The sequence below is a fragment of the Uranotaenia lowii genome, chromosome 2, assembly GCF_029784155.1.
Source record: "Uranotaenia lowii strain MFRU-FL chromosome 2, ASM2978415v1, whole genome shotgun sequence".
Classification (NCBI taxonomy): domain Eukaryota; kingdom Metazoa; phylum Arthropoda; class Insecta; order Diptera; family Culicidae; genus Uranotaenia; species Uranotaenia lowii.
The window spans coordinates 83,699,856-83,819,859 of NC_073692.1; the positions used below are offsets into that span (position 1 = coordinate 83,699,856).

The 120,004-nt window shown below is 35.1% G+C and overlaps 6 protein-coding genes and 1 long non-coding RNA gene across 8 annotated transcripts; 2 read left to right on the plus strand and 5 right to left on the minus strand.

Moving 5' to 3' along the window:
- The first annotated feature begins 9,335 nt into the window (after positions 1 to 9,335).
- On the plus strand, positions 9,336 to 9,965 carry LOC129744866 (proteasome assembly chaperone 4-like). The gene is made up of 2 exons (XM_055737608.1): positions 9,336 to 9,393; positions 9,460 to 9,965. The coding sequence occupies exon 2, from the start codon at positions 9,467 to 9,469 to the stop codon at positions 9,833 to 9,835; it is 369 nt and encodes a 122-aa protein (XP_055593583.1). The 5' UTR covers positions 9,336 to 9,393; positions 9,460 to 9,466; the 3' UTR covers positions 9,836 to 9,965.
- A 490-nt stretch (positions 9,966 to 10,455) lies between these two features.
- On the minus strand, positions 10,456 to 12,851 carry LOC129744867 (uncharacterized). The gene is made up of 3 exons (XR_008737010.1): positions 12,714 to 12,851; positions 12,417 to 12,657; positions 10,456 to 12,341 (listed from the first exon to the last, which is right to left on the minus strand). It is a non-coding gene; the product is annotated as an uncharacterized LOC129744867 (long non-coding RNA).
- Positions 12,852 to 31,035: 18,184 nt separating this feature from the next.
- LOC129744864 (succinate--CoA ligase [ADP/GDP-forming] subunit alpha, mitochondrial-like) lies at positions 31,036 to 32,243 on the minus strand. The gene has a single exon (XM_055737605.1). It carries the CDS (start codon positions 32,118 to 32,120, stop codon positions 31,134 to 31,136), a length of 987 nt encoding a protein of 328 aa, XP_055593580.1. The 5' UTR covers positions 32,121 to 32,243; the 3' UTR covers positions 31,036 to 31,133.
- A 20,654-nt stretch (positions 32,244 to 52,897) lies between these two features.
- On the plus strand, positions 52,898 to 84,682 carry LOC129744865 (uncharacterized). Of its 2 annotated transcripts, none has more exons than XM_055737607.1 (3): positions 52,898 to 52,989; positions 83,554 to 84,317; positions 84,462 to 84,682. In XM_055737607.1, the coding sequence occupies exons 1-3, from the start codon at positions 52,972 to 52,974 to the stop codon at positions 84,601 to 84,603; spliced, it is 924 nt and encodes a 307-aa protein (XP_055593582.1). In that variant the 5' UTR covers positions 52,898 to 52,971; the 3' UTR covers positions 84,604 to 84,682. The 2 variants fall into 2 exon arrangements, with proteins under 2 accessions (XP_055593582.1, XP_055593581.1); XM_055737606.1 differs by lacking the exon at positions 52,898 to 52,989 and adding an exon at positions 70,421 to 70,738.
- On the minus strand, positions 84,618 to 96,296 carry LOC129744862 (deoxyribose-phosphate aldolase-like). The gene is made up of 4 exons (XM_055737604.1): positions 96,137 to 96,296; positions 95,714 to 96,067; positions 85,096 to 85,328; positions 84,618 to 85,028 (listed from the first exon to the last, which is right to left on the minus strand). Exons 1-4 carry the CDS (start codon positions 96,162 to 96,164, stop codon positions 84,684 to 84,686), a joined length of 960 nt encoding a protein of 319 aa, XP_055593579.1. The 5' UTR covers positions 96,165 to 96,296; the 3' UTR covers positions 84,618 to 84,683.
- Positions 96,297 to 96,683: 387 nt separating this feature from the next.
- On the minus strand, positions 96,684 to 99,503 carry LOC129746680 (putative ATPase N2B). Its single transcript, XM_055740529.1, has 6 exons — positions 98,863 to 99,503; positions 98,289 to 98,474; positions 97,697 to 97,938; positions 97,464 to 97,635; positions 97,179 to 97,325; positions 96,684 to 97,067 (listed from the first exon to the last, which is right to left on the minus strand). Exons 1-6 carry the CDS (start codon positions 99,256 to 99,258, stop codon positions 96,825 to 96,827), a joined length of 1,386 nt encoding a protein of 461 aa, XP_055596504.1. The 5' UTR covers positions 99,259 to 99,503; the 3' UTR covers positions 96,684 to 96,824.
- A 3,601-nt stretch (positions 99,504 to 103,104) lies between these two features.
- On the minus strand, positions 103,105 to 110,686 carry LOC129748201 (endocuticle structural glycoprotein ABD-4-like). The gene is made up of 3 exons (XM_055742716.1): positions 110,471 to 110,686; positions 103,763 to 103,938; positions 103,105 to 103,696 (listed from the first exon to the last, which is right to left on the minus strand). The coding sequence occupies exons 1-3, from the start codon at positions 110,480 to 110,482 to the stop codon at positions 103,351 to 103,353; spliced, it is 534 nt and encodes a 177-aa protein (XP_055598691.1). The 5' UTR covers positions 110,483 to 110,686; the 3' UTR covers positions 103,105 to 103,350.
- Between the last annotated feature and the right edge of the window lie 9,318 nt (positions 110,687 to 120,004).

A 120,004-nucleotide genomic window follows, 5' to 3' on the forward strand; every position in this document is an offset into this window, starting at 1 on the left:
TTCTTCAAGGGGAATGGAGAAAATGTGATCACAACTAAAAATTATAATAATTTTTCAGCAATTTTGATTGAAAGATTCATGTATCGACTTGCAGCATTCTACCAGAAAAATTAAGATTTAACTTGTGTCAGATTTCTGATTTTATTATGATATAAATAAATATCGATTACTTTAAACTGTTTAACATTAGAAAAAGAAAAAATTGAAGAGAAATTTGGAATTTCTAAACATGTTATTGAATAAATCAGTTTCTGGTTAAGTTTCGATACAATAAAAAAAATAAAACCGAAAATGGAGAATTTATAATCCCATACATGATATCCATACATACATACACATACATGAACTGATTGAATTTATAATATGAATTGGTGAAATAATTGAAGATGAAAGATTCAGAATCATTCTATCAAAATAACGATTTTTTTTTGTGACCTTATAAATGAGGCACAAAATTTGTGAATAGTTCTCCACATTGAAAAAAAAGGAGTATTATAGTTTACAAGTTTTGATTAACTGATTATAAAAAAAAGAGAATACTTAGCTTCAACGTTGTCCAGATACCAAACATACCAATAGATGACTCCAAGGTTTCATCCCCGATTAGTATGAGAATGCACGTGGCGATCTATCCAATTTTTGAAAAAACTGCTTTTAATCGATTGAACAGATAAGGTCAGTACGTTTAAAACTTCAAAAATCTTAAAAAAGGACCCTCGGCACAAAAGAGTGAAAATTGCACTTCTTCTTAAACAAACAAATATATAGTAACTTGCAGTATAAAAAGTTTCCAGATTTCATACCATGACAAGTGCTGTTTTAATGTGTAATGGCCACAAGTTTAGTATATTGCGAACAAAAAAATATTAACATAATTTTAAAATGGGAAGCTATTTTGGAACGAGATATGTTTCTATGATTGTTTCAAATCTTTCTGCATTTCTGTGTGGAGAAAGGGGGAACAAAGGGAGTTCCATATAAATTGCGTTGTATAGCTTCATAACTTATCAAACTAATCAGGGCTTCCATACAAGTTTGTTGGAGTAAAAGTTTCAAATTTTGAAAAACAAATCTAGAGATTAATTTTCAGAAAATATTATGAAATCATCTTGAAATGCTGTCTAGAAATAAAACAAATTTTCAGTAATTTTAACAAATTTAATTTATTTTAGAAGGTTAAAAATACAAAAAGATTGGAAAAAAATAAAAAAAAAATTTTTTTTTTCAAATGAAGACAGTAGCAATTTTAACGTATGATCTCTCAATATGTTGCTATTCAAATTCAAGTGCCTATCAAAATAAGGAAAAAGTTAGGTGAAGATACTGAAACTGTATGATTGTAAAAGTTGGAACAACTAAATATCGTTTTTGAAAGTGCACATAAAATTTCAAAGCTCTATAGAATGGTTCAGTATAACTTTATATTTCGTGACTTGAATTCTGTCAACTACCCTGTTATGTTTAAACTAAGTGAATTCACGTCACAACTTCATATAAGTATAGCTTCGTTCGTTGTTCTTTAATCGAAAAGCTACGTACATCAAATTGTGGGTAATTGTTTTTCTACAACTCATTTGAAGACACGGATATTCTATTTCCACAGAGAGAACAGGAAATCAATGTTGTATGTACTGAAGCAAAAATGGTCAATTCTTCATTTATCAAATTATATTCATTTTGAAGGAAATTCAATTTGCGACCGTTTGATTCTTTTTTTTTTTTTTTTTTTCATTTACAAGTAAATTGGTTGACTTCTAGAATGCTAACAGTGCAGAAAAGTCCGGAAAAGCGATTTCACGTCACGGTGGAATGTGTCAATAGATGCTTGCTGGGTAGGTTCGCCTCTGACAATTATCGGAGTATCGTATCTGATTTCTTATATAATGTTATTTTAAAATTAAATTTAAAGTTTTAGAGTATTTGTATTAAGTGTAACAAAAATCTAACAATGTGAAAGTGTCGAAATTCTCATTTAATCATGCATTTATTTAAGCTTCCATCACTTTTAACGCAAATCAATGCTTAGCTTTTCGCTAAGAATATATTTTTAATTTTCCATAATCCCCAGTAGATGATCACCTTTTTCTATCCTCCTATTCTATCACTTAGTTAAAAAAAAGTAATCTCTTTCAACAGTCGGTAATCTTCGTTAAAAGTAAATCGGAATTCGGAATACTGGGTTTTTGAATGGGTACTGCCTTCAGTAGTCTCCAACTCCACTTATTCGACATTATTGCTTCAAATTGACTGGTAGTAAAACTCTTATTTTCTTGACAAAAACTATCCAGCTCTTTTTCCCCTACCATTGGCGATCCCGAATTCAACGATGATAAAAATTTCGCGAAATGGACGGCCTTGCGGTTTTACTTATTCTTCTTTGGAAAATCAAACGAACGAATGGCAGGGAAACGCGGGCGGACACTGTGCGATTCTCAAGTTCCTTTTTATTTGCACTTCTTTCGATTGAGATGGAAGCCATTCATCTTTGATCCCGCCGCAAAATGGCGTTGCATAGCAGGGATTACGATAGTTACAATTAAAATTTGTCGCGGCTCTGTTAATGGTTTAAGATTTGTGGATGGAAAACTGTTTGCTATAGATTGAATTTAAAATTTTTTTTAACAGATTTTATTTTTGAAAAAAAAAATCAACAGTAAAGTATACTGATTACAATATCAACAATATGCGATGTCCGCGATCAGAATATACCAAAAACATAGATTTTAAACGCCTTTGTAATGTAATGTCAAATATAAGAATATATTAAGAAACAAATTAAAGATGGGAAGTTTAAATAAATATAAATCAAAGAGAGGACCAAAACTTCAAAACTAGAAGGATTTTTACAATGTTGATTCAAGTTCAAAATCACCTTACATCGGTAATTGCAAGTTGCCCGAAATTAACGTTAATCTGCTGCCCGGAGAAATTCCTCGAATACACAGAAGGTACGGTGGATTCACCTTTCGCGTTACCAGGAAGTTCACTCCCAAATGGCACAATACTGGAAGCCACATCAAAACGAAACGAAATTTATGAGAACTTGTTCCGTAACATTTTTTTTTTGTATACGACTTTATTCTTCGCTTTATTGTCTTTCTCATCTCATCATCTCGGTTAACTCCTCGGCATATTCCTTTGATTGTTCTTTCGTCGTCGTCGGCTGCTGGCTGGCTGTTGCCATTCCAGGGACATGACTGGCCTTCAAAAGTGGGGACCCCCATCTTTTGCCGGCTTTGTATGCTCGGAAAAAAGGGACAAACAATCCGCAAAACCCGAACGATTTCGCGAAGAAGGACTCCATTAAATTCGATGGATCCACCACCTCTGGCAGATTGCCGCCGGTTTCCCTCAAGGATGGAATTTTTCCCGTGTTCGGATGATAGATGAGTGTGTTTAAAAATCGATAACTTTTTCACAAAACAATACTAACCGCTCAATTTGCATTTAATTGTTTGTCGACCGAGAGAAATGATGGCCCGGGACCTGATAGAGGAATGCACTTCGTGTACTTGGCGTATACACATGCTTATTGTAGGTATATCACTCGACTTGTGAACTTGTGATGATGCAGTTTAGCTGCCTGGAAAAAAAGCTTTGGCATGGGAGAATGAGTGCAACGGTTTTTTTTCGTGTTTTCTACAAATTAATATTCATTAGCGGCATTATTCCGGTTGCTAAATCGACCAAATGAATATCAATGGATGACAGTTTTGAAGATAATTAAAATAATTGATGAGTTCGAGAGCAAGGAAAACTGATTAACAAATAGAGCTGCAGAAATTCAATTCATTAATTTGTTTTTTCATTATAACTTTTGCCATCACCTAATTAGAACAGTATGGAGGCAGCTATTTACGTCAACTTTAAGATTATCCTGTTCAAAAATAAAGAATTTCTTAACCAGCATTTTTTGACACATGCTGTTCTCTATTATTTTGAGAAAAAAATAACGTAATGATAATTGTTTTAAAATCAAAGGAATTGAATAAAGCATAAAACGAATTGAATATCGTTGTTTTGTTTGAGAATATTTTAACCGATCAATATTGATGTTTTTGAAAGTTAAACCTTTAATCAAAATCGCCTTAATTTATGTGAACATATTAACAAAGCATCGTATTTAAAATCATTCGTTGCAGATTTACGCTAAACCCAGATTAAAATAATATTCAACGTTATGGAATTTGCATCGCACTCAGCGTTTGATGATATTTACATAAATTGACATCTTATTGATTTACAATTTTGTGACATTTTACTCGATAAGTTTTAACCTTTAGAATTACTGGTGAGAATTATTCATAGCCGAAATAACTGAGATATTTCTATGGAAGCTATTCAGAAACTGTGATTATCTGTGATATCAAATCAAGCTGAAAAAAAGTGTTGAAAGAATCTTCCAAGTCGAAAAACAAATTAAAGCCTCTAGAACCCTACCCTTTCTTTGGATGAGATTTACAATCTACATAAAACCAAATTCAATATTGAATTCAATTTACTTTTTGCGCAGAATGCTTCAAAACATGTTATTCTAACAGTCCATACTAAAAACAACTGTTTGAAAAGTTTAAAATCATGAGAAAACTGGAAATGGATCAGTTTTTCAAAAATAAAAAAAATATATCAGTAGCCTCAGAAATCCTTGTAAATAGGTGTCTTTTGTATAACTTGAAATATTTAAATGAATTGTTTAAAATTTCAAAAAAAAAAGTTATATAAAATCATAAAATATAGCTATAAATCAGTCTTTACAAGTTCCATTTGAGAAATTATGGCACACGTTCTCCAGCCGATTACTTTTAACTCGCTTCCGGGGAATGCCGCAAATTTAGTGTCTCAGAAACGGCGGGCAGCCAGTGGTAGCTTTTTTTCGGTTTCTGTGATTTGGTTTTGAAATTTAATAGCAAATTGCAAAATAAAAAGAAATTTGAAGACTCGAAGCAATTTTCAAAATTACCTAGTCAGTGTCGCGTTATTTTTTGATTGTGGGCGTGTTGGTTTTGCTTCGATAATTCTTGGCCTGCTTCGTCCAAACGAGGGAATGGGCAGGCACAGAATCGGTGAGAACGGAAGATTGGGGTTACCAGTTAATTAAAATGTGTAAAACGAGTGTTCTTAAATGAAAATAAAAAAGTAAAATACATTTTTTTAAATATCACAGCTTCTTAAATGTTCGTATGAGTTAATTTGTGGAAAGAGCTTACGCGAAGTGTTTCGGTTGGGGAATAAAAGAATAAGAAGAAGCCGTAGTGAAAGTCTGCCTGTTTTCAAGGCATCAATCAGAGTCAAAATTTTACCTGGGAACAAATTTTGTTTAAAAATATAAGTTTTTTAAATGGAAGCTTAGAATGGAAAAAATACGGGTTTAGATTTCATTCTGGAAACGTATGCAGAAAAAAGCCAGTGTTTTTTGTGCTTCTTGAAAATGTGTAGCGATGAAAGTGATTGGTTACAAATTTTGAGCGTTTCAGAAAGATGAAATAAAAATAATTACATGCGATGTGTTGTGGGGGAAAATTAAAGTGTATAAAGAAAGAATGGGTGAGCGATGGGCGCTATTTGAAAAAAGTGAATAATGAGTGATGGGGAATAGTTAAATTAATAAAAAGAAGCAAACAGAAAAATAAAATTTAGATAGCCCCATATGAAATTATCCTGATTGATTTTGTGGTGCTAGTCTGGCCAAGGTTATAAAGCGGATTATTTTGGATCATGAGGTCGGCTGTAAGTAACGGGTTCAAGTCCTGTTATCAGTCGACGGGTAAGATGTATTTTTCTCGTATAAATGTATAAATTAGAATGATCAATCAGCTGCCAGCTGCCCAGGTATATACACGGATGCCGGAATACCTGTAGTAAATGTAGAACATTGAACATGTTACACATTTTTAACTGGTTGTGCACTTGATTGATTCATTCCCCCAAAATATACTTACACACACGCTCTTTTTTTTAAACTCAAAATTAAGTATGACCGAGGTTCAAAACATAGTTCGATTCTATGAACTTAAAGTTAAGTACCCTTTTTTCCTCCTTGCGATGGATCAAAGCGGAGTTCGAACTGCGAACTCAAAATTGATCCCTTTTTTTCCTTCGGCGAAGGATCAAAGCTGAGTTCGACCTTATGAACTAAAAATTGAACTCTCTTTGTTGGACTGAAAACACTTAGCGAGTTCAGTCCGAACCGGAACAGCAACCAACGAACACGTCGCAAAATTATGTCGTTCCGGAACAATTACCGGAAGACTATGAAGGAACTTCATAATGGAATGCATGTTCACCGTGTCAGCGTAAAATTCTGTCCGTCATTGTCATCATATGGTGAGCGGCTTGGAATGTCCGGAAACTTCCGGATGTTGTTTACTTCCCGTGGGAAGTAACATCCGGAAGTTTTCTTGACCGGGAATGTCAAAACTTTCCACCGCTTTGTAATTGCAATGCAATGTACCGGAACAGCAACATCCGGGTACAACAAATTTTAATCATCCTTTAATTCCCTGAAAATCAGCTACCCTCGAAAAAAAGGATAAATCCGAGTTCGGCTGCCGAACTTAGTATTGAGTATGCCTATCAGAACTTAGTTTTGCTATTGCCCAGTCAAACTCAAAGTTGAGGGAAGCCACCGAAGTGCTGTTTTGAGCCAAAACTACTTAATTTTGAGTTTAAAAAAAAGAGCGTGCAAACACGTAAAACACTCATTTCATAACAGTTTACACGAAGCCATGGTTTCGGGTACAGTGTTCACTGCATTGGAGATGAGTCGGTCAAGTTGTATTATCTAAAGAATGCATGTGAGCACATACTTTGATCAAATTGCGGTGAATCCGTGCACCCATGGTGGATTATCATACATACATACATACATACATAAATCAGTCTTTACAAATTCCAAAATTTAGGCAAAAAAGTTTGAGGTGTGTAAAAACTACACACGGAAAAGTAATGGAAATTTAATTCTATACCCCATGTGGATATACTTTTTTTGAAAAAAATGTCAAAAAATTTCCTCAGCGATAAAGTTTTCTTGACAAGACTTGGTAGTTTAGCCGGATGTCAGTTCGCCATGAGAAGAAGAAGAATAAGAAGAAGAAGATAAAGTTTCCTGTAGAATAAAAGTTGTTTGTAATCATAAAACAAAACATCTGTGAATTTCCAGCGATTTAAAAATGGGTTTAAGAGGGTCAAATTTTGTATCAAATGCCAGTTTTTACCAACCGTCAGTTCAAAACATGCAAAAACTCTCTTTAGCGATTGTAGCGCTTGAAATTCGTACAGTGTTCGTGTATCAAACTAAGCACTGCCCACTATTTTCTCGCTTGACGATCGGTACCCTCGTGTCTGTCAATATTATTTTTTATGACGCCGGCTTTTGTTTATATTTTTTTTTTCATACACGGAAAAATTGAGATACTCATTAAATGTGTTGCTATTACACCTTCAAAATTACTAATTGACTGTTGTTCAAAATTTGTATACCCCCAATTCAGTTTTGGGTAATATTGGGTAGCCAATATACAGATGAAAACTAATACTCGGTTATTCAGCTCTGTATAAAAAGTTTGCTGTTGTTGGAAAGCTTTGGGCGGGGATGTCAAAGCAAACAAATTTTCCAAATTCGCTACCGGTTATCACAATGGTTTCAATTTTTCATCATTTTTGCGTTGAAATCATCATAAATATCTCACGAAAGGTATGTATTCTTATGATTCAACTTCATTGTTTGACCTTTACAATGTTTTCAGGGATATTTTTCACACAGTTGCGGAAGAAGCCAACGGTCGTGTTTGAAACTGGCTGAAGTTTGGAAAATGGTTCATCGTTCTGATCTTTATTTAACGCTCCTTATGCTGTTCTGGAAAGTCGAAAGAATGCAACAGGATGTACGAGATTTTCTAAAATGAATACGAACCGCTTAGCTAAAAATTTTATTTTCCTTAAAGGATGAGCTTGATGCCTTCTCGCCTGGTTAAAATTATTTCCTCTGACCAAAACAGAGCCTATTTCTCTCAAAACCTTTTACCCGACGGGAGTGCTCTACGAAATACTGCAGTTGAAACGCCGCGCCGTGGAATGGGAGTTATTAAGCAAACACTAGCGACACCATGTCCTCCATAGAAAAGTTTCGATTAGTTAGGGAGCTTTTGGAAAGCTTTTGAAAACGGCCATACATTTGTCCTAACTCCGAAACGTCAAAAAATTTACCTGGCAAGGCGGATTGGTAAGTAGTATATTTTCTAAATGGAAATGGGGGAAATTACGATATTGACCTTTTTTTTTTTAAAGTATTTCACAACAAACGCAGAAATTTCCGATAATATATAAAGGATTCAAAAGTGATGTGGTTATTCTCAAATTGGGGAACCACTGCAAAGTACTCGACAGCAAAAGATTCTGAAGAAAAATCCCTTACGGGATTTCTTTGCGGGAAATTATCTCGAAGGATTATTCCTTTTTGGTCGGAAATCTGAACCACTTCAACCTTAATATTTAACTAGGCTTTCAATTTCTGATCCTCGGTTAGAACAGTTCTGATTGATTCACCCTGATTTAGGTTTTGGGTCTACTGTAGTATAATACATTTATTTTTAACTCCATTTTATTATTTTTATTATAATTATTAAATCGACTTTAGTATTTCATGCTATGTATCATTTTCTCATTTCGAATTTAAATTTCTAACGTCATTCAATCATTCTTCCAGATATATTACACCCATGACTGGATCGCACAAAAGCAAATGCCGGATGATCGTGCCGGATGATGGAAAAGGTGGAACAAATCGACGACGATAACTCTACCAAGGAATCGCTACCGACGGTAAAACATAAGCGAGCCTTCAGGTATCGCACGTTAGCTTGAAGGCACCGAAGCTATGAATCTGTTTTAATCGTTTAAATAATTGCCTTTGAGGATATAAATAAACATTTAATTCCTGAAAATATCTTTTTTAATCGAAGAAATTCCTAACTTTACTTTTGCAGAGAAATTTCCAAAATGCATGGACATCCCCATGTCAAAATATACAGAATTGACTAACTGGCTGAAAGCTTTCGAATGAGTAAAGCCTAGTCCACACTAGGCAACATGAACTGCAATTTTTGTTATGAGACGAACTTTGTTGTCTGTTGTTGTTGTTGGAAAGCTGAGACGGTCTCAGTGTCTCCCGAAGAAAATGGGAGACGCTGAGACCGTCTCGAGACGAGCCGTCTCCTAGTGTGGACTAGGCTTAAAAGCTTTTTGCTCACGCTCTGTGTAAAGCGCCCAAACATAAAACTAAGTGGAGACACTTTTCTCGAATCTGTATGGATTTTTATACAGAACAGAGTAACTTTGTTTACCGTGTAATAAAGTTTTTTTTTGATAGCGGATTACTTTCAGTTTTTACTAGAGGTTCGATTTAAACGGATTTTCGTTTCTGAACTACTTAATATTTATCGTTCAAACTTCTCATTTCAGAATAAGAATGGCAGCCACACTCTCGCCTAACTTCAGTTCTCACCTATGTAGCGTTGAAGTTTGCGATGTCCGTTATAACATCCGTATTCTTAAGATGAAAGAATCGGTGTTCATCTACATCGGCGAGCAAAATGCCGAAACCTTCGACGAACTGGCGATGGCAATGGCAGGGCTAGGAGACTCCAAGGAAACGATGTCTACCAGCATTATGGGTGCACCGGTGGGGTGTGGATCCGAGGAACTGGCACAAAAATTGGCGAAAAAACTGAGGAAGCAGGTCTACCTTAGTGCCAATGTTCCCAACGATCGGATAGTAAGGCCAACGATCGAGCAGAAACTGTTCGAAGAGATCAACAATAATTTAGAATGCTTTTGAAGTTTTTGGAAATCAATATGTGTATAACTCGATCATAAGACACTCAACGCTTAACGCAATCTCCAACACATTCTGCCTCAATAATAATGCTCTCATGGAAAGCTTTCGTATTGGAGAAAGCGAAATGTAAGTACCATTATTTTTTATAATTATATTGAAAGAAGTCCTTGTATGTACTCTAATTATTTTGATGAAAAACAAGATTTTAATTTCTATGCCAGCCTGCATAAACAAAACATAATTGCAGCATATTTTGAAACTTATCACGTGCCTTTCGACATTACATATATAAACCCAGTCTGAGTTTCAAAAATATCTGATTTTATACTTTCAATGTCAAAAAATTTCAACAATGTATTGAATCTGATAGATTTTAAATGCCTATCGATAGGCAAGCTATTGCGACAAAGACTGAGTGAATGTTCGAGTAGGGTTTCCATTTTTTCGGCGAATTAGCATATTTGGGAATCGGGAAATCCAGAAGTCAATTCTCCGGGAAAATTCGTAGCATGTTTAGCAGGAAAAGGGATATTTTCTTTCGACATAATTAGAATCAAATCATTTTTTCGTTTTAAGATGAGTTCACTGCAACTTGAACAAATGGATTCGAGTTAAATATATAATCATTAAAAATATGGATAAAATCATTAAATTGTATTTCTTAAATTAAGTACAATAATTATTTTGATTGAAAAATGTTCAAAAATTTGTCTAAGAATACTAATGCATTCGTTTCAAACAATTTCATACCTATTTTTTTCTTGATACTGATAAGCACAACTTTCGCCTGCCCATATCCAATTTGAATAGATTGTTTGACTTTTTTTTCATAAAATACTGATTTAAATTGGTTTGAAAAAAAGCTATCTTATCAATTATTCCTTTTATTTGACTGATATTCATCAATTGTCTCGTGTTGATATTTTATTTTTATTTATATTTAGCTTTAGATTGTTTTTTGTTCCAATTTGGCAGAGAAAATGACATGACCTCATTTCATTTATTCATTCATTTTTTTCATTCATTTTATTTCATTCATTTTTTTTGAAACTCACATTGGATTATGAAAAATATACAAATCGAAATATCATGAATTGAAGCCTAACTGCGATTGTATAGTATTTTAGGTACACTATTAAAAAGTCAAATGAATCAATAAGAAAAGTTTAAGGTTTTTTCAATGATTTGTGAAATTACTATTATTCACTGTAAAAAAAAACCACTTCAAACCTCTAAAATATGGCTTTTTGTTGTTTGATTTAGATCCCCGCACGTTCTTGTGATATTCTTTTATTGATATTTTTCGGTAAATTATGTGAGTAGGACCTAGTTAAAACTCTTTTTTTTACTACATCTTCAGATCTTTGATCTTCAGAAAAACTCCAAAAATTACAAAAAAAAAAATAAAATTTTAAAAACTTACAATAACATAATTTATTTCTAGTACAAAATCGTCAAAAAATGCAATTTTAAATTAATTATTCCTAATTAGGTATATTCAAAATACCTTATTAGGAATTATTCTCCATTCGCTTTTATTAGATTATTTTTCTATACCTGTGATGACAGAAAACAGTAGTTTTTATTTCGTCCTATACAAATAACCATTTTCTCACACTAAATTATCAATTATTGCTTTCTCAGCATGAGTAAAATTTCGCTCGCTTTTCCTAATTCATGTTGCTGCTAGACATGCTGAGAACAGTAGCGTCCATACCAGGAGGCTCAATCGGCCTTTTGGTGTGGGGGAGTGTGGTGGGCCGCTAAAAAACACTACTTATGGTTTTCTGGCATTATCTGGCATAATCTGGCATTTTCTAAAATAGGGATGAATCATCCCAGAGGATGAAAATCCCTTACAAAAAAAAAGCTTTTTCTAAAAGTCAGAAATTTCCGGGATCGATATATTTTATTCTCTGGATTCGAGAATTCCCAAATTTTTTAAATGACCCAGCACTTAGAAATCGAAGATCCACGTTCTAAAGTCGAGTGAGACTCGAGAAATTGAACTTCAAACGTGAGGCATGAGTCGTAAGACATGAGATGTGAGACAAAGGATGGATGGAGTGAGCTGTGAGACGTGAGAGGTTAAAGGTTAAACGTGAAACTTGGGAGGTCCAACACAAGACTATACTGCCCCTATTCGCATATGCGTCCCATGTGGATTTTCAACGTTTTTGAGTTAACGATGGAAAACAATAAATTATTTACCTATAAAACAAGTTTTTGTTCGAAGTTTGTTCCCAAAATTTCGAAAAAAATATAACCCCTGATGTGTCCCATGTGAAAAATATTCGCATATGAGTCCCATGACCAAAATTCTGCGCCCGAGCTTACAATTGAAGGAAAGGATAGATAGTAACTGATAACTAAAATTATTTTTTCGACAAAAATCAACTGATGAACAACGCTTAATAGATCAGTCTTCGGTCAGGATGGTTCCTTCGTGGGTAATTTTGACTCTAGTGTGTGATCGGGTAGGGGTACTTGAAGTGTTGTTTCGGTACTAAAATAACAAACTTTTTTCAATACTTTTTTCTCTATGCACAACAATATCAATAGCACTGTTTTCGTTTATTACCTAGGAAGATGTTCCCGGGAGAAATCTCCTTCTTTGTCTTGAATCCAGCAGACTGTTGGTCGTTGTAATCTACGTATCCGTAACACATATTGAATTAAATGATGAAGATGTATGATAAAATTACAGCAATTTCACAGGAATGAAAACAAAGTTTTGGAAAAACACTGGAAAACACATCCCACTTGGCAAATGAACCTTGATTGAAATCAGTTTGGAATCAAGATCTTTCGAGAACTTTCTTCTGTCATAAAAAAAAATGGTAAACAAATGAAAAAAATATGTTAGAAAAGTACTTACCACCAGTGATGTCAACCTTCCAGATTTTGTCTGGATCTTCCAGACTTTTTGGACTTCTGCCAGACATTTTTTCAGGTTTCCAGACTTCCAGACTTTTGTCATTTCTTCCAGACAATTCCAGACTTTTGTGTTAGGACGTAAATTGTTCCTAGAAACTATGAAAATTCAAAATGGTCATGGTAGAATATGACAGGAATGATTAGAATTTATGAATTATGCATTCAGAAGTGGTTGAAAAAGCTATTAATTATCAAAGAATATTTAAAGAAGGTAGTGTCAAGGCAGCCCTGGTTTAGTATTAGTACATACAGCGACGTCACAATCACGAAAAATCTGTTAATTTACTAGGAAATTTGCATTTTTTGTTGATAACTCGGAGAATTTCTGGAAATTTTCCACTTTTAAAACATGTTATTCTAGAAGGATACTTGCTCTCCAAGATCGGTACGAAAAAAGTTGGATTTTCGAGTTAGTTTTATATAACATAGACCATCGAAGTTCGAAAAAATGGTGTATTTTCCCTACTCAAATTTGCAAAACTTTAAAATTAATTCAAAGTTTTCCATGAAAATGATCAAGTCAGTGCAGTTTAAGATCCTTATTACAATAAAGTTATCAAAAAACAAACTTTTACACAAAACCACAATTATTTATTGGCATTTAAGTAAATCAAGTTAACAATCTTCAATTGATGTTAGTTGTTCTTCATAAGAATTGAATATGGTAAACCAGTTTGATTAAAATCATGACAATAAGTTGAACTCTCAATAAACATCAGCTAGACCTTTTTGAAGCTGATTTTTTTTTTCGTTATTGCACGTTTTAGCTTCAAGATGATATTGCATACATTATTAAAATGAGAAAAAAAAACATAATGCGATCTTCAAAGGACCAAACAATTTCATAACATAGTGAAATGGAGGCCTTACAACACAATCAAAAAGAAATTGGAATTCATTTTCTTTCTAAAACGGGTTTTTTTCTTTGAAATTTCTGCCATTCGCACTTAAATTTTTTATACATTCCTTTGTGCGACGTCATAAAAAATCCAATATGGCTCTCGATACTACCTTATTTGAATATCCCTTGATTATTATGGCAAATGCTTCAAGATGTAGTCCAACAGAACATGGAACTGATGATAGTTACAGAAACATACGATTTGTGGTATCTGCAACATGGAGATCTGGAGACCAAAAAAAAAAAAGGTCACCACCTTCAAAAGTAAGCTATCCAGACATTTTCAGACATTTCCAGACATTTTTGCAAAATCATCCAGACTTTTTCGAAAAACAGTTGGCAACCCTGCTTACCACTTGCCAATAACTTTAGCACCAGAGACTCATTTGCGAATAATCTCTGTTCGAGGGTTAAGAATATTCGCATATGAGTCACATGAGTGTTTTATTGAAATTTCTCCGTAATTATTAGTTAGTATTAACGCAAAAGTAAACAGAAGTATTCTTTGAAGTGTTTTCTATCCGAAGTATTGATAGGTTTTGCCAACAAATGATATATACGATTGTTTTTATGAAAACAAGTTTCAAACTTTACAAGCGTTTTTCTCGGTTTGCAGTTTTTACACACTCATATGCGAATAGGGGCAGTATATTGGTGAGAAGTAAGACGTGAGTGGTGAAAAGTGAAACGAATAATGTGATACTTAAGACGTGAGAAGATAATATGTTAAAAATGAGACGCGGAGAGGTGAGATGTGAATCATTGGAGACGTGAGACGCTGGACGTGAAATGTGAAACGTGAGAGGTAATACTTAAAAAAGTGAAAAGTGAGAAGACGTGGTGAGTAAGAGGTTAATCATAGGACGAAACAAGTAAGCAAATGAGACGTGAGAATGTAAGACGACATGAGACATGATACTTCACACTTGAAACGTGAGATGAGACGAAAGATGTCAATATGAAAGAAGTAACGAGAATGCGACTTACGGGATTATGAGTTACGAGAATACGAAAGAAGTTAAAGCTTTTTTATAGACAAGCAGAAATAGCACAGAGAACCAGAGAACGGGCCTCGAACAAGCATGGGTCGAATTCGTGTGTAAGAATTTGAATCGTCGGCCATTTTAAAACCGTTAAAATTGGCCTAAAAACAGCACCATCTAGTGGCTCTTAGCTAAGTGACTCCGCTGTTGTTGTTGGTTTTGAGTTGAGAACACTCAGAACATAAATAACCAAAAATTTACTTCCAGGTCGCACTAAAACAGAGTTAAGCTAGTTTTCTTTTTTTTTTGGGGTGTAAAAAAAAGCAGCATAATGAAATTTGCGGCTGGAACTATATGCTCCAGGCGCACAACATGTACCGTACCAAACAACCAGATCAGAAGCCGCATCAACAGGAAGAAACGAACCAAAAAGAAGACCACCAACAGCAGAAGGAAACAACTAAACAATTACCGAAGAGAGATCACTTCACAGCAGCCACCACAACGCCAAGCCCCGTGTTGGAATCTGATTCCCCCCCTAGGAAGAGAATCACTTCCCAGCCACCCCCTCCCGTGCCGATCGGAAATGTGGAAGATGAACATCTTCACACAGTTGGCAACAACTGTTCTATTCTGACCCGTTCACGGAGCGCAAATCGCAATAAAATGTATCCTCATTCCTCCTCCCTTCCTAAATCCTAACCTCCCACCCTTTCTCCCCCACTTCATTAAGTTTATATTATTGACCCCCGGCCCATTTAAACTTGTAAAAGTATAAGGCCTTAATAAAGATTCATTTGAATAAAAAAAAAAAACTATATGCTTTTTGAACGAAATCTTTTTCTTTTAGCAAACGTTGCCTCATTTGGTACCCGTTTTGTATTGAGCCACTGATTTTGTTTGGGAAAAAAGCAAACATTATTGAATTGTTTGACGAGAAAGGTAATATAAGAGTTTAATCATGTGTCTGGTTCGATATGAATTATAATTTCAAAAATAGTTAAGTTAACATTTGCCGCAGGATTTCTGTATGATGTGTTAATTTATGATACCCCTCGATTGGATAAATAAACTCCACTTTTTTAGGGATAAGATTTTTAAAACAAATTTCACTCATAACGAAGCATTTCAAATCTAATCAATTGAAAGTTTCACCACCCATCTTCATTCGAACTTTGCAAAATTATAGCACGTAAGCAACGCGTCATTCCTTGGCCAAGATAGGACTTCAGTACATGCTTCCGAGAATATTCGAAAATTGGAATAGCTTTCCGAGTACCAAATATGGCCTCTTAGTCGGAGCAGAGTAATTGCATGGAGGTTACCCGGACACTTCCTAAGAATTTAAGGAAAAAGAAAAAGGCATTTGAAAGCAACTCGATATCAACATTTTATAAATTCTTCAATTATTCCTCCCTTCCATAATACTCATTGCAGATATCCGTAAACAAAATGCACCAATTTTTCACCAATCCTACCGAGATAAAAAAAATTGTGAAAAACAGAACAAATTTTTAAATTTGTGTTCATAAAAACGAAAAATCATACAATTATTATCATACCCGATTGGGCTGAAAATACATTTGAGTGCATTTTTCATTCGTTGAAGGTACTATGGTCTGAGCGTGTAGAAAAAATGGGAAAAATAAAAGTACCGGTAACGACATCTAGTGGCTCTTAGCAGAGTTGCAAAAATGGCGTCATTTATTTTGAAATCGCGGTTGGTATTTTTACACACGGTGGGAGCTCCAGCCCGAACTCTGGTTCTCTGTGGAAATAGATACGATTTTGAACTCTATGTCGCTCTTCTTCAAATATAGAGTGTCCCATTATGTCTAAGCACGCTTTAAAATAAACAGTATAATCACAATTTAGAAGCAAATCAATTTATAGGAGAGATAAGGGCATAATGGCCATAGAAAACAGCTATAATATGTGACTTACATCGTTCTTTCGTGTTCAGACACTAAAAAACTCTTTTTTTTAACTGGATTATACTTGCAAAGGTAGATAAAAACGTTTAAAAATGCATTTCAAAAAAGTTCCGAAAGCTGAAAATCAGTCACAATCAGTCAGCATAATGAGAACCCCCACTGGGGCAAACAAGCAACATTAATCGGGGCACGATGAGCGTTTTCTGCCGTGGAATCTAGTAGCGATTTTCACTTGATGAAGTCAACTGAATAATAGAGCTACAGCTTGACTTGTGAAGGATGCCGGCGTTAATTGAAAAACTCAGGGCTTGCAAGGTACATCTTTATTCGTAGACGACTTGAACGGATCTGTCACAATTATATAACGATGTTCGTGGCCTTCCGATTTTTATTTTATTTCTAGATAGGCTATACCAACCTGATTGCTACAGCTCGGCCATCCTGACCTAAACATCGTCCTCGATGTTACCTACCGTATCTAATTCTGAATAATTACAAGCATACAAACAAAAAGTTATAGTTAAAAAAAAAATCTTAAAAAAATAAACTGCAGAACTATCATACAAGCTTTCCGGAAAAAAATCTAACTTTAAAAACGTACTATGTTTCAGGTCCGTGTGTCTACTTTCACTTTCAAAGTCTTTGAGATGTAAATGATTGCTGTCAAATCTACCTTAGTGCTAGAAAACTGCCCGGATTGCTCCACTATCAACTCCTCATACCGTCTAAATGGCCAACTTCCGCGATCTTCGGCTCCAGCAATACTTGCCTTCTTGGCAGCGTCTATGCCTGGAAAACTGCACCATCAGTTAGACCGTCGCATCCGGAACGTTTCCATCTCCTCTGGTAGAGTTTCTACTAGCGGGGCATTCTCAGGACAGTTCTTCTCTGCAAACTACCATCAGCGGGTATTTCACAATCAGCTGGAAACTCAGCTTACTAAATGACTTCCGGGCCAAACCTTTCTTTTCTGCTCCTTGAATCGTCTGACTGAAGATGAAACGCGCTTCCGCGATCAACGGCTCCAGCACAGCCTGTCACCTCGACAGCGTCAGTGCCTGGAAAACTGCTCTTTCAGTCCTAACCGTGGCATCCGGACCGTTTTCCATTTTTTCTAAGACGTCGTAGAGCCAGAAAAAGTAACCGCTTGATCTTTTCTTGGTTTCTTGGCTCTCCAACAACGAACTTCTTGGTTCCTATCCCACTTCTGAAATCTGCAGGATGCCGATTTGTAATAAGCAAGACTTGATGATTTGGGATTTGCGTCTTCATTGTCCAACTACTTGAAAATATCTGACAAGATAACAAACATTTAGTCTCGGCCTCCTAGTTTTATATTAACTACATTCATGTGGTCCCTACATTTGTTTCGTCTGACGATTTGGCCTATTGGTTAGATGTCGGAGAGGTAATAAGTAAGCTCGAGTTCGATACCTGTTCGAGGTGATTTTTTTTTACCATTCATGATTGATGCATTTTACACTTAGCGGTGAGGCGTAGATCCATCAAACAAAGCAATACTAAAATAATGTATGACGTTTGTAGAATACAAGCAATTCACATACACTTATACATTATGTTTTTGGTGCTCTGCATCACCCGCCAAGATGCTACTAGTCATGAAATGCAACAATCAAAATAATCGATCATGAATGGTAAATGAAAAAAAATCTCCTCGTTCAGGATTCGAACTCGAACCTACTGATTACCTCTCCGACATCTAACCAATAGGCCAAATCGCCAGGTGTAAACTAGGCAAGCTGTAGCTCTATCATTCAGTTGACTACATGGAGTTGAATTCGCTACTAGATGCTACGGCAGAAAACACTCATCGTGCCCCGAATAATTGTGCTCTGTTCGCCCCGAGTCAACAAGTTAAAGTAAAAACGTGTTTTAAAATTGATTATAGTGAAAACCAAAAATTTAATGATGGTGAAAATTTAGGAACAATGTGCATGTTCATCATGTTGCAGTGCGTACATTATAGATTAAGGGGGGAGTAGGGTCTAACGGGTAAAAAAAAACACCATTTTCACGAATTTTTTTAGAGCTATCGTTCAAACAAATGTATTCAAATTTTTTGCATTATACAAAGCATTGTTAAAAGAAAATTTAGTAATTTTTTCGTAGAAAAATATTGAAAAATTAGTCGGTGACGGAGTACTTTCGAGGATGCCTTTTAGAAAACAGGATTTGCGGTGGACACTGTATCTCAGCACAGAATCATCTGAAGTCAAAAAATCAGAGCAAAATATTTTTAATAGATGTTTTTCTGGACCCCAACGTTTTTATTTAACTTAAAAAAAATTTTATGAAATTTTTGTGGCTGTTTGAAGTAAACACTGCGATTTTTCACAAAAAAATCCGTCATTTTTTATCTGTAAAATCTCCCCAAAGTAAAAAACAAAAAAAAGAAAATCGTTGGGGTTTGGTATTTTATAGGTAGAAAATATGTTCCAAATTTGAAAAGAATCGGTGCTCTATTGTTTCTGTAGTATTAGATAAGAGGAGATAATGGCCTATAATTTCTACAGTTTTCACAGCAAAAAAAGTGTTGCTATATTACATCGAAAACGTGCACATAACTTGAGTTGCAAAGACGACCTAATATTACATCTTTTTTTTGTACAATCTAGTACGTAGAACGGATGTAAAAAGATCAGTAAATGTATGTATCAAAGTATAAAACGTCAAACATTAAGAATGTGCGAAGCTCCTAATATTTTCAGTCATTTCCAGTTCATTGTTAATTTAAAAATAATAAAGATATGAAATATGAATAAGTAAATTCGAATTTATATACCGTATAAGTGGAATTAGCACGTGCAATCGAATCCTGATAGTGAAATATCCTATTGCTTGCTCTCTGGCTCCATTTCGGAAAACCATTTTCAGTTATGAATCCTGATGCTGAATTTCTTTTTAAGTTCTGATTTAAAAATTTAAGTTTTGAATTGGTTTTAAGCGTGAGCATTTGCCACTAAATATATTAAATTATGTTGTGTTTTTAATAAGCATTGGTTCACTTTTTTGATGAAATGGTTGTGATTCAAGTTTGTCGATATTTTATTGAGATAATATAGAATGTAGCTTTGTTTTTATGTTTTTTGTTCAAACGGATTTTTTAAAACAATTTATGGTTTGGTCAAAATTTCCACATGTCAATTTACTTAAAATTTTGAACCGCATGTGAACAAATTTGATAAAACTATAATTGAAATTCGGTTTTTTTTATCTTCTGTATAACTATGCTCATGTAACCAGATTAAGAAAAATATAAAAATCAGAAATATATGCTTGAATTGCAAAAAATTTAACGCTTTCAAAGAAGAGCTCGACTCAAAAAGCTTCGCTCCACTAACCTAGTTTTGTTTGAAGTAGTTGGTAAAGAGTCTTCTAAAACCCCTAAAGAGCTTTTCATAGCTTTCCCCAACGAAGGACGTTTCTTATGAAATCAAATCAACGAAACTTCTAATGATTTTTTTAATATTTATTTTTACTTTTTCTAAACTAAAAACTTAATCTGTCAAAAAATCAAGATTATTAATCAATTATTTACAAATTCATATAATAAGGGATCATACTAGTCGTTGTGCCCTACCCACAATTGTTGCGATCGAACGAGTTCCTGTAACGGGTTTGATTTTCAATATTAATTTTTGAAGAAATTCCAGAGTTTTTGATGCGCACATCGGATATTTGAAATAGTAGAAGAAAAAACTTTGAAAAAAGTTCTCAAACGCCACAGAAATGGTATCACAACGTTCGGTTAAAAAACAGCCTTCAGCAAAAACGTAGTATTTTTGTTGAAAAACGAAATCTAGAAAAGAGGAAAAAATATTAGTAATTTTAAAACACAAAACAAATTATTTGATTTAAAACCTATACTCACAATCACTGGATTTTGTTTGAACTATTCGTCGTTTGTTGATGTTGAAATATTATTCAAAAGTTCCGGAACTAACTCCTGTAGACTCTTGAAAATGATGATCGAGCAAAAATTCATTCAGAAGATATTGTATATGCAAATTGTGGACTTCAAATCGAATGTAGTCTGCCGTTGCCTAAATGACTGCTTGGGCCATTCATTCGTTTCGAGACATGGCCTCCAAATATTAGGGGTACTTTCGCCGAAGGTATGTCGCGTGGTTTTTAAATTTCTCAGCCAGACTGCCACTTCCATCATCAACGTTAATCGTTAATCTGCGGGAAAAGTCAAAATTCGATATGAATCGAAAAATGTCTAGAATTTTGATAAACAACCGGAAACTGTTTTTTAAAACATTTTTTTTTTTCAAATTTTGTAAAGGAAATACAGAAAATAGCTTACCTTCAGCTTCGGACGAATCTTATTCCGAAGGAAATCAAAAAGAATGATTTGATTCTCGGTAAATTCCCTAAAAATAAAAAAAAAACTCAACTAAACCTTCCAGTTGAAGATTTGCTCAGGGATTCTGTTAATTTTTATGTAACTTACCCGCCAAACAAATCCTTCTTGGCCGCAAAATCCTTAGTTTTTGTTTTGAAGCGCGGAGAAAAACAAATTAAATTTTCGACAACCGCGGACTACTGTGCTGTAATATTACAACGGATGATATTATATTACACAGGACGGCGTGTTCAGATTCCTTACATCGTTTGGATGTAATAAAATGTATCCAACATATGTAATATTTTTTATTTCTTATGTAAATGCATTCAAGTTGAAAGATGTGTATTATTACATCAAACAACATGAATAATGCTTTGTTTGGCTAACATCAACTGAAATTACATCGGCCTACGTTACATTTTTTTTTGCTGTGTTGCTTCGATTGACTTGAAAATTTGACACAACATTCTTGAAATGTTTTACAATAAGAAAATAAAAAAATAAAAAAATCGATTTTTTGATAGTGTTAGACCCTACTCCCCCCTTAAGATTATTGTACGATCATTGAAGCTTATTTTCCACTCAAAAATTATAATTTTTCGTCACTTGAGAACCGAGTTGGTTTTTCTAAAATATTTCTGTAAAGATTTCTTTTTTTTTATTAACAAATAATCGATTTACATGCAATTTAGTTTTACCACTTTTCGATCGCTCAGTTGGCAAGTCTGTTGTCTCCTGAGCCGATGTCCGCGAGTTCGAGCCCAAGAGTAAACATCGAACACAGTTGTACCGGATAGTTTTTCAATAACGATCCGCCAACTGCAACGTTGATAAAGTCGCGAATGCCATAAAGATGGTAAAACGACTATAATCGAAACAAAAAAAAAAACTTTTTGATCCTTTATGAAAACAATGACATTAAATTTTTACTGCTTGTGTCCTCCCTTACTACATATTGCCATTTTTCATAGTCAAGTAGACGTTTTTTTTTCTTATTACTATTATCCAACCCTTCGACAGAGTTAACCAAGTAATGTATTTTAATGTCGGCTTCGATTGTGTAATATTTAAAAAGGAACATGACTGACTCTCTTTCAATTGGTCTTTGATGCGGTTCGCTGCACCAGAGTGACTAAATCTCTGTTTACCCTTTCGGAGGTCGTCGATTAGCCGGTCTGGTTTTTTTCGCGTGTGCTTAACTATTGAGTGTAAGCAGAGACTCTAGCTATCCATCCATCCATCATACCTCATGGAATGGATCCTATACCTGTAGCCATCATTTCGAAACCCCGAATTATCGCAGGCAGAAAAGTAAATGCGCGATTCATTTATTGTTCATCTTTATGAGCAGCCAGAAGTAAATAATGGAAGCGAAAAAGATCTCCGGACAAATCTCGTCGAAACAACCCCCAAGTGCAGAGCGTGTGTGCGCAGGTGCCGTGTAATTGTTCGGTTCAAAGTAATTCAGTTGCAGACTCGTGTAACGTAACTCGGTGTTTACTATGGGGAAGCAGAATTCAAATTGATGCTTAATGAGACCCATCTTAAACCTTGGAGTTATGAGTGTCAAGGTGATAAAAATCCGTTCTTAATATTGGTCTTAATTGGAAACTTAGGAAAAGGGTTATCGATTTTCAAAATAAATGAAGTCCAAAAAAGTATACCAAATTAAATTCCAGTGTCTGCATAATTACTACCTGAATGAACAAAATGGAGTCATTTGAGCCCTTTGAGCCTATAAGACTATGATCATTTAGAATCCGGGAAGTAACAAACGTGTGTATTTTAAAAACTATTCATTTGATCGAAAAACTTTCTATGGAGGAAATGAAGGTGTTAATATGACATTTAATTTAAAAATATTTAAAAAAAAATATCAATGATTTCAAAAAATACTCTAACTTTTCAATAAAATCTTTTTTTTATCTTTGCATACTTTTTCCAGTCATGTATTGATTAATTTTTTTTTACCACAGAAGCAAAACCTTTGCAAAATCATGATATTTTACACAAACTCACCTGGAAAAAGCAATTGGAATCTGGTTAGAACCTTTTCATGATTAGGTATCTCGAAGAATTTGATCTCTTAAATCCGGTTTTAACATAAATTTTTTTGTCCATCAGAACACATCTGTCATATTGCATAAAAACCAGATGCACATATTGCGATCTTTGGAACTGATCATTATTAGTTATTCACTTGGTGTCTACTAGTCAGGCAACACTATTTGCCTGCCGGAAATGGATTTTTTGCATTATTTAGGGAGTCTGCATTCAGTTATCCCCAATAACCATAGACTTTTTACCATATTTAAGTTCAATGGTTGCACTCCGATGGTTGGTTTGAACTTCGTGTGGATCCTAGAGTGGCTCCTTATATTTCTTAACCATTTGGTTCGAAAAAAAAAATCAGAAAAAATCAACAGTTCATGAGCTTTCAAGTCAACAATGAAGAATTTTCGAGGCGCAAAATGCGTAAAAGAAGCAAGTTTGTGCAAAATTATTTCTACCATGTCTTTTTGCATCGTGAATATCTCAAACACACGTTAACTTAAAAATATATCAAAAATAGGCAAGAAAGTCCTTTTCATAACCAACACAACGCTACTAAAGTTTTGCATATCCGAGCTCTATTAACGTAGCTATCACCGAAATAAAGTGCCCGGATACTAAGAGCAAGTTCACTGGTGTTGGGAAAAAGTGGTAGAATTTTTGACATTTTGAAAATTTCACCATGCAAAAATGTTTTCAAGATCTTGGGGCGTTGTATTTTTTTACAACACTGTTTCTATTTCAGCCGCATGTGATAGAAATATTGCTATTTTTGCATCACAACATGCGAAAATACAACACGTGTTGTAGAAAACTAGAAGGCCACAGATCTTGAAAATGTTTTTACATGGAAAAATTTTCAAAATGTGCCGTAAGTGTCAAAATTTCTACCACTTTTTCCCAACACCTGTGAACTTGCTTCTAATGATCATAGCCTTAGTTTGAGACTTGTGTTTTACTAACAACAGTTTTATTCAAAACAGTTTTTGTCACGTACGAGATCTTGCCTTTTCTACTGTGCATGTTTACTAAATACCACAGGTAGCTGCTGTTTGGGTTAAACCTGTGGTTAAACGTTGATACTCACCTGTTCTATTTTTATGTACCGGATGATTTCTGTAACAGCTGAAACTATCCTTAAGATAATTCTGAGCTAAAGAATCTGCTTTCCGACATTGATTTTTGTATCGAGACGAGACATTCCGGTTCAATATTTCTCTTTGTACACGTTATAGTGTATACATTACCTACCTTCAGAACATTGCAGTCGTTTGCACAATTGTTCATAGTAAATTTATTATCATGGAAATTTTTCGAAATTATCTCTTACATATTATGTATGCGAGTCGTAGTGAAACTCGATTTCCAGCAAGTACTATAATTAACAAATTTCGCTGAAAACATTTGGTTTCACAACTCTATATTAAAAAAAATATGCATTGCATTTACAAAAGTAAAATAAAAAACAAATTAATGCTTAGGTAATTGATTTATATTACAATCTTGACGAAATGATAAATTAGTATTTGTAATTCGTTTGAAAGATCAAAACTTTTGTTATTTTTTTTTAGTTTGAGATACCTTTTCAGTTTGTAGAAAAAAATTACCAATCGGAAAAAGAATCAATTATAATGTGAAATTTTAACTCATACTTTTTATCTGATATGTTGCTCATCTATATATATAAAATTCTCTTGTAACGGTGTTTGTAGTACCTACTACTCCTCCGAAATGACCGAAACGATTCAAATGAAATTATTTTTAGAATATTCTATAGGCATGCGAATCGGTTTATATCGAATAAAAATAGCGAAAAGTCGCATCAATTGTTCCTAATAATTAAATTTGTAATAATTTGAACGAAATAAAAGTCATGGCTTCCATTTTTTAGAAATTTTCTTTCCTTTGGGCGCAGGGCGGTTTGTTTTTCGTCTCCATGGTCGAGGCGTCGCGAAAGAATGGTAACCATGGCATAGCATACTGATTAGTGGGAACATTTGAGCGCGTATTTCTCAACCAGGCATACCTACTGTCAATGCCCGTGATGGCGCTATGAAGCCTAGATGTGATTTTTTACTTTATGATTCCCAGCTCTTTCGTACAGCACATATATTGATGAATGCGATCTAGATGTGGCCCAGATTGATATTTTGCCGATCGAATCAAAACCATATAAATGATTAAACAAAATTAATACTACATATTTTGATTTCATGTTAATTGAATCAACAATGGTTGTCTAAAAACATGAATTTAATACTGATGCATGTGAAAAAAATGGTATAACTCTTTGCGAACGATTGAAAAAAAGAAAGTGGGAAAATTTACGTACGATTGTATAATCCAATACGCCTATCCATAACAATCCATGACAGGATATGCATTTTGCGGAAGAATTTTCAGTTACGAAAGTACACTGAAGCAAGTGCAAACTTTCAACATTTACAAAAAAATTATAAATCATTTCTTCAACTATAAATTTTTGGGCTTAATAAACAATCTGTCTAAATAAACTCAACTTTTTGTTATAATATTTCACCAAAAAAGTCTTTACTGTTAGTTTGCACACAATTCAAATACGTACTTAACATGAATGGTATATTTTGGTTTACATATTTTGGCTACATAGAAGAGACTTTTGTTGAAAATTTTTTTTTTTATTGAGAATTCAGTTAAAGCAGACTTTTTTCGATACATGTTGATGATCTGAAAATGTAGAAATTGAAAATAATATTAACTCCTGTTATTTCACATGGTGGAAAAAGTTCAAACGCGCCTTTTTGCCATGAAACATCTACCTTTGAAGAATTTCCTTTCCAAAATGATTCAGCATTAGGTGAGAAAGGTCAGAAAGAAGTATCCCGTGTGTTGAATCTGAATATGATTTTCAAAATAAGTGGAGTATCAAACATTAACTTATACTGATAACACAGAAATATCTTAAAAAAAAAGAAATCTTTTTGTCAACATTTTTGAATATTTTACTTTCAAAAAGAGTTTGTTGAGAACTGATTTCGTTATGTAACAAACGAAAATTGATTTTTCTTAAGATTTACATATTTTTCTTAGATTTATAAAAGTTCAACTATGGTAAAATCCGTTTCCACTTACCCCGGAGTATCTGAATTGAAGTTAAGATTGAAATTTCAAAATAGAAGCCAAAGAAACTTTGATACCTGTTGTTACGCTTCTGCGCGCAAAAATCATCATTTTAAGGTTTTGTGTGATGTTTACATTAAAAAAATAGGGAAGTTTATATCATTTAAACATACATTTTGACACCGTTACGAAGTCTATGAAGTTTATAAAAAATAGAGTAAAAGTTTCAGATCTTGAAAAACAAATTTAGAGACCAATTTAAAGAAAATAATATTAAATCATCTGTGCACTGAAACACGAAACACCATTTAAAGCTCTCTTTTTTAAGCGTTTGCTTCTTAATTATATCGAAATTCGGTTTAAAATGCCGTCTTAGAAAAAAAAAACTAGATTTCAATAATTTTAACAAATTTAATTTATTTTTGGAAGATGTAGCAAAGCACAACGGGTCAGTTAGTATTACTATAAATTTCAATCCATAATAAACCATGATCAATTAACAATAAACGATAGTAAGCAATGAAAGTAAGTTTCTTTTATCAATAAACGTTAAAAATCCTTCCATTCTATCAGATGAATTGAAAAATAAGATTTAAGGGACTCGATCTGGCCCAGTGGTCGGCAACTTTTTGAGTCAGAAGAGCCAAAAATTACAATTTTACAAAATTTAAAAGTTAGAAATAGCCACATTTGTTAGTTGCAATGAAATGTCTATCTTTAAAAAAATTCAATTAATTCTATTTTAATCTGGCTAGAACTTGATTTGAAAACGTCTTATTTATGTAATAGTTTTCAGATTCGATTTTGAGAGAAACCTAAATAACACAAAGATTCTAAAGCCAATTTTAAATAATTCATAAGCTCTGAATTTAAATATCCAAACACTTTGTCTTCAGCAGCTCTAGTTTTTGAAAACGACTCAAAAAAGAACTTAAAAAATCCATTCATAAATCGGCATTTTTTTGCAATACTGTAAAATTTCATGCTGTTCCTCAAACTGAAGACATCAAATCAGGAATACACGTGCTCGAAAATCACGATTTCTTTCGACTTTGGTGACATAAGTCTTGATAGAACCCCACACCAGTCTCGAAAGAGAGTCTCAACCGAGTTTTGAAGATGTCTTTAATGAGACTGAAGAAAGAACAATTTCAAAAGAGACAATTAAAAATCCAAAGAATCTCCAAAGAATCTCAAATAGGCATAATGAAAGGCCTGAAAGACTCTCAAAACTTCGTAAAAGGGTCTCAGAGCTTTTCTGATAAAGTCTAAAGAGTCCTAAAAGAACTTTCAAAGGGTCCCAAAACAGTTTGAAAAGAGTTTTAATTTCAGATTCCAAATTTCTTCACGTTCAGAATTCTGAAAAAGATTTTCAAAAGAGTTAAAAACATGTCTTCAAAAAGTCTAAATACGGTTTCAGAAGAACATTAAAAGAGTTAAAAGAAAGTCAACAATAATCAGAAAAAAAAATTAAGAACAATAATTTAAAAAAAAATTAAGATAGCCTGTAAATAGTCTGAACATAGTTTTATTAAAAGCTCTAAAGTGTCAAAAAAAACTCAAAAGAGTCTCAAAATGGCCAAAAAGAGAGCCTCGAAAATCCTTCAGAGAGTCTCAAAAAGTAAAAAAAAAAGTTTTAGAACAGTTTAAAAACAGTCTCAGATTAATTCCACGACTTTAAGAGTCAAGCCCTCAAAGTTTCAAAAGAGTCTTAATAGACCTTCAAATGGCTTCGAAAAGAGCTTTTGATGCTTTTCTGAGAACAGTCTACAAAAGGTGTCGAATCAATCTTGAAATAATTTTGAGAGGGTCTCAAATGAGTCTCAAACAAATCTCAATAACTCTCAAGAGTGTTTCAGAAAAGTTCCATATGAGATTTTCTCAATTTAAAAAAAAATATTTTGCTTTTTTCTATTTCTTTTTCAATTTTAAATCGTGTATTTACACAATTTTTATCGGTTTCGATTCGCAATCACTAACTTTTCCCAAAACAGCATTCAAATTATCAAAGCATTATATCATATTTCGTAATTTTAATTTTTCTTACCTCGATTGTAAGTCTCTACAACAAACTGGAAATTTACAAATTTCATTTTAAGTTTTGAATCTTCATATCAAATCGAAAAAATGTATTTCTGAATACGAATTCAGAGTGTGGATATACCTTGTGATAAGATTTTCAAGTTATAATATTTTTAATTTTTCCACACAGTCCAGATTCTAATTTTAAAGTAGAAAAACTGAGTTTACCTAAATGTAAATTCAGAAATTGGTTGAGAATTTTTAGAATTTTTAGAATGTTTTATATTCAAACTTAAAATTCTTAAACTTAATTCTTACACAAAATTCAAACATTTAAAGCATCTAATTGGCGATCCAAAGTTGAAAATTTGGATTCAGATTCATCATTTGAAATTCATATTTTATTTCAGACTCATAATACCGATTAAAAACAAATAATTTTGATAATGAATTTAGATTAAACCAGAACTACAGAATTTAAATAATAGATTTATGGATGAGGGCTTCAAAACTCGGCTCATAAAATTCTAATCTGGAATTAAGATTCTAAAATCGTATTTTTGGTACATTTCAGAAATGGTATAGAAATCCGGAATCAGATTCACAGTTCAATTTTCGAATTCAGGCTTAGAATTCAGATTCAGAATGAAGATTCAAAATTCAGAAAAAGGTTTAGCTTGTAAATCAGTTTACAATCAACATGAAATTGATGAGGAATTCAAGCGATCATGAACTTAAAATTTTGCTCGTCAGATAAATTTACAGATTTCAAATTTTCAATCAAAATAAGTTTGTACACACATTTCTGCTGAAAATCACAAGTACATATAAAGTAGAATTATAGTTAATTTTCTAAGTTTTGTTTTATGGACAAAACCCCCAAAAATCATCCACAGGATTTTCATTATGGAGTTGATTTTGGAAAATATGTGCTGTTTTGATCTTTACCTGAAAAATCCGCACAAAATTTTATGTTTTCTCGGTGTATTGTTCAACATTTTTAATATTGCAGTTTTTTAAAAGCCAAATTTCAAACGAAAATAATGAATTTGGTTCAAGTTTGCATCAAGCAAATTAAATCCGATTTTTTTTATCTCTTATTTTTTTTTTTAAATACCTATGATTTATTTTCATCAAAGGTTAAAATCTTTGAACTTGCATAAGAGTTTGGAAAATTGGGTTTGTTGGATTTGAAAAAGAATAAGTTTTTTTTTTTAAATCGAAGGCTCTCCTAAAAAAACTTATTTCATGCTCAAATCTACCAGATTCATAAACAAATTCAAAGATTTTAACCATTGATGAAAACGAATTCCATATTTTGTAACTGAAGGATTCATTGTAAAAATTTATCTCACCTTTTAGGTTTAGAACCCCTATTTTCTAAAGTTACGATTAAATACGAAAACTATAAATGAAAAAGTACCTTCTTAAAAATGAATAACCAAATAATTACAAATATGATTTATTTTTTTTTAATTTTAATTATTTTTTAATTTTTTTTATTCGTGCATTGTTGGGCAAAAAATCATCCATGAAATTAGTCACCAAACCTAAATCCCCCGCCTTGAGTCGGTTCTTCCTACGGCTCTGCATTTACGCATCTCGTTTCTAAAGTTTTAAGCTAATACCTTATATCAAATCTTATGGTTGTATTTGAATTTAGGAAAATAAATAATTTCAAATTCAAAATCAGAACTTTAAACTTAAAATGATTCTAGAATTTGAATATTAAACATTTGATAATCAAAAAATTTGAATCTGAAAATTAATTTTAATAGAGAATTTTAAATGGTATAATTTTGAGCTTATATTTTAGCCTTAAATTTCGATTTAAGAAAGGAATCATTTATTCAAATCTGTATGTAAGATCCTAAATGACTTAACTGATAGGTACCTAATGAAATTTAAATCAGAGTCTCAAAATTTAATCCTGAATTCTGAAAACTTTTCATGTTAAGAAACATGTAGTCTGTGGCGTCTAATTCACGTATTTGGATGGTTGGCTTAACAGTCGTAGTTATCTGAAAATTTGAATTATAAAAAAATAGCAAAATTTATAATTTTAAAAATTATAAAAAAATGAAAATAACTGAGAAATCATAGCTTAAGGGGGGGGGGGGGGGGGGGGGGGGGGGGGGTGGGTAGGGTCTAACGGGTATTAAAAAACACCATTTTCACGATTTATTTCTAGAGCTATCGTTCAAACAAATGTATTCATATTTTTTGCATTATACAAAGCATTGTTAAAAGAACATTTAGTAATTTTTTCGTAGAAAAATATTGCAAAATGAGCCGGTGACGGAGCATTTTCGAGGATGCCTTTTAGAAAACAAGATTTGCGGTGGACACTGTATCTCAGCACAGAATCATCTGAAGTCAAAAAATCATAGCAAAATATTTTTAATAGATGTTTTTCTGGACCCCAACGTTTTTATTTAACTTAAAAATATTTTTATGAAATTTTTGTGGCTGTTTGAAAGTGTTAGACCCTACCCCCCCCTTATGCTAAACCGCCCTCCTATGCATATGAGTCCCATGTGTGAAAAATGCAAACTGAGAAAAAACGCATTCAAAGTTTTGTTTTGTCGATCCTTTGCACAGGTCAACGAACTTTGATTGGCATTTTATCCAAAACTTATGAGCAAAGTTTGTACAAAAATTGATTTTTACCGGAAATTTAGGTTTGAAGCAAACGTTTTGCATGAAAATAATAAAAAATGCTCATGATACTCATATGCGCTGAAAGGTTGTTTTATCCAATAATGTGGTGAAACCAGGTTTAATCGAGGAATAGTTGAACAGCTAAGGGTTTGGTGTTCTCAAATTAAAATTTTTAAATTTTGATTTATTGTTTTAGAGTTTTATTTTGAGTTAAATTCTTGAAATCTAAAATAAATTTGAAATTTACATCAGCCTTATTAGGTTTTTTTTCTAGAGAAAACGTCTTCGTACAAATTGAGGTTTCCACTTATCATTTATTGTCGAATTTCTTTAGATTTCAACCAATCAGTTCCCGTCTTTTCATTTCCCTGTACAGTTCCTTGCCCATCTGAGCAGGGCTCCGGGTAACGATTACACCTGCCTTCTCGAGTGCATTAATCTTATCTTGCGCTCCGCCACGTCCACCGGAAATAATGGCACCGGCGTGGCCCATCCGACGTCCCGGGGGTGCCGATACGCCTGCCACGAATGAAACAACCGGTTTAGACTCGCCACTTTCTACAAACTGAGAAAGATATTCTGCGGCCCGTTCTTCTTCCACGCCTCCGATCTCTCCAATTAGTACGATTCCCTTGGTTTCCGGATCGCACATAAATATGTGAAGACAATCAACGAAGTCGGTTCCATTGAAGGGGTCCCCTCCAATTCCAACGCAAAGTGTTTGCCCCAGACCGACCTCGCTAGTTTGGTGAACGGCTTCGTAGGTCAATGTTCCGGAACGAGAAACAATGCCTACCGAACCTTTCTTGTGGATGTTCCCGGGCATGATTCCGATTTTACAAGCATCCGGGGCTATGATTCCCGGACAGTTGGGACCCACTAGACGAGATTTTTCTTGGGACAGTAGAGCACGTTTCACGTGTACCATGTCATGCTGAGGAATCCCTTCAGTGATGCATACAATCAGGGGCATCTCGGCTTCGATGGCCTCCAAGATGGCTTTGGCCGCCCCTGGTGGTGGAACATAGATGACGGTTGCCTCTGCCCCGGTAGCGTCTTTGGCCTCTCTAACACTGTTGAAAACTGGTAAATTTAAATGTGTTTGGCCTCCCTTTCCAGGAGTTACTCCCCCGACCAATTTGGTACCATATTTGATGGCTTGTTCACAGTGAAACGTTCCCTGTTTTCCAGTGAATCCCTGGCAGATGACTTTGGTATCCGCGGTTAACTTCAAATTTTTCCTGGTACATTCGTATGACGCATACCGAACCCCAAGCGCGGCGCAATTCTTAACTCTATTTAAAAGCGACAAACTGGTCGCCATACCGGTTGAACGTAAGGTTTTATGAATTTAAATTGAATTCCACAACGGCTCTTCCGCGACTGCACCAGAACGATTCGTCTGCCTGTGATCACACCTCGAAGAACGAAACTCAACTAACAAGTGACGTTATCAAGAAGGGAACGCAAACAAGCTAGTTCTGGCCTACTGAATGAGCCCGGGACTGAATCAATAAAAAGCAGGAATGATAGAGACTGGAGAATCTCTTTCAACCAACCCAAATGTTATCGGCTGCACGCTGCTCTATACAATGTGTACTTTGACCCTTCGATGCGATCTGATGACCAGTCAGCCGTTTAGCTATTATGTTCGGAAAAGATTCCGGTTCCCTCACTTCATAGAACAGCATGGTCAAAATAATCGTGAGCACATCAAATATTTTAACTTTTTCATAAATTTAATTTCGTTTTAATTTTTGAACCATAAGTTTTTCTTGTTCAAAAAAATTTAAAAAAAATCAAATTGAGTTTAAATTATTAATACACTTTTCTATTAATGGGTTCGGGGGGGTTTACACCTAAATCTATGCTTTTGTGCCCACTCATACAAATGAACGTATGAAGCTTTTCCATTCAGTAATGGGATGAACGACCTAAAGATTCTGGCCGTTTAAATTGTGATTCGTTCCATTAACATCGGGCAAGGTTGGGAATTACTTGATCAGTACATTTGTTTTGATTTTAATTAGGAAATCTAGGTACTGTATTTGATAAAAACTGTTTTGTGGTTTTTTTCGCTTGTTGGATACATTTATAGAGGCTAAAAATTTTCAGTTTTTTCGCCTCTTTAATAAAAATTCAATACCGTTTGTCGGTTCTCGTTTTAAAATCTTCCAGATAGAATTAAACTAGGATGAAGGCTCCTACTTTGAACCTAGAGCCTACTTTAGTCCTAAAATGCCGAAAATTGTAAGTCATGCATTTTGCAAGCATAGCATAAAGATACTCCTACGCACACAATGAACTCTTATTCTTCCTGAATACTACCGTACCGCTTTATACCATAAAATATCTTTCTGATAAAATGTTCAACGTTTTCGAAAATGTACCTCCTTATCTGTGGTAAATCAAACAGCGTGTTTTGAGAAATTATAGTGAATAAGGAAAAATCACGTTTTTTTACTGTTCAAGCCGAAGTGTAAAAGGAAATGACTTTCACTGTGAAGAATATGAATCATACTACCTTTTTTCAAATTAATGAATATAAATGGAAAACCCGCAAAATTTGTAAAGGGTCCCAAAATAGGAGAATTTTGACTTTGATGTTCCATTTTTAGAGCTGACATCACCGAAATTTCAATTCATTACCAACAAACCCACAAAGGTGCGAATTTTTGATTGGGGCATAATTGGGAACCAATATTGAACCTATCCAACATTTTTTTCAGCTTTACCCGAATAAACTACAAGTTTCAACTATTGTTCTGCTGATAGAACTGACGGATAGTGAAAGTGTTTGAGATGTTCATAACAAATTTAAGTGTTTTTTATCGTTAAAAAGCTGTAATACTATTTATTAATAATAATTGATTAAGGATTACATATTTATTTAATTTGTAAAATTATTTTCGAAAAATCATACTTTTTATAAGAATTTTACTTCTAGGTCCAATGAAAGGCAACAATTCAGTACGAAAATAGTAAAGATGGAAATTTTGATGTTCCAAATCTTTGCAAATCTTTCAATAACAGCGAATCCTAAGTTGAAAATTTTCATTCAAACTTGCAGATAAGATCGTGAACTATGAATAAATTTCCTGAAAGGTTTAAACCTCCCGTCCGTTTATGAGAAAAACATGATTATTTGAAAACCACCGCTTGAAAGTTCCAATGTAGGGCAACTAACCTAACCCTAGTTTACAGCAATTTTGAACTGAGTGAACTGAAGATTTTCTTTTTCTTTTAGTAATGATTATAGTCGTTTTAACATCTTTATGTCATTGGCGTCTTATATCAACGATGTAGTTGGCGGACAGTCAACTGAAGATCATTTCAAATGTTTAATCTTACGCGTAATCCGAAAATACATTTTAAAAATATCTCAATAGAACAGTTTTTGCGTTATGCTCTGAATTTGAAATTTTGCTGAACGAAAAAAAGTATCTTCTTCTACATAAATTGCCTTAATCATAATATCTCGGACTACATAAATAACTTTGTTTACATTTCAGGTGAAATTTTGCATCAATCATTTCAACTTCATTTTTTCGTACAATTCACAGAGTATTGTTGATATTTTTGAATTCATGTTCGGAAAAACGATAAAAACTTATAATTTAAGGGAAGGTTAAAAAAAGATACTTTTCATCTATTATATAAAATTCTCTTGTAACGGTGTTTGTAGTACTACTCCTCCGAAATTACCAAAACGATTCAAATGAAATTATTTTTAGAATATTCTGTGGGCATGCGAATCGGTTTATATCGAATAAAAACAACAAAAAGTCGCATCAGTTGTCAGTAATCATTAAATTTGTAGTTATTTGAATCAAATAAAAGTCATGACATCCATTTTTTCGAGGTTTTCTTAACTTTTGGCGCCGGGCGGGTGGTTTGTTTTTCGTCTCCATGGTCGAGGCGTCGCGAGCAAACGTCGTGAGAGGATAGTAATCGGGGCATAGCATACTGATTAGTGGGAGTATTTGGGCGCCTATTTCTCAACCAAGCATAATTTCAAAGCACGTGGCGGCGATATGAAGCCTAGATGTGTTTTTTTTCTGCATGATTCATAGCTTATTTGTACAGCACATATGAATAAATGAAGCCTAGATGTGACCCAGATTGATACTTTACTGATCAAATCAAAACCATTTAAACGGTTTTAAATAATGAAACTGTTTTGATTTCATGTTAATTGAATCAGCAGTGGTTGTCTAAAAAAACATGAATTTAATACTGATGCATATGAAAAAATGGTATGACTCTTTGCGTTGACGTTTGAAAAAAAAAGAAAGTGGGAAGATTTACGTACGATTGTATAATCCAATACGCCTAGAAACATTTTTCGAACATGTACAAATGTGCTTAACTGAAGATAAATCAAGCGCCTTTAAATTTACAGAACAACAACAAAATCCGTTTAAAATTAACAGACACATGTACTGAACAAGAGCCTGTCCTTTGAAATGGAATCAATAGGATTGAGGTTTATTTAAAGATTTTTGATATTTTTTGCAATAATATGTGAAAGTTATCAATAAAATAAGCAGAATTTTCAGTTAAAATGTACACTACAGCGAGTGCAAACGTTCAACATTTAAAAAATTGTATACATTATTTCTTCATTTATAAATGGTTGGGCCCAAATAAACTATCTGACTGAACAAACTCAACTTTCTCAAAAATCATTCACCGAAAAACTGTTTACAGGTTCACTGTTTGTTTACACAGAATTCAAGTACGTACTGAACATAAACGTGTGTTTTTGTTTAACATATTTCGGCTACATAGAAGAGACTTTAAAACCCCTTTTTGAAAGTTTTTTGTGATTGATATTCCAGAAGAAGAGTTTTTTTTTTGATAACAGAAGCAGAATTTTATTGATAAGTATTTATTATGACCCAAAAATGTTGAAAATTATATTAACTCCTGTCATTTCACACGGTGAAACAAGTGGCAACGCGCCTTTTAGCCATGAAAAATATACTTTTGAAGATTTTTTTCTTCGAAATGATCAGAAAGGGTATCCCGAAGCGGATATTCATAATTGTTAAATGTCTTTGTAAATGAAGGTCTTATGATAAAACATTGTTCAGTTAAATTGAAGTACCAAGGATTATTTTATTCTGGAGATAAACTGCAGATATATCAATGAAAGTTGATAAAAAAGACAAACAGGAACAAGTATTAAACTCATTTTAAAGTCTACACACTGACGCATCTGAAAAAGAGCTACTATGTGATTTCACTTGCATCAATAAATGAGACAAATGTATACTTAGATATTTCGTTTTGAAAGAATTTGAAAATTGAATTGTTATGATATCCGTTTGCTCTTGCTCCGATGTTTATTTATTGAATATTACAATTTATAATAAAAAATAAGAAACTATAATGTTTTTTAAGGTTTCAAGGTATATTTACATGAAAATTACCAGAAAAAAAGAAAGAATTCATGAAATCACCGTAGCCTTAACAGATTAGTTTTATTTCGATCTATTTAAATTTTTTAAACCTGCATTCCAATTAAATGTTATTGAATTTTGAAAACATTACATAATCTTGAATAAAATCGGAGATCACTTTCAACACTGTCCAGAACACCCCAATGCTTCAGTTAGAATCTTTAGAATTAATGGTTCAAATTGGCAGATATGTACTTAAGGATTAAAAAAAAAAAAATGCTGCAATTCGGATGAATAACAAACAATCTAAACATATATTTTGCTCCTTTCTAAACCAATCATTTCCTTGATTAATTGGGTTAATGTTCAATGGAATTTAATTTGCATGTTTTGCTCGAACAAATAAAAAAACGTCGAACTTTTTATTTTGGACATGATTTTGATGAAAATATGGATATCATTTAATAACCAATGCTTCCAAGGGTAAGGATAGCTGCTTGAAAATGATTAGTAAAAAACCTTCTCTAATGTTTTTTTATTTCTTCAGTTCTAAAAAATATACCATCCGAAGCTACTCGGGAGCGTAAAGTGCTGCGTTAGACAGAATATTGGGCAAATACTTCAAAAATTGTCGCAATATTCAGAATTCTTTTTCCATAAAGTTTCAAATGCAATAAATTCCAATTAATGAGAAACTTTTGATTTCGATTTCAACCTTAAAGTAGACTCGAGCAAAGCGGAGTAAATCAACTAAATGGTATTCAATAAATGAAACATAGATATTATCAGTATATATGTTGTCATTTATGGAACAACTCACAAAGAGTGGTTACGTTGAGTGCTGAAAAAATCTATTTAGCAACGGAAAGCTTATACCTGATACCATTCGGCAATATTCGAAGCATCTGAATCCCAGAGAAGTAAATGAAAAGTATTCATGTAAGATACATGTAAGATTGAATGGAAGTATTTCTTTGATAATTTATGCGAAGACCCGTAGAATTAAGTTAAAATTCTTATATAGGTTTGATTCCGATAGAATTAAGAGGGACAATTCGAGTAAACGGAAAGGAAGGAAATGTAAAAAAAACTAGGACATGTTTACGAAAGCGCGAAAATGGACATGGTAAGACGAAGTTTACCGGGTCTGCTAGTATAAATATAAATTCAACGCAAAGATTTCAAAAGGTTATTTATAAAAATTGGTTTCAAGTTGTAGAAGTTTTTATAACTTTACTATGAAAGAAATGTTTCCATTTTCAAATAAATAATACTAGCAGACCCGGTACATTTCGTATTACCATGTTGAACTTGTCGTCCATTTTCCATTTATTCTTCGCTGATCAACTATGAAATAGCAATAAATGTTGAGTAGTCAATCAACTAGCTGGCAAACACGAAGAACCATAAAAACTTGTTTTAAAAGCAATTTGACCCATGTCGAAGATGGGCCCTACTTAATTCCTTAGGGACTTATTTTGGTTTACTCACCCAAACCAGGCTGTTAAATGTTCATGGACGTTTTAAAAGGTGGTACGACGATTGTAATAGAATGGTACACACTATTTCATTAGCTTATGGGAATGGCCATGATCTTGGCCATCATCAGGGAAAATTTATAATTTATTATAATCGGATGAATAATTTTGGTGTTTTACATTCTAAGTTGATCGACTTACAGAGTGTGTACTGTTTGTGTCTGTTAGATTTTTAATGGCTGGATTGATGTTGGATTTTTTCCGAACCTATATTGTTTTAAAATAGCTATAAGTTTTAGTTTGATTTTGTGTTGTTGATTTTTGCATACATACCAGAATGAATAATAATTCAAACACTGGATTAATCTAAACTAACCACTTTTTGTGTCTATTTTAAAAATGTCTGTCTCCTAGCGATCACTTCTTGATAACTATTATTTTTATTGTGGCTATAGTACTTGTAGTTGGATTCTGATCTGTGTTTCTATTGTGTTGGTGTGTTTGTGATTTTGGTTTGTTTATGTTTCGTTCGGCTCAGTCGGTTTGGGTTGGTTGTTGATGATATGGGGTTTGTGTGGTTTTTTTCCCCTTTCGGATTTCGGCGTTGGAGAGGAGTCCCGCGTAGATGATACTCACACCTTGGACGTCCCTGCGTGAGTTAACTGCATCGGTATTTTTGTACTTAATTAACGCCTTCAAAACATGTATATCTTACTATCCATACTTAAAGTAGACCAGCAGTTCACATAAGCTACAGCTTAGAAAGATTGAAAATCATCAGAAATCAGGAAATGGTCATATTTTTTGAAAATTATTATATCAATAGCATCATGAAAAACTATTGACATTAAGGTCTTAGAGTAACAACCACTCAGGCTTGATTTTTTGAGTTAAACATGATCCTAAGATGGGTTGAAGAGATGAAATATAAACTCCTTCTAAAGACGGGTTAGGTTGAAAACGACAAAAAAACGACAAGTATATTTAAATTTTTGTATAAGTTGGAATACCGATCTCAGATATTTTTGGAACAATTTAAACAAAAAGTTTATAAAATTATAGCTATGAGACAACCCTTATTAGAAAAAAAAAATGCTGAAATGTTTTAATACTACAATCAAAAAGTACTGAATATAGTTAGGCCATGTAGTTAGTTATTTAATTTTTGAAAAAGATTTTTTTAAATAATCCCAAACTTTAAGGATTTCTGTAGAACAAAAATTGTTTTTAATCATCACCGTAAACTTCTGTGATATTTTTAACGAAAATAAACTGGATTTCAGAGGGTTTAAAGGATTTAAGTTGCTTGAACCCATGTAGGTCACCGACCACACACATTTTGTAGATTGGCCCAGAAAAACTGACCTGTGTCAAATTTCAGCTTCATCGGACTTGATTTAGGGGTGCCTCAATGCGCTAAAAGTTTCGGTTTTTTTTACCCTTAAAAATCATCAAAGGGTGGACCAAAGAAAATCGGAAACATCGAAATTTTATTTTTATGCCAAATGACTTAGAAATGCAAGAAACGTCGAGATTTCGATGCATCAACATAAAAATTTCGATTTTCCGGATTTCCTGTGGGTCTCCCCTTACGTCATTTTTTATATTCTTAAGTCGATTTTTGACAAAAAAAATTTTTCGTTCGACGTTTTATGCATTTTGAAGTCATTTGGCATCAAAAGAAAAATTTCGATTTTTTCGACTTCCTTCGGTCCCCCCTTTGGGGGATCAAAAAACCAAAACTGTGAGCGCTTTGAGGCACCCAGGCATCAAGTTTGATTGAACTGAAATTTGGCACAGGCCAGTTTGGTTTTGGCTAATATAAAAAAGCCAAATCAAATCCACTTTGGTTTTGGAAGAAAAGATAAATCAATTAGAGTCACGGAGCTGATGACGAGGACTTTCCTAACTGAGTCGCCTGGTGAAAGTGATTTGTGGTGCGTTTAAAAATTGAAACCTGAAGTTAAGCCAACTGGCCACAGAAAACTGACTAGTATTTTAAAGCTAGAGGGTGATACGGTCAAAATTTGGTCAATATCAACTTGACGTATTACTTTCAATTTTGCATTTAAGAAACCTGAACACCCCTCATTTTGAAGGTGTGTGTGTAGAATGTTGCTCCTATTTTGATTTTGGAATTCACTCTTCAGTTGTCAAAATGCCGTCCAAGGAAGAAGAGCAGCGTATTAAAATTTTGCTCGCGTACCGCGAAAACCCGAGCTACTCGCATGCAAAGCTGGCAAAATCGCTAAAAGTTGCCAAATCAACCGTTACAAATGTAATTAAAGTGTTTGGGGAAAGTTTGTCGACAGCCAGGAAGTCTGGATCGGGGGAAATCGAAAACTGGAAGCCGCTGAGACGACAAAGAGAGTTGCCGGTAGTTTCAAGCGAAACCCTAACCTCTCTCTCCGAGATGCCGCAAATAAGCTGGGTGTATCGTCTACAACCGTGCATTTAGCCAAAAAACGAGCCGGACTATCGACTTACAAAAAGGTAGTGACTCCAATTCACGATGATAAACAAAATAAATGGCCAAAGCGCGATCCCGGAGGCCGTACACGACGATGCTGACGAAGTTTGACTGCGTGGTAATGGACGACGAAACCTACGTCAAAGCCGACTACAAGCAGATTTCGGGACAGAAGTTTTATGTGGTAGGCCACGACCACACGACCAATCAGAAGCTAGTTGTCACACTTTCTCGAATAAACATATACTTTAGTTTAGTCAACTTGCCTTTTCATTCGTCTGGGAACACGACATTTTATACGGCAAAAGCAAGAGGAAAGGTAGCAGATATTTTCAAGCACATGAAACTGTCAAAGTTCGCGAAGAAATATCTGGTTAGGCAAGCCATCTGTACCTGTGGCTTGAAAAGCAGCATTTTCATGGCTTCCGGGACTGTCAACCAAGAAATTTACGTGAAAGAGTGTTTGAATAAACGTCTGCTGCCTTTCCTGATGAAACACGGCTCTTCCATACTGTTTTGGCCGGATTTGGCATATTGCCATTACGGTAAAAAGGCCATGGAGTGGTACGTCGCCAACAACGTGCAGGTGGTTCCCAAGGACAAGAACCCTCCCAACACGCCAGAGCTCCGCCCCTTTCTACGGCGGAGAAGGTGGAGAAGGCTGTGGTGGCTGTACAAAATCTGATGGCAGGGGTTTAGCGTAAGGCCTGGCAATTCAAACTTGGAAAAGCGGAAGACTAACTGAGTATTTTTCCTGAATTTTATACTAATTAAACTTGAAAAAGAAATTTAATTTGATTTTTTAAATAAACGATTCCACCGATTTACACGCGTTTTCCCTTGACCAAATTTTGACCGTATCACCCTTTATGTGCAACGTCCATGTGGAACGCGAGGAAAGCACATAGCACTGTGGTCCAGGACGGAATTTTATTGTGTCAAAATCTATTATGAAGATAAAATAAGAGATAGAAAAATGGAGTATTCAGCAGAAATGCTCATCAAACCATGCGTTAATGACCTTAAATCAAAGATTAGAGCGTGTCATTTTTGCATCATTCACACATAAAAACTTTTTCCAGCGAATAGATAGAGCCATACTACCTTCTACAAACAAATGGTTTTTGAGGCAACTTTACCCAAGACACCACATACATTTGACGTTTCTTAAGCCTTTCCCATAATTTCAAAATCGAACATTTGATATTTGAACTAAATGATGCCGTCATAGAATAATTTATTGATTTGCACCAATCCGAGACATGACAATATAAACAGTACAAGTTTTTACTGATACATCCTTTATAACTAACGAACGCTTTTAGATACAAATTTGCGCTTTGAGAGAAAAATGTGCGAGGTATTTGATACAAATGCTTAGAAGACATTTTTATTTTATGAATTCATTCACAAAAGTTAGAGCCAGAATACTGTTTTTTTTTCGACACATCCTAACATTTCAACTTTAAAAAACTCATAACTCGCTTACGAAACTTCATATGTATGTGGTATCTTCGGTAAAGTTGCCTCAAAAACCATTTTCTACAAGTTTGTAGAAGGCAATTTGGCTCTATCTATTCACTGGAAATAGTTTTTATGTGTGAATCATGCAAAAATGACACGCTCTAATATTTGATTTAAGGTTATTAAAGCGCATAGTTTGATGACCATTTTTGCTGAAGCCTATCCCTTATACTATCTTCGTAATCAATTTTGTCAGGATAAAGTTCCATCCCGGACCACTGTGCATTGGCAGCACACTGAATTCGGAAATTTACCAGATGTGCAGCAGATGTGTGACAGAATTCAACAAGTGTGAAAAAAAATCATCTAATGTGCAAAAGAATTCTCCAAGTTTTCAAAAAAAGTTAACCAGGTGTGCGTTCCCTATTTGGTTTTCTATTTACATGGTATTCGATGAATATTTCATACCGTTGATCACAACAAGCTGAAATGATCGTCAAATCGTTGAAAAAATTATTAAAATATTGGGATCTCCTGCAAACCTGTGTGATATCTCATTAATTGCTTTAAAATCTCGTCCGTAGAGGAAAGTGGGGTAACGTGGGCCGGAGCCTATCTAAATATCTCAGTTGTATGGTTCTAACATATGTTTCATTTATTTAACTAGCTTAAAAATGTACTAACATAAGCACCCGCAAATTGCATCGGTGAGAAATCTGAAGTTCATAACAAAAATATGCTTATGTGCTAATTATCTTAGTTTAGTCTTACTCTTTCGTATGGAAACGGAATTTTTCATGAATAATCAATAAGTCACTCAAACGCAACCTATTTACAAATCATGGCTTGTAGGGAACCACTGTCCATCTATATTTTTATGCTTTTATACATATTCATCACTTAAAATAAATTTATCCTATCTGTAAAGTTTGCTTATACGAAATGAAGAGTTTTTAAAAATATTCTGTCAGTTTTATTCAATGCGATAGAGACGGACATAAATCTTATGTAAGGAATTTTGTTAAAACGTTCACGAGTCATATTTTTGAATCTAAATATTCGATCATTCACTTTTTTATATTTCCTCTCTCCTATTTTCACCCTCTTTTTTATATTTCCTCACCTGAAATTTCTTTGAAACAACTGAATAAATTATGAAATTACAGTTTTGGATTAACTCATAAACTTTGTATGCTATTTGGTCTATTTGGGATTGGTGGCCCACAATTCTAACCATTTTCCAAATTCCAAAAAAAAAATGTTTTTATACATTCTAAACTCGGGGAAAATAATTTACTCTGAATTAATAAAAAAAAGCCTTATGTTGAAAACCATACCATTTATCTCTTCCATTTCATTTTTCATAATAAAGAAATTATGGAGCAAAGAAAAAAAGTGGCCAATGTTAACCCACACTCCCGTAATCTAAAACGGGGGTATCATAACAAAATCGATGTAGAAGACGACACACCTCAAATCATTAGCACGTGTTTTTTCTAAAAACTAATGACCAAATGTTATTTTCTGAGTATTGATTCGCAATGGTTCAGAAAATTAATGACCTCTAATATTTCAGCAATCCACTAAACAGGTTTGCGTTGTCGGCATCAGAATCAATGCGCTGGAAACAATCCTAAGGCAGTTATTTTCCCAAACAGTTTTTAACACCAATTCTACCGACCATTTCTCAACCCCCGTCTGGCAATGCCAATGTTAGCATGCTGCACCGCCACCGTCCGAAGGGCTCCTCCATGATTAAATGTTTGCAATTTTTTTCACTTGCTAACCGAAAGCTCCTTGTAAAAGTGCCACACGCAGACATGACTAATTGGTATCTATAGTCGTACTTATTCGGTTCATTATTAACAATAATGAATCAGTCATCACAACGTTGTGTATGTATCAAAGTATAATTATTATCATTTAAAGAGCATTTATTCTGAGATAATTTTATTTGAATTTGATGTTTGAATGTTTAAAAATTTATGCATGAATAAATTTTAAATGTTTAGTTTGAGTTTGTTTCGAATTTTACTCGACTTTTGTATACTTAGAATAACCCTAAACAATTTGTGAAATTTTTAATCGATGTTGAACCGACCAGTCCATTTTTAAAATATGTTAAATGCCTGTCGTCTTGACGCCACTCAACTAGCTCAACTGTTAGACCACACACCAATCTCAATACAAATATGCTGAACACGACAATTTTGTGTTTATAGTTTAGCACCATGTTTTGGGTAATTTTCGGGTTGTCCGCTTGAGTGGGTAAGGCGGTTGTTGTAGGCGGCCATAAAACGTTTCTCATGCATATTTACCACTAAGTGGTTGGTGTTGGTCAGTCAGCCGGCCACCGAAACGTAATTGGCGATCGATGAAAGCGATTGATTGATACTCAAAATGCAGCAACAAGAACATGCTCTAGATAGACGATTCAAAGCGTTGTTGCAGTTGAGCATTGTGAAAATTGGTACAATGTTCTGATCGTGCATGTAGAATTATTAACTTCAACGAGCAGAACTTACGTTAGGACTGGAAGGGATTCTTAAATCGAGTGATCGGTCGTCGGTCGCTGAGAATTTACAGAAATTTTATAGATGTTCAAATTATCATACTCATAGAAAGTTTTATTCAACGGCACTATAGCATCAGGTGTTTAGTTTGAATATATGAATTAATTCATCTTTTTCATCAGATTAGGGATCAAGTGGTTCAGAGAAGAAATGGCTTAGCTCAAGCTAATTTTATGAATCGCTTAAAGCTAACCTATATCTCAACTGGCAATTGCTCGACAAATTATATTTCTCCAATATCACGACGCAACCTGCTTACACAATTTCTTTCTGCTAGAGCAACTTGCAACTCTCGATTTCCTCTTTCTTATTTAGTAACTTTCTGCAAGTCTCTTAGATCATAATGCTTTATACGCCAAATCGAAACGCAGCAGTCAACAGTTTGCTCTCACTCTCAGACTTCTTGATCAACGGTGGCTAAGAAACAAGACCTAAAACAGCAGAAAACAGCAGCAGCCATGCCAAGTCATACGCCCACCGTGCGTTGAAATCGATCGCATAATTTCCAAGACGAAACTTAATCTCTAGTTAACCAGTTTCATTGGCTTTCCTCATTCCTCATAAGCATAAGGGTACCTGCATAAGGTGGAAAACAGTTTTCTTCAACCAGATAGATATATGTTGCATGTCATGCTTCCAGGAAGCTTCTCATTTGCATCAATTGGGGGTTAAAGACTGATTTTACACCTTTTCCATTCACACAATCGAGACTTATTGATGGTTTTTTCTTATGCATGAGTTTTTGATAATTTATTGGTTCATTTCAATGAACACCATGAACAATGAACACCAACCTTACTTGAAAATTTAAAAAATGAAAAACGACAAAAATGGCAAAAATGACAAAAAAAAAAAGAAAAAAAACAAAATGTTGGAAACGATTAAAAATAACAGAAATGACAAAACCAATAAAAATACAAAATGCTTATGCTTATGCTTATGATACATACACAGCCAGATCTTTTCAGCATCCCGGTGAGTAGTAAAAGTACATTTACTACTCATCTTAACTAGGCCGGGCCCACTGTGCAGTATTGGACGCAGAGACAACTGGAACACAAGGAGGAAGAAACGTGGACAACAGTACCATACAGAACAGAACAAAAAAAATTAATTAGTGTTTCTAAATCCCCTTCCCCCAGGAAAACTTGTTTCAAAATAATTCAACGATAAAAACATATTGCGCATTTTACAGCGTCAAATGCGGTTCAAACTATCAATATAATATTGGAGGTAATCCTGTGGATAACATTCAGGGGGTTAACTTTAAAGTGATTTTTTCTATTGAAACTTATTTGTTATAATAAACCTGTTGAAAATCTATTTTATTCATCTAAATTTATTACTTACTTACTTACTTACTTAATGATCCCGCGCCGATCCTCCGGTGCATAGGGCCGTGGTAAAAGACCTCCACTGTTGACGATCCGGAGCCAGCGTCTTCACCTGGTCCCAGTCAAGATTCTCGTCGACAGTTCGGATTTCAGCGGCTAGGCTTCGCCGCCACGAATTTCTGGGTCTGCCTCTTCTTCGATGACCTTCTGGATTCCAATCTAGCGCCTCTCTGCAAATCTCGTTTTCATCTCTTCGCAGCGTGTGCCCAATCCATCTCCACTTACGTTCCCGAATCTCGATTTCTAGCGCCTTTTGATGACACCGGCGATGTAGTTCCTCATTCGAGATCCAGTTGCCAGGCCACCAAGCGCGGATGATATTCCGCAGGCATCGGTTTACAAATACTTGCAGTTTTGCGTCGTTACCGCATATGTGCACCAAGTTTCGCACCCGCACAGTGGTTCAAAATCAAAAAAAGTGGGAAAAAATTATTAAAAAGCCATTTTGTTAAAGATTATAGACGAAAAGTTGGAAAAATAATAAATTAGATTTTTTTTCAAAATTTGTAATTTTTTTCAATAATTGCTAAAACGGGGTCTGAGCTTTATACTAGGAAATTTAATATTTTTAAATTAATAATGAATATTTTTGCTAAAATTAAGTATGTTCTCCTAAATTCCTGTAGGTTGGTTGGACAAATATTAAAACTGATGTTTTAAGGTGAATTTGCATATGTATCGAAGCAAACAATGCTTGGTTTACTGTGTCTAAATACTTTAAAATTTGCATTTTTAAACCAAACAGCGTTCCACTCAATGATATCTGTAGGAACAATAGCTTAGAAATAATAATAATAAAAAAGTTAAATTAAAAATGTTAGGTTTCGAAAAATGAAATATCTGGTCACACTGGTACGCCGGCGGCTCACTGATGAGCCGTTGACAGAAATCTACGACAGAGAAAAAGGGAACGCAAAAGAGAACTTAACGGCAGAGAAAGAGGGAAAGTAAAAAGGATATTTAACGGCCGAAGTAAAAAAGGAAGGAGAAAATAAATCAGTTTGTACAAGGTTGTTGACAACAGAAGTTGTGTTTTATTTTGTTCCGAAACGTTTGCGGGAGTTTTGTGCTACAAAGTTTAGTTCGCGACGTGTGTACGATTGGAAGATGGAGTGGGAAATTCACGACAATATCGTATCCAAAATATAGCAAAAACTAGCAGCTGATTTTAAGATATGTTTTTGATGAGACTTCCACCTATCCAACGGTGTATAATTTACCACGGCGATCGGCAGCGCAAGCTTTATTTTTGCTTCCGAAAAATAAATAGGGTAAATCGAAAATTTTTTATCATCTAATTTTGGGTTTTCAATCAAGCGAAACTTTATTAGTTCATGATTTTAAGGAATTTTTTTTATCTCCAAACTGTAAATAAGATTACAATACATCACTTCGGTATAAACATTTATAAATTTTTAAAGATTTATATGCTTTTTTAAGTTGTTTTGGGCTGAGAATAAAAAATCCTATTTTTAATTCTTGTGTTAAAGTTGTCGTTCATGTTTGTTTCATAGAAGGTGTATAAAAGGTCCAAAAAAATATCTGAATACATCATAACGTTCCTAGAATTTTGGAGATTCGATTCCAATATAAAAAATTTGGTTGTTGCTGACTTGAAAAATGGGCTTTTTTCCGGCTTTTTGGTGATTTGAACCACTGTGACCCGTACAGCAATACGGATTTGACGTTTGAGTTGAAGATTCGGATCTTAGTTCGTAGAGAGATCTGGCGTGACCGCCAGATGCTTCGGAGACTCGCAAACGCAAATCGGGCTTTTCTGATCCGGGTTTCGATGTTCTTCTTGGTACCACCATCAGGCGTAATCTGGCTACTAAGATACTGGAAGCACTCCACTGTCTCAACCTGTTGACAAGCTACCACGAAATTGGAACGATTTTCTGTATTGATTTCCATCGACTTGGTCTTTCCGACATTGATTTTGAGACCTGCTGCCTTGGAGCTTTCGGTGAGGTCGTCGAGTTTGCTCTGCATGTCTTGTTGTGTTTGGGCGAGCAAAACATTATCGTCTGCCAGGTCAAGGTCGTTCAGTTGCTCCATGGTTGAAGGATTCCGCGGCAATCCTCGGTTTGGTCTACCGTCAATCGATCCAGTCAAGATCTCGTCCTTTACGATGAGAAAAAGCAGCGGTGACAAAATACATCCTTGTCTCACTCCAGCAGTGACCGGGATTGTTTCGGACAAGACACCGTCGTGCAAGACCTTGCACGAAAATGCCTTGTACTGTGCTTCGATGAGATGGACTAGTTTCTCTGGGACCCTCATCGTCTAAGAGCAGCCCAGATGTTTTCGTGGTTCAGTCGGTCAAATGCTTTTTCGAAATCAACGAACACCAGCAGAAGAGAGTCCTGGAATTCGTTGATTTGTTCCAGTATTATTCGTAGCGTTGTGATGTGGTCCACACATGAATTTAATATTATTTGAATAAAAAAAACTAAAATGACAAAAATGACTACAATAACTAAAATCACAAAAAATGCTGAAAATGCCAAGATGGAAAAAAAATTGACAACAAGAAATTACGGTTACAGATAAGAACAAATTATAAAATCTAAAACAATGATGTGATGACATGAAAAAAAAAACTTTTATTTCCGTCAAATGAAAAAGTGGATCTCACCTACGATACTAAGTTTTCAATGGTTTCAATTGGCATTCGTAGTGATAAAATGACTTTTTCGTTCATGAATCGAAACTAATCAAATTTTCGAAAGTGATGGAAAGTATTATAGGAGGAATCAAAGAAAGAAAGAACATAAGCCGTAAATATCAGGAATTTTTCGAAAAAGATAAACGGCTCACCGACAGGACTTGAACCCGCAATCTCCGCTTCAGTACAACGGCGCGTTAGCCTATTTCACCACGGTGAACGTGATGAAGCTCCATCGATTAACTGTTGGACCTTTTATAGAAACACCATGTATATCCCGCATGAGATCAATAGTGGGACAGATATTGGTTGGTTGGTTGATTAGTTTTTAAGTTTAACAACAAAATTTATAAGGAGGGGGGCTTTCCTTCCCTCTCCACTCTGTGAGGCGTAACCCAAGTAACATTTTAAGCTTTAAAGCAAGCTACTAGATCTAGTTTTGTTTTTATAAGGGGCTTGGGGAGTTGTACAAAACTATCAGTGTTACTTGGGAAGGGTCTATAAAAATCGTAGAAACATATCTCGCAATCATATATCTTCCCATGCAATAGCTTATTCCATTTGTTGGCTTCGTTAGCATAAATTCATAACTTATGTTAACAAATTTTTATTGGGCCCACCTATGCACCTACTTACTGGAAGAAGGATGGTATGACCAATAATCATAGAACCATACCAAAATGATTTCCATGACAAATTTTGTCCATTTCTCTTATTAAAAAACTGTATCCAAGCCCTCCTCTTCCCTCCCTATATTCCCAATCCTATCCTTCTACAGCAAGAAAGGAATTGTTTCACACAGAAATATGTCTCGTTTTGGAATACCATCCCACCCAAAATTTGGTTGTTGAGTTATGCTTAAACTTGAAAGGGAGTCTCATCCCCCCTCCCTAACTCCCAATTGAATGGAAAGGTGAGATCTTAATATTCATAGAATTATTTTCCATACTCAAATACCCTGCTGATGCCAAATTTGATTTCATTTGCTCGATTAATTCTCCAGTTATGCAAACAATTTGTATGGAAGCCCCCCTTCCCCCTCAATATCTTTCCGCTTAAAGAAAGAAGGGGCTTCAATTTTCCATTGAAACATTTCTCGTATTCAAATACCCTCACATGCCAAATTTGGTTCCATTTGCCAAACAGTTCTCCAGTTATACTGAAAATTGTAAAGGAGCCTCGAAGACAACCCCCTCTCCCCCTTCCCCATTTTGATCCCCCTTTAAGGAGTGAGCGATACCAAATATTCATAGAAGCATTACTGGTACCCAAATACCCTTCTATGTCAAATTTGGTTTTATTTGCTGTTATAGTTCTCGAGTTATGCAGAAAAATTTTATGAAGCTTCCCTCCCCCTTTCTTTTCTCCCCGCTGGAAGAAGAGAATGGTCTCAAATAACCATAGAAATATTCCTTGTTTGATTAGTTCTCGAATTATGTTAAAAATTGTAAGAGAGACTTCCTATCTTCCCACTGAAAAAAGGGACAAACCAGGGGGGGGGACAAACCAAACCAAACCATCATAAAAATATTCCTCGTACCGAAATACACTCCCATGACAAATTTGGTTTTATTTGCATGCTCAGAATTATAATAGGAACCTTCACCGGCCTCAGAAGCCTTCACCTACCAAGTTTCACGTAAGTCGGTTCAGTAGTTTTCGAGTATATAGGGAACAGACAGAAAGACAAACAGACAGAAATTCATTTTTATATGTTAACTAGCTGACTCGGTGTGCTTTGCTAAACCTTTCAAAATTAAATGAAATTTTTTTTAAATTATTCAAAACTTTAATTGTTTTGTGAGCATGATTTAAAATCAAATTACAACATAAATCAAAAGTCACAGCTTAGAATGAGAGATGCAGTTGAAGTTTCGAATTGCAATACTAAGATGACATGAACTAATTTTCAGAAACTATCTTAATTTGTTTCCAAGCTTTTAAATTTAAATTTGTTTTTATAAGATTAATAAGTTCTCATATTCTCATAGTTCATATTTAATAAATTGATATAAATTTCGCACCCTATCCCCTTCCAATGCGGTAAGGGCTCACGGGCTGTATAGAAATATTAAAAATATTTCGAATATCTGAAACATGGAACATGCCACATTTGGCTCCATTTGTTTGATAAGAGTTTTCGAGTTATGTCAAATAAAATATGAAATCTTACCGACATCGCCCTGAAAAAGTAGGATCTCAAATTATTCATATTCATATGCAAACAATCTATCTTATTCAATACGGTCCCATTGCTTGATACGTTCCCAATTGATGTCAAATAACTGGTAAGGGAGCCCTCCTGCTCTTCCCATCCCCCACTGCTTTCCACTGCTTTGCTTATTATTATTAGAGACCTCGATTTCATTCCTGAAATCGAGGTCTCTAATAATAATAAGTACCTGGATTCAGTACTTATTTCAAGTGTTACTTTTAAAAATCAGTGTGGTACCATATTGCACACCGCGGCAAGTCAATGTAATCATGGTAGGGAAGTTCTGTAACAGCAAAACAAACTCTTTAGGTGCAGAGAACTCATACGACCCATAAAGCTGTTTCAGAAGGGATCTGGAAGGGTGAAAAAAGGAAATCCTACTTGGCAGATAGGATTGAAAAGTTTCAACATAAAACAATCTCACCAAAATCCATCGTCAGCCGGCAGTGACTTCCACACTTCTTATCCTTGGCAGCCAAAAACCATCTCATTTCAGATTTAATCCCATTGGATGATAAGTTTTAAGCTTTACAACCAAATTTATATTGAACCCCTTCTTTTCCTACCATATCCATACTGCAAGGCGTAAGGATCTATAGCAATCGTTTTCCATGCCATACTTGATTCCATTAGCTTGTTTCGTCAACATAAGTTGAAAACTTATAAGGCCATTTTCGGCCAAACTCCCCTCTTCCTATGTTCCTGCTCACTGGAAGAAGGGTGGTGTCACAAATAATCATAGAACAATGTCAATAGATAAATTCTTGGTAGTCCAAGAATTTGCATAGTTGCAAAAAATTGTATGGAAGCCCTCCTCCTCCCTTCCTATATCGTCATGTAAGAGAGTCCCGTTTTCCAATTTTATCTCTCCATTGGATGCAGGGGCGAGTACTTCATATTTATAGAAATATTTCCGTATGTCAAATTTGGTTTAATTTGCTCAATCAATTCTCAAGTTATGCAAAATAAAATTATGGGAGCCAACATTCCCAATTTATATCTCCCTGCTGAAAGAAAGGAGGGCCTCAATTTATCATACAAATATTTTTCGTATTTAAACACCCTCTCATGCCAAATTTGGTTCCATTTTCTCGATAAGTTCTCGAGTTTTATATAAAAATTGTATGGAAGCTTCCCTCCTTTCATCCTTCTCGCTGGAAAAAGGGAGGTGTCCCAAATAACCATAGAAACATTTCTTGTTTTCAAATACTTTTACTTGCCAAAGTTGGTTCCATTTACTTGATTAGTTCTCGAGTTATGTAAAAAACTGTAAGAGAGCCACCCTCCCCCTTCCTATCTCCTCATTGTAAAAAAGGAGGGATACCAAACCATCATTAGAGTACATCTTAAATATGGCGAAATCGATGAAAAAAGTATGTTCTAGTATCTGGTCAAATTTTAACAAAATCGATCGACGCATTCAAAATCCAAGCGGTTTGCACAAGAGGGTGGTTTCGAGGTACACGAGATATTTTTTTATGGACGGATGAAATGGAGCAAATATAAAAAGTGGCCCAAAATACCCCACACTTCCCTTTGTCTATCACTTATCTATTTTTAATGACAAAACACATTTATTTGAAATTATTCTGATGATAAGTCCGTTCAAAAACATCATTTAAGGATACATTTGTTTAAATAACTCAACAAATACCTACAAAGTTTTGGGAAAACAGGCTGAAAAAATGTATAATTTCGGATTTTTTTTTAATTTTTGATTGTACTGAAAATTATCTTTTTCTTTATTCACTAAATAGAATTGAATGGTAATGATATCTAACTATTTTAAAACAAATGCCTGTCGGATTTGAATTCGAATTAGACATAGATTTTTCTTCTTCTACTAAAAAAATAACATTTCACTACATACTTCACTTTTACTGTGCTGTTTACCTCTGGGCGCCCATCAGGTATTTACAGGTGTATTGTCCAAGGTCACTATCCGCGATTTCACGAGTTGGGTCACCCACCGGTCTTTCGTCACAAACCAGTTATTCCAGTTTCCCGGTAGCCTTTTACGAGCGCCATAGATAAACTATTTCAAGAAGATCTTTCGCTGTAGCCATGTATCTACGACTTCAGGCTGCTGTAGCGAGGTATCTACATAAAGGCAGAGCAGATCAGATCATCGTGCCATCGATAGGCAACGACGCTATAATGACAGGTTGATCCTTTGTGTTATTGGCTGCCTGTTATCTCATTCATTAGATGGCTACCGGCTGATTAGCCGATATTTCACCCGATCATCCTCTATCAATAATGGGCAAGCCGATTCACCTGAAGCTCAGCGAGGAAGATCATCTTTGCTGGAAGCTGCTGCTTTTGTTGATGGTTATGATAGAACATCTTCCTAGAACCGGTTGAGGAGGATAGCACTTCCTGTGATCTTCTATAAAAGAATCAGCTTTGACCGGGAAGACGCGCAGTCTGATCGAGGAACTACTCTGTGAAATATTTACACTTTTACAATTTTGTCAAGTTTGGAAGAGTTCAGGTTGGAAACCAGAGATGAAACTGCTTCTTGTGGTGAGTCAACGTGTTTTCGTTTGTTTGCAATCACTTCTGAAAGAAATAGTGTGAAAATAAAAATAATTTTGAATATAATGGGATAATGAAAAATATTGATAGTGAAGTAGAAAAAATCATTGTTTTGTGTGTACGGAACCCGATTTGTTTTTAAAATTTAACATGTAGCCTGTGGTGAAGCGATTAACATAAACCTGAATTAAAAATTTTAAATCTAGTTCCAGAATTTTGAATTTTATTCCAAATTTAAATTTTGGTTCTGAATTCTGCATCTAAATTCTGGGTATTAATTCTGGATATCAATCGGAATTCTGTGAATTTTTATTTCCGTATATCGGTGAAATGTACACTGTACAGTAGGGTGTGTTAGATTGCAACTTGTTTCGAATTCCCTAATACCTGTATTCTAAAATGTTTCTTTTTGTTAAAAACGAACTACAGAATTTTCGCAGATTTTAAAAAGGACGTTTAGGTACCACGGTTTTGATTTGAATATTTTCTTGAATATTTTGTTCTCACGCGATGCTAATGAAATTGCTTATAAACAGCTTACTGGAAAATTCACTGACTTCAACTTTGCCGAAAATGGCAAAGCGGTAGGAGAAGCGAGAAAAAGTTATTACGTCCCAAACAGAGCATTCCTGTTTAAATGAAAAGAAGCAACACTGAAAGATTTTCCGTCCAATTTTCAGAAATACTATTTGAGGAAGAAAGCTACAGGTTGTAGATTCTTGAAATATTCTGATGAAATGATCTGCATCAGGGGTGAGCAACCTTTCACAGCAACAGGCCAAAATGACTTTGAAATATTCTCGACAGGCCGCACTCAAAATAATATTTATTGATAGTTAGCAGAGCTTATGTCTTTTCTAAAACGACAAATTTTTGGCGATAAATAGGGAAAATAAAACGGGTTCATGGTTTTACAGAAAACAGAAATTTAACACCGTTTTTTGTTTTAAATACAAGGCGAATAATATCAGTCAAAATTGTTTGTTTTTTTATAAGAAACGAAAATTCTAACCTTTTTCGAATCACAGAGAGACCTTCAACTTTCTGTGGTTCGAAAAAGGTTTGAACCCATTTCTAGTAGAAAATCTTTTTCATTCGAACTGATGCTACTATTTTTAATAATTCACTGTATCCCCAGCATTCGACGTTGAATATTAAATTTGTATACAAATATTAAATTTGTATACTTAAAATCCTTCTTCTGTGACCTTTCCGAAAAGTTTTTTCACATTTCAAATTGTGTCCTCGACTACCAGATTTTTTTTTCTACAAACGATGAAAAAACTGTTCCATATAAAATCATTCCATTGCTGTATTTTGAGCGATGTTTGGTATTAAAATTACAAAAAAATCACAGATTTATAAAACAAACTTCGTTAAAGACTCAATTTATTGATGTTCGGCATGATTTTTCTATGGAATTTCTAAAAATAGCATCACAGATAATCGTCACGAAATTTTTAGGTCGAATCACAGAATTACAAATGTTGTTTTTGTCGAGAATTCATAACTTATGTCGGAAACTTTGATGCTAAGTCATGTTGAAAAGAAATTTGAAATTTTTCAGGTATTGAGTGCTAATAGAACAAGCATTTTGTTAAATAGGTAAATGTAATAATTCAATTTTAAAAAATATCTGCTGAGCATATTCATCACAAAACTTTATTTTTGCTTGAACCCAAAAAACTATGATCTCACTAACGAACTTAGAAATGCCTAGCCTAGGGATTTTTTGATAACTCTCCCGATCCGCTTTCATGGATTTGACTTTGAAAGTGGTAATTAAATAACTAGGAAAATGTAATCTGGACAAAATAATCTCCAATATTACGTTTTGCCAATAAATAAGATTGCCTCTATGCCTTTAGTTTAGAACACAACATATAAATGCTTAAAACTCTAGAAGAAGTTAACAATCTGAATGGTTTTTGGGCAACTGCAACTGCAAACCAGTGAAGTGCATATATACTATCTATCGTAAAAAAAGTAATATAAATTCAATTTAAGAAAAGCTTCGTGGGCCGCACAAACATGTCTCGAGCCAGGGGTGGAAAACAGAAGAAAAACAAAAAAAAGCGCTCAAATGTCGAATTGATTCGATTCAATCACCGAAGTGAGCAGGTACCAAATTTTTTTTCATTGGAATGATCATTATTAAAACTTTTTACATCCCAGGGTTCGAGAAATTCAAAAAATGACACCCAATCGGCTCAGTCTAGTAGTCATCATCATATTGCTTGGTAGCTCAAGTTTTTATGCCAGTAGTGCTTTTCCAATCATATCATCTTTGGCTCAATTCATACTTCAGCACATTTTGGTATTGAGTTAGCGTCGAGCAGCATTGAAATTAGCACTGAAAAACAATCAACTCATTTGACATCACTGCTGGAGCCTAGCAAGGTGTTGCTTGAACAGTAGTCATGCAATATTTTGCTAAGCAGTGATGTCAAATGAATTAATTGTTTTTCAATACTAAAATACATACTTCTATTCAACAGCTTATAACTTTTTTGTCTAATAAGATAGGAAGTTACGGTCTTTAAAAAAGTTGGCCATATAATTATGGATCAGTTTTGAACCAAAACGAAAATATTAAAACTCCAGGGGATAAAAAATACAAAAATGACCCCAAATCGACGCATTCTCGTTCACAAGTCATGAATGGAAATAATTTCAAAAATCGTTTGATATATTGTCACACATAACAGTTGATTTTCAGTCTCTAAGTAGAAGATTGATAGATAAATCTTTTCGTCTATTCTGATATCTTGTAGCTTAAGTTGCAATGTAAAAGTGTGGAACGAATCCAAGATATCCCGTTTCTTCGTTTGACGCGAGTGAAACGTAACTGAAATGTGATACATTTGATGAAGAAACTTAATTCTGCATTGTTGTGTACGACATTTCCATAACTCAAAGATACTTAATATGTTGAATTTGGTCCAATCGTTTCTGAGACAGAGAATGCCAAATGTTGGTGTTTTCGGGCTTAGATTTAATCGCGGTTCATAATGTGTTAAGATCACTATTACGAACCAGACTGGAATCTAGGTTCAGTTGACTATTTTTTCGACTTTATATTTACGATTCAGTTGGCCAAATAGCAGAGAGAAAACATTTCGGTGATTTCTGGAAGTTTGTCAAATCTCGACGTTATTCCAATAGCTTTCCATCGCATCACAGAGAACTTCACATCAAGAGGAATATTCCTCTGAAACTGCTGTCGAATTTGCAAACCTATTCGCAGAATTCTTCAAGAGCGTCCACACTTCACAATCACCGCCTGCCTCTAACGAATACCTTGAAGCATTGCCCAGCTTTGAAGACCTTTTTCCTCAGCCAACTCTCACCCAATATGAAGTTCTGTCTGCCTTAAAAGACATTGATCTGTCAAAAAAACAAGGTCCAGACGGTATTCTTCCGTATCTCATACTGAACATTGCCGCTTCACTCGCCGAGCCATTACGGATATTTTTCAATCTGACGGCGTTTTCCTCGTTTGGAAAATGGATGCTGTAACTCATTTTCACAAAACAGGAAATTTACGTGACGTGGAAAATTACAGACTGATCTCAATACCCTGCTGTTTATCAAAGGTTTTCGACGATGATGGCCTGTACAATGCCTGTACAACCGATAATACATATCTGAGTATCACTAATACACTGCATTTGGCTATGAGCAAAAAAAAAAAAATTAATGCTATTTACGTGGACTTCTCAAAAGCATTCGACAGAGTACCGCACGATCTCGCAATTAAAACATCGCTTTAGCTTCCCGTCGTGGTCCACACCCAGGCAGAACTCTTACGTAACGAAACGCCAAGCATTTGTGAACTTACGAGGAATCAAATCTCAGCCGTTTGACGTTCCGCCCGGCGTTCCTCAGGGAAGCCACTTAGGCCCACTCATTTTTATACTCTTTGTGAACGATTTTGCTTGGATTCGAAGTTGATGTACGCAGACGATCTTAAAATACACCGAATTAATGGATCACCAATAGACTGTGCAGCACTTCAATCTGAAATCTTGATACTTTTTGACTGGTGCATGTTGCATGGAATGTTAGCTAACTCGAAAAAGTGTTAATGTATTACTTTTCATGAACCTAGAGAACACATCCGCTTTGCTCACACCATGGACACAGAAGAACTGGAGATAGTGATTTCTATAAAAGATTTGGGCGTAGTGTTTGATTGCAAACTGACCTTTACGGAACACATAGCCGCTATTACCCGAAAAGCTTATGCCATTTTTGGTTTCATCCGGAGAAACACCGCTGATTTTGAAGATATTTACTGCCTCAAAACGATTTTCTGTGCCGTGGTTCTTAGAGTAATGAAATATGCTGTGATAGTCTGGATACCTTATCAAGAAGTACCAATCGAAAAGATTGAAAGGGTTCAAACAAAGTTTTAAATATATGCATTCCGACGACTGCCATGGAAAGATGCCGTTAGACTACCACCGTACGTAGAACGATGCACTTTATTAATTCTCGAAACCCTGCGTTGCATACATACATTCAAAGAATGCATACAGTTGGCAGACGGTCATTGAAAATCTTATCCGGTACAACTGTGATCGATGTTTACTCTTGGGTTTGAACTCACGGACATTGTCTCAGGAAGCAACTGACTTGCCAACTGAGCTATATCACAAGCCCAAACGAAAAGGACAAAAATCATTAAAACGACAGGAATGCTGTTGACTTCTTAATGAATAACATAGACTGCCCACAACTGCTACAAAACATTAACATTCACGCACCAGCGAGACGACTTTGGCAACAGAATTTTTTGTTGTCATCGCATAGCCTCACCGTTTTTGCACAAAACCACCCTTTGTATAATTGTTGTCGTGTTTTTAAAAAAAGTGTCAAACGTTTTTTAAATTTTAACCAATCCATAGGTGTATTTAGAATTATAATTCGTAGTCTTAGAACATAAGTTGTTTTTAGTTTAAGATATGTCTGTATGGTGATTATCAAAGACATTAATGTTAAACAACTGTGTTAGATTTTCACACTGGGTCCTCAACTTATGATCATCCAGAAGCCAAACATTCGACCGACTGAGTTATGTATCAAAATCTTTGAAAGAATAAATCTAAATTCAAAATTTTTCAGTAACAGTTGACAAACCACGAGAGCGTTATTTTATAATCACACGACGAATTGTGGGCCGGAAAGGTTCAAATAATTTCCTCACGTTTACCCTACGGTTGAGACGAAATTCTACCAACAATACGAAAAGCGCATCGAATAATTTTCACGGGGCGCGCAAAGTCATGCTGCTGAAATCATTTTCCGGTATTGATCGTTGTGGCTCTATTCTTGCGCTCTCGTGTCTCTCTGGGGACCGGAGCCCGGTCTATGAAGTTGTTGGATACGCAGCTGGCCGAGGAAAAGCTCGACTTAATTGTGTCACTAAGTCACTGGTGCGCGCAAACGCTGCATTGCTGTCTTAAGCGACCGTTTTGAACCGAAACAAGATCGCCATCATCGTCGAGTGCGCCTGTTACGAGATATGTACGATGAAGGAAGTTTAACCATCGATGACGTTTGCCTCGGCACCTGGTCGATGACGACTGATTGGAAAGAACAGGTTAAGATATAGTCTATCTTTCGTCCATCGAAGAGGTTGGTGGAAAGGTATCAGATCGAACCGGTAAATAGTGGCCCGGGCTGATCGGTTACGGTTATTGGCTTGCTGCAAGTAAATATTCCCGGTAGAAGTAGTCAGTACAGAGATAGATCGTGTCGAGCGATTGCGCAATTTGCGAGCAGATCACAAGAAGCTAGTTGCTGCTGCTTAGGCGCATTGTGTTGCTGTTGGAAGAAAGTGTTGGCGGTCTCACTAAGGCAGTGGGTGACTAGGTAATGATGCTGTAAACATGTGAGCTACTCGAACACAGAGAGAGAAATAGATGAAAAAAATGGGTTACTTTTACTTTTCTTGACGAGGTTTACGTTTGCTTGTAATGTTCAGAGAAGTTAAGATCACTGTTTTCCATCCCATTTCTTCGTGGGTTTCTAGCTGGCCGTTTAGCTCCGGGGGTTCAATTGCTGGCTCGTGGTGCCTGGTGGCTGGTTTCTGCTTTTTCAAGAAGTTGCACAGATTATTATATGGTGGTCCGCTGATTATGGCAGCAGAAACGAACGAATTTGGACAGATAGACGCACGTACTTGGGCTACAGTTGTGTAATTAATTATTGCGATTGCGATTTAACTTTTCACTCGGAGAGATTTTCTGCTCGCTTAGTAAGTAATTTACTTAGAATATACTTGAGAAGTCATTAAAAATTCACCTACAATATCAAACATGACAAAAATAATAAAAATGATAAAATTTATAAAATGACTAAAAAAAATGATAAAAATGTCAAAGCTAACAAAATTTGTTAAAATTTTGTCATGTTTGGTAAAAAACGACAAAATGATAAAAATGTCAAAAATAATAAAAATGACAGAAAAAACAAAAATTACAGAAAAAAAAATGACCGATAAAACAATAATGACAAGAAATGTTAAATTGACAAAAATGACAGAAAATACAAAAATTATAGAAATGACAAGAAATGGTAAACATGATGAGAAATACAAATAAGATTAAAAAATGACAAAAATAACAATATTTTAACAAACATTTCAAAATATTTTGTCAATTTTGTCGTTTGAGTCCATTCTGTCATTTGTATGAGTTTGTTTTTGATAATTTTCCATTTTGACACTTGTTCATTATTTGGATTTTTGCCTTTTTTCATTTTCAATCGTTGCTTTTAATTTTGTCAGTTTTGTAGTTCTTGTCTGTGTTTGTTATTTTTTTCATTCTGGTCCATTTAGTAATTTTCCTCATAGTGTTAATTAATTTTATTAATGTTTTTGTGTATTTTTCATATTTTTGTGTTATTTGAATTTTTTTTAAATTTTTGTTCTTTTATTTTTTATTATTGTTGGTTTTTTTTGTTTCTTTTTGATTTTGTCATTTTAATTATTGTTGTTGTATTATCTCTTTGTCTTTTTTTTATTTTTACTTTTTTTTCATTTATGTTATTAGTGTAATTTTTGTCATTTCCCTCTATTTTCTTCATTTTGTTATTGTTGGTTTTCGGTTGTTGGTTTTTTTTTCATATTTGTTGTTTTTGCCATTTGTGTAATTTTTTTTATTTTTTGTAATTTTTATTGTTGTTGTAATTTTTTTGTCATGCTTGTTTTTTTTATCACTCTTATTATGTTCATAATTTTTGTAAGTTTTGTAACATTTCGATGTTTTGTTTTCATATTTTTATTTTTCCTTTTTCATCTTGGTTTTCTATTTTTGTTTTATTTGTCAGTTTATGGATTTTTGTAATTTTTGGTCGTTTCTGTAATTTTTCATTCTTGAATTTTTTCAGTTTTAGTCATAGTTTTCTATTTTTAAAATTTATTTTTAATTTTTGTTATTTTTATTGTTTTCGTATTTTTTTTTCATTTTTGCCTTTTTCGTCATTCATATCTTTGCAATTTTCCTTCATTTTGTTATTTTTGTCATTTATGTTATTTTTGTCAGTTTTGTATTGTTTGTCACTTTTTTCGTTTTTATCATTTTCTCGAAGTTGTAATTTTTGTTTTTTTTTTTGTAATTATTTTTGTTATTTTCGTAATTTTTTTCTTGGTTGTTATTGTAAATTTCGTTAATTTTTACATTTAAGTGAATTTTAACTTTTTTAAAATTTCGTCATATGGTCGTTTTAGTCAGTTTTCAATTTTTGTCTTTTTTGTTGTTTCTAGAATCGGATTTGTCGGTTAATTGAATGTGAGCTAGAGGAAGAGAGAGCCGATATTTATTCGAATTTGCAAAGATGAATCTCATGATCAGAAGCATATTCTATGTATAAATTAACTTTCATTATTTATTAAGAAAAATGACTACTTTCTTTGAAGTGGTTTTCTTAAAGTGATCTCTGTGAAGTTCTAACAATCGCCATAAACTGCGGTGTTACTTCATTGCTGCGGTGAGAAAAAGCAATCTAACATAATAACTGGGCTACCGGTACTATATGAGCAGTAGACCGCTGCAAGCTTTGTATGGAAATTTCAAATTCTTAAATTTTTACACCTCTTATAACTTTTTTTTGGTTGTTTTAGCTGCCAGAAATAGCAATAAAAATTTTTGAAGCAATCCATCCAGTCCTGAATTAGCGCAACGAGTTTTAATTTTGTATGGGAAAATGAAATTTTTCATTCAAAAATCGCCAGAGATGTTCTGAGAGTTTCAAAAAATATAACTTTGGATGAAAAATGTTCTTTGATTCTTGCAGTACATTCTTGTGCACAAAGTACGAACCTAAATTTTACTTAAGAAAAGATGTTCAATGTTATACAAAATGTTTGTTTTCAAAATTCATTTTTTTTACGTCATTTTTGACTGCTTGTTTGAAAGCTGTGTAACAGTAGGATGGAAAAAAATCTCAAAAAACTGCTTTGAATTGCCAGAGAATTTAATGATTTATAAAGTATTTGCAAAAACATTTCATGCAATTATTGACAGCTCTAGCAAGCAAAGTCTGCCATTTTTGAATACTTTTCAATGGATTCATATTTTTTTATTTAGAAATGGTTATAACTTTTTTCATGAAATTATTAGCTGCTTGTCATGTAAGCAAAAAATGAAGCTTTAGAATAGTCAAAACCTACAATAAAAGACCAACTTCATTTCAACCTTATTTGAATTTTTTGGATGATTTAATACGCAAAAATTTCTTCTTCCCTACAAATTTCCATACAAAATTGAAACGCGTTGCGGTAACTCAGGAATCAACCAAATCATCTCAAATTTTACACTGATGCTTGGTGACCCAAAAGGCATCGAAAAAACTTATGGGAGCAAAAAGTAATTTTTTGTAGCGGTCTAATGACCAGCATTATGGCCGATCATTATTTTATTTAATTAACATTATTGAACTCTTGAGCCCTGGAGGTTAAGGCCGACATTAAATTTAAAGCATAAAATGCTAACTTTATCTTCGAATCAATTGGTTCATCTTTAAATTGAGAAAGTTCATTAAAAAAAATTAAAAATATATACGCATGTAGTGAACAAAACTACTGAAAACAACGCTTCTTACCATTTCAAAGCCAATAATAAAAAAAAACTAAGTGGAATTGGAAGCAACTTGTTAAGCGAGCTACACCAAAGCTTTACTATCGCCAAGCATGTTTTCGCCATTCGGCGTGTTTTTTTTTTGTTACAATCGTCAAGACATTTAGGACTGATTCAGAGAAAGAGCCCCAAAAAAAAAACTTTAAGGTTCAAACGCCTCGAGCAAGCTGTCAAGTTTATTTGTGCCAATAAAGCTTTCAAGGGTATTCTCAGCTGGTTTTAAAAGTCTTGCGTAGGGATTAGGATAACTAAAGAGCAGGTTCTCGTGTGAGTTTTTGTTTTGGTTGTCAACGATTTGGATGACGAAAATGACTAATTCTCATTTCTAATGGAGTGAAATATTCGCCGTTCTAAGCTTTCGGATAAATATGTTGATTACCCCTTGAATGCTTTATGATATTTTTTGACAAAACTAACAAAACCAATTTAAAGGTTTATCAGAAAATCACAAGGAATTGCTCAAAAGTATTTATATTATTTTGACTGGTTGACTGTTTATATTTACGAGATAATTTTAGTAATAGAATCGTTGTTTTTATTTTTGGAACTAGGAAAAATCTTGGTTTTAGTTAACTGCCGTTTTTTCGACAAATTTTAAAATTCTAATGAAGTGTCTTGTCAGCATAAAAATATAAATTACCTTAAATTAAAATCTTAATTAGGCTGGAACAAATTTCAATTTCATCTTTTTTCACCCAACCCCTCCTCCCCCCCTTAGAAATTTCCGAAAAAACCCGAAGGGGGAAATAAATAAAGTATGAAAAATTTTATGTGAATTTCGAAAAAAAATTCGAATATCCGAAAGATTACAAGACCAAAAAAACAAATTTTGGAAGAAGGGAAGTATTTTACCTTTTCTATTCTTGATTTTATTGAATTTTTTGATAAAAATAACTTGATTTATAGGTTTTGTGCAATGATATAGAATGCATTTTTTTTGCATACAAGATTTCGAGCAATTTATTCCAATTTATTTGTTTTTCGCATTAATTTTTAGTATCCCCCCCCCCCCCCCTCGCAGTGTTCCATATCCGAGTGACAAAAGAAGGATTTGAAATTTGTTCCGGCCTTAATTACCAACTGAAATGCCTTAATAAAAAATACCTATTATTTGAAATTAGTAAAATATTAATAAAATAAAAAAAATTGTACTGAGAGATGATTTTTGAGCATGAAAATTAAACTAACCAATTAAAAATTCGTTGGCCTTTTGCTTTGCAGGTTTCAATGGTTTCTATTTGGACTCAATATTTGTGTTCCAAACATTTCAGTTATTTTATAAATTTATAAAGTTTATGAATGACGTGTTGAAAAAAAAATTAAAATTGATAAAACTGAAATTTGAAAAAGATTTAAGTAAATAGAAATATTATAAAAAGCCTTTTTTTAAATTAATATTTTTTTAATTTGAGACAAAAATCAAAACCCTTATCAGCTATAAATCCATAACATTGATCGAAATTCTGAAATCTTACAAACAGATTAAATGTTGAAGATTTGCTAACAATCTGGGATATTAAAGCTTTTTTCTGTGATTTTGATAACCTACATGAGGGAAAAACTTATTCAACGATAGTTGCATATACTTTGAAAAATGAGATAAAGATTTTTTTAGACTAATGTAGTAGTTTTAAAAATAAATCGGCAAACTTGCTCAAGTCATGAAAAATATTGTTTTCCTAAAAAAAAGCTGATATGCCATAAACCTTTTTTTTGTAGGAATTTAACCCATTGAGGTCATTACTCCTCGCTGTGTCATAAACCTCCAAATGTTAAAGAACGAATTTCATTCCATTAATGATTCAGATTGTTCATAGACATTTTAGTTTCAGAAGAACAACACTTAAAAAAAACAGGTCTAGAAATTTGTCACTTTTTAGTAACAGTCAATTTTTCTCCTAATTATTCAAAACGGTTTATTGTTTCAGGACACATAGTATGTATTTATCGATTTATAATTAGTTTATTCGTTTTCAGCAAGGGGACGTCCGTTTCTAACGTAATGCTCTTAGGGGGGAATTGGTGAGCTCGAACGTTACGAATTGTAGCAAAGGGGAGGAGCGGGAGGTGTGTTCAGCGTAATGATTTTTTTTCCTGTAAACAATTTTAAACTGCTCGCAGCTATTTTGTATTTTTACCAATCTCACAATTTGTACATTTCTTGCTTTACGTTATTTATGGATGCCGTCTTATCTCTGTACATTCTTTGAAGGTTTACTCATATATTTTCTACAGTATTCCGAGGAGTTTCTGAGATGTTTCTTGAATTTTTGAATTGTTTTTAGCAATTTTCATGATTAAATCTTTTTTGAATATTTTTTTTGGTCGTACCTTTTTCAACTCATTTTTTCTAGTAGAAGTGCATCTACTTAGAATGTTCCATTACTTTTGTAGGTAAACTTTCTTTGAGTTAGTTTTAAATTTGAAAAATTATATTATTCTCTATAGATTAGTCTCGTAAAATGTCTGCGTCTTGTTTCGGTATCTTGAATCTTTCGCTAGTTTTTTGCTATGCTTCATTGAGTCATTGTCAATCTCCTGTCATCATTCTGTCATTTATCGATTTTCAATCTTTTATCATTGTTTTTTTCACATTTTTTTCATCTCCCAGTTTTTATAACATGACTCTTTATATTTTTTATTTTTTTAATTGTTTGTGAGTATTTCCTTTTTCAATATTGAGTAAATCTTAATTTTTTAAACAACGAAACATCGAACATGTGTTGGTTTTTTATTTGTACAATTGTCAAATATAATAATCTTTTGTGAAAATTTCGGTTTCTAAAAATGTTATTCGGCTTGTTAAATTTTATTTAATTTAGCTTGACAATTCAATTGTTTTGGTGGCTTTGGTGGCAAATTATGATTTGGGTGTAGGGTGAATTAGCATAACTCTTGATTTTCTGTGAGTGAGGCTAAAGTGCTAAAGTGAGGCGTTTCAAAAAACGTTTTTCAATTAACAAAATTGTTTTTTAATCGTTTTATTTTATTTTTTAATTATCATTTGAGTAAGTTTTCGACTAAAGCTGGTCACAATCTTTACTCTAATTTCACTTGAAGGTTACTTTTCTGCCCTATTTTTTACCTCATGGTCGACTCCAGCCCTGGAAAAATAATTCCACGATTTTAAGATATTTTAACTATTGAGATTTAAACTATTTCTAAGAAAATGCAAGAAGTCTATGAGTATTTCATATTGCAAATTTTAAGTCACTTAACAACTTTGTTGAAGACTGAAAGTCATTAAAATATCAAAGAAGACTGAAATCATAAAAACATAAAAGCAATCAATAAAAACTGATTTTACAAACATGAGGAATATAAAAAACTACTGAGCAACACGGAATTCACGCAAATAAAGCATGGATCATCCAAAGCAAACCGGCATTAAAAAAAACATTCTTTGTTTCCAACCCCGACTAAAATGTCCGGCAGTAAACAGCTGTGCGTCTGTATGTAAAACGGCAATAGAAAACAGTTTTTTCAGTTCTTCTATTCCCATCTAATTCCTATCACATTCTCATCAAAGACAGGAGGATAAAAAACACCGACAAAACGGCTGATGGCAAATAACAAAAATGAAAAAAAAAATGACAAAAACAACAAAAACGATAAAAACGACAAAAATGACAAAAAATATAACAAAAATGACAAAAACCAAATAAAATGACATAAATTGCAAAACTGACAAAAATGACAAAAGTAATAACAATGACCAAAGTGACAAAAAAGACACAAACGTCATAACTGACAAAAAATGAAAAAATGAGAAAAATAACAAAAACGACAAAAATGACAAAAATAAAAGAAATGAAAAAAATGACAAAAGTGACAACAGTGACAAAAGTGACAAAAATGACAAAAGTGACAAAAAAAAAATCAAAAATTAAAAAAAATTACTAGAGATGTACCGAATATTCGGTTGGCCGAATATTCGGCGCCGAATACCGCCCAAAAACCGTTAGACCGAATATTCGGCTCACCGAATAGTTGAGTTAAGTATTCGGCCGAATAGGCCGAATAGGGCCGAATATTTATTTTTAAAATTTATACAATAACATTATTGTCAAAAAAATTTAAATAATATTGGATAATTTATAAAATATCCACTAGCAAAGTTGAAAAAGCTACAGAATCATCAAAAAGTTATGGTTTCAGTTAATCATTTTAAGTGTGTCCGTATTTCTTCTACTATAGAGCATACAAGGGAATGCTGATAAGTATCGCTTATTACTTTGATTATCGTTTTTTCCTATTTTTTTTTTAAATATCCTGGCTTGCCCATAAATCCTAGAAAGAATTCGAGATAAGTCAAATCTGTCCGGGATGCCCAGATATCTTTCAAAACTTCCCGGATTTTGCCCGATTTTATTCAAATTATTTGCTAAATGAAATTTTAATTGCTCTTCGAAAATTTCAAGACATTTTTTAAACAATTTCAAAATAAACAAAAAAATTTGTTTGATTCTTAGATACAATTTTTATACTGCTGCTGTGAATCAATGAAAATTGAAATTTCAAGTTATTTTCTTTCACTTTCCTATTGTATGTTTTCTGCCAGGATGATGTTCAGATTTGCTCGATTTTATCAAATTTTTCAAAAAAATTTCATGAATTGTCTGACTGTGTTTTTGGTATGGTATGGTATGGTATTCTTAAGGTATAGCACAGTTTAATAAAAATAATAGTTCTTTTTAACAGCTTTTTTGAAGATATCGTGCTCAAATTCGGCTTTGATCTAATTCGATATCAAACAAGCAATTTAAAATCGTTTGACATCTGTTTCGACGTTCTTTGTCCCATATTTCACAGGAACCCATTCTCTTTGATGATAAACACCCTAGAAACGAAAAGTCAACTGATGTCCTTTTAGTTATTGGCGAATTTTTTTAATCGGAAAGACCTCTACTTGAAAAAGATTTTGTAATAAATCATTTGGTTGAAAATAATCGACTCAAAACATGTTGGAAACATGGATGGAAGAAATATAAGAAAATGGAAATAATTGCTTTTGTATTTTTAATAAAAATCCTACAGAATACTCGACCGAATATTCGGCCGAATATTCGGCCGAATATTCGTTTGGCCGAATAGTTGAAAAGGTCACTATTCGGTATTCGGCCGTTCGCCGAATACCACTATTCGGTACATCTCTAAAAATGACAAAAATGACAAAAACTAATAAAAGTAGCACAAGTGACAAAAATGAACCATTTACAAAATTTACAAAAATGATGCAGTGCGTTTTTTGGTAATCGTGCATATCTATATATATAAAAATGAATTTCTGTCTGTCTGTCTGTCTGTCTGTCTGTCTGTCTGTCTGTCTGTCTGTCTGTCTGTCTGTCTGTCTGTCTGTCTGTCTGTCTGTCTGTCTGTCTGTCTGTCTGTCTGTCTGTCTGTCTGTCTGTCTGTCTGTTCCCTATAGACTCGGAAACTACTGAACCGATTTGCGTGAAACTTGGCAGGTGGGGGTATTGGAGGCAGGGGAAGGTTCCTATTATAGTTTGAGACCCCTCCCTCTCTCATGAAGGGGGGGAGGGGTCTCCTAAACAAAAGACTATTTTTTGCATAACTCGAAAACTAATCAAGCCAATGGTATCCAATTTGGCATGGGGTTGTATTTGGGAAAGAGGAATATTTCTATGAATATTAGGGACCCCTCCCTCCTCTCAGTGGGCTGATGGGAAGGGGGGAGGGAGGCTACCTTACAATTTTTCATATATCTCAAAAACTAATCAAGATATTGGAACCAAATTTGGCATGGGAAGGTATTTGGATACGTAAATATTTCTATGATTATTTGAGACCCCTCCCTATTTCCAGTAGAGGGGGAGGGGGTCTCTTTTATATTTTTCTACATAACTCAAAAACTAATAAAGCAAATAAAACCAAATTTGGCATGGGAGGGTATTAGGATACAAAAACTATTTCTATGATTATTTGAGACCCCTCCCTCTTTTCTGTAGGGAAATGTAAAGGGGGGAGGGGCTTCTTTTTTAATTTTATACATACCTCAGAAACTAATTAAGCAAATGGATTTAAATTTGGCATGGGTTTTGGGAACGTGACATGTTCTAATGATTGTTTGAGACCCCTTCCATCTTCCAGCGGGGAGAGTGAAGAGGGGAGGTAGGAGTTTCATACAATTTTTACTGCTTAACTCAAGAACTACAACAGCAAATGGAACCAAATTTGGCATGGAACGATATTTGGGTACGAGAAATGCTTCTATAAATATTTGGTATCCCTCACTCCTTGAAAGAGGTGGATGGAAAGGGGAGGAGAGTTCTTCTTCACAATTTTCAGCATAACTGGAGAGCTAATCGAGCCAATTTTGACATGTGAGGGTATTTAGATACGAAAAATAATTCTATTATAAATTGAAGCCCCACTTTTTTCAGCGGAAAGATAAATTTGGCATCAAAAAGTATATGAGTACGAAAAATACTTCATGAATATTAAGCTCTCCCCTCCATTCAATGGGGAGAACGGAAGAAGGGATGGTACTTCCTTTCAAGTTTATGCATAACTCAAGAATTTACTACGCAAATAAAACCAAATTTGGTATGGGATGGTATATCAATTCGAGAAATTTTTCTATTTGAAACAATTCCTTTCTTGCAGTAGGATGATGGAATTGAAAATATAGGAGGGTAAGAGGAAAGCTTAAATTTAACTTTTTTTTTACAAAATCCGAGAAAAGGACAAAAATTAACATGGAAAATTATTTTGGTATGATTCTATGATTACCTGACACACCATCCTTCTTTCTGTGAGTAGGTACATAGGAGGAGGGAGGTGAGCCCAATACAATTTTGTTAGCATAAGCTCTCAATTTATGCTAACGAAGCCAACAAATGGAAACAAATATGGCTTGGAATGGTATTTGGTTACGAGATATATTTCTATGATTGATATAGACCCTTATGCTTTACAGTGTAGAGAGGGGAAGAAAGGAGGGGGCTCCATATAAAATTTTTTAAAGCTTAAAAACTTATCAACCAATGGAACAATATTTGATATAAGAGGATTTTTGGGAACGATAAAAAAATGGGTATGATTATTAAAGATCACGACCTCCATTCAGCTGGGGGTGAAAGAAAGGACAGGAGGGCTCTCTTATCAGTTTTTTTGCATAAATCTACAACATATCAAGCGAAATCAACCATATTTTATAAGTTAGATTCATTGCATACAATTAATTTGAGACCCTCCTTTTTTAGAGCGGATTAAAATTATCAGATCTTTAACACAAATTTATAGATCAAGATTCAGAATATAATTTTAAGTTATCATTGTGTTGCAATTCGAAACTCCAGCTGCAGCTCTCATTTATAGCGATTGCTTATGAATGATGTTATAATTTGATTTAAAATTATGCCAACAAAACAATACAAATTTGAATAATATCAGAAAATATCATTTAATTTTGAAAAGTGTTGCAACGCACACCGGGTCAGCTAGTGGCAAAATAAAATGACATTAAACCTTGGTTTGCTAACTGACTCAGTTGGTGCTCTGGCTAAGTTATCGAACTGGCAAGAATGTTGCGTTGGGTTCGATTCTCACTACATGTACCTTTTTTCTAATTTTGGGATAAATTATCCAATAGGATAAAAATCCCATAAAATGTATGTGTTTCGCTTGAATGTAGTGGTCATGCATAATTTTTCCTAGGGGCTCGAGTCTTTATGCCAGTCGTGCTTTTCCAATCATATCATCTGTGGTACAGAACAATTTTCAGCGCATTTTTTTTAATGGAGTTAGCGCCAAGCGAGCGGCATTAAAATTTTGCAACCTCCTGTTTGGGTTTAGATTTAAAGATAATTGTAATTTTACTTTTTCTTTTCAAATATATTGATATCTGAAAACTTCGTTCATTCAATTAATTTCATTCAGTTAATTTTTTATGCCAAAAAGTTAACGTTCAGATCACAACACAACAAGTCTAGATAAAAACATTAAAAATAAAACGAACTAATGCCGGCAAAGGATCGATCGGCGTTTGGGTCGGCGGCGGCTTTCGTTAACTCTCGATCCGAGCCGATTTGCTGCCCCCAAAACGATGCCGCCCGAGGCTCCCCCGCCTTGAATGGCTGGCTGGCTGGCAAACGCGACGACTCCGATGACGACGACGAGGCTCTTGGTCGTGAAGCGCCTCGGCACGAAGAATCGGTCGTTATTTTTTCCGTTGGAGCCCAAGAAACATTTGCGGCACGTGCTCGAACCACCTGGTAAATCTATATAAGTATGATGGAAAGAACGATCTGAGCGATTATTTACATGTCTCCGGTGAAAAGTGATGGACGTTTGACTGCTGCTCGTTGCTAATCGAAGGGTGGAAATTGGAAAACTGGCTGGAGGGTGGTTTATGCTTGTGGAAAACTGATCTGATCAATTCGAAGAAAAGCGGGGCATAATTCTTGGACTGTTTCGGTTTCGGAGTTTTTATGAACTCTATATTCCGTGAAGAATAAGTTAAGATTTAAAAACAGTGCAACGGATTATAGTGTTAACGTGCGTTCGCTGATAATTGGCGTGGATACAGAAGGAGGAGCGAAAAAGATTGCAAAATGAAGTGCTTATTACTGGTAAGAAGGTGTTATTCATCTGTGTTTTGAACAAAATCGTTGGTGGTCGATCAAGAAACGAAGAAAAAAACATTTGATACGCTTGGAAAAGTTGGGGCGGTCGTTTCTTGAATAATTTAAAAGTGGCCAAGCTTTAAAGAGTCATGCGAGATAATTTGTGAATGAATCAAGAAATTTGGGCGAGCCGAGCCTATTTGATGCTGTTGTTTGCTACAAGAAAGCGAAAATTGCATAGTGAATTAATTGGTCCGGCAAGACGATAATGGGTCTTGGGCGAAGCGTTTGTTATCAATTTCGCAATCAAAATCACCGACCTGTGTCAGTTTCGAAAGATTGAATCAAAAGTGATTGGGAGATAATGGTGGACGATGATAATGTTGCGTGATTTTTTCGATTGAAATGTTAAATGGTTTATGTTTTACATCGAAAGGACCTTGAAAATTGAAGTTGTTATTTAAAAAAATAAGTAGTATGTTTAAGTTTGAATATCGAGTCCAAAACAGTGAAAGAATCGATTAATTTATGTAATTTTTTTGTATATCAGCAGATCACATATTGATCCTTACGAAAAAAAAATTAGCGCTAATGTGAAAAAATCAAGCATATCTTCAATAATTTGAAGAAAACTAACCTTTAAAAATTCTTTTGTGAGATTTAAAAAAAACCTGGCGTTGTTAATCCCATTATAATTTTAAAAAGTTATATGAATTATAACTTTGTTCAGTCTGATATTTTTATACAAGAAAACGAAAATTAAGGGAATGTTTCCAAATCCAAGTTCAAAAGTTTTCCTAGAAACGATCAAGGCACCGTAAAACGGGGTAACATTGATCACCGGGGTAACTTTTATCAACATAATTTTTTTTCCAAATAATCATCAATAACTAAGTCTAAAGTTAAAATATCTCAAAACTATTTCATACGTTTAAAAACCTATCAATTGAGTTTTAAACTAGGAAAACTTGGATTGTTTTTGAAAACTGCAAATGTAAGTAAAAAAGTAATTTCTAAATCTTGAAATATCTATTTTTCGAGGGCTTGAGAACAAACACTCTTCCTGATGAAACAAAAGCGTTTCAGGTTGATTTATGTGAGATTTCAACTTTTTTCCTCAGTTTCCTTAGTTTTGGTGAAGTTTTTGTTGTATTTTGAGGTAAATTTTTGATATTCAAAAAAATAGGGACATTTTCCAAGAGTAATCCGGTCTAGGAAAAGGGTTGAAACCCTATCAAATGGTAAAGTTTTAAGGAAAAACTAAAAGGGGAATAGTGCGAGGGTGTAGAAATTGAATGAAGTCAAAATTTCATTTGTTTTCGTTGTTAAAATTTTATAAGTTATGTTAAAAAATTAGCCCCACTAATTTATGCAGCATAATTGTCCATCTAAAACCCACATATATGTTAAGCGTTTATTTTATTTGTTTCACTTGGTTTAAAATATCCCAAATCTATCGAACTGCCTTAGCAATTGATAAACTAGCATTTGTAAATATTTTGAAGGTGTTTTTTTTTATTCAAGAAAACTCGTTAAAACCGTCAAAATTGAGACTGCTCAATGTTACCCCAAAGCATCCATTTTGAAATTAAATTCAAAGTAGTCTAAGAAATTTTTGCAACCATGTTTTACGTTCATAGGAGTCCAGTACTGGTTTAAAAAATATGAAACATGAAACATTCACCTAAACAGAAAAAATAATTGTAAAATAATGAAAAAAGTGATCAATCTTACCCCGGATTACGGTATATGTTTGAAAATTTTTTCCAAAACCTCACAAAACTCTTTCAAAAGCAAAAAAAAAAAATAGTTTCCATCAAAATATTAGGAAGTTTACAGAAGTTTATTCGCAGGCGTGTGAATGAATCAATTTGAACAAAATAAAGCTCAGGCCAAAAATTTTCTTTAAGCTTCATTAGAGCACATTCTCATGTTTTTAAGACAATTGTTAAAAATGTATTTCAGAATTCGGACGACCTCCCAAGGTTAAAAGGTCTTTAAAAATATGATTATTCACATTTCAGTAGGGGTAATTCCGAACAAACGCCGTAAACTCCGTTGGGGTCATAGTAGGGTCTCAAAACTAATCAAATGTGATAGTCTATCATTCTATTAATAAGTTACAGTTATAACTTGCAAACCTAGCTGTATAAATTTTGTAGTTACAGTTATTAACAAAATGAATGACTCTGAGAAACGAAAATCGGTTTGAGACGTGTCTTATCAATTGACTCCCTCGTCAATGTGAGTGGAGATAAATAGTTGTTTTTGAAAGTTTTACGTTTGGTAATTGATGCTCCATGTGGTGTGATATGATTTTATGTTGAAAAAAATTTCCACCCACGCACAAAGAAGTGTTCATATTTACCCCATAATTTTCAAGATGCGGGGTAATTATGAACACGCGTTTTTTCAGCATTGGTTTATAATTAAAATTTACTTTTTACCTTCAAAATCACGATAGCCATCCAAATCTTGAAAATAAACCTAAAACATTACTTTATATTTATTTTAGAATGGTGGATCAGTGATTATATGAAAAGATGCCTCCCATCTACATATGTAAAACTGAAAATTACCCATTACTTCTTAACAGTAAATTTCAAAAATCAACAAATCTCACTAAAATGCACTTTTTAGATGTGATTTTAGTCCAGGTATATATCCAATATCAAAAGTTATCACATAATAAGAATCGTAACAGTGTTCATAATTACCCCATAGACAAGGGGGTAATTATGAACAGACGGGGTAATTATGAACAAGCGTTTTACGCCCACAAGCTGCGACTTAAAAATAACCAAAAAATCTTAAAATGAAGAAGAGAACCAGTCATTCATTTTTGGTTACTTTCCAGAATTTCAACAATAAAGAGCTTCTTGTTTGAGCTGATAGTATGAAAAACTGAGTAATTTTGTTCATAATTACCCCACCTAGCCCTACATGCGAAAACAATGATTCAAAATCAACAAACAACGGTGAAAAAAAATAAATATATCTTTTAGGTTGATTTGTTTTTGTATTTTTGACATGATTTTTTATTTGAGCTTACTCTTATTCCATTCGAATTGATATGCTGATAAATGTATTTTTGAGATCGTTACAATTTTTTACCAAACTTGTGTGACAAAATTGTATTTTAATCATCTTCAACTATTTGCGGTAGCTTCAAAAAAAGCCTCTTCCTTCGTGATACAATTCTAACTTTTTCATTCAGCTCTGGACACATTGTAGTGATGCCAACTGTTTTACATTTGTTATTTCATCCAATTACTGCCGTTGGAAGCATAATTGTCACATGTTACATTCTGAAATTTCCTATTTTTTGTTGTCTAGAGGACTTATTTCAAAATTTTTGTTAGCCGGTTTTTTTTATAAAAACATAAAGTTCACTCTTAAAACATGTTTTTATTAAATAAAATAAAAATAATCATCGCTACAAGGCGGTAGACACCAAAATACCTCACATATCAAAATGTAACATGTGACAATTATGCTTCCAGCGGCAGAATATCAGTGAGATGTTTTGATGAAGGGTGTTCGGATCAAAAAGTGGTGAAACAAAATTGCGTGTAAATCGACTTTTTGTTTATTAAAAAAATCAAAGCATCTTTTTTTGAAGTTCAATATGTATAAAAAACGGAAAAAGAATCAGTTAATATTTCGGTCGATCTAGTTCAAATTGACCTTTCATCAGATTTTGTACTGCCACCTTATCCACTTTTTTCGACGCAGAACGCCAGTTAGCTTCTTCTCGCTTCACTTGTTTGGATCTTCTTAACGTTCTGCTTAACTATCGCCAAATATTTTTTGATTCGACGAACTTCTGGTGTGTTGGGAGGGTTCTTGTCCTTGGGCAAAACCTGAATGCTGTTAGCGGCAAACCCCTTCTCAGGGTTCAACACGCAGGAGTGCGTCGAATGAGAAAGAGCAAATAAAACGCAGCTCTTTCGTTCTCGGTTCACGGGCAGGGTTGCCAACTGTTTTTCGAAAAAGTCTGGAAGATTTTGAAAAAATGTCTGGAAATATCTGGAAAAGTCTGGATAGCTTACTTTTGGGAAGGTGGTGATCTTTTTTTTTTTTTGGTCGCCAGATCCCAATGTTGCAGATAGCCACTTATCGTTTGTTTCCGGCACTATCACCTAGGTACGTGTTCTGTTTGACTCTCAATTTAACGCACAACTTCAAACATTTGCCATTATTCTTAGCTTTCAACCACTTCTGCATTCAAAATTCATTAATTCTAATCATTTACTGCCAAATTTTACCATGACCATTTTGAATTTTTTATAGCTTCTTAGAACAATTTACGTCCTAAGCCAAAAGTCTGGAATTGTCTGGAAGAAATGTCAAAAGTCTGGAAGTCTGGAAACATGAAAAATTGTCTGGCAAAAGTCCAAAAAGTCTGGAAGATCCAGACAAAATCTGGAAGGTTGACATCACTGTTCACGGGCACATTTGATTGCTCGAAATTCTCTCGAGAAATTTGCGACCAAAACGCAGATTGAAAATTTTTGAGCTGAGCGAATTTGCGCGCGCCTATTCGAGAGCTCGAGCGGTTCGAAAACTGCGTTTGCGTTTATCTAGCCGCGTGCGTTTAGGAACACCGAGCATCTACCGTGAGGACACGGCGGCTCACCGATCAGCGCGCGCGGCTTTCTTTAGCACACGGTGTGTGGGCCGTGTGTTTCGTGTTTGGGGGGCGATTAAGAAATCTGTACGAATAATTTAATTAATAGAATTGGTTAAACAGTTTGTAGCGCGCAACGGGATTGGTGGGAGGGTTATTACAATGAATGTTAGAAGTTTTAAAATATTTATAAGTTATAATTACCAACACTAGTAACTATGAAATTTTTACCATGAACTAGTAAAATTTCGTGAAAAAGGCCAAAATTAAAGAGCTTTACGCAAGGGTTGTTAAAATGAAACCGTTTAGATCGATCATATTGATCGATGGTTGGAATATTAATTAGTTGTTGTGTCTTTGGGGAGATTAAACGCGAAATTAAAACAAATTAATGATGATTAACGGCACTAGTACCGCGAGAAATTAGTTTAGCTTCGATTTCAACATGCAAACCCTCTAGTGAAAGGGTTTGACTTGTAGGTGACGAAAAATAGTGTCGCGAGCTCGCTAGTACAAGCTACTAGTGTTAGTACAAGTAGAAATTAGTTTAGCTCCGATTTCAACTTGCGACCCCTCTAGTGGAAGGGTTTGACTTGTAGGTGACGAAAACTAGTATCGCGAGTTCGCTAGTACAAGCTACTAGTGTTAGTACAGCTAGAAATTAGTTAAGCTCCGATTTCAACTTTCGACCAGTCAAGTGAAAGGGTTTGACTTGTAGATGACGAAAAATAGTGTCGCAAGTTCGCTAGTACAAGCTACTAGTGTTAGTACCGCGAGAAATTAGTTTAGCTCCGATTTCAACTTTCGACCGGTCAAATGAAAGGGATTGACTCATAGGTGATGAAAAATTGGGTCGCGAGTTCGCTAGTACAAGCTACTAGTATTAGTACAGGTAGAAATTATTTTAGCTCCGATTTCAACTTTCGACCAGTCAAGTGAAAGGGTTTGACTTGTAGATGACGAAAAATAGTGTCGCGAATTCGCTAGTACAAGCTACTAGTGTTAGTACCGCGAGAAATTAGTTTAGCTCCGATTTCAACTTTCGACCGGTCGAATGAAAGGGATTGACTCATAGGTGACGAAAAATAGTGTCGTGAGTTCGCTAGTACAAGCTACTAGTATTAGTACAGGTAGAAATTAGTTTAGCTCCGATTTCAACTCTCAACCGGTCAAGTGAAAGGGTTTGACTTGTGGATGACGAAAAATAGTGTCGCGAGTTCGCTAGTACAAGCTACTAGTGTTAGTACCGCGAGATATTAGTTTAGCTCCGATTTCAACTTTCGACCGGTCAAATGAAAGGGATGGACTTGTAGATGTCGAAAAATAGTGTCGCGAATTCGCTAGTACAAGCTACTAGTGTTAGTACAGGTAGAAATTAGTTTAGCTCCGATTTCAACTTTCGACCAGTCAAGTGAAAGGGTTTGACTTGTAGATGACGAAAAATAGTGTCGCGAGTTCGCTAGTACAAGCTACTAGCACAGAGAACAGAGGTCGGGCTGGAGCTCAAAACTTGTGTAAAATTGCCAACCATTACTTTAAAGAAAAAAATTACTCAGCATATAGCCACTAGATGTCGCTAAAAACAACTTAACGAAGATTTGTTTATTTTCGTTAAACATGCACGCTAAGGTAAAAATCACTTTCAAGCCTTAATGTACAACCTGTCTGAACATTTTTGAATGGTTATTTGGCATTTAACATCCATCGCATTAACTTATGAAATTGAATATAAAAATATAAAAGTTTCATTATGTATACAAACGACAAAGTTTTAGATGGTTTACTTACTAACTTGATCGGCAGTTGAAAAGCTATCGATCCAACATTTTAAAGGAATGGCTGTAAAATCTTTATCTTTTGTTTGCAATTTACTGTGCAAACTTTATCAGACTTGATGAACTATAATTATCAACAAGAAAAACACAAATTTTCTTCATATATTTTACAGAGGTATTGATAACACAGGTCTACCAAATTTACTTTTTCCGAGATGCACATAGTTATGACTTATTTGGAGGCGTCTTAGGTTTTTTCTTCAATGAGCTCTCATTTTTTTTTACTTTTGAAGCAAAATAGAAATCCTTGAAAAAAAATGGTAGACCTAAAAGCCACGCTACGCATCCAAGAAGAATAAAGAAACCTTAATTGATTAGAGGATAACAAATTGATTCAAAATTAGTATTTTTTTCATAAAGGTGTGTTGGTTTATCAGTTAAAAATGATTAATTTACTAGAAAGTAAGGAATTTGAGCATTTCCGAGCGCCTAAATATTAGAATTTAGAACACCAGACACTTGAATATTTGTTTTGAATCGTAGGAAACAAAAATGGTGCTTGCTGTGTAAGTTATAAATAGTATTCAAAACCAACCATTGAATGATTGATTGTATGATTTGCAGTGATGAAAACGCTCATTTGAGCTTCAGGATTCAAACCATTCAAACTCAACCAACTTTTTTTTATGCATCGATTCCTACAGTTACATTTTATGTGAGTAAAATGTAAAACTAGTTAATAAATTAAAATTAGTGAGAAAATTGGAGCGTGTGAAACGCAAATTTTTATGTAAACAACAATTTTCGACCACGTGGCGACGAAAATTCAAAACATTATCAGGGATGCCAATTCGATGAAAATTTCTTTTTTCCTTAGAAATCTTAGGCCACAATTCGATTCACATTACTTTGAGATTTTGAATTCCTCTAAAGAAATGCTTTCTAGTGTAATGATACCAGATTGGTCGGTTTCATTTACGAGCTTACCCGGATTTTCAAAGAAAAAAATTAGGGAAGCGAGGTTTGGGGGTGGTATGGATTTCGAGGAAAAAAGCTCGGTTTTTACTGGGATATATACACAATTTTGGCTAAATCAAAACCAAAAGCTCCAATAAAACTAACGATCTATGATTTTTGCATCAAATAACAATTTTTGCTTAATCAAATTGAACTTATAACATTTTACAAAATTTTAAATAAGATCAATGCCACTGAGGTGTCTCGAGAAAAAAAAATTCATGTTCACTCCTGAAACTGATCAGCCCGGTTTTTAATTTTAAAATTTTGAGTTCCTATGATATTGCAAAGATTTCTGGTAAAAATATCCGGGTTTGTTCGGCCTGGAAAGGTTAATCATGTGACATTTTGGATTTTGTCACTGTCGCAAATATATCCAAACCCTTTTTGATTTCACACCCAATCGAATTCCAAATCCAATCAAAAATATAAATCCCTCTAAAAATTAACTTAATTATGATATTGGTTGCGTTTTAGGAAGTTGAGGATTAGTTGCATAAGACTGAAAGCAGTTAAAAAAACACCTGGCAGCCCTGTTCAGTAACGGGGCGGTTCGTTTAGTTTTCGTTCACTTAGCAATCACCACCATCTAGTGGCTATATGCCGAGTAATATTTCAACGAAATATTAACGTATTTGGATTCAAATTCTTACACACGTTTTCGGCTCATTTTTGTTCTGGGCCAGACCTCTGTTCTCTGTGCTACTAGTATTAGTACAGGTAGAAATAAGTTCAACTCTGCTTTCAACTTTTGACTGGTCAAGTGAAAGGGTTGACTTGCAGGTGACGAAAAATAGTGTCACGAGCTCGCTAGTACAAGCTACTAATGTTAGTACAGGTAGAAACTAGTTAAGCTCCAAATTCAACTTTCGACTGGTCAAGTGAAAAGGGTTTGACCTAAACTAATTTCAACCGGTACTAACACTTATAGCTTGGACAAGTGAATTTGTCAAGTCAAACTCTTTCACTTGACCGGTCGAAAGTTGAATTCGGAGCTAAACTTATTTCTATCGGTACTAATATTAATAGCTCGTACTAGAGAACTCGCGATTTTATTTTTCGTCACCTACAAGTCAAACACTTTCACTTGACCGGTCGAAAGTTGAAATAGAATCTAAACTCATTTCTACCTGTACTAATGCTAGTAGCTTGTACTAGCGAACTCGCGACACTAGTTTTGGTCACCTGCAAGTCAAACCCATTCATTTGACCGGTCGAAAGTTTGAATCGGAGCTAAACTAATTTCTACCTGTACTAATACTAGTAGCTTGTACTAGCGAACTCACGATATTACTTTTTGTCATCCACAAGTCAAACCCTTTCACTTGACCGGTCGAAAGTTGAAATCGGAGCTAAACTAATTTCTCGCGGTACTAACACTAGTAGCTTGTACTAGCGAACTCGCGACACTAGTTTTCGTCACCTACAAGTCAAACCCTTTCACTAGAGGGGTCGCAAGTTGAAATCGGAGCTAAACTAATATCTCGCGGTACTAACACTAGTACTTTGTACTAGCGAATTCGCGACACTATTTTTCGTCATCTACAAGTCAAACCCTTTCACTTGACTGGTCGAAAGTTGAAATCGGAGCTAAAATAATTTCTACCTGTACTAACACTAGTAGCTTGTACTAGCGAGCTCGCGACACTATTTTTCGTCACCTACAAGTCAAACCCTTTCACTAGAGGGGTCGAAAGTTGAAATCGGAGCTAAACTAATTTCTAGCTGTACTAACACTAGTAGCTTGTACTAGCGAACTCGCGACACTATTTTTCGTCACCTACAAGTCAAACCCTTCCACTAGAGGGGTCGCATGTTGAAATCGGAGCTAAACACATTTCTCGCGGTACTCACATTAGAAGCTTGTACTAGCGAGCTCGCGGCACTATTTTTCGTCACCTACAAGTCAAACCCTTTCACTAAACGGGTCGCAAGTTAAAATCGGAGATAAACTAATTTCTACTGGTATTTGTTCCGTTAATCATCATTAGTTTGTTTTAATCTCGCGTATGTACCATCTTCCTATAGAAAAGTCAACAAATTAAATTTGAATCATATTCTTATTTAATCGATCTGAATCCCATTGTCTAAATTTACTTTGCATTAAAAGTGGTCGCGACAGTCAAATTCATAACATTTCAATATTACGATTGAAATTTCGTGACATTATAAATATCGATGTCGCCGTAGCATTTCCAAAAAAAGGATGTCATTCATGTTATCGAAATTTTACTAGTTAATGGTAAAATTTTCATAAATACTAGTGCTTGGAGCTATTAATAATATGTAACGTAAACCTCCTACATTGATTCTTTTAATCCTCCCGCCAAGTCCATTGCCTGCTACCATTTGTTCCAACTATCTTGCTGATGAAATTAAACACACAGATTTATCAATCGGGCCACGGCAAATACAAAACACAAGCCCCACACTAGAGCCCGTGCGCGCCGCCCGGTGACAAGAAGAGAGCCGCCTCAGACCGTTTGGAGGGCCGCCGCGAGCTGCATTGAGAGCCGCTGCGTGCTGTTCTGTTAACCAAAAGAGAGACCTCGCACGCCGCTCGGTTAGGACGCGCAGTGAGCTAGCCGTGCCTGTCTGACTCGGCCGCTCGCGCAGATTTCGGATAGCGCATCTCGTCGACGAGAACGAGTGGAAAAGATAGAGCGAGCGTGTTTTTGTTTAGAGCGAGAGTGCGTCAACGGCCAGAACGCAAACGATGAAGTGTTTTGCACGAGAGAATGGTTTGCGTGTGTTGCGCGTGGCTAAAAGAGTGCGTTTTGTTGAACCCTGCCCCTTCTTGGCCTTTTTTCCATTATGGCAGGATGTCAAACCAAGCTAAAACAGCAGTGACAAGTCATGTTTTTCCAGGAAAGGCAGCTAACGCTTTTGAAGACACTCTTTCACGTAAATTTCCTGGTTGACTGGTCCCGGTTGCAACGAAAATGTCGCTTTTCAAGTCACAGGTACAGATAGCTTGATAAACGATATATTTATTGGAAAACTTTGATCGTTAAATATGCTTGAAAATGTCTGCCAGCTTTCCCCTTCCGATTGCTGTAGAAATGAAAAAATCCGGGCATTTGATTTCAAAATTGACGACCAAAAGCTGGGCAATATCCGGGCATATTTACTCAAAACCCAGAAATCACTCAACAAAAATCAAGAAAATAAATTTAGAAAAAAAAATTTTCTTCAAAATTCATCGACACTGCTCAAAAACTTTTGTTTTGGAGACATAAATTTAAAAAATATATATAATACGATTTTATTTTTTTTCTCTTCGAGTTGCAAAAAAATAGTGAATAAATCCGGCCAAAATCCAGGCAATATTCAATGTAATCCGGGAAACCGGGCCGGGCCGGACTGTTACCAAATTTTGTATTAAATATCCTGGCAAACCCGGATAAAATCGGGCAATCTAGCAACCTTATTCTACACACACTCACACACCTACAAAACAAGGGGTGTTCAAGTTTTTTTTTATATGAATGATTAGACAAAACACGGTGAATTTAAGTTGACCGCTTTTATATTCGAACACCCAAGACGATAGGGGAAGGTACATCGCCGGCGTAGCCAACGACGTAGACGAGCAACTTCCAACGATGCGTGATGTTAAGGTAACCATTTGCCAGCTGAAAAGGAACAAGTCGGTTAGGAAGGAGGATGACATCGCAGCAGAACTCATCAAAATGGGCCCGGACAAGTTGGCCAATTGCTTATTTACACCGATTGATAGGCCGGATCTCGGACACAGGAAAGCTGCCGGAGGAGTCGAAGGAGGGGATAATATGCCCCATTTACAAGAAGAACGGTAAATTGGACTCTCCTCGGTGCCGTCTACAAAGTGCTTTTTCATCTGTGGTGATATCTAGAATCCTATTCCGCTGTCCACCGCCACAAGCATACAGATTCGTGGAAAGTCATTAGGCCGGTTTCATGGAGGGACGGACCAGATCTTCACACTACGGCAAATCCTCTAAAAATGCCGTGAACACCAAGTTCCCACGAACCATCTATTCATCGACTTCAAAGCCGCAAACGACACAATCGACCGTGGCGAGCTCTGGAAAATCATGGACGAGAACGGCTTTTCCGGGAAACTGATCAGACTGATCAAGGCGACGGTGAATGGAACGCAGTGCTGTGTGCGGATTTCGGGTGAATTGTCAAGTTCAACGTGGTGCTTGAAGGTGTTATTCGATGGCTGGTGGGCAAAATGCGGAGCACGATTTTCAACAGATCCACTCAACTTATCTGCTTTTCCGAAGACATTGACATAGTCGGCAGATCATCTGCGACGGTGGGGGAGATCTACAGGAAGCTGAAAAGCGAAGCAAGAAGAATAGGATTGATGATCGATACGTCCAAGATGAAGTATTCGCTGGTCTGCAGGTCCGAGACCGACAGAGTCCGTTTGTCCAGTAACAACAAGGTCACGATCGATGGCGACGAGCTGGAGATAGTAGTAGACTATGTCTATCTCGGCTCACTGGTGACCGTAGACAATGTTACCAGCCGTGAGATCCAGAGGCGAATGATCAGCGGAATTCGTGCCTACTATGGACTCCACAAGCAACTGCGGTCGAGAAGACCTAGCCCTCGCACGAAGTGTAACCTGTACATGACGCTCATATGAACGGTTGTCCTCTACGGGCACGAGATATGGATATTGCTCGAGGAGTATTCGAGCGACGAGTGTTGAGAACCATCTTTGGTGTCGTGTAGGAGAACGGAGTGTGAAGGCGAAGGATGAACCACGAGCTCGCGCTACTCTATGGCGAACCTAGTATGGCGAAGGCTGGACGGATACGCTGGGCAGGGCATGTTGAGAAAATGCCGGGCGACTGTGCTGCAAAACAGGTGTTCGCTACGAATCCGGTAGGAACGAGACGAGCAGGGGCGCAACGAACGAGGTGGTTAGACCAAGTGGAGCGTGATCTGGTGCCCGGGAAATTGGAGACCGGTTGCCATGGACCGAGTGAATTTTAGGAACTATGTGCATCAAGTTATGTCGTGAGATGGAAACCTATGAAAATATTAAAAAAATCCTTTAAATTTCTTTTGATACATTTTGTATCAATTAAAATTTATAATATAAAATGTCTACCAGTGACAGTGGGAATAATCGTTACAAGACCGAAAACAGTAGAATTCTATGGAATCTAAGGTTTGGTATTGGACCCTATTTGATTCTTGTAAAGTTTCGTTTTATAGATTGGGTTTCAAGAACAAGTCTTACAGGGTTTGGGAATCTAAGCCCTTTGAAATTTATGATAGACTGTTGATTGATTAAATGCACAAATGAAGAGTTTTGTTAAATTAGCAAAAAAATCTAAGATTACTGTGTATGTACTTTCATACGTTTAACAAAATCGCTTTTTCTCTTTTTTTTGCAGCTTACACTTTGTCTATCGTGCGTCATACTTCGGACCAATGCCAGCCCTCTCAAGTACAACAAACCCAAAGCCGTCATTGCGAGCCGAGCCGACTATGTGAATCCAGAAACTGAAACCGCCGAAGCATCCAAAGACCAGCAGAAGCCAACCTATCAGGCCCCGCTGGTGCCCAAGGAACAGGATGAGTTCGAACGGATGATGGATTTCTTTACCGTTGGGGAGATCGCTGTACCTAGCGAATCAACTGCTACTTCCCAACAAAATACGTACGATTCATACAGCCCACGTCAGGACGATCTTACGGAACCCCTACTTCCACCGCCCCAGGAGCAGAAGGAACCCAACTACTACGTCGTGAAGCCCAAGAAGTCCAAGTCCAAGAAGTACATTCCCAACCAGAAGCTGATCAACATCAAGAACCCGGAGAACGTGGAAAAGATCGAAAACGAAAAATCGAAACAGAACAGTTTCCAGCATGGAGGCGAAATCGACGAGGAATATTTTCTAGATGGTCTGGATCTGGACCGGCTGATGTCCTCAGCCTGGTTATCTGAAGCAGATGCTGATGCCGAAGCCACGGGAAGAGCCAGGAGCCTGAAGGAAACCCAGCTGAACATGGGCGAGTTCATACCGAGTCAACAACGGCGGGTCGATGAGAATACTCGACGATTGCCGTCGGAACACGAAGGTGCCAGAGTTGATTACCAGTTACATGGTCACAAGGGTCCAGACAGCTATACCTTTGGTTATGACACTGGTAGAGGGTAATGGGGGTTTGAATTGTGACTAATTGCACGTGATGTTTTTTTGGTTGTGGGGAATAGTTTTGTGCACCGATTTTCTGTATGTGTTTTTGATATTCTTCAACAAAATAATTAAACTATCAACGTGATCTTTTTAACCAATAGGAAGAATCGCCAGTTTCACGTAGAAGAGCGTGATGATCACGGAAACGTGAAAGGTCGCTATGGATACTTTACTAGGAGTGGTAAGTTCCGAATTGTGAAATATACGTCGTCACCCGAGAAAGGCTTTCGGATCGAGAGCTGAGAGTGTGCAACCCATCTAGTTATTTATTGTTATTGTACAAATATACTTTTTAATAAATTCCAACTTCACCCAAACCAAATTTAACAAGCGGTGTTCTTATTGTTCAGTTTTTCGGTAAGAGTGTAGTACTGTTTTTCGACATCGTCCAACAAACCGGAAGCTCCGAAACGAAACAGCTCCGGTTTCAACCATTCCTCTCCGAGAGTCTCCTGAATCATGACCATCCACGCTACAGCATCTTTAACAGTTCTTACTCCTCCAGCTGGTTTCAGACCTATCTTTTTACCCGTAAGCCGATAAAACTCCTGAATGGCACGAATCATTACCAGTCCCACTGGCAGGGTAGCATTTACAGCTTCTTTTCCTGTCGACGTTTTAATGAAGTCCGATCCGGCCATCATCGCTACCATGGAAGCTTTGTAAACCTAAAATCATAATTAAAATAAACAGTCAAAAAAATCTAATTTTCAATTCCGAACCGAAATCCCTCACATTGACCATCGTTCCGCATTCGCCGATGCCGAGAATGGTTTTCAAATGTGCCTGATCTCCGCACGCGTGACGCATGGCGACGATTTCCCGGTACAGGTCCTCCCAGCGGTTGTTCAGCACCAGACTCCGATCGACGACGATGTCAATCTCGGTGGCTCCCTGCTCGATGGCGTACGTTATCTCGGCCAGCCGGCTGTGCAGTGGGTAGGAGCCCGATGGGAAACCGGTGGCCACTAAAATTTAGTGGAAATGATATTTTACCAGTTTTCCCAAGTTTGGTCTAGTTAAACTACATGAAGTGTGTAGTTTAGGTTTATACATAGAATTCTTAATCCCAATTTGGAGGCACATAAGTATGTATTAAAAATATCCATTTAAAAAAATGCTACTGCTTTGCCTTCGCTTTTCGAAGCCTTAACCCATAGTTAAAAAATGATTAGTTTTTTTTTATTTGAGACACTTTACCATCTTTGTGATATTCATCTTGCTGATTTCATTTTTACAGAGTTTAGTAGATATTATGCTTTTCCTTGGAGTGTTGTCGATTCGACTGGATAAAAAATTGGGTTAGCCAAGTTGGTGGTTGTACGGAAATATGCCTCGATCTTTCAATTAACGATGTAAATCGGTCAATACTTTTCTCTGCCATTCGAATTCCCAGTTGTGCTAATCGCTGGGTCAGTAAAAGACGAAAAGGTAATCAGCCAGCTTCAACTAAAATGGATACTACGGGACTCGAACAAAATGCGCCTGATGATAGTCTTACGGCTTCATTATACACAGCGGCAAGCATCTCTTCCATAACACTGATACTGCTGCTGGTTAGAATAATTCCATACATTGACCTAGAGGTCATCATCCAGTTGCCAACCTGTAATAAAGTTTTGCGGTGACGTCTTTTGAGCTTATACCCAATTATTTTTAAAATCCTGGCTCGATTTGAGCAGCTTTGCTTCACATGAGCAAAGTGCAGGCGAAATTACATCTTGAACTCTAGGAGTACGCCTATAAAATCCTCATTTTTCTGACTTGCGGTATGGGTTCTTCGTTCAACTTGATGGGTCTGCTCGCTTACGGTGTTTAGTTCTGCATATGTACATGAGCTTAGACTTTGGTGCCGAGATCGTAAAACCGTAAAACCAACATTCTTTGTCCATTTGATGACAGCGTTAACAGCTGCCCTCTGCTGCTGACGAATTTGTCTTGTCCATACCTTTGGCTGTCAGAGAAGGACCTCAATGTTCCCGGGAATTGCTTCAAAAAATGGTTGCATGGCTACTTAAAATAGCGTTACGGATAGCGTGGATCCTTGAGGAACTCCGTTTTTAGCCGAGTCTGTGGGCTTGAGAGTGACTCGTTTTCAGATACTTTGAAGGTCCTTCAAGGGATCTGGTTCCGACCTAACAGAGATTCATCCGTCCCGAAAACGGTCTGTCAAATTACTTGCCTTTTTATTAATATGCGCTTACTTTGCTCTCACTATATTTATTGATGTCCTTAAGGCCAAGACAGTGCTAAAGCAAGAGTCTAAACACTACCCAAGTAACCATAAATAAGCACTAAAACTTGCACCAATTCTGCTCTAGCGTCAGCTATATAGTTTGATTCTGTGCATCATATTAGCCCTGTGAGCCAGGTTTGGCGAAATTAACTGCGGCTTTAGTGCAGAAACTTTTATAACCCTATAAAAGCACTGTGCTATGCTAAGTTGATGCTATAGCGTTGGCGGGCAAAATGCTGGGAAAATGCAAATGGCGTTCAAATAAGGTACAACCATGCGGTTGAAAAAAATTTCGATTTTTGTTTGGCTCCATTTTTCTACCACGATAATGAATTTCACTCAGAACAGAAACAACCCAAAAATAAGAACCCCAGAGCAGCAAAACAAAGTTCAGCTGATGTTCTTAATTTTGGGCTGTTGTCAACACCCCAAAATACAAGTTCACAGCTTGAACTGATGCCCCAAAAACTTATCGTTCGGAATTTATTTCGTTTGTTGTCGCCATGCTGTTCCATTTAATTAAAAATTGAATCTGTTTCAAATAAAAGCAGTGAAAAATCGCTAGTGAGTTATAAAACATTGATTACTAGCAACTATTTCAGTAACACGTGTAATTCAAAACCACAATTTTCTCTTTTCAGCACCAGCAATTGTTACAATTTGGAAAATAAAAATTGCAGGCTTGGACAAACAAATTGAACGGGGATACCACAGATATATTAAAAGGTGAGTATATAAAATATAACTTCTTGATTTGCGAGTAAGTTTAAAACGTGCAGTGGAATCGCTATTGTTAAATCTTTAGATTATTTTGAATATTTCATATATTATTTTCATGGACATATTAATATATGTAATCTATTTTTGTAATTGCAATTTTATTTATTTTATTTGTATTTTTATACTTTGAGAAATCATAATATTGATCTTAATTATTTTTTTGTTTTCCATTTTCGTTACAGAGCTCGAATTAATCATGGGAATTAAAAATATAACTACAACAAAACAAAAAACTACAAGTTCAAAACTAAATTGACTGAAAATAAATAAAAAACTTTAAACAACGCCTTTTATTTTTGAATTAATTCTATGCCCATTTAAAATGTTATGAATATGAACATAAAATAAATATCGTTTTCTCGTCAGAATGGCTTTCTCGATTTTGGGGTGTGAAAAAGAGCTCGATTCTCAAGTTTGGGAAAACCCCTCCAAACTTATTTTCGTCGGGAGCCAGTTTCATCCGATTTTGCGGCATTACAACTTGGTTTTGGGTTGTGGCTGCCTAGAGTGTTGGCTCATTTTGATATTGCACACAAAACTTTCGGGGCTCTACTTAGCAAAAATTCGCTGTTACTTTCCGTTAGCAAAAATATTTTTTTACTTTTGAGTTAGCAATTTCGCATTTCGTCGTGAATTTTGCTAAACTTGAGTAAAAAGTACCCATTTGCTACTAGTTTTAGCATTCTTGTATAGCATAGACTCAAACTATTAGTCTGTGAACAAACCGTGCACGTTTGATGTTTTGTTTTCTATCTTCTAATTTTACGTTCGGTCGCGATTTCGGTGCGGTGCGTGGAAAAAGTTTAATTTTTTTTTCAATTCCCTTCGAATCTGTGCCAGCTGTTATTGGTTTCGATTCCGATGCGTTCGGTTTACCACCGATTGATTGACTGTATAACTGTCCGGTTTGCTTGCTACCGGGAGGACAACAGTTACTTCGTTTGGGGCACCTGTTTACACAGGAACTGCATATTGCAAGTAGTGGTCGACATGGCAAGAGGCGTACATATTCTGCCGATGTTTCCTGGTAAGTTCACATCAACAGTTCGTAAATTGACACAAGAAAAGCATTTCTAATTTTTCAATTCCGGTTCCTTTCTAATCTTTTCAGCTTTTTGTGTTGTCGGATCCGATATGTTCCGTGTCCCAGCGGGTATCAAGGTGAGGGTAAAGCTGATCCTGTTCGCTCTAGTTCTACAACCACTGCATCTGCATAAGTTGTTAAACCAACCAGTCCAACCAGCAGTGCCCGCTGATCCGACAGATCAGAAACTTGAGCGACGAAGAGGAATTCGGCATGACAAAAGGAAAAGTGAAAAATATTCTGTTGATTTTTTCCTGGTAAGTGCATTTAAATAAAAAAAAACGAGATTATTTGTCATGTGATCACAAAACAACATAAAATATTGTTTTTCAGATATGAAATTGTGTAAAATTCGATTTCCTGGACAGTATAAGAAAATACTACCAAAATGCTCTGCAGATAACGATGGTCATCAAAGAAATGACAGATTACCATAATCACTTCCAGATGATTAAACCGGGTAAGTGAAATTAGGAAATGATAGACGGCGATTGCTGTTTAAACAATTCCAGATACTTATTTTTGAAAAACGTGATCTGAAAGTTAAACCCACTAGGCGTGATTTCTAATAGTAAATTAAATTAAAATTAACAAATTTCGTTAAATCTTAGATTAAAACGTCAATAAACTATTTAAAAAAATAATGCTAATAAATGTTCATCATCTTCAGCTTTGAAAAGCATTTCTGTTTTGATTTAAGAACAAATACTATTATGACTTAGGCAGTTTCCATAAAATACGTTGATTGAAAGTCGTGAAACGATTCTTATTCTGACTTCATTTGGAATCTCTTTGATTAATGATTTTTGCGTATTTTCATGTTAAAAAAATAAATGAATGTCTTAATCAGAGTTATTTTCGAAATGTTGAAATTAAAAAATTGCATATGATTTAAAGTTGAAAAATTAAAATCTTATTTTAAAGTTTCGTAGGGAGCCAATTTTATAAAGTCTCATACATTTTATAGCCATCTCTTAAATATGATGCATCCCAAAGAGCATCAATAGAGTTCGATGCAGTGATAAATTCTAATTACTCAACCCAAAAGACACTGGAGCTGGCGGTATATCTTTCCGTGCTCACTAGTCCGATGGCAGCTTTTCATCAACTCCGGATTACACTATATCGTGCTTTCCGGTAAAAGTAAGTATCTTGCTCGACTTAAAAAAGAAATTGTTCATTATCATTGATTTTAATTTTAGAAATTGAAAGCAATCCCACGCACAAAGGCTGCGTTACACATCAGTTGGGCGCTCAGGTCGGCAGACAAATATTCCGATTTCCCGAGGCAATGGTCAGAGATGTAATTGATCGCACCGAGTATTGCAAATACTACAACGAAATCCCAGACAAGCACCTCGTATTATGACCGATAGAAGCAGCAATGTTTTGTTCAAGTTTTGAAGTCGGACACGATGAACAATAATGCGAGGTTAATTTTAAATAAATTAACACAAATCTACCGATCTCTTATAAATAAATATCACAATCCAACAATAATTCAAAAGAAAACCAACGGATAGATTGGAATTTACTATAATTCTAGTAATAAATAAAAATAAAAAATGTGCTCAAATTTTAGCAAACGACCATTTTTTATTTGCTATAAAATGAGTAAAATTTATCCCAGACACAATTTTACAATTTTGCTAAAATTTAAGTTAAAAAAATTTGCTAATTTGAGTGCTAAATTTTTAGCTGGTCAAATTTGAGCAAAATTTTGCTAAATTTCGGCCCCGAAAATTTTGTGTGTGCTGATGCATGTTAAGGAGATCTCTCGGGTTGAATTTTCTATATTTTTTTTATTTTTCGGGTGAAGATGACCTGAAATCGAACTCATGACATCCATGGATCGTACATTTTTCAGTAACTCTGCTTGTGGACCTATCAGGTCCGCGTTAAATCTTTGAAAAAAGCCCTATTTGAATCAAATTTTTGGAAACCGGGGCCCATAATTTGCAATAATTCAGCATCAATCAATGGTAATGTGCTTTGGCCTAATGCCACTATGTAAGTAACATAGTGCTAAAAAGCATTAAAGCAAGCTTAAGTAATGCAAATTTAATGCTTAGAAAATATAGCATTTGTCACTCTGATTAAGAGCTATGTTGCATTTCAAAAGCATTGTGCAAAGCTGATAAAATGCTGGTTGCATTTGAAAAGAGTGGCATAATTCTAAAATGATGCAGCATAACACTCGAAGAGCTGTTGTAATGCAAAATTGCACTTGATGTGCTGATATAGGGTCATTTAGCACTTGCATGCTATAAAAAGGCAAAGCTTTAGTGCTTATGGTTACTTGGGTAAATCCCCCTTTTACTTTTTCCAGTACAGTACGTAATCTTGAAACGTAACTTTTGTTTCTTTTCTGGTGATCACTTGCTCGTTTCCTACTGTTAGATGCTAAGACCTGTTGTCAACCCGGGCATTGTCCCATCTCCATGTAGCATTTTTTTCCCAGCTGTATTTATTTATTTTCTTATAATTTCCACTTGTGTATAAAGATACACGCAATTTATTAACTAAAACTTCCCCTCTTTCTCTACTTTTGGCGGGTCTATGTCCATTAGCGTGCTCCCACTTCGCGCATCGTGTCACCGCAGGTTCCCACTTGACATTTGGAGTTGTTTTGCACATTTTGTTCCCTGTGCCATTTGCCATCTTATCGAGGATACACCACTTCATAACAAGCCCGAGAACTTCCTGTTTTCCTCCTATATAAAGGTACATGCTTGAATCATTGAACCCGATCGGGATGAATAAGCAATTGTTGCTTCAAATCTCTTGAGAAAAAAGAAAAAAAATCATTTAACCCGAGAACAACCCCTCCTATTATATAGGTAATTTTTTGAGCCCTCTAAACTAGGGATACCATACGTACTCTTTTAAGAGTACATGTACTCTTTTTCGATCGAAAAATTAGCGTACTCTTCTTTTTGTAAAATTTTACCAAATGTACTCTTTTTTTGGTGAAAGGAAATAAATGAAATTTTCTCATATAAATTAAGTTATTTCTTCCGATACATGAAGATTGTATTCTTATAAATCCAAAAACTCCAAGTTTTTATGCATTCGTTGCAAAATACTTCAGTTGTGCTTCTTTTGTTAAATGTTTAAAAGGATGAATTCCTATGGAAGGAATAATGATTTCAATCTGGATTTTTCGTTCAAAATAAGCGCCTTTCAGTATGCAATGAACTCCTGAACAGTAGGCAATATGCATAACAAGAACAAAAACATAGTGCACAAATAAAAAGCCAACGAATCAGCAATAATTTTTTGAAGAGTGAAAAACTACGCGTCTAAAAAAAACTATTTAAAAATTTCTTTTTTTTTATCAACTTTCGTTCGCTTTCTCAGTAAGTATTTAATTTAATTGTAACTTTTTTAATCTATTTGTCAATTCAATCACATATCTTGCAACAAATTGGCGCTATTCGAATGACCTAAAACATCATGGCTTTGAATAGATGGCGTTTGTCAACAATTTTGAAAATATTTCTCAATGTACTCTTTTTGGCGTAGCAGGATATGGTAACCCTACTCTAAACGATCAACGTTGCTTCAAGCCCTGCTCGATGACCTCGAATACCTGTATTTTTGTTTCACCCTGGTCGGTGTACTTACTGACCACACGCAGCAACAGCTTTTACAAAGATTTTTTCTGCTGGCCCGGAACGATGGCGCGGCCATGATTATTCCGAAGGCTGCAGTACCTGTCGACGATTCCACGCCTCGAAGAATCTCCGGAATTTGGCTAGCGTAACCTAATCGTATACTAACTAAAATTGCTGAAGGGTATTTCTCCTCCTGCAAAATTCTCACCACTCACACAATCCGCACCTCGTCGCCAGTTCTAGGTTTCTGGTTCCGACCAAACAGAGATTTATGCGTCCCGAATCCCGAAAACTGTCTGTCAAATTACTTGCCTTTTTCTTCCCATGCGCTTACTTTGTTCTCTCTATATTTATTGATGTCCTTAAGGCCCAAATAGTGCCAAAGCTAGAGTCAAGTCACAACAGTTCTATTGTCAAGGAAAATACACAGGATATTTAGTAGATGGACTTTGATTTTCCATTTTCACAAATTTTCGTAGCGGCGTAGTACAGCCGCTGAAATCCGCACAGTAGACGAGAACCTTGGCTGGCAGCAAGTAAAGAGACACTGGCTCCGGATCGCCAGCAGTGGAGATCTTTTATCTCAGCCCTATCCGTCGGTCAATCGGCGCCGGACCCTTAGGTAGGTAGGTAGGAAGGTAGGGGGGAGGAGTGAGAGGGATGTCGTAAACCCAGGATATTCCGTCGCCTTTATTTGCCGTCTTCTCTTGATTACCGATTACCGATGATTACCGATTACGATTATGATCCGAATTACGAATGACCTTTCCGCACGTGCGCTTTTCTTTTTAAAGGAAATTTGTCCACGCATTTTGCTGAAAATATGGTACAATGTAGGCATGCCGTGCTTTCCAAATATCTCATTTTATCTGTCCGTCAGATGGTCCCAGAACAGAATCAGAATCCATGAACATTCGGCTTTAATCTTTTCCCTGCCTAATCTGTATCCTACAAGGGGATTTTGGAAAAGTCCACGTAGAAGAAGGGGGGGAGTTTGGGCTATCTCCACGACGATATATTACCTACCTAAGGGTCCAGCGCCGATTGACCGGCGCATAGGGCTGAGATAAAAGATCTCCACTGCTGGCGATCCGGAGCCAGCGTCTTCACTTGCTGCCAGCCAAGGTTCTCGTCAACTGTGCGGATTTCAGCGGCTAGACTTCGCCGCCACGAGCTTTTGGGCCTGCCTCTTCTTCGATGCCCATCTGGATTCCAGTCAAGCGCCTCTCTGCAAATCTCGTTTTCATCTCTTCGCAGCGTGTGCCCAATCCATCTCCACTTACGTTCCCGAATCTCGATTTCTAGCGCCTTTTGATGACACCGGCGATGAAGTTCAACGTTTGAGATCCAGTTGCCAGGCCACCAAGCGCGGATGATGTTCCGCAGGCAGCGATTCACAAAAACTTGCAGTTTTCGCGTCGTCACCGCATATGTGCACCAAGTTTCACACCCGTACAACAATACGGATTTGACGTTTGAGTTGAAGATTCGGATCTTAGTTCGTAGAGAGATCTGGCGTGACCGCCAGATGTTTCGGAGACTCGCAAACGCAAATCGGGCTTTTCTGATCCGGGTTTCGATGTCCTTCTTGGTACCACCATCAGGCGTTATCTGGCTACCAAGATACTGGAAGCACTCCACTGTCTCAACCTGTTGTCCAGCTACCACGAAATTGGAACGATTTTCTGTATTGATTTCCATCGACTTGGTCTTTCCGACATTGATTTTGAGACCTGCTGCCTTGGAGCTTTCGGTGAGGTCGTCGAGTTTGCTCTGCATGTCTTGTTGTGTTTGGGCGAGCAAAACAATATCGTCTGCCAGGTCAAGGTCGTTCAGTTGCTCCATGGTTGAAGGATTCCACGGCAATCCTCGGTTTGGTCTACAGTCAATCGATCCAGTCAAGATCTCATCCATTACGATAAGAAAAAGCAGCGGTGACAAAATACATCCTTGTCTCACTCCAGCAGTTACCGGGATTGGTTCGGACAAGACACCGTCGTGCAAGACCTTGCACGAAAATGCCTCGTACTGTGCTTCGATGAGATGGACTAGTTTCTCTGGGACCCCTCGTCGTCTAAGAGCAGCCCAGATGTTTTCGTGGTTCAGTCGGTCAAATGCTTTTTCGAAATCAACGAACACCAGCAGAAGAGAGTCCTGGAATTCGTTGATTTGTTCCAGTATTATTCGTAGCGTTGTGATGTGGTCCACACATGATCGTCCGGATCGGAATCCAGCTTGTTGCCGTCGGAGTGTAGCGTCGATTTTCTCCTGGATCCTGTTCAGGATCACTTTGCAGAGTACTTTGAGGGTTGTACAGATCAAAGTTATGCCACGCCAGTTACCGCACTCTGTTAGGTCTCCTTTCTTTGGGACCTTTACGAGGATACCCTGCATCCAGTCGGCCGGGAATGTTGCAGTATCCCAAATGTCAGCGAAAAGACGGTGCAACATTTGTGCTGACAAGGCAGGGTCGGCTTTGAGCATTTCAGCAGGAATGCAATCGATTCCAGGCGCTTTGTTGGATTTCATGTTTTTGATTGCCGCTTCTATTTCAGCCAGCGAGGGCGCTTCCGAGTTGACGCCATTTATGCGACTTACTGTGGGCGCCTCGAGCTGCGGGTTCTGTTGGCCATTGCTATTTGTAACTCGGAAAAGTTGTTCAAAATGCTCAGTCCAACGCTTGAGCTGATCTGTTCGATCTGTCAGCAGCTGACCTGCTCGGTCTTTCAGCGGCATTCTTGCATTAGTCCTTGCACCACTAAGGCGGCGAGAAATATCATATAATAATCGGATATCTCCAATGGCGGCGGCTCTTTCTCCCTCTTCGGCTAGGGAGTTTGCCCAGGCTCTCATGTCTCGTCTACAAGCTCGTTTAACTGCCTTTTCCAGCTCCGCATATCGTAAGCGGGCGGCTGCTTTGGCTGACCCGGTACATGCCTGCTCAATTCCGACTTTCGCCTTTCTCCGATCATCGATCATCCTCCAGGTTTCATCCGACATCCATTCACTTCTTCTTCCACGAACTTTACCGAGAGTACCATGGCTTGTCGTGGTAAAGGCATTCTTGATTCCACACCACTGTTCTTCGACTGTTCCGTCTGTCGGCAACTCCAAGGCTCGGGATTCTAGCTGTTCAACGTATGCCCTTTTCACCTCTGGATTCTCCAACCGGCGGACGTCGTATCGACACCCGACTTTCTCCTCGCGCCGTTGGACACGCGCAACTCTCAGTCGTATCTCGCCAAGGACGAGGTGATGGTCAGATGCAATGTCTGCGCTTCGCTTGTTGCGGACAACAACGTTTTAAATATTATCAAATACAATTTGCAATTTGATGAAGACTTGTTTGTGAATAATTTATCAAATAACCTAACTGGTACTGCAGCAAGAAACCAGAATTTCGGAATCGGAACCGAAACGAACGCCACGCTTGCTCTCCGAGGAGCAAGACACTTTAACGGTCAATTGGTTTGGTTGCATACATTCAGGGGTAATTTTGGTCGAACTAGTAACAAACAAACGACAGTGATAGTGATGACTTAAAACACCTGAATTTGCTCAATCACATTATGTCAAACTAATATAAATGATAATCGGCTCTCTCTAGAAGGTGATTTAAAAACTATTATCACTTACCAGCAGCGATCTGAATGTCGTCCAGCTTTCCTAGCCGTTTGAGCGTCCGATGGGCATCAGCAACCCGGCTCGGATACACGCACACGGCAGCCGTATGAATTTTCCCATACAGTTTTGCATCGACGCACCGTTCCGAGAAGGGATAGGCCGCCCGAAAGCACAACCGATCCACATTGGCTGCGGTATCGTCACCGCTAAGCGTCGTCAGATCGGTAAGGCTTAGGGCCTTCAATGTCCAGTGAAGCAACTGCGTCGATGACGACGAATGTTTGTTGATAAGCGCCGATGTCAACAGGTCAACCGAACGCTCCACGCTGCGTAGATTCACGTACACCTTCTCCAGCACCTTGGAGTCTGGAAGATTGAGAAGGGGTGGAAGGATTAGATAGAAAATTAGCAATCAACGAGTGGGAATAGTTTTACCTAAGGGTATTTGCTGGTTGACCAACATTTTAGCACACGGATCGGAGATGGAATGTATTCGTGAAGTCTTCAGATCAGAAATATAACTCCGCTTCAAGTGATAAGGACAGATTGTGCAGAATTTATGCTGCGATGGCGACCATACACGCTCAATTAGATTGTTGCTTGATTTTGTTATGTCTATGTTGCTGTTTACAGAGGAGCAACTATTCTGCAGAACCATGTTCATTTTGGTTTTGGATTGGTTCTAAAATTTCAGTAGTGCTATGATAAGCAAAAATCACACCTTAAACCGAATTTTGCCCGATTAAATGAGTTCTTTTAAAGAGTATTCAAATTCGAATTACTTAAAATTAACAAAAAACTAATAAATTACAAACAAAAAACTAAGTATTTTTTCCTCAGTGTACAAATTCAGTGTTGCCATTTGTTTATCCGATGTTTGCACAACGAGGGGTACAACAGAATTTTTAAAACGGCTTTCTTTCGCACCAGTGAACAAAATGATGTTAGCAATCTATTTAAATATTTTTTAAATATATGTACAATGAACAGGTAGAACCCGTGTGCGTGACTAAGCTCCCGCGAAAGCATTCATTCAGCTAATCTGAAACCTCAAGCCAGCTTGTGTACCTCGGGTTAGGCACATTTCATACAATAAATAAGTACTGCTTCTATACAGCCTCTCTTATCTGTGTTTCTCCCACAAGGACCAGTATTCGGCAGTTTGCATTTCTGCCAAACGGGAAACCGTACGCTCGAAAGCGAATGCCTCCTCGTCGCCGGTAAAAATGTTGGAGCTGGCGTCGCCAGAATCCTTTGTTATTTTTAGATCGTCCATAAGCATCCGGTGTTCGTCCGAGGTGTGAATGTCCGTTGGTTTTTCGTTCGAAAACAGTTGCTTGTACGGCATGTCCGATGAAACAACAATCTGAAATTGTATGGGGAAAAGCATTTTTAAATAGCATATTTACACTTCCGTGATTTAAGGGTAGAGCATAAAAAACAATATTAAACCTGAATAATAACACAGATAACTCACCCTCACACGATTGTCGTACAATGTGTCGATCAACGTGATGAAACGGCGTGTTTGCGATTTCAGTTTCAAGTTCAGTTGCGGAACGTCTCGTATCAGTACGGTGTGGAAGTATTGTGCTATCTGAATGTAATCCGATGCACCGATTGGCTTGAAAAAATAGGAAAAATTATTAACCATAATAAATATTTTTTTTTTTTTTAATGTCTTTATTATAGAGATTTTCAGCTTTCAGCTGGTTCATCTCTTATAATAAATATAAAAAAAAAAAAATAAACAGTCTCTTACTCTATCACAAAGTTCTTCGAACGTGCTATCCAGCACCTGACCACATGTTTTGGCAAACGAAACGTTACGACCGAAATGGGTGAACGTCTTCGGGCGGATCATGTCGTTTTCCTGGCTACATAATACTTTGAATACCTTATCTAGTGCTGCATCAGCATCGACTTTCGATTTCCTAAATTAAGAAAGATTCGAATAATTTCTTATTTGAAATTTTGATTTAAAAACAAACTTACACAAAGTAATGCGCTCCTTCGCCCTTGAGCGTCGCCGTTCGATAATCTACTCCACTGTCCAACGTAATGACATCGCAATGGCTTTTTAAAACGCCTATGAAAGGAACGAAATTACTCCGCTGCAGGCCGTTCTTGTACAGATCATCCGGGGCTCGATTGCTGGTGGCCACCACGATGACGCCACTATCGAACAGGTATGTGAACAATCTTTTGAGGATCATCGCATCGGCTATGTCGGTGACCTGCAAAGTGTGAGAGAAAAGTGAATTAAAAAACCGCTAACGATAAGCGTTATATTCTGCCCGGCAACAGGCTGAAGCAATACGCAAATGTATGCTTACTGGTTCATCGGTGATTCAAAAGTTTCTTAGGTTTTCAAATCGTCTAAATTTTGAAATTCAAGACTAATTTTTGAAAACAACCTGAATGGTGGTTATTTTAGTGAAATTTGAATTTCATGTTTATAAACATTTGAGGATCTAAACCATTTTGAAAAAGTGATCCGTACAGATTGGGAGGCTCGCCCTTGATTTTATACCACACTACTTGTACTTAACGAGAAATACTTCCTACAGACGAACAACACACCCACCTGGAACTCGTCAAAGCATATCAGCCAGGAATCGTTGGTGATGATTTCGGCGACCGGTTTGATCGGATCGAAGGGTTGCGGTTTGTTGTTGCTGGCGTCCCGGACCTGTTTGGATTTGATCTCGTGCACCTTCTTGTGGACGTCGGTCATGAACGAATTGAAATGCACTCGTCGCTTCCGGTCAACCTGCAACAAGTGAGAGAAGAAAATCGATAACTGTTCAACATTTATGATAAGTTGGATACAAATTTTAAATGATTTTTAAACTACCTACATAATATGCAGCTGTAAATGACAAAGAAATAGTCAAATTACATTGAAAAAGTTACCTGAAGCTTAATAGTTGATACGTATAAATAAATGCAAACCATTTTGTATGCAAATCAAACTAGACGCTTTTCAGTTAAAAGTTAACGCTATACGCCAAACAAACCATTCGCCCTTTCTAGTATGATACGCACACGTTTCTGTACAAGCTCAGAACAGCTGCTATTTGCCAGTAGGACTATGTCATTGGGTTAATCTAGCTATAGATACAATAACTACCGCTTCGTCCTCCAACGAGTCCACTCACCTCACAGCAATCGTAGAACATGTCCATCAGCATGGTTTTTCCTCCACCCACACTGCCGTAGATGTACAGGCCTTTGGGAGCATCAGCTTTCCTTGCCCCGCTCGAAAACCATTTTGCCAGACCGCTGGCCGGTTTGGGTGGCTCGTAGCCCTGGATGTTGTCATACACAATCTGCAGCGCCCCGGTGATCTTTTCCTGGTGCGCATCCGGTCGAATTTCCTTACGCACCAGCTTTTCCCGCAAAGTCTCGACGGGTCCCTTTGACCCGGAGGCCATCCACCTTCGGATACTGATAGCTGCTCCATTGAGTCCTGAATTTACTGCTGTTATTACGCAAGGACAAGGCTGCCGAAACCAAACACTAGCAATGAGCGCTGAGTTTTTTGTTAGGAACATTTCCACCGAGCACACTTTCGAGGTCAAGTTTAGACATATTACATAAGGAAAACTTCTTTCCACAAAAGACGCTTCTACTAATGGAAGAGATCCATCAGTTATAGGTGAAAAACTGCGATAGGAAGTGCACTACACTTGTTTGATGCCTAGGTATTCAAGCAGGAATAAACTAGCGGAGGTCAACGCGACTGGCCGATTAGAACTACGGCTAACGGGGAAGTGAGTACGTCACCGTTCACTGTTCAATATATTGAGGCGCGCGTGAATCAGGTGTTTTCTTGCTGAGGGGTCCAGCAATGGGTGACCTTCAATTTTCGTAATTTTCGCAAAGCCAAAATTTTAAATTTCAACTTAAAAGCAAGTTGAAAACTTTAATTTAAAAATTTCAAAAATAATTTCACAATTTTAAAAATAAATAAAGAAAAACCCCTCGAAAAGTGAAAGATTGGGTAAGTTTTCAGAACCGACCGCCAGAGGCGCGACTAGAATAGAAACGAAAAGCACGTGAATGCGCGAAATGAGGTGGTGTGCGGGGTGTCGTGTTTCAAAACAGAGCAAGATTTGAGCAAATTTTTTCTCGCAGAACTGAGAGTGAGAAAACTGCCAAAGAATATCTGGCTCATACACCGTTGAGCTAATTGTCGAATATTTTGAAGTTCGTTAACTTTCACAAGAAGAATATTGGAAATTTGGAACTTCAATGGCTCCTACGAAGTATCATTGTGTTATTGAAAGACGAAATTTTAAAACCTCAATCCCGAAAAAAAACCTATCAATAAACCTCTTGATGAAGAACTTTAACAATTACATGTACACTTTCATTTGTTAAAAAATTAGTAAAATTGTCTGATTATCAATTTTGTAGGTATTTGCTCAAAATAAAAATTGGAAAATACTAAATAAGTACATAAGAAAGAACCATTTCCGAAACACCAGAGATATGGCTAATGATTAAAAAATTACATCATGTTCTTAACTCATATAATTATATAAAGAAACTTTATGTTGTTGTTTAAGATAAAAAAAAATTCGTCAAAATATATGAATCGATAAAAATTTCGATATGTTTTTCGACATGGACAACAGTTAACAATTCATGATCATTTTTTTCGGGTAAATTATTTGCATCTTGAACGTGAAATTTCTCATGATTAGGTATGTAGGGAATTCATTAAATATTTAATCAAATATTTTATATCTTAGAAGTTCAAACAAGACTATCAACCCTATATGCTTTCAAGGTTTAAATTTCTCAACTATTTTTCTTTGGGGTTTTGCCCGTACCACATCGAAAAGTTTATTATTTTAAAAATTCATATTTTAAGCAATCGGTAAATTTTCAAATAGATAATTTTGTAATTTTGGTACTTTGAAATGTAATTTTTGTCATTTATCCATTTTGTCATTTTTTTCTCATTTGTCATTTTTTCCTCATTTGTAATTTTTTTTCTCTTTTGTCATTTTTGTCATTTTTGTCATTTTGGTCATTTTTGTCATTTTTGTCATTTTTGCCATTTTTGTCATTTTTGTCATTTAAGTCATTTTTGTCATTTTTGTCATTTTTGTCATTTTTGTCATTTTTGTCATTTTTGTCATTTTTGTCATTTTTGTCATTTTTGTCATTTTTGTCATTTTTGTCATTTTTGTCATTTTTGTCATTTTTGGCATTTTTGTCATTTTTTGTCATTTTTGTCATTTTTGTCATTTTTGTGATTTTTGTCATTTTTGTCATTTTTGTCATTTTTGTCATTTTTGTCATTTTTGTCATTTTTGTCATTTTTGTCATTTTTGTCATTTTTGTCATTTTTGTCATTTTTGTCATTTTTGTCATTTTTGTCATTTTTGTCATTTTTGTCATTTTTGTCATTTTTGTCATTTTTGTCATTTTTGTCATTTTTGTCATTTTTGTCATTTTTGTCATTTTTGTCATTTTTGTCATTTTTGTCATTTTTGTCATTTTTGTCATTTTTGTCATTTTTGTCATTTTTGTCATTTTTGTCATTTTTGTCATTTTTGTCATTTTTGTCATTTTTGTCATTTTTGTCATTTTTGTCATTTTTGTCATTTTTGTCATTTTTGTCATTTTTGTCATTTTTGTCATTTTTGTCATTTTTGTCATTTTTGTCATTTTTGTCATTTTTGTCATTTTTGTCATTTTTGTCATTTTTGACATTTTTGTCATTTTTGTCATTTTTGTCATTTTTGTAATTTTTGTCATTTTTGTCATTTTTGTCATTTTTGTCATTTTTGTCATTCATTTCATATTTGTCATTTTTGTCATTTTTGTCATTTTTGTCATTTTTGTCATTTTTGTAATTTTTGCCATTTTTGTCATTTTTGTCATTTTTGTCATTTTAGCCATTTTTGTCATTTTTGTCATTTTTGTCATTTTTGTCATTTTTGTCATTTTTGTCATTTTTGTCATATTTGTCATTTTTGTCATTTTTGTCATTTTTGTCATTTTTGTCATTTTTGTCATTTTTGTCATTTCTGTCATTTTTGTCATTTTTGTCATTTTTGTCATTTTTGTCATTTTTGTCATTTTTATCATTTTTGTCATTTTTGTCATTTTTGTCATTTTTGTCATTTTTGTCATTTTTATCATTTTTGTCATTTTTGTCATTTTTGTCATTTTTGTCATTTTTGTCATTTTTGTCATTTTTGTCATTTTTGTCATTTTTGTCATTTTTGTCATTTTTGTCATTTTTGTCATTTTTGTCATTTTTGTCATTTTTGTCATTTTTGTCATTTTTGTCATTTTTGTCATTTTTGTCATTTTTGTCATTTTTGTCATTTTTGTCATTTTTGTCATTTTTGTCATTTTTGTCATTGTTGTCATTTTTGTTATATTTGTCATTTTTGTCATTTTTGTCATTTTTGTCATTTTTGTCATATTTGTCATTTTTGTCATTTTTGTCATTTTTGTCATTTTTGTCATTTTTGTCATTTTTGTCATTTTTGTCATTTTTGTCATTTTTGTCATTTTTGTCATTTTTGTCATTTTTGTCATTTTTGTCATTTTTGTCATTTTTGTCATTTTTGTCATTTTTGTCATTTTTGTCATTTTTGTCATTTTTGTCATTTTTGTCATTTTTGTCATTTTTGTCATTTTTGTCATTTTTGTCATTTTTGTCATTTTTGTCATTTTGGTCATTTTTGTAATTTTTGTCATTTATGTCATTTTTGTCATTTATGTCATTTTTGTCATTTTTATAATTTTTGTCATTTTTGTCATTTTTGTCATTTTTGTCATTTTTGTCATTTTTGTCATTTTTGTCATTTTTGTCATTATTGTCATTTTTGTCATTTTTGTCATTTTTGTCATTTTTGTCATTTTTGTCATTTTTGTCATTTTTGTCATTTTTATAATTTTTGTCATTTATTACTCAAGAATGTTTGGAAGGACTTATTTTCAAAAAATGGGAGCGGATTTGACTCACGCATAACTATCCCTGACTCAAAAAACCTTTAGGGTAGATAGTTTTCAGTTTTCAACAAACATTTTGACAAAATTTCGTTTTCACCAACAGTGATCTCAGAAAAGATTCGATCGCACGTTACCTTTTGCACCCGCAATCTGTTGCCGTAGGACGTACTTCTACGCCAAAAAAAATGTTTGCATACATTCGGGGGACTTAAAAAGTAAAAAAGCTATATGGGTCACCACAACACAAGGCATCTCAGATAAATGTGAATTTTGTTCTTATGTTATCGATGTTGGCTTCAAGGTTCTTCAGTAAGTTAGTAACTGAGAAAGGTGCTTAAAAAGTTTGGTCATAAGGTCATGGACCAACATTAGTAGGAAAACTGGCAAGACTTAAACATTTTATCAAAACGCAATACCTCTTTTTGTTTTTAAAATTTATTTATTTGTGATTAGTAAAACGACGCATTTACTAACCAAAAGAGTAAGAAATCACAGTCTTGTATATGCAAATCTTTTCAACGTTAATATGCCGGGGATGAAGCCCAGCAGTTAGAAGCTAATGGTAAGCTCAGGAGTTTCGCTATGTTACACTGTACTACTAGCTATTATAAATAAACGGAATGGAATCTTAGCGCGCTAACCGATTCAGCTCAGCAGTTTCGAACCTACTGCTGATAATACTGGCCGTGATAATCGAGTTCCGCTCTCTGGGCAGCCGTTTCCGCGTACTTGGGATTGGACTTCAGTTCCTGCTCCCGACGTTTTATGCCGGCATAGATCTCCTCCAGTCCTTTCTGGATTCCGACCGGTATTGGAGGTTCCGTTGGAAGGTGATCGCTAACTACTCGGAAGCCACGCTCATCGGCCGTGTATTGCACGTGGATGATCTGGCCATCGGGGGCTTCGTACGAGTAGGCTCCCTGCTGTACCAGAATGCCATTGGGGTGCGCTTCGGAAAAGTCCTTCAGGTATCCGGATTCCTCGTGGACAATGTTGTTTCCGGTTTGGTATCTGTTGAGAATGTTATAATTTTTAGACAGATACCTAGAACAATATTTTTTGAAGTAAGGGACCTACTCATGCTTGTAGCTTCCATCCTCGCCTTGTTCTTTGTTGTATTTCAAAATCGGGATCCATGTGGTTGTTTCTTGTGGGCCAAGGTGTTTCTCGTGGTTTTGTTGCTGCTGATTGTAATTATTGTTGTTGCTGTGCTGAGGACGAGCACTGGCTATTAACAGCAAAGCTGCAAAAATCTGGAATAAAGCATAAAACACTGATTCAAATATTGTTATCAAATATGTGGGCTTGATGAGGCATAATAGGTATGGTTATAAACCAACTGAATTCATCTTTAAAAAAGGCAGACTTAATTGAATTTAAATTCAAACTGATATGAAAAACATTAGGAGTAATAATATTGCTTGCAAAGTAGTCATGCAGTACCTCGCCAGGCACTCAGCAGTGATGTCAAATAAATTTATTGTTTTTCGATGCCAAAAGACATGGCCCCATTCAACACCTAATAACTTTTTTTGCCCAATTAAATACAAAGTTCGGGACAAAATTGTTCAGCGAAAAATTCCCTTTAGAGAATTTATAAATAAGCACAAAAAGTATTGCCAAGCTCGGTTCCACAGAAGAAACAAAAATGATGTTGATTTTTCAGTATACAAAATATTCAATTTTCCCATACATACCTAAAAGTTCAAATTTACTCATGCAAACGTTACTTAAAAATACTGCAAAAATTCCTGGATGAGTTTTGAACCAAAACGAAGCTTTTTAGACCCCTGGGTTTAAGAAATTCAATAATGACCTCTAATCGACTCAGTCTAATACACAGGCTATAATGGCTCTTTTTTTTTTAAAGAAAATGTGCGACATAGAATCATTGCACTTGATATGAACTCAGGCAATAGCTAACAGTAGGGGAGATAAGAGCATAACGGCCACCTCAAAGAAAACGCTTATTTAATTGTATGGTTTATGTTATATCTACACTTATTATAATAAGTGAGTTGCATTACATGATCGTGTTCTGTTCAGTCACTAAAGAAGTTCATTTCATATCTGGCTGGAAATTTTAAAAGTTGAAAGTAACGTTGAAAAATACATTTTTAAAACGTGTTCCAAAAGCTGAAAATGGTCAATGAAAAAACAACTCACCTCGATCAGGAATCAAACTCGTGTCCTCTGAGTCACCTCTCCGACACGTTACCACTAGACAAATTGACTAGTGATTTAAGTTAAGGTAAAAGATAATTCAAGTTAAAGTAAAAGATTATATGTAGTGAAAAAGCAAAACTTCAATGAAGGTGTATTTTGAGGAACAATGTGTCCATCATTTAACACTGCGTACATTATTTATAGATCCAGATGATTTATCGATGCTTAGAGCTTATTTTCCGGTGATGAAAAATCATAATTTTTTCGTCACTTGAGAACCACGTTGTTTTTATTATTTTATATTTTTGTAAAGTGTAACAGATTATTGCTTTTTTTTGCAGGAAAATTAACGTCAAACGTCCGCTAAGAGTGATACAATTATTTCATATGCATCAGTACTAAATTCATATTTTTAGACAAAAATCCGTTTACACTTTCCCCGGTTTATATCGGAATTGAAATGAAGATTGAAATAAAAAAAAAAACGAATCAAAAGAAACTTTAAAATTGTTAACTTTTTTGTAATTTCTATATTTGAAACGGCTCAAACCTTGAGGTTTTTAACGAGGAAATCTTGAAAAACCAATTTAGAGATCAATTTTATGAAATTATTATGAAATCATCTTTGTACTGAAACTCGAAACGCCAGTTGTAGCTTTCTTTGCTTCAAAATTATGTTGAAATTTAGTTTGATACACTGCCAAAGAAATAAAACTAAATGTCAATTATTTTAACAAATTTAAATTTAGTTTTGGAAGGTGTAGCAAAGCACACCGGGTCAGAAAAATCTATAATTTCACAGAATTAAGAGCCAATTTTCGTCACAGAATCTGTGTAAAAGAGCACAGAATTTTGAAAATATTCACAGATTTCACAGAATTTTGAAATTAGGGATATTTTTTTCAAAATTCAATTTTTCGTGTCAATATAAATTTTGTAGTTTTATCTTTGAATTGGAAAAATATGATTAAAATGGTGATGTTAATTGATTTTTCTCAAGTAAAAAGTAAAAAAGACGCATGTTGACATGGCTTTTCAATGAAATTTATGGAAAAAACATCACAGAAAACCGTCTCAGAGTTTTTGGGTAAAATTCCAGAAAGTCAGAATTTTTTTTCGTCAAAACACAGATTTTTTTTCGGCAACCTTGGTCAGCTAGTCTATGAATTTCTGTCTGTCTGTTCCCTATAGACTCCAAATCTACTGAACCGATTTGCGTGAAACTTGACATGTGAGGATATTGGACCCCAGGGGAGGTTCCTACTATGAATTGAGACCCCTCCCCCTCACAGGAAGGGTCCCAAACAAAAGACTATTGTTTGCATAACTCGAGACCCAATCAAGCAAATTGTACCAAATTTGCCATAGGAGGCTATTTGAGTATGAGAAATATTTCTAATATTTTTTATACCCCTCTTTTTTCTGTAGGGAGATAGGAAGGGGTGCTCTCTTACAATTTGCTACATAACTTGAAAACTATTCAAGCAAATGGAACCAAATTTGGCATGGGATGGTATAAGGGTACAGAAATATTTCAATCAATTTTTTGCACCCTCCCTTCTTTCAGTTGAGAGATCGGAAGAGGGAAGGAGGGTTTCCATAAAACTTTTGTATAACTGCCGAAAAGACTGCCCCAAATTTGTATGGGAAATTCAAATGCTGTGAAATGTTATGCGCTGCAGGTTCAAATTGATCCTAGACCTAGTACAAGATCTCACACCAAATTTAGGCCAGACGGGATCGCGGGAAGGGATCGCTCAACGAGCCTGAAGTTTGTATGGGATTTTGAGACATTTTGTCCAGGAGGAACATGAAAATCCAGTCTTTCATCAACAACTTTAGTAGTTCTTTTGAATATGGTTTTTCTTAAAGCGTTAACTCGTTATCGAAGACTGCACTTCGATAAGAGATAGAATAAAAATTCTATTAGGCTTCAAAAATGGGCTAACTTTTTCAAGGGTGGTATTCATCGATGTTAATGAGTCGAGGCGGTCGAACGTATTGACGCCTTATTAACAGAGACAAATACTACCCTTAAAAAAGTTATCCCATTTTTTAAGACCAATAACTTCTTTATCTTGACTCTAATCAAAATGCAGTCTTCGGATGGAATATTTGTCATAATTTGGGCTCTAAGAAAAATCATATTCAAAAGAAATCGGCCGAAGGAAATAAAGTTATTGATGAACAACTGGTTTTCCACATTTCTCCCGAGCAGCATGGCTCAAAATCCCAAACAAACTTCAGGCTCGTTGAGCGACCCCTTCCCGTGATTTGATTTGGTCCAAATTTGGCATGAGATCTTGTACTAGGCATAGGATTGATTTTAGCCTGCAGCGCATAACTTTTTTTTTTAAGTCTGGCCATTTGGAGTACTCTACTGCCGAACCAATTGAACAAGTTGAACCAGATTTGGCATGGATGGGTATTAGGGTACGATAGATATTTCCTTGAATCTTTGGAGATAGGAAGATTTTCTTACATATTTCGAAAACTATTCAAGCAAATGGAACAAAATTTGGCATGGGAGGGCATGTGATACGAGATATGATTATATGACAATTTGAAACCCATCCATTCTTCCATTAAGGATAAAGGCTCCTATACATTTTTTTCACAACTCGAGAAGAAAGTGGGAAGGGGCCTCTATGCAATTTCGCTGGAATTTTTTAAACTTGGTGATTGTTCGACAAGTATTTTTACACCAACGATGATGGTATAGATTAATAAAAGCAATATGAAGTTTGTAGGTGATATCATTAAGCCAATCCGTCATACTGGGAAAAGCGTATCATAATTGAAAAGGCAAAATATAAATCGTCTAGATCATGGGTGGCCAAACCATGGCCCGCGGGCCACATGTGGCCCGCGTCTGTCTTTTTGTGGCCCGCGAAGCATTTTTCAGAATTGGATGTTTTCCTTCTACATCATTTAAAAAAACCGACTATATCAAGCAAAAGAGAGACATTTTCATATTCTTCAATTTTTACAACATTTTACATATTGTTTGTACTTTGCAATCACGTATTATGCAATAAATATTTGCTATTTTGTTGCATCATACAAATGGTATTGAAAGTGGCCTCCACTATTCTGGGAGAGTTGAGAGTCTTCAAGCGGAAACTAGTCTATTTTTGAAGAGTTTGGAAGGTGTCAGGGAGATTTGCTCGTAAATTAGGAAAGAACTCGAACAACTCAGTACATTAAAATGATAATGAGAAAGTAAAAAAAATATTTATGTTTATTTTGAGCTGAAAATTCTGTTTATTTCATGTCACTCACAAGATTTTTGCAAAACATAAATTTAGTTTCTTTTGACTTTATTGTCCAAAATTTTATTTGTCAGCTTCGATTGATATAAATCAAACAGGAAAACAGAAGCTCAAAATAATTTAAATCTAGTTTGCAAAATTATCACATTATATTGTAATCACAGCATTATTAGAGTTATATTGGTACAAAACTTCTACTATTTGTCATTAGAATTCTATTTTCGAAACTTTGTTTACCAACTAAAATTTATTCAGAATGTTAAAATTGATTTCAAAAATATAAAAACTCACACACTTTATTTGTACTTAACTGTAACAGAAAAAGGTCAAGGTATTTTTAATATATGTGCAATGGTATATAAACTCACAGACAGAGTTGGGTATTAAACGCTGATCGCTAAATAATGTGCTTTTTTTTTGTTAGAAAATTTATTTTTTTCTCCAAATTTACCACAAAAGCTCCATCAAAAACAATTTGACAAGCGAGAGGACTAATATTAAGTAACCCTAAGATTGTGGAGATTTTTTATTTGTAAGTTCAACAAAAATAAGCAGTGAAAATAATTTATAAAATATGAAATTAGCAGCCTTAAAAATAAGTGATCATATTTTTAAAGCCAGACTCTTCCATTAAAATATTCACATCTAAATTTCAATTTGAACTTATTTGGTACTTACATATAACGGTGAAAAGGGACTTTTTTTAAAATATATTTTTTATAGTCATTTGCTTTTGCTTGTTTTTTTTTATATCAAAAAGGTAAAATTACAATGATAATTTGAAAAAAGAAATATTTTTATTCATTTTATGAACGGCTTTCCCACTTATCGAATTTGAATTTGATCAAATGGAAAATTTTGAAAGCACGATCATTAAAATTTTAAACATTTAGATTAGGTTTGTCCAAATTTTGAAAGTTTCCTAAAGAACAACACAAGAACATAGCAAGGAAGAGATCTTTTCATATTATTTTTTATTATTATCATTAAAAAGCGTAAGAAAATTTCATCTGAAATGCGAAAAGCTCAGGAAGAGTATTTTGTTTTGAAAATCCCGTTCTACAGAGTGATCACGCTATGTGTGTGAGGCATTTTCAAGGAAATTAAATTTAATTCATAACCCATGTATTGAATCAGAATTAGAAGGCATAATCTTGTCAGTTAGCTCGTTAAAAGTATATTAAACACTTTAAATTTTTATTTTGATCAAATAATGAAGAACTGATAAAAATCTATACTGAACCTCGAAAATCTTTTTTTTTTAACATGTAAAAAATATGTTTGGCTAAATGTATACTGTAAGTAGCCCACTGAAATTCGTTTGCACTTAATACTAAAGAAAAAATTGTTGTGTGGCCCGCAAGCAAGTCTCAGAACTTAAATTTGGCCCGCCTGTTGAAAATCCTGGCCACCCCTGGTCTAGATCTAAAACCTTCTATCGACATAATTTCCCTTTCATCTCGATCTGGTTCGAATCGCAAGCTTCTTTCCAAGATGATCACTAGGTAACAGTTTTGTAACATAGCATATTCTATGCAGTTGGAGGGAGCTCCAATCGCTTCATGCCCTATTTACCACAGACAATCATCATTAAAACCAACGACGACGACCATGCCTACCGTGTTCTGAAAGTCTCGTGTCTAGAGACCTATGTATTTCTAAGCTCAAACAGGTATTTTTTTCAGGTCCGCGGAAAGATGAAACCCGTATGCGGCTCGGAAATATTGTGCATGCACCCCCGCAAACCCAACCCAAGAAATAACTATCAACCACTTATAGGTATAGAAGACATTTGATATTTCTGAGCAATCCTCTCGGCTAGAAGTCATCTGCTAGTCGATTGCTCTCGGTCCGTACCTAAATGTTAGGTAATCGTGGGCCGCTTGTTGACGTTGGGGTGGCAATATCCTCATGTTGCCAAACCGTGAATCACGAGAGGAGTGCAGAGTGTTTTTCCATTCATTGGGGGCGACCCAACCCAGCCCGAACCAAACCCATTCCATTAACAGCAACAGCATCCAATATTACTAAGGCACCCCGATGAATGGGAGATGCAATTGAGATCACTTGGTGCCACCATGCTCCTTTGCCTGGCTCCGTCCGGCTGCTGCTATATTGACATCTTTTATGACCCGCGCGACTCGACTATGATTTATCGATGGCTTCGCAACACTCGTTTTAACGCTTCTACACAAGAAAGCAGCACCTTTGTTATTACTGTTATTTGGGTCACTTGGCCGCGTTAAAGTTCATTCACTTAATTTTGCGAAAAGGCAGCAAAATAAATTATGTGAACCCTCTAACCTTTGTGACTCAAGAAACTGGATCCTTGGGTAACTGCACTTACCGGAAACTTCATCTTCTGCAGATGTTAAGGTCACTGACTGGTACTCTGGCTCACACGCACTTTTTTCTACTGATTTTTATCGGAACAACTCTAGGCTACCCCCAACTTTGTCGATCAAAACAAATCTTAAGCAACACGAGGACACTGAACTGAACACGTGCTCGCAACTATGCTCTGGGAAAGAAAGTAAGATCTAGACTGCCACCCGAGATCCCCAATGATGGGTCTTTATATAGCGTACGGCTAAATCTGATGCAGTTTTTGGTTTTGTTTTTCCAGCTCCGAGCACGACGACGAACGATGCTCAGATGTTTTCCAGCATCTTAAAATGAGCCAGTCGTTTGGCCTAGCAAAATACATACATATTAGGTAGCACCAATCGCATTGCTTCGACGCAAAGTGATCTTACGCTATAGGTTTCCTTTCCCTCTCTTCTGCCTGGGAGCCTAGCTGGGGGAAATACATCAACGAGCATCAGCATTTCCCGGCAAGTGGACTTTTTAACGAGCCGGTTCTTTGGCGTTTGTGTTTTCTTCGGATAGAAGCTTTTGGGGTCTGCTCCTCTAACTAATAACCAACTGCCTCCCGCGCTTGCGCTTGACCAGCCTCTTGATAGTGATTTCCTTCCTTCGACGGCGCATTTAACATCTGAGACTGTGTCATTATGTGTAAGTTGTATCAACTCGTCACTTGTTGATGGTGGTTATGATGATCGAATCTCGTTTTTAATCGTTAATCAGCCCGGTAACAGTTGCAAATTATGTTTCTGAAGACTTCCATCCAGTTTAGCGAGATTGTTTTCCAGCAAGATTAACAAGTCCAGGTAGCAATTATCCGTTTTGTTGCAGTGACAATCATTCTGGAAAATGTTTTCTAAATACTAACTACCTTACTAAGATTTCGTTTAGATAACTCGAAAAAAAAATCAAAGGTCAACGAGACAGAAATTTATCATTCCTGAATTTGTAAATTTGATGATGCCTTTAAAGTGAACTTCAATGTACTGAAAAAAGGAATATTCGGATCTTTTGCAACTTTAAATAAAACTCTATTTTAATCATTGATATGAAGGCTCCATCCGGTACCGCAAAATGATGGAGCTTTGAAAACATTTTTCATTCAATTTTAATTATTCTTGAACTGAATGTTCTTTTATAATACCTTGAGGTTTCTTATGCATGATTCTGCGTGTTGTCTAAGAGGCTCGATGTATGCAGAAATTTGACTTTAAAATTAAGACGCTCTTTATTCAGATTATTTATTCCATTTTCAGTTCTGAGTTTTAATGTATGTTATTTTTTTTAATTAAGCCTGATTATGAATGGCTCAATTTCTAAGCTCTACATTTATTCGAAGCTTTGATTTTCAATTTTGATCTCCTTTTTTTTAACTTCAACAGATTTCTGATTTAAATTCTAGTTTTGTTTTAGTTTTTTGACCTTCAACAGATTTCTGATTTAAATTTTTGTTTTGTTTTAGTTTTTGACCTTCAACAGATTTCTGATTTAAATTCTTGTTTTGAAAATATGCTACATATATTGCAAGGTTGATTCGGAGATTTTTTTGTGGAATAAAAACTTTACACTGTTCGTTTATTTTGAGTCAAATACTTCAATTTCATAGTACCAATTTTAAATAAACGCAATCTTTTAAATTTTAATTGTTATTTTAAAATCCAATTTTAAAATTTGTAAAAGGAGACTGATATTAATTTAAGATATTATTTTAGATCAGTGATTTTCAAAGTGGTCCCTACCGCACCCTGGCACAGTGGTTTAAAACTCGAAAAACGTGATCATGGGCTTTTTGATGCCTTAGATGTCAAAATAGTTTAATGACATGTTCTACAATGTTTCATTATTTTTAATTGCTCATATTTTGCCATCATTTTTTTCTGATCGATCCACCTAAAAGTGAGATATTTTTTTTAATTTTTTAATTTGTCATCCAATCAAAATGATGTCTTGATAAAACTTGTAGACAATACAATTTTAAAAAACTTTGTAAAACACTTTAAAGCTCTATCTTTTAAAACAACAGATTTATAGACATTTTTCTAAAAACTAACCTCAAAAAATGAAATTTTCGTTTAACTTTTTTCAAAGCGACTTTCGAGTCTTACTTTATATGAGAGAATTGTAACAATTGTAAAAGTACACAACTTCATTGTAGGTGTCAAGTTTCTATCTTGACGTTAAATGGTACTTTTTGTGCAATTACGTTTTAAAAAAGCATATTTTCAGTGTTCCATATCTCTAAAAGTTGCAAACTTACGAAAACAAAATTAAATGCATTTAAAAGGCACATTCTTCAGCTTTATGGACATATAATTTCATTTGTATGTATCAGGTTTTACTACTAAAATCATTTATCTGAAAGATGGTAGTTTTGAAGTTTTTGTTAAGCCAGATTGCCTGGCAATCTCTTGCTGTTTAGCAAGGATGAAATTTTCTTTTTCTTCTATTCCTGCCGTTGACAAGTGAAGACGACAGTTTTTAATTTGTTAAGCTTGAAGAGTTGGCCCTGTCTAGAAGCGTTAGTTCTATTATATTTAGTAAATCATTTATCTGAAAAAAGGTAGTTTTGAAGTAATGGGCATTTTGCGTATTTTTTCAACACACATATTTACAAATGTTTCCGCTCTAACACGAAAGGGGCATATATGGATGATTTGATAACCTTTAATTTTCATGGCCTTCTTTACAGTTTTTTCTTTATTTATGAAGTTTTAGTTAAATAGTTGTGTAAGAGAGTAAATAAGAATGATAATTTTCAAGATTTTCTTCTTCTGAATGTTCTAAATCGAGCATGTAGTTTGCTTCGGCAACAATAGGAAAATGTGGTCTAGGTTTAGATTTTCTAAGGCTTGTTATAGGAGGGTCCGAAAATTTTAGCATCCGATGCATAAGGCCGATGTTTGTTGCTTGCCTTGTAAATTTTCAAGTGTGATGTTCTCTAAAATTTCAAATATCCTTATTCCTAGACTCTTGAGCATGTTCGGGTATGTTGTTTTGTAGACATTAATTCCTTAATCAAGACACTTAAGCTAATTGTTCTCTTTACCAATTTCTATTTATTTACATTTGAATCCTTCTTACCTTGAAGAGAGGAAACTTAAATTGATGAAAGGATATCCAATCTCAAAGGAGAATGGAACACTTAACTTTAACTTGACGCATCGAACGATGGAACCAACGCATCTAGGCAGGGCCAACTCTTCAATCTTAACAAATTAAAAACTGTCGTCTTCACTTCTCAACGGTAGGAATAGAAGAAAAAGAAGATTTCATCCTTCCTTTAGCTAAATAGCAAGAGATTGCCAGGCTGGCTTAACAAAAACTTCAAAACTACCATCTTTCAGATAAATGATTTTAGTAGTAAAACCTAATACATACAAATGAAATTATATGGTCATTAAAGCTGAAGAATGTGCTTTTCAAATGCATATAATCTTGTTTTCGTAAGTTTGCAACTTTTAGAGATATGGAACATTGAAAATATGCTTTTTTAAAACGTAACTACACAAAAAGTACCATTTAACGTCAAGATAGAAACTTGACACCTTCAATGAAGTTGTGAACTTTTACAATTGTTACAACTCTCTCATATAAAGTAAGACTCGAAAGTCGCTTTGAAAAAAGTTAAACGAAAATTTCATTTTTTGAGGTTAGTTTTTAGAAAAATGTCTATAAATCTGTTGTTTTAAAAGATAGAGCTTTAAAGTGTTTTACAAAGTTTTTTAAAATTGTATTGTCTACAAGTTTTATCAAGACATCATTTTGATTGGATGACAAATTAAAAAATTAAAAAAATTATCTCACTTTTAGGTGGATCGATCAGAAAAAAAATGATGGCAAAATATGAGCAATTAAAAATAATGAAACATTGTAGAGCATGTCATTAAGCTATTTTGAAATCTAAGGCATCAAAAAGCCCATAATCACGTTTTTCGAGTTTTAAACCACTGTGCCTAGGGGCGGGTACGCAGTTTTGAAATTTGGGGGGCGTTTGAAGAGCTCAGGGGGGCGGTGAGGTCACATGAGACCCTCAAAAACAAAGGGCTATAAAGGCTATGTGAAAATGGTCAAGTTCGAGTCAATAATGCCTAACAATTCTTCATACTTTAAACTATAGGGGAGAATAAGAACCCTTGATCACTGGGGATACTTCATTCCTTAGATATAATAAATATATTTATATATCAACCGTTTGAGTATAATATGAACTTCATAATGCAATATTTTAAAATCAATTGGAAATACTCAAAAAAATTTCCAGAAATTTTTTTCTAAAATGTTCACTTGAAACGAGTTCAAAAAAGTATATTTTTCTTCGGAATAGATCGTGATTATTGCTGATAACGATATTACTAATATTTTTCCAAAAACTAGTACCTATAAATCCTAAAAATGTTTTTATCTTAAATTTATTAAATAAGGCTTTTAAATATGCAATAATTTTAGGGTTGAGACAAAATTTTAGAATTCTTTTCTTCTTGAACTTTTAAACTGTAAAATAAGATCTAACACATAACACATGGGTGGCCAACATTTTCAACAGGCGGGCCAAATTATGGACATGAGATTTTCTCGCGGGCCAAACAATTTTTTTTCTTTAATATTCCAGGAAAAAAAAACAGAGTACGCTATTACAATTGAAAATTGCTGCATATGCATTTGATTTAAGTACAGATTCACCTTAGTGAGAAATTTTTGTTCCATGTATTTTTTTTTACAAATTTTTACGAATTCTTCAATGTTTTGAACTATATTTAATCCATAAATATCAAATCGCCACCCATTTCCAAAGTTTTTAAGTTTACCGGTCTCCCTGTAAGTGTTTCGAATTAAAATAAAAAAAATTACATGGAATGGACTTATTGAAAAATTTTACCGTTCATAAGCTTATTATTATTTTTTTTTTTTATTACTATTTATTTATTAAAGTACTTATAAGCACGGACCTCCTGAATTCTTTCGAGTTGAATCTCAAAATTTACCTTTTTTTTGCTCACAGAAAAAAGAAAATCAGTTTTTTTTTCCAAATATTTAAAGTTTTAGAACACGTTACCAATATTTAGCTTTGGAAATTTGGTTTTATTTGCATTATAATTGAATGTTGTAAAATTTGGATGGATATCCGATGTTTTTGAAACAAAATTTAAAAAAATTATGTTGATTATGATGTGAATGTGGTTCGAGAATTTCTAAAGTTTGATTTGATCTGTTTTCCTGAGGCGTTTCAGCTCTTGTTTTCAAGATAACTCCTTAAATAGGGAAAAACTCATTAAATAAATTTGTGTACTTTTTTGGTAAACTATTGAACATTCAAAGACTTCAAAAACAAAATTTCAACTCAATGAACAACTTTTCAAAAGACCGTGTATAATTTTGTCATCTGAGGAAAAAGTTATAGTAGTTATCTTCTTTTCAATTTTTCCCAATCCTGCAAAAATACGGTTAATTAGTCGGAATTAAAAAAAAGATTTAAGCCCATTTGAATTTTTGATTTTTTTAAGCAAAGTTCGAATCGTTTCACAGTCTGCAATAAATTTGATAAATGAGTTTAAATCATCGATATATAAAACTCAAAGACTTTCTAGAATGAGATTAAAAATAGTTGTAATCTTATCTATTACAAGTTCTAAAAAATGTGAACTTTAATTTTTTAAGCGTGTTTCTGAAATGAATAGCTAAGCAAGATCTGAATCTGTGATCGAATAAAGGATAATAAACAGATATAACATCTGGTTTTTATTTCCACTTAGGTTTATAAATTTATTTATTAATTATCGAAGATCGGTTGTACTAAAAACTGATAAATTTTTTATTTTTCACACGATTTATTTCATTAAATTTTGAAGTGATAGAAAATTTCTGACAAATGATTTATGTTCCAGACGCCCGCATTTTTAAAAATCAGTTTTTAAAAAATATGCAGCAAAAATGCTTTTCCCTGTGAATGTGTGAAATATTGTGCCATTTTGAAAATTTCAATTTTTTTTTTATTGGAATTTTAATTGACGCTTTATTCAGAGACGGTAACCTCTTTGTAAAATTACATCGTATCAAATCAAGAACCGACTTCCATTCCGAATGAAGTCGATAAAGAAATTTTTTCTCACCCCGTGCTTCTAATTCATCAACTTGATCGAGTATCGTTCTAGTTTTTGGAGCATATTAACTACACACTGTCAGAAAATGCAAAAGGCAGTGGGTTTGTAAATTTATTTAAAAAGATATGATAGAAACAAGAAAATGGGAACAGGAACCGCCATGCTCCCCTATTTAGTGCAAATTCCAAGTTTTGCGAATTTTTTCCTCATACCTTTTTGTTTGAAAGGAAGCTTCAACTTTTCTCGAAAATAGCTTTTTTGCTTCATACTCCTTTGTCTCCAAGGGCCTCATAATAAAATTTACATGTTCATAAATTATGAAACTACTTAAGGAGTGTATTCGAAAAAAAAATGCAACACTTTGTTCTGTGAATAGCATTTGAATGTATGAATGGAAATCGATGAAATTTTTTAGTGATGCTTCCCAGTAATGTGATGTATACGTGTATAAAATTTAGTGACAACTGAAAAATTAAATGTCTAGTACTTGAGAAGGCGATCTGTGAAAACTGCAAATAACTCAGTCTTTCATAACGATTGACAGGATGGATAGCTAAAAATACAAAGAAGACGGCCTCCAAATTCGACCTTTTTCTCTGCAAAGCACTTCAATAAGTCCCACAACGTTTATAGTCTGTTAAAGTTGGATCTGGATTCATGCCAAAAGGAAAAAACAGTGGTGGAGTGATAAAAAGTCAAATATGTAGTTTTTGAGCCGAAGGAGGACAATCGGCTAAATATGTTATAACTTTGACCAAATTCTAAATTTTGAGTTATTTTAAAGGTCAAGCTTCAGGAAACAATAAACGTAATCAAAAATAGCCTTGATTGGATAAAACATGTTGTTCATAGATTATAGATGTGTGATGCACAAAAATTAAAGTCGAAAAATTTCTTCATAGGATGCTAGCTAACTCAAAAACCACTTGACCGAACAACACAAAAATTTACATATGTAGCCAGGTAATTTCGCTGTAAATTTAAGCAATTTACACCCATGCATTCAAAAGTAATTCATAAAACAAAGTGTTGCATTTTTTTTCGAATACACTCCTTAGAATTAAAACTACAATGAGATGACTAAAATTCAAAAAGAGCATTTAAAGAACATCTTGACTGAATTAACCTACGCTTGAAGGTAGTCGATGACTTACCTACTTCGAATTAAGTCACTTTGGCTGAATTTGAAGAAGTCATCAACTACCTTCTATGTAATGTCATCGCGTTACTCATCACCAAAACTAAGCCAGGCATAAGACAAGAAGAATTTTACATTTTCAGAGTGGTGACACATCACGGTGTGTTTTGTAGAAGGACTTCAAGAAAAAAAAATACAGTAACTCTAATTTTTTCATGGGCAGAAAATAGAGCTTTTTCCGGTTCATTTCCACTAAACATTGAAATATTTGGTCAGTGACCTCCCATACAAAATTTTTCTTTGCAAATTTTCCTCTTGAAATCTTTAAAAAAATAAACATATATTTTAAGTGTTTTTCAATTTCAGAGGTGCTAATACTCTTAGTTCTAACTTTCAATATTTTTGAATTGAACTGGTGGCTCAACAATGATATTAAAAACTTTGATAAATTTTTAAAATTATTTATTACTAGTTACAGAGCTATGGAAACGAAGAAAAATGCAAAAAAAATCTTCTAATACTAAAATTTAGAAAATCAGCTGGCAAATTCTGTCTGCAGTCTGAGAGGGTAAAATTGTTTGTAAGTATTAGAATTATCTGGAATAATTTGGATCCATTTGAATCCATTAACATTAGATTTTCTGATTGTGGAAACACTGTACATTAGACTGAGTCGATTTGGGGTCAGTTTTGAATTTCTCAAACCCTGGGGTCTAAAAGCTTCGTATTGGTCCAAAACTCATCCATGATTTTTTGCATAATTTTTGAGTAACGTTTACATGAGTAAATTTGAACTTTTAGGTTTGTATTGAATATTTTGTACTGAAAAATCAACATCATTTGTGTTTCTTCTATGGAACCGAGCCAGCTGATGGTTTTTGTGCCAATTTATAAAATTCCTAAAGGAAATTTTCCGCTTAACAAATTTGTTGAAGATATTAACTTCGTATCTTATTAGGCAAAAAAGTTATTAGCTGTTTAACAGGGGTATGTCTTTTCGCATTGATAAACATTAAATTCAATTTACATCACTGCTGGAGCTTCGCGAAGTACTGCATGAAAAGTAGTCATGCAATACCTCGCTAGGCACCCAGCAGTGATGTCAATTGAATTAATCGTTTATCAATGCGAAAAGACATACCTCTGTTAAACAGCTAATAACTTTTTTGCCTTTCCCATACAAACCTAAAAGTTCAAATTTACTCATGTGAACGTTACTCAAAAATTCTGCAAAAAATCATGGATAAGTTTCGGACCAATACGAAGCTTTTTAGACCCCAGGGTTTAAGAAATTCAAAATTGACCCCAAATCGACTCAGTCTACTGTACATGTTAATCACAGGTTAGATTTGTCGTTTGAATTGTTACAAATTGTGGGGATTTCATTTGATTTTCAGTGATTTACATAATTTTAAACTGAAACGAAAGCCGCCAATTCGACTCCTTTTTATTTAGCCCTTTCACCCAATACGCATATTATGCGGATTTCAAGCGATTATCAGTAATATGCAGGTTTGAAAAGAAAAGATTTAAAAATGGTGTCAGATAGCGAAATTCGATTTGTACTCGCTGAGCCCTTTCACTTAATACAGAAAATGAGGAGTTTTCATGTGATTTTCAGTTATTCATAGCATTTTTAACTTTGGCGTCGTCATCTTGGATTTCAAGATGGCATCGGATTGCGAAATTCGACTTCTTCGTGTTGAGCTCTTCAACAAATACCCATATTCCGGGGCTTTCACGCCATTTTCAGTCATTTACAGCATTTTCAAGTTGAGCGCCATCTTGGATTTCGAGATGTCGTCGGACAACGAAATTCGACTTCTATTCGTTTAGCCTTTTCACCCGATACCCATATTGTGGATGTTTCATGAGAATTTCAGTAATTTAAAGCTATGAAAAGAAAAGCGGAAGCCGCCATCTTGGATTAATGATGGCATCAAGGAAAAAATTTTTTCTCCTACTAGTTGGGCTCTTTCACTCAATACTCATATAGTAGAGATAGTCATACCACTAATTCGAAGTATTTTAAAGATTTTTATACATGTTTTATTATCTCTTTAATTGAAAATTGGATTTCGTGCAATGTTTTGCAGTCGCAGTAATCCGTACAAAGATTGACTGAAAAGAGGTTAGCGTGTAGAACTCCGACAGATTTTACACTGATTTGACAGGTCGCACGAATGTGCAAGTTCGCACAAATGTCGCAGTCATGAGTGCGCAGTCCATTTTAGTGCGCTGCGATTAATATTTAACTCAAAATCAACACACATGACTTATC

What these genes read in the sequence shown, in the direction of transcription:
- LOC129744866 (XM_055737608.1), top strand. Translation starts at nt 9,467, where the DNA reads ATGGCAGCCACACTCTCGCCTAACTTCAGTTCTCACCTATGTAGCGTT.
- LOC129744864 (XM_055737605.1), bottom strand. Translation starts at nt 32,120, where the DNA reads ATGGCGACCAGTTTGTCGCTTTTAAATAGAGTTAAGAATTGCGCCGCG.
- LOC129744865 (XM_055737607.1), top strand. An exon ending in GGTTATGACACTGGTAGAGG is followed by an intron (nt 84,318 to 84,461) that starts GTAATGGGGGTT and finishes TTTAACCAATAG; the next exon opens with GAAGAATCGCCAGTTTCACG.
- LOC129744862 (XM_055737604.1), bottom strand. Translation starts at nt 96,164, where the DNA reads ATGTTGGTCAACCAGCAAATACCCTTAG. An exon ending in CGACATTCAGATCGCTGCTG is followed by an intron (nt 85,329 to 95,713) that starts GTAAGTGATAAT and finishes ACTAAATTTTAG; the next exon opens with TGGCCACCGGTTTCCCATCG. An exon ending in AATGCGGAACGATGGTCAAT is followed by an intron (nt 85,029 to 85,095) that starts GTGAGGGATTTC and finishes TTATGATTTTAG; the next exon opens with GTTTACAAAGCTTCCATGGT.
- LOC129746680 (XM_055740529.1), bottom strand. Translation starts at nt 99,258, where the DNA reads ATGTTCCTAACAAAAAACTCAGCGCTCATTGCTAGTGTTTGGTTTCGG. An exon ending in TGTTCTACGATTGCTGTGAG is followed by an intron (nt 98,475 to 98,862) that starts GTGAGTGGACTC and finishes CACTTGTTGCAG; the next exon opens with GTTGACCGGAAGCGACGAGT. An exon ending in TCGAAGAACTTTGTGATAGA is followed by an intron (nt 97,326 to 97,463) that starts GTAAGAGACTGT and finishes TATTTTTTCAAG; the next exon opens with CCAATCGGTGCATCGGATTA.
- LOC129748201 (XM_055742716.1), bottom strand. An exon ending in GATGGAAGCTACAAGCATGA is followed by an intron (nt 103,697 to 103,762) that starts GTAGGTCCCTTA and finishes CATTCTCAACAG; the next exon opens with ATACCAAACCGGAAACAACA.